Here is a 144,179-nt window from a genome sequence, read left to right as displayed (position 1 = left end):
TTGTTTTCCACTGAATGAGGTTGAATACCCATTTGGTATCTGTCGCCTTTCTTCTACATAAAATTAACATAATAAAATATCCTTTTATGTTTATTTTTAGCATTCCTTTCTCTTGGTTTAATCATACCTTTGCCAGCAAAACTAAATCGTATGATACTGTATAAGCTTCTTGTTATTTCATTGCAGTGTTTTGTTAATATCTCGTGTCGTATACCCCACATCTTTCTACTTTAAAGTTCACACAAGACAAAAGGGAAGATATCGGTGATTCGGAAAGGTAACCATAATAAATATGCTCGCAATACATATACAATAACTCCGACGAGTAATAAAAATATATAAAATTTAACATTATCTATTAATTGTATACCCCTAGAATTCGTTATGGGTATATATAAGTAAAAGGAAACAAATCATGGAAATATGTTAAGTTTCATTTTAGGCTCCTATCTGATGACAGTTCAATAAATTTTTAAGACAATTTGAATAATCAAAAAGAGGTTACCTTGGCAACTTCAGCTTTTCATTTGTTTTCATTGTCCGTTGTTGCCAGATCCAATTCTTTTAATCTTCTGTTGATTTGTATAATTTTTTTACAATTTGAAGATTACTTTGAATTTTGTCGGTTTTTGTTTCAACTTTATTTATTTCATATCGTAAACTTTCTTTTCCTTTATGTAAGCTGTCACATTCAGCTTTGATTGTATCAATATTATGTTGGCGTATATTGGACATCTGTTTTCGGGGTTGACTTATTTCTTGCTGAATTGCATTCCGAAATTCCGAAATTCTTTTACTTCTTGACGCACATATATTAAGGCATCTTTATTTGTTTTGATATTTACTACCGTAATTTGTCACATTCTGTCTTGTGTTTGGGCCCTCCACAGCCTAAAAATGGTTAAATAAATACCTTACATGCGTAATTCTTTTTAAAATAAAAGACGTACAACATGTATATATGGAAATTAATCGATACCATAAGTATGGTGAATCGCTTGAATAATGAAAAACATATAGGCTTATAAATAAACTCATCATAGATACCAGGATTGAAATTTTGTATTTTCGCCAGACGCGCGTTTCGTCTACAAAAGACTCATTAGTGACGCTCGAATCAAAAGAAGTTGAAAAGGTCAAATAAAGTACGAAGTTGAAGAGCATTGAGGACAAAAAATTCCTAAAAGTACAGCTAAGGTAATCTATTCCTGAGGTAGAAAAGCCTGAGTATTTAAAAAATTCAAAGTTTTATAGTTCAGTCGTACAAAAAAACTCATCAAAGATACCAGGCTTATAATTTTATACGCCAGACACCGTTTCGACTACAAAAGACTCATCAGTGACGCTCGAATGCCCAAAGGTTAAAGGCCAAATTAAGTACGAATTTGAAGAGCAATGGGAACCACATAGGCTGTTTTTTTTTTTTTTTTTACAACTTAAAATTTAATGTAATGTACATTATGTAATTGTAAAAATTCTAATTATGTGAAATTCTAGATACCAAGAGTTAAACCAAAGGAGTAAGTGAAGAAACTATGCATCGACGTTAAACCCAAAGAGTAAGTAAAAGAACCTGTAATAATCGATAGATGATACTATCAGAGAGTAAGTGCAGAAACATATAGATAAACGGACAGTCGATACCACCAGGGAACATATATGCTCATCATACCCAAAAAGGTGAAGTTTGTTAATTATCGACAGTGAATGACGATTACATGTAATTCTTTCGCTATGACAACTTACCTCTGTTAAATCCTACCATATGACATTAAATTCTGTTGTTGGCATTTAATCTTTTTCAGTGTCAGCGCTAACATGTTTCTATAGTACTTTATTCTAGTAACATTTGCACCTTCGTGGATTTCGGTAGGCGTAGGTAACTTATCAAATCCAGTTGACGGCGGAGGTAGAGTTGTTAGATTTCGCAGTAGGCATACCATCAAGGTCAAATCATATTCAGTTGATGGTATAGTTATTCCTATAAAATTTAGGAAAATTATTCCTTTTCTGTAAAACCAAGCTTTGAGATTAAAATGTATGTGTAATAAACATAGAGGAATACAGTTGTTGGGTTGAATAGAAGCACCAACGTAATTTATTCCTTAATGGTTCTTCATAGATTTTTTTAATAATTTGTCAAAATGTAGTTTATATCATTCTTTTTTCAAAAATATAATAAAAAGGTTGTGCAAAATTGTCAGGTTTTGGATAGATTATGCATGGAAAATCCAATTTTGTGTGAATAAAAGGAAAACTACTCCATAGAATATTCAGATAAAATATAAGAAGATAGCTCTTATTATATGCTTTCAGATGAGAAAAAGAAAAAATAGGGTCACCGGACCGGACTCGTTTTCTTGCTACATAATAAAATAGGTAAATTCATAACACATTCTATTATAAAAATTACTTTATCTGAGTTATCTTCCCTTATATCTGAAATATCTCCCCTAATGTGGCAAAGTTGACAAAAATTGAATCAAGCAAAACTATTTAGTTTTTTTGTAAAATACAGCCGTAAATATGATAACACACATAATTTTCTATATTAACATAAAAGTTCTTACACATGAATTACATACTATTCTCGAAATTTGCACATTTCATTAAAGATCTAGACCGATTGTTTTCTGCTATTTCAAATTCCAAAATGGAGGAAGACACCCTAGCTACCCTAGGTACATTATTAATGCTATAATTTTGAAGCTTTTTTGTGAAGGTAATATATTACTTCCTCAAACATCGTTTGCCTTAATTTTACATATTTCGTTCTAATTTTTCTATCTTCTTTAGAGTATTACTTAGTGTATTCCAGTTTCATCTTTTCTTCCTTTTTAAATTTTCAATACACTTACCTTTTACATTTTATTAGATTTTATTTTGTTTATTTGACAATTCTAATGTAAATATAATTTTGGCACTCACCATGCTACGTATGTTTTAAACAAATTTTTTTTATACTTACGGTATGACCTCCAGTTGAAAATAATAAAGACATCTGCTTTTCTGTCAGACTCTTTTTGCTGTGAAGTTTTCGGATATTGGGTTCTTCACGTTTGATGATAATAGGAAGATTAGATGATGAAAAGTAGCGATCAAACAATTCTCGGACAGCTTTTGCAGGTACACAACTTATTAAGGACGTTCGTTCCTCTGTTTCAAAATAACAAGCCTTCTAAAAGATTGTAATTAATTGATAGTATATAAATAACGGAACTTAAAAAGCAGAAAAAAATGAGGGGTCTTTGTTTTTGTGATATAAGCAATTGAAAATTTGGCGGGAAATAATTCTCTCTTGATTTTTCATACATTTTAACATTGACACCGTTTTCCTTTCAAGAACTATGAAAGAATAACAAGGATTTTATAAGATTTTCAAACATGGCTTTTTAAACAGTATATAATAAAATTATGAAATGAAAATTATGGGTTGGCGGACAATTTTTTTAATGGCATTACATGGATAAAACTAAGAGGATTCCAAATATCTGACAAAAAGCCTAAACCAAGAGAAGAGAATATTCTTAATTCAAATAAACAGCGGATATGTGTCTCTTCTTCACTCATTCTCACGTTGTTTTTGAAGCTTCTAAAACACACACTACCATTACGACTATGCTAACTGTAACGGTTAGCAAAACTGTCATTGTGACTCCCTGATGATGGCTTCTAGATGGACATCTTCTATTTGAAACACAGAACCTGTATATATCATATTGTTTATAGTGTACATATATATCATTTCCCGATGTTCAATTGCTATCAATGTCGAGGTAAAAGTTGAAGGAATTATGCCTTGACTATATCTATCCCTGAAACATAAAAGACTAGTTAATTTTAGTGGTTTTCTGGTTTTACAAGTGAAAATTATTTATATAAATCAGTCATTTTCATTACGAATAGATAACATGTAGATAGAATATCTTTACCTATTTTCAAATTTGCCATTGATCATTAAAAAAAAAATCCACGATTGCACTGTAGATGTGTACTTATTTATTTCACCTGTGTTTATGATAAATAACATGTTTTTGACTTTAACTGTACTGTAAATAATGTACAGAAGAAAATACAACAACAAGCTGATCATCCAGAAATTGAAGGTTAAATCTACATAATTAGTTTGATGAGTAGTTGAAGTAGTATAGAAGTGTGTCTCAATGAAAATCAATACGTTGAAATTCCATTGGAGAACCACGAACATTGATTTTCAATAGCAGAAAACGCTTGGCCAATACGAACTTGCCTTGTAGACAATCAAATATACAACAAACTGACGCCAACTTGTGACGCATCTACAGTCATAATTTTTCTTTCATCTTGTAAGCGGTTAAATCTTTCTTTTATCCCTGGTTGTGTTTGTTTGTTGTCTCGTTTATTTTGTTCGTCTCAAAGATGCCGTGTTATCGCCAACCATAGAATAAATGGTTACATTGCTCCATCAACAAAAACCTTCTTGTCTTTATGAATAGGAGGAAGTCATGCACAACTCAAAGATGTGTCAATAAAGCTAGGCAAAAATACAGTAGATGCAAACAAAACAGGAATGCATGTATTGTCGTGCTAAGCATACCATAACTCGTACTTCCAAGTATCGAAAAACAAGAAGTAGGTTTTCAACCGATCCAGAAGAGGTACACACTTATAATTCATTACTGTTGGGCTTGTGACCAAAGTCATTCTATGCAGTAGTACTTGAGAAAAGTCTGAAAAAAATTTCAGTTCATTCAACATGTTCAACATACTCAAAGGTTAAAAGCATCGGCAAACAGGAAGTTGTTGTCTGATCGATCCGAAAAGTGCTCACCTGTTCATCGGTGTCAAGCTGCGGAAATATTTAAAACGTTCCGGTCAGTCGTTCTTGAGAAAGTGTTACAAATTGTTTTAAGTTTATTCAACATATTGAAAAATTCAAAGTATCGGTTAACAGTCAGTTCGTTTCTGTCAGATCTGAAACGAGCTCATGTGTTTTAAATCATCAAGTAGTTTTCCAAATAGTAAGCCATTCTGTTCAATAGTACCTTGGAAAAGTGTGACGAAAATGTATTTTGGACGAACGGAATAAATCTGTAATATCAGAATCAGAGAAATCATCGTAACAACTTTTGTGATATGTTATTCTAAGATTCGTGTTTATAGATTTAATCAGTTATACCTAACGATTTAAACAATATGTTATAAAGATTTCAAATTAAAGAATTGTTAAAACATTTGCTGTAATCCAATGATTGAAATTATATAGAATTTGGTACTACTAGGTATATATGCTGTGTTCAAAGTCAAATACACAAAGTATATTTTGCGGAATGCAACCTTACAATTACACAGTTTTTGAAAAAAACAAAAGAATAAGAAAGTATCTTTTAAGTCATGCCAGTATTGATGAACTGACAAATAAAAATTCATGATAACCCATGCATTAACATCTTCTCCCTATGACAGCACTGAATGCGTATACATTATTCGGCTTTCATAGCGTTTGGCCTTGAGAGATCTGGATTAAAAAGTTTGACATAAATACATGTCAGATATGCAAAATACTTGCTATATATATATTTACAACACCTGTCTAGCAAACTAAAAATTAAAAATAGCATCAAATACTGTGTCATTATTTTCATAGGGTCGGTACTCACGAACTTTCTATAATATACTAGTAAAAAAAACGTTACACTAATTTCATATCATATAATTTATGATATAACAAAATTATTTGATTACAATGGGCAAATATTTCAAGAATCAACCACCATAAAGATTAGAAATGTCAACCAAATTCATCAGATGTTCATTGTGTCCGCTTAAGAGCACCAGCATGGTTCACTTCAATGGACGACCTACTCGAAGGCCACACTGACGCAGCGATTTCGGACAGTTTGGTCGGAAATTCTGTTGTTGGCTGTTCCGGGTATACGCCTGGCTGTAGCTACTGTAGTCACGAAGCGATTGTGCATGTGCATCAGACAAATTTGCCTGTCCTGACGTAACGTCGTCGCTCGAGGTCTTCCGGAACGCGGGCGATCAGATGTTTTGCCTGTGTCCCTCAGAGGAACCACGTGTCCATAATTGTCGTTCTGGAGGAGTTAAATTGGTTTGCAACTGCATTTTGTGACATTCCTGCTTGCAACATTCCAATGGCTAGTTTCCTCTCATCTTTATGTAGACAGGGCATTGACTTTCGTGTAAAATTCTATTGTTTTCAAATTCACCTTTTGTTTACTGATTTAAAAGATACAATTTGTGACCTTCATAACAATTCAAACACAAAGGGATAAAGCAAAATTTAGAAATTAGTAAAAAAAAAAAACACCAAAAACGCCAAATTCGCAAAACGACGTAACAACATTCCATGGCCAGAAATTAGTCAAACGACAAAAATCGATAAGAGTACAACATAACTAATTATGCACGAAATTTTTGATATTAATAAAAACTGATGTAACGTTACTTTTTTTTTAAAAGTATATAATGTATTTGGGTTACATAAAACAAATATCATATCATCAACACAACCAATAGATATAAGAAGATGTGGTATGAGTGCCAATGAGACAACTCTCCATCCAAGTCAAAATTTATAAAAGTAAACCATTATAGGTCAAAGTACGATCTTCAACACGGAGCCTTGGCTCACACCGATCAGCAAGCTATAAAGGGACCCAAATATTACAAACACGTTTGGAAGCATACAAACCAAAAACACTGTGGTTACTGAAATGTCATACAAGTGAAACCGCCCTATCCCAAATCAAGAGCCTGTAATCCATTTATTGTCGTTGGTTGCTGTATGTTATAATTGTTTTTCGTTTATCTACTCTTTTTAGCATAAATCGGGCCGTTTGTTATCTCGTTTGAATTGTTTAACATTTTTTATAGCTCACTATAGGTTTGGGTTTTGCTCATTATTGAAGTTCGTAAGTTGACGTTAGCATTGTTGTCGTTTACACCCTCGTCCTTTGGTGTCTGGTGATCAGTTGTCACATTGGCAATCATACCACATATCCTTATATCAATATTCATTCCATAATGTATGACAAACGGGACGACTTTTCCTTTAATAATGTTATATCATCTTTTCCTTGATGGCTATGCTCCGTTGGAATTTGCATTAATATATGAGAATGTTTAAAGGGACATCTCAGCTTTCAACGAACGTAAAATTTTCATTACTAAAAATTAGAGATAAAAATATCATGAATCGGCCAAAACTCTAAACTTTTATATAACAAATTAAGGGAGTGATTTCACTAGCAGGATTTGATAAAAAAAATGATGTCTCACACCAAGCTTGTTATTGTAATATTGTTTTATAAAACTATCTAGGAATTCTGTTTGCTTGGTTTTTGTGATATTATTGTGTTTCATCATTGCGTCTGGTGTTTTTTCTTTCTTATCGATTAGCTTTTTTAGTGTGAAAGAAGAGTAAAACAATTCTATAATTCACTGCATTGAAATTCACTTTGGACAGTGTACAAGATCGTGTCCTCCTGCACAGTTTATGACGTTGCTTCATGAAATCTACTACTGTACATTATTATTGTTAAAATACTTTGATTGTCTATTTAATTTATTACGTTAATTTGGAGTTAGTTTCTGTACAGTAATTGTTTTCTGAATAAATAAATGAGAGAGAACAAATAGAAAAAAAATATATCAATATATTAAAATTAAAAAGGGTCTCATTTATTATTTATCTTTAATAAATCTAACTCTAGATTTGGATAAGGGAGAATCTTCTCCCTAATTTGAAAAGGACCTAGCAACAACTGTGTTACGTAGGCGAGCGAATAGTTTTTTGGTATTTGTATAAATCCCTTTAACGCAAGATATTTTTTCCGTAATAACTGTAATTTAATTCATTAAATGTTTTTCTAACTAAATTGACTGAACTGGAATAAAGATAACAACAGGACAAGTAACTATTGAAAAATTTAAAACGAGTTATTCGTGTATATACTGAAACGCATCATAGTAAAATCACTCTTTGGTCCCGTTTTTAATGAAAAATTAAATAAAAAGTATTTTAAAGACATTCCTAGAACCAACATCAGACTACACATTCCTCGAACAGTTTGGTCTTGCAGCGACAATTTTGGTCTCATAGGACCAACAAGGAAACATTTCCATCAAAATCATGATATGATGGATGGCTGCTTAACGTCCAGCGGCAAATTAATATGCATATATTCAGGACGAGAACATGTTAATGTAATATGAAAATTAATCCTGCTTTGTACTAGACCGACACGCCGAGCCGGATTACACTGTACCAAATATTTTATTTCATCACTTTTTTGATAACATGTGCTACATTGTAAAAGGGTTAATTGTGATTTATTTAAATGTGCCTTCTAATGTACAAAAATGTGGAATATATGACCCATAGGATCTCAATATAGGAAAGTTCTGCAACTTGCCAGTAATGTTATGTATGCATATCCCAAGAAAATTGCAAAATATAATAACGGTTTGTCAGCTTCTAGAGAGGATCTGTTGGTTTTATTTAGGTGTTACAGTTCTATTGACTCAGTATATTTTATTAATACGAATTTATCCACAACAGTGATACCTATTGTGTATGTAAAATTTGGAATCGAAAGACATCATTAATCAACATAAATTAGTGTGTACCTGAAAGATAAATCATACTAATAGCTTTACTTCTCAAAGAATTTTGGTATTTGATTTATGACTATTGAACAGCGGTATACTACTGTTGCCATTATTTGGTTAAGAATATTTAAGAAAATGTACAAAAAAGCAATTTCAAGACATCTGTAGGTATAAAAACTTGATTACAGGTTCAAAATGCGTCATAGTGTTGTCAAAACCTCAAAGTTTACAACTGAAGCTGTCACACTGTGAATTTATGTTAGATTCGAAGACTTTTGTATACAAATCATGTAGTTTTTCTTGTGAATTAGAAATAAATAACATTGTTATCGGTATATGTAACGTAACGCTCACATCAAACGTCCTCTTCCTTACTATGACAACTCAGAAATGTCATGTGGGTCACAAATGAATATTTAAATATAACGAATAAAAGTTATAGGAAAATAAGAAGTTGAAGTATGAATGCCAATGAGACAACTTTCCAATAGAGATAAAATGACGTAGAAGTTAGGAGCTCTAGATCACCGTACGTTTAAGTTTAAGTTTAAATTATGATAAAAATAACATTATTATAAAAAATATTCGACTGTTTTAAAACAATTTCATTTAAATTCTAATGTGTTATTGCACGTAATTGCACAAAGCCTTCTTTATACATTGGTATTAATTGATATAGGAATTTGCATGTAATTTAGTAACTTTATTTCAAAGGTGTTCTTTAATGCTTGTCAATGTTTTTGATATTTATACCACCGCTCGGCTCCAAGAGATTTGGTATACGTTTCACCCCTGTCTGCCCGTCCATATGTCCGTCCTTCCCATCGAATTTCCGTCGCATTTGTCGTAGGAACTACAAATATAAGCTTTCTGAAATTTCTAGTCATGGCCCATGTCAGAATGCTTTACCGAGTGTCGCAGTTTCAGATTTATCGCTCAAGAACGTGCTGTTTACCGAATACTTATATATTATTCTGACACATAATGGCTTTGTATGAAATTTTTCGTCGCATTTTTCTATGAACTACAAATAAGAGCTTCCTTAAATTCACTTTCAGGCTTCACGTAAACATTTGTTACCGTGCAATGCGTTTTTAGAAAACCAAATACTTAAAGCGGTTTATCATAAGTGAGCAATAGTTCACAATTCTACTTGGCTTTTATTTAAGTTTGTGTGATCTAACTTCGTACATGTACGACGTATTAATGACTGAGTTTCAGTGATCGCTACTTCTAGTTAAGAATGTCAAGGTACTTTATAAGTGTGTTCGAATACCAACATTATACACTTATTTTAAACAAAGCTCATATAACCATAGGTTATCTCCTTTTTGTCTAGAAGAAAATAGAAGTATGGTAGAACTGTTTTATGAGAACCATTTCTAGTGAACTTTTTATTAATAATTTCGTCATAGAGAAGCTGCTTATAATTTCCATTCTATAAATCCTATCACTGTTTTACGTACATTGTTTACGTATTTTCTGAATAATTGGGATAACGCAGTAAATAAGACATTTCATGTGTTGCCTGTTGTCTTTGATTAAGCGAATGCCATCAAGACAATGATATACAATGCGCAAATAAAAGTCTAAACATGTGTTATGATTTTTTAAACTGTTTATGCTGTGATAAGAATTATGCATTAAAATACTTAGTATAAAAATGGAAAATTATGGTTGTCGCGATATTTCTATAAATAAACGTCGTGTTATGTACGAAAATGTAGCGTCAACGTAAAAGATGATCAAAGCTTCTGTGGGAAATATCTAATTTCATCGCATTTTGGAACAATTGAATCAGTAAATATATATGATGGCAAGTAAAAATCTTAGAAGAAAACCGTCAACAGGTTCAAGATCAGAAATTGAATTATTTGAGAAAAAATATGGGAGGACTATTGAAAAAAAAAACAAATGTATTGCTTTAAATGTACCTACAGGTGCGAGACGAGCTTATGCAAATAAATGTATAGATATACGGAATGCACTTACAAGGTTAAAACCTTGCATCTTCAGTAATAATTGCCGATTATAGATCCGAGTTATGATTTTCATAAACGGTTAATTGAACATTCTCGTTCTTTGCAATGTTCGAAATATCATCATTTTTCTTTAAATGAGCCATTATTTAAGATTTAAGAAAAGAAGTTAAAAAGTTTTGGTTTCTTTGAAGTAGTTTTTACGCGATAAATGTGAAGTCTCTGAGGTTCCTATGTCCTCTTCTCCTCGTCATGTACTAACTCCTCCTTCTGACTTTATGGACTCCTCAGGTTTGGTAAAAGAGAAATTCAAAGGATATAAATCCTCTAGAGTCTGGCCACATAAAGTGAGCCCTTGATTTTGTGAATGAGACCATTTCTGCGTTTTATTCCACCAACGGTACAGAGGACAACTACATTTGGTCCTTCCACTTTTCCACCTAAGATTAGGTCCAAGGATTTTAATATTCATATGTCTTCTTTCGGAAAATTTACTCGACATGTGATTAGGTATATTCTACCTTATATGGAACAAACCATGTAGAGGGGCTGGTTCTTAACCAGTCCACCTGAGCTAAGTCGGAGAGTAATCTTTGACTTTCTTGTGGGGTCATTGGTACAAAAGAACATTTAAGCTACTACTGGATCTTTTTCAGGATCAAAATAAAGAGGAGTTTGATGAACTGAAATCTTTCCTTCTACCGACGGACCAAAGCATTTGGATTTGACTATTTTTTTAATGGGAAACTTATCCAAACTTGCTCTCACAAAGCAACAATAGTTGTTGAATAAGGCATTCATTTCAGAGCCACTTAAGATGACTTATTTCTCCATTAGTGAGGGACAAATAATGTTGCCTTCCTCTGGAAACACTTCAAGAAGGAAGTAAAACTCCACCTACCGTAAAGGTTAATGTACAATTGACTGATTGGAAAAGAAAAGCCACCTCTTCTCAATCCAATTCAGGAACTTTTGTTACAAATAAAGACATGAATCAACCTTAACATCAACTCAAGAGATCGGCTGGTGGTGCTAGATATCATTCCTCTTTGACGAGGAAAAAAGTGGTTAAGGGAATCAAGTCTAGTAAACGATATTTCACCTTTCCTGTAGTACTACCTACCGAGGACGAGGTGTGTTTGCCAATTGGTCATCCTGAAATAACACTGATTGCAGACGAGCTAATTCCCTAGACCAGTGGAATTTGATCACTTCTGAAAAGTGGGTTCTTTCAGTACTGGGGGTCTGAAACTTCAGTTCCACAATCAGCCAACATTTTCTTCAGTTTCTCTTAACCTGCCATTGACGAGGGGTCCAGATAGAAATCTCTTGCTGAGAGTAGAGGTTCACAATCTTATACAGAATGTTTCTATAGAGGTGATGACTCATCCCCAGACTAAAAGTTTCTATTCCCGTCTTATTTTTGTCAACAACAAAAAAATGAGAATATGAGACCTGTAATAGACTTCTGTATACTTTCAAGGCAATACCTTTTGATCTCTGGTTTCTACTAAAAATTCTCTTAGTTGTAGTTTTATCCTTTCTTATTTGGACGATTCCTTTTGAAGAATATGTCCCTAGCACTTTTAGGGGATCCAACTCGATTGGCAGTAGAATACAATCAAAAATTGCTGAAGTACCTTTGTTTCATGGAGGATTGTCATCGAGCAACACATTATATGTTCCAATTAAAGTAAACGGTTAATCTGGCAATACAGTTATAGATACTGCGGCTCAAAATTCTCTAATTAGTACCAATGTTTTCAGTAATTTGAGACCACGCCTTACAAACGACATGTATGTTCAAAGGAGCAGGAAGAAATCTGAAATACCAAACAAACACAAAATGGCGACTTATTGTTGTCGACATCAATGATGACATAATGTTCGGTTTAGACTTTTTCATTATCACAAAGTTCTTATTGATCTGTCAAAATATTCAATTAAGATAAAGAACTTAGAAATTCTAGCAATTTCTTTGATGACAAGTAAACAAGCTTTAACCAATATTTACAGAATTTCCTTTAAAAATAAGGCAGTTGTACCGCCGTTCTTAGCTTCATTTTCAGCGCTATAGACAGATAGACATTTAATCTACCTAGAAGGATTTTTTTGCAGCGAACTCATTCATTAACTTGATCTACAGGTGGTGATTATTAGTTCAAGCTTTTATTACTCAACCCAATAGACAAATACATTTCACTCTAGAAGAAACACAGCATTGGCGTTGGCATAAAAGGAAATGATATTTTAGAGAAACGAATATGGATGGAGAATTTTTTCAGTTTACCAAATTTGAAAAGAAAAAGGTGCTTGGTAGAGAACAAATATGAAGATGAATTTTCAAGATTGAAAGAAAAAATGCCAACTCATATCAAGGACCTTTACATCAGATATAATGAACACCTCAATAAACAGGGGTAGTTGAAGTAGGGAAGCTACAAGAAAGTTTCAGGAGAATTTTGATAAAGATGATATAGTTGTTTGGTTATTTAAAGGATACATTAAGCATGCAATAGAAACAGTGAATAAAGTGTCCACCACTTGGTTTCGTAAATCAGGGGAAAGACTCATTTAAAACAGAATGGGCTTCGCTTCCAGTTTTGGTAAGAAAAAAGAACGGTTCCTTAAGTACTGTATTGATTTTCGAACTTTGAAAACAGTAACAAGAAAATATACTTTTCCATTACCAAATTTGAAAAGTTGCTTCGTTACGCGAAGGAAAAGTATATACATGAGTACCCTTGATATGGCTGAGAGGTATTATCAGTTGGAAATTAAAGGAAAAAGACTAACATAAAACTGCTATTATAACTAAATATGACATATTTGAAATCGCAAAACTACCATTTGGACTCTTAACTCGTCCGCCATTTTCAGTAAAGTTATGGTATTGAACGGTTTAACATTCAGAAATTCATTGTTCGTGCATGGATACGGGTTCAGAATTCATAATTTCAAATTAACCGCAGTTTTGAATAGGTTAAGAAAGTACATACAAAAAATGACCGCCGAAAATTTAACCTTTTATATAAAAAGCTAAATTTCTGGGCAAAAGGAATCTCGAAAAAGTAGAAACTATGTAGAAATGTCCGGTACCTAAAAGGAAAAAGGAAGTAGAGTCGTATCTTCGATTTGCTAATTACAACCGCGAGCATGTCAGAATTTGTGATAAAATTGGCATTTTGCTGTATGAAATCGAAGACGAAAGAGACGACTTTTCATTCCCTATTGTTAATTTTCCTTTTTTAGACGGCGATGTTCCTTTGGCTCCATCATACGGTGTTTATATATCCCAACTCGTTCGTTATGCCCGTGTGTGTAGTGATGTCATAGATTTTAACGAACGTAATCAATGCATCACTGGTAAATTATTAAGTCAGGGATTTCGTTACCATAAATTACGTTAAACATCTACTAAATTCTTTCATAGATACAAAGATTTGATTAGTAAATTTGGCTGTACCTGTAGAAAACTGATTAAAAACGGTATTTCACATCCTAAATTTTACGGTAATATTGTTCTTAAAGCGCGGAAATCACTATGTGATCCGTGTAAACTCATCGAACCTTTAAACAAACTTATTAGTAAAGGTTATCTTACCAATGTTGTTATTAGATCTTTGAATATAGTTTACATTGGCACTAATATCGATTTTGTCGTCAGCAAATAAAAACATAACTAAATTTGTATTCTTTTCAAACGGGATGTATAAAGACACACCAACGTTCAATTTGAACTATAAAGAGGTTAACTCCTAACTATCCTACTGCCTGTCGATACATTTATTTATGGCATTGCACAAGTCATGTCTTCTTTGTCCATGACGTTAAAATACTTAATCCCTGGGATGTGTTTTAGTTTATTTTAGTCTCTGATGCATGAATTTTTATTATTAATTGCTTTTGGCTTTTATCAAGCTGTCAGTAACTGCGAGTACTCTCAAATCATACTTTCTTGTTTATTTGACCTGTTGGTACTAATTGTAATGCTTTTTTGTTATTTAATGTTATTCAGGGTTATAACTGGTCTATATATCAGCTTTGATAAGTGTTTGGTATTACTATGAATTTTCACTTATTCGTACTATGAACATCAAAATTATTTATTTTGTAAAAATATTTCCTTTCTCTATTTGAACTGTACACGTTTACCTAACAACAAAATTATTTTCATTTACCTGTGTTTAAAGTAATTGCAAATGGCTGATATTTTTGTTCAAGCATATTGTTTTTCTTAAATTGTTTAACATTTCACAGCGGTTTAAAATATTACTTTTATTATTCTTCTCTTAGTTTATTTATTTTGTATTTGCATTGTATCATAGACCAAATTCATTTGTTCAGTGTATGTTCACTGGTGTTAATATGTCTTTTGATTGAGTTAAGCCATTTCAATAGATATTTTATAGTGTGTCTTTCTATGTTGTGATGTTACACTATTGTTTCAGATAAGGGTGAAGGTTTGGTACCATTAAAACGTTTAAACCCGCTGCAATTGTTTGCACCTGTCCAAAGTCAGGAATCTGATGTTCAGTAGTTGTCGTTTGTTGATGTGGTTCATAAGTGTTTCTCGTTTCTTAGTTTTTATATAGATAAGACCGTTGGTTTTCCCGTTTGAATGGTTTTACACTAGTAATTTTTTGGGACCCTTTATAGCTTGCTGTTCGGTGTGAGCCAAGTCTCCGTGTTGAAGACCGTACTTTGACCTATAATGGTTTACTTTTATAAATTTTGACTTGGATGGAGAGTTGTCTCATTGGCACTCATACCACATCTTCTTATATCTTTTAATGGTTCCAATAACAAGTCATGAAGTAATCGTGAATATTGCAGAAGGGCCCAAAGACAGGGTATCGTTCAATGAAGATGTTGATTATATGGTTCCTTTGACGCTAAGGAGCATCGGAGTTCTGAATAAAAAAAAACATTGATGTGGAGTCTAATTCAGATGAAACATATTAATCTAATGATTTAACAGACAAACAGATGAAATTCAGATTAATCACTGAAAAAGATCATTGGTTGGTTAACAGGCGAACATTTTCATTTTGTACAAGAACTCCAGTTTAAGCTTACCAGTCGTGCTGCTCGTCATTGATGAACATAAAAGTCTCAGTTGAGGTATCGGGACGGATTGTTACATTGTTTTTGGGAAGATCCTTTTACAGACAAGACTTTTAGAAGTTTTTACTGTATGATAAAAAGGTTTGTAAATTTTTTTTAAAACAGAAATGGCCAGTGCCGAGGAGACACCTCCAATACCTAATTTTACATAATTTTTTGTAAAATTCAGTATTGAAGGACATACTTAATCTGCAGGTTATAAAGCTCAGATGCAGGATAATGAAAGTAATAAAACAAAGAAGCTCATGTGTCCTCTAGAATAAAAGAAAATGTTCTTGCGTTTAAGCGCAAATAACATAAAAATTGAAACGCATATATGTAATTCGATACGATAATGGAGCTTATTTTATCTTATGGGTGTAAATTTGTGAGTTCAGTAACACAGATATTGTAGGGACATTTTACTTGAAATTGTGCAAGCTACTGCTGAACTTAAAGAAGCCGACTTTTAACTTCATGGTGTACTGTGACATTTATGTACATCCTGTAGTCTACATCAAATTGAATATGCTAAATTGTTCGCGGCAATAACAATAAGTTATCACACATTTTGTATAAATGTATGTGTTTAAAATATATACAGAATTATTATATGTCTGAATGTGTAAATTCCATAAAAAAAAGTCTTGATACTTGTGGTTACAGTAATATTTGGTCATCCCAAACTAATTTTCAAATTAGCGCAAACATGAATGGTGAAAGTTTAAAACAAAAGCTATTTGACCTATTTCAACTAAACTGACGTTCGGATATATGTAATTCGTCAAAAGACATATCAGACATATAACATAACGATACATTTTGGTTAGCAGAATGTCTATTTTTAGGTATAGTTTACTTTTACAGAGTAAAGTTATCAAAAGTTGTCGTTCATTACGAACGACACATAGAAAAGGGTTAAAAGATATACTATGGTATAATAAATATACTAGAAGGTCTTCCAGGTTCGCCCTTGTCTATCAATTTTTCTATAATGATCATTTATTTAAATCAATTGTAACATTCTGACCTTGTCATGTGTAAAATTTATTATCTATATTATGTTTCATACTGGTATGCCGATGTGAACAACATACATTGGTTTTAAAGAACAGAATCGTCTTGTCTTGTATAATTTAGCGCACCATTGAAAATAAAATAAGTTCATCATAAAAGAATTTTAATTGATTAACTAGAGACACATTCGGATGCATACATATACAGCTTTTTCCCACGTACAATCTGGGACTAGAACCGAATAACAGACAAGCTGTAGGTTGTCGAATATAGCGATGAGTTTCAGAAACGACACACTAAATTCTTCTGACAAATTAGCCAGCAATGAACAAAATTTATTGGATTTAAACATATTATATTAAACTCACTATTAAATATGGACCAATTATTTGTTATTGATGAAACTTTCAAGTTGCCGCAATGTTGGAAGATGTCATTTTATATAATTGAGTTATGGGTCGATGACGTTTTTACGTCAACTGGAAAGATAGACTGTGTAAACATCAAAATAAAGTGCATTCAGCTTGTTTTTTGATAGACTTGAAAATCAGGATAAGGTCAGAATGTGTTGTATTTATCGTCATTTTATTCGTTTTACTGTTTACCGGTAGGACTTTGAAAATACTTTTATCGTATCGCTCCTCGACGAGAGTGATTCCATGGACAACCAAACGATATGTATACGTGAACAGACTAATACTTATGCTCTGATATTTTTCAAATCAAAAGGAATGAATCAAATTAAAAAATAGTGAAAGACGCAGTACGCACAAGTGATTACTTCTTTGCTACGAAGGCAGCTTTACAGACACAATAAACAGAAAAAGTACAGACATTTGTATTACACTAAATTTAATTTTTAGCATTATTTGCCTTATAAACCTTAGTTATTGGAACCTTATGGCATAGCCTATCAGCAATAAATGAGATTCACATGTAAGTTTGAATTGTGTTATATAAATATATGTAGGCACTTTTTATGAAATGTCTATTTCTTGCTGTTGCACAAGGTACATTTGGATTTTCAATGATCAATTTATGACGTTTAATGCAATTTATTTAAAAAAGAAACTTTGACATTTTCAAAGTTTCACAGGTGAAATGTGTTCCTACAGACTTAATCATAATTAACAATCTAATAAATTAAACATGAAAAACCTTATATATGTTATATTTCTTAATTAAAACGTCACGTTTTTATGTCATATAAAGAAAGCATGCAATGTTCTAGACAACCACCATGACGTGAGGAACATTTGTTATAAGACAAACATGAATAATGTAGTTTTTTAGATCACACCTAGATATTATTCGACAGTTCTAACAATGGACCCATATCTTTTCCTTAGCTTGTTCGGACTCACAACTTTGGGTAAGATATTTTGTTCAAACTACTTATTTTCATTTTTACTTTAAATAATAAATTTCCATTGATAAACATTCTTTATTAATAACATCAAACTTGTTTTATATAAATGTTATGACCTGTATAGAGATTCTAACAAATGAACTAATGACTTCAAATTAAATTGAAATAACTATAAACACCTGTTTATTGAATATTTGAGGACTACCAGCCCAGTTCCGTTGTACTATTGTCTTTAAATCCTGTTTTATTATTATTTGCATCTGTGGATATATTTCTTTTCGTTCATCGGAGACAACAAAATACAGACAAACTCTGTCGTTCATCTTTAAAGTTTTTTCTTGCGATCTAAAGTAATAAAAGGGGTATAGTATACCGGATATTTTTTTTTATTTCACGCTACGAAGTCAATTTGCCTATTCCGGATTTTTATTCAAATACTTCATATCGGATTTCGTTCTTATTTGGAGATATTGTCACTTATACTGTATATTTATTTTGAGGTCAATACATCAAGGTCAAGTTCAAATGTACTAAAATAGACTAATAGAAATTTTTACAGAAAAGTGGTTTTCGGATGCCAAATCATTTGGAATGGAATATACTTATTGATTTTGAGGTTGCTATGTCTGAGATCAAGGTCAAAGTTACTAAAACTATTTGAGCAGTAAAGTTTCAGGATGTTATTTCAAATACTACTACAACCTCACTTTGATTTGTGGTCACATATGATATGAGGACGTTCCCTTTTGATTTTGGAGTCATTTGGTCTAAGGTCAAAGTCATAGTTACTAAAACAGTCATTATAAAACAATACATCTGTTTGAAATCATAACAGAAATTATTCATGCCTTAAATAGACAGAAAAAACTATGTCATCCGCTCACTATAAGCTGTTCCCTTTTATATGGAGTCGTGAGGTATGTGAGCAAAATTGTAACGAATTATTGTCCAGAGAGGAAAATCAAATTGCACGAACTGGCAGTTAAAATATGATATATACTGCGAATGACGATGCAATTCCTTATTTTTGTAATAATCCTTTTATAATATAGTACCAAATATAGTATGGTATACCATTACAATTTGACTTTAATGTATAGTCCTTGATAAATCATACCATTCTTTTGAACTGTTAAGTCTTAACAGTGGTAACAACTATTTTTCCATATTTTTATGTGTTAGAGCTTTTGTTTTTGCCATTTAATAAAGGACTTTCCGTTTTAAATTTCCCTTGGATTTCGGTATTTTTGTTATTTTCCTTTTTACTAGTGCATTTAGGTTTTTTAAGGTTAGGAAATTCCTTAAAGCCTACGTTTAAAGAAAATAATGGTTAAGAAAGCGTCCACATATCTTTAAAGTTTGAAAGGTATGTTGATAAATTCTTATATTATTTGAATAATTAGCAATTCTTGAATATGATTAGTAACAAGCGCTTGTGATAGCTATTTTTTATAGACCGTATTCACCGGATTTCTGTCGTAATCAATCACAAACAACATGGCGGCAAACCTTGTGAAAGAATGAATATGAGAAAGATATACTTACACATTAAAACTAATAATTTACTAGATATTATACAATATTTCACAACCTTCTTATTTGTCCAATTTGTAAAAAGGACTTCGACGATTATCTACATATACAGATTTAGATCCCTTTTCTCTGTTTCCGTTTGTTTAAACATCTACCGTTGAAAAAAACTAAATATATTTTGAGTAACCCAGATTGTTTAAAGATCCTTGTGTTTGTGAAATGCGAGTTGATATAAATAAGAGAAACGCAAAAAATAAGTCAAACTAGTTAAAATGATAAAAATATAATTTGTTACAAAAGGTACTGAACCTCAAGTTGTTCTTCTCGATATTGTTTTTTTTAATTCTTAAATACAAGCGGCCAAGTGATGTCCTTTTATCTCCAGCAAGTCACCTTGTGTAAACAACTCCTCTCAGTCTGTTTTACAGAAAGCCTTCATACCTGGTAGGATTATTTGTCATCATGTTAGATGACCATATTGTACCGCCATTTAGATTCGATGATTTTGCTTTCTTTAATTATTGGATTTTGACTATTTTTTGTGACATTAACAACTTGTGATAGCAAATTCTCTGCGAACCTTCGACATAAAGATATCATAATGCCATCATGGCTTGTGTAGGTGATCATAATTACATTTTGAATCAACCATTTTTACAGGATTTAATTGACTTTGCCATTTCTTAGTATTGTGACAATAACACAGTGTGAATGCAATCCCTCTGAGATCATTTACCGAAATCTTTCATTTTTGAAAGGGATATGGTTGCCATATGATACCGTCATTTTTTACCGATTTTTTTTACGGGAGTTATGGGATTTTGACTGGTTTTTTTTGTAGTATTGTAACAATAACACCTTGTGAAAGCAATCCATCTGAGACCATTTGACAGAAAGCTCTTATACTTAGTACTATTGTTTGCCATCATGTGAAGTTGACCATATAGACTGCTTTTATCAGAAGTAATGGCACTTTGACTATTTGTTTTCGACTATTGTGACAATACGACTTGTGAACGACCATTTTACAGGTATTTTGACTATCATACCACAATGACTCCTTGTGATACACAATTTTATTTCTCATTTATACTGCTCGTGGAACATATCGCTACGGCGATGCAATCTGGTTTCATTTCCACATATATGTCTTATAGATATGTAATGGTAGCAGGTTAAACGTGGTGTTCTAGTAAGGATGTAATGACAGCAAAACAGTTGCCCTCAATGTTTATGCTTTATTTACTTCATTAGTTAATATTTCTTAAATTTTAGTTGGCAATGGAATCGTACATGGGCAAATGGGACATATGCAATCGATGGGACTTTCCAACCAAAGACGTAATTTTCCACCGCGGACAGGAAGTGGAGGGATAGGCTTGGGAAATGGTCATGGCCAAGTTGTGAGCTCTCCAAACGTAATGAGCTTTTCCCATTCAATGGGCACTAATAGTCTGGGACCAGGAGTGATGGATAATCAAGGAGCCGGAAACGGAATGTCAGGACAAGTTCAGGGAACGACGGTACAAGATCAAGGAATGACAGGACAAGGACAAGGAATGTCAGGACAAGGACAAGGAATGTCAGCACAAAGCCAAGGAATGTCAGGACATGAACAGGGAATGTCAGCACAAAGCCAAGCAATGGCAGGACAAGGCCAAGCAATGGCACAAGCTCAAGGAACACCAGGACACGGAATGAATGGACAAGGAATGAATTCAATGGGCAATGGCATGGGTGGAGGTGGCGGTGGAATGGGTGGATTTGGAATGATGGGTGGTGGAATAGATCCTTCAGCTTTAATGGGAGGTACGGGGAACAACTGGATGCAAATGCGAATGGCTATGAATAGTGACTTACCACAAGCGATGTTTATGGGTCCAAGGAACTATATGCAACATCGGGCATGTGAAAAAACACCAAGTATTGCTAATCAATTGTGTAATCCCAACACACCAAATGCATGTCAAGCTGCAAGTTCAATGCTGTCGGCAAGCATGCCCATGGGAATGATGGGAATGATGGGTATGGGAAGAAGACAGCAGCAACGGCAGCAACGGCAGCAAAGAAACATGCTAGTATGCAGTCGTATGAACGAACATGGACATGCTAGATGTTGTGCTAAAACCATGGCCTATGCAAGATATTTAGGTACAATTCTATTTCAATTTAGAAATGTTCATGATTTCAGTTAAAACTCTGCTTTTTAACAATTTTCTCCGCTTCTTATGGCACTCTGCTTTTAAATATTGTTTCATACCATGCAATGACAACAAAACATACTTTGGGGATTTTGTAGTTGTAAGCTTAACTGGAGACATGAAATAACTACATCAAGGGATTGCAATGGCCAGTATGTAGTTTTTTACAAGTTTGGGATAACAAATTATTGAGGATAAAAATACAGCATTGTCCAACCTGTGGGAGTAGAGGAGATATTGTTATCAATCCCTTGTTTTGTCTCGTCGAGTTTTGTTCTAATTTTGGGGCAAATAGTCCACATTTCAACACTTATTGCAATACCCCGACCATAATTAAACTTTGGCATCAACTATATAATACAAGATTACTTTAGTCACTAAATCATGTGTTTTTAGAATTGATATCATAAAATAATGATATTATTGTCTCGCCTGCGACGGCGGGACATACGGATACCAATTTGGCGATGTGACAGGGATAAATGTGTACAAACGTTATATTCCATAATGTAGAATACCTGGATATTTTTACCAGGTATACAGAAGCCTGATGTTCTGAAGTTTCCGACCGTGATTAATGTAAGCTGTACATATCTGTATAGCAGAGTTTATTAACTATGTTCGGTGTGTGGAATGATTGTAAAGTGTACATGTCCATCTGGCAGGGTTTATGTGAACTTGAAACCCCATTAATAATGATTATTGATAATGTTTATTTTGTGTGATATTTGTAGTAAAACAATTATCATCAAAAACTTTCAACATCATGTTCAGTGAAGCAGGCGAGACATTCAGTGTGGGCACTCTTGGTATACAAACAATGCAAAAAAATAATACAGGGAAATAATTACATTATAGTCAGCAAAATTTTGTTCTGTCAACAATCAACTTCCTTCATATTGACATTTTATTAGTGATTTGTTCTAAACATTATTTACATGATTATTAAACTATTAAGATGGTTAATTTAAAAAAAAAACTGTTGAAAACATATTATGGGACACATTTAAAGTTGTATAAATCATACAGATTCCTCTGTAAATTAAGATGGTATCACCTGCCCAGTAGTCAGCAATTCTGTGTTGACATTAATTATCATTCACATGGTCAAAATTATAAATTAACTGTTTTGCAAAAATTTGAATTGTTCAAAATACTAAGGATTTTCTACCCCCGAGAATTAGATTACTTATTAGCAGTATTTGGCAAAACCTTTCGGAATTTTGTTTCCTCTAACAATGCACTTCAACAACTTCGTACTTAATTTGGTATTTCATTTTTTTTTATTCGAGCCTCACTGATGAGTCTTCTGTAGACAAAACTTGCGTCTGGCGTACAAAATCATCAGCCTAGTATCTTTAAATATTTTTTTTTTACAATGACTGAATAAAATGATTTCCCTTTAATGTCAGCTGGTCAGTAATGGTGATTATACAAAATATCCTACTTACTATTACACAATAACTTCCTGTTAGAAAACAAAGCAAGAAATTATTGGCTAACCAAACAATTGTAAGAACTAATTATTTATAAAATGTCATTAGGATAGAAGTTTTCATGTCAAAGTAACATTACACAGACATTAAATAACTGTTGTTGGGTGGTAAGCTTTATTTTATTTCACTGCACTCACTTCATACTTTCACTGAAGCAATTAGCTAAAATATTTTACCAGTTGAGATCAATTCAAACTGCAATTTGGTAAACTATTTAAGCAATTGGTATTGTGATAGGCAAAAGCCTTCAGGATAAGCACAGTAACAAAATAATTACTTTGACCTGTTGACAAAAATATAGAAAAATTCAAGAAATTTGAAACACACAATTTACAGGAATAATTTCATTGGATATATAGCAGTTTGACAAACACTAATTGTGATCTTTGAGAAGCTTGATTTCTCTTTGCTAATAGTATGTGATTAAATCGTTTAGATAATTTTTAAAGAATTAACTTTCTTGAGTGTTCTGTGCCCTCTTAAACTGTGCTGACTTCTTATTATTTTTAATTTTTCTTACATCTATTATTTTTTCTTTATAGATACAATGTTTAAATAAAGACTACAACAGCGACAGCGACAACGCATTTGGGGGAGTGAGTGGTAGTGCATGCCGTGATGTGAATCAAGACCAGAATGCAGTATTAAAGATGGTCGACTCATCTCGTGATATACATGTAATCACCTTTATTTAATGTCAACCATTTTCATTGTAATGTTGTTTTCATTTTTTTTTCAGTAGTTTATGTTTTGGTTTTCTTAAATAAACGAATGACCGGTCTGTTCCATTGCATTTTTATATTTTTGTCAGCAACTAGAATTGTGGAAAAAGACACATTGCACAAGGTTGTGCATTTATGACGTCTTTACTCTAAATCCGTTGGATTTGAACTGATTGATGCTTTAAATTAGTCTGGGAGAACATGATTTATTTACTGGTTGTTATTGGCTTTGAACTAGCTCTCCGTATCTGCAAGTACTCTTATGTCGGTACTTTTTGTCTATGGTTTTTGTGTTAGTTGTTTATTTCTATTTTATTATTTATTTATTTTTTTGGTGCTTCGTACCGATCTACTGAGTTGAGCCATTGACAACTGATTTTTTCAGTGTGTTCTTATGTTGTGCTGAAACACAACTGTCCCAGGTTAGGGGAGGGGTTTAGTCAGGAGTCAGGAGACTGTTATGCAGTGGTCGAAGTTGGTTCATCGTAATGAAACATGATTCATTTAGTAGTTGTTATTGGCTTTGAACTAGCTTTCAGTAACCCAGACACATATCATGTTATTTAGCAATTTAAAAAATCTTCTAAAATGCAAATACTAGGAAGATACAATTTTAATTATGACTGAAATTACATATGCAATACCGAAGTAACATTTTTTTCACCAGCTCATATGGATCAAAATCCGAAAGTGAAGGAACTCTGCTGAATTTGTTGGAAATAGAAATTTTACAGTTTTTATAAAAACAATTTATAGTAACATAATAAGAAAAATCCCTTCTGATGATATCAACAATATGACTATTCAAAGAAACATTTGAGCAAAACAGTTTTCCGATATCAAGGAGTTACTTCATTATTTATGTAAAAGAGGAATCTGTTACAGGTTGATGCAGAAAATACCACGGGGGACAATTAAAAAACATGAATAAAAACAAAAAGGGAGATATCACGGCCAAATAGAGAAACGACAAAAAAAAAACAATTCTTTACAAAAACACTTGAAAAAAACCAAAAGACTGAGCACCACTAACCCTATCACAAAAAACGGGGTTGATCTTATGTGTTCCGGAAAGGTAGGAAGAGTCTGCATCACTGGTGGCACCCGTCCTGTTGTTCATGGCAAGTAAAAATTCGGTAATAAGTTGCATTCGGGGACGTCACATTCGATGAAAAGAGGACGGAATTGTGGCTACGACAATTGGAACATATCCGTGGTCACCCGTGACACAGATACTCCATTACGGTCAACCAAATCATGATAGTGTCCGTAAAACATTTGAAGGGTTGATTTTAGCTTTACCATTAAGAACCCTTGTTTAAGTGGCTAACACAAAAGTAAATAAAAAATCGAAGGTGATGAACTGTACTGAAATTGTTGAAATTATGAACTTGACAAATTCTATTAAAAGTAACATCTAAAAGGGACATCCATTCTGACAATAACGAAATTCTAATATTTGTTCTAGGAGAAATTATTATGAAACTTTTTTTGTTTGGCGAAATACAGTATCAATTACCGTTATAATAGTTCTGACAGCCAGGATATGCAGATGGTTAACATCGCTGGTATTGTCAAAAGAATAAAACACATGTAAAATAGGACCATTTCAGTTCGTTGCATACCACAGACACCACAAATGTTTGCAACAATAAAGGTGGAAACTAAAAAAACTTAGTTTTTTACCTTACCATACATACAATCTCCAGGTATAATGAAGAGGACTACATTTGATAATGATGAAAATTATGACAAATTGAATATTGTGATAAATATAATCACATGAGATAGATTGAAACGAAAGGGAATTTTTGGTTACCAAAAAAATAGATGCCAACAGTATCATAGATCTTAACGATATCCTTGTGTACAAAGATTTAAATACAAAAAGAATAGTATGTTAATTTGGTAACTTTTCATGATATTGTTACATCTTATGTTGTTTTTCTTTTTCTCGATCAAATCTTTCCCAAGTCTTGGATCTATATAGGAAGAAGTCAACATATAAGATTTGTTATCAAAATATTCAAGTGGTGATGAATATGTTGTAATTAGTTGAGATAATTTTTCATACTTATATGACGTACTTTCAACTATATATGTAAATGTCATCTATTCTCAGGTGAAATAAGTCTTAGTTTATCATATAGTTAGCATATATTTACCACCCCTCGTCCAATCAAATTGCTTGAATTTACCCTCTACGTTTCATAGTACATACTTTTTCCGTGTACTAATTTATTATGCATGGTTAAGACCACAAGGTTAAGATTTCATTGTTTTGTAATCATGATATTAAGAACAAAAAGTGCCACTGGCTATTTTAGAACAAAATTTTGTTTTCCAAAATTAAAGAAGTGTGTGTATTTAGTTTTCGCAATGATTTTTATATATCCTTCTATTAAAATTCTTGGTTTTAAAAATTTGTTTAAAGACAAAATACTATCATTTTAATAAATAATTCAAAATATGGTTCTTAGTTTGTGATCAGAGTTCAACGCTATCTTATTATTTTGGTCATCCGTCAACCATGCTCTTACTTTGTGCACACACAAATTATGTACTATAAAACCTTGTGAAGAGAAATTTAAGCAAATACATTGGACGAAATTTTTGTATATATAATAAAATAATGACGACCGACACGCTGAGTCGGATTTTTAACGTGCTCGTTCACAAGGTAACAGTCCGCAGGAAGACACATCATCTTACCCGGACACAATATTCTGACTCCGAGCCGACCATTCTTTGCTCTTACTCCCTAATGCAGGGGGCTTAGCGGAGAAGCATCAAATACCAATTTTAAAATATTTGGTTTGACCCGGCAGGGGTTCGAACCCACGACCCCCCCCCCCCCCCCCGCCCCCGCCCCGCCGCACTCGAGGCGAACACGCTACCACGATTTATGTTTGGTCAATCTATTTTGTCAGCTTACTATCATGTATTTTTTTAGAAGTAGACAGATCTTTATCTCATTATACATACTTCGACCAGAAGCTACCATCTTTTCATTCTAAAGTGAAGGGCCTTTTATAATCATCATTTTTATACTTGGCGGACATATGATTAAGCATTAATTAAATTCCTAATTCGTGTTTGCTGCATTTGTAAACTCAAGATCTGGCAAATCACTCTCACAAATTAAACAATTTGAAATATGACAGCTATGATACTAGTGAGTAAATTTACATAGCATTAAACTTTAGTTTATGAACTTCGTTTTAAAAACAACTGTGAAACAAGTAGTCAGTCAAAATAAGCTATCAATTACTAATGACAAATTATAAGATTGCTCGAATTGTAAATATGTGCTAAATTGGATAGTCAATGGAAAGGTATAAACTATGAAATTCAGCCACTCGCACTGAATTTCATAGTATAATATACTTTTCCATTGACTTACCGTTACATACAAACTTTACCTTTCCTATGATTTAATTGTTTTAACATTGCAAGTACAATGTACATATACAATAGCAATCACAAGGTTCAGTGACAAAAATATTGGTTTAAAAAAAAAGACGAAATAATGTTTTCAACATCATAAAATTATCGAATCCTTTAACTGAGCTTGACAAACGACGACAGGCATTATTACAGATATATCTCTATATCAATTAAAAGAACGGTATTCAAAAATTAAGCTTTCTATTGAACATTAGAAAACAATGCATGATTGTGAACTGATATCCTTTTAATGTACTACGACCAATATTGCAGCAATATAGTGTTAAAACGTTTGTAGGAACGACTTTTTGTTTTAAATTTTAATGAAAATTATGGTTTAAAAGGAAATTAATACTTGATGTCTTGCTCGAGTTAATATTTTTTTAGTTTTAAAATTGGTCTTGATTTACTGTAAATAAGTTTTTTAATAATGCAGGAATGCATAATTTTGAATAGTAAAATTACAAGGTAAAGTTGTATGGAGTTGCTAACATGAACTTCGATTGCTCATAGTTACAGTATTGATTCATGTTGTCATGTCATGAAGGGGTTTCTTAAGCTTATTACAAATACCGATATAAGATTTATTTGTCTGGGTTGAATAATAGTGTCTCTTTGCGGAATATATTTGTTCTCCCATTGTCCCAAGAAATAAGGATAAGGGAGTTGAGTAACAAACTATAAGTCTTTAAAACGATATTTGAATTTGAAGAAAAACATCATTGGTTTTTCAAATTCTTTTAAATTCTGAAAAATTTAAAACAACAAACACATAACTGCCAATCGAACGTGGTAGGTGGCAGAATATAGATAGGGGCATTTGTTGCTTATGTACTAAAAGACAAGTTGATGATGAGAGCACCACATATTTGAATGCATGACTTTTGAACAAAAACAAAAGAAATATTGTAAACCTTTTTTACACAGTCGAAACGCCATTGAATTTTTAGAACTGATGTCCTGTAACAATAAGGAATATTGAAGAAACTTTGTATGTAACAGTATACAAAATGTGTACATTATCATGTTCGTACTACTGGCTAAGTTTTGTTATTTTAGATGTTATTTGTAAAATTGTGCTTCTCTTATCACTCTGTCTATTGCGTATACTGTTCATGCATTTGGTTTTACTTTGTATTCATGTAACGTATTGGCTGTATGAAAATACAGATATATATATATATATGTTTGGGCTTGTATTATATTTGCCTTCGGGCTTATATGATCCGTTCATCCTATTTTGACTCTTCAAAATTCAAGAGGCAATCCCAAATTGAGGTAAATTATATGGCCTTCCAAATACCGTTTCGATTCCTACCATCACTGAAGAGACATTAATTGTCGAAATCCGGATATGGTGTACAAATTTTTGCACCTCATGTTTGCGGTATACCATCTTTTCCGCAAGTTTATTGTTTTCTGTTTTGTATTTAATTTATAAATTAAGATCCATTTTTACATCTTGTGATCCGTTTATTTGGCAATCGCCATGGCAGTCAGCAGGGTTTAAGAACATCCGTTGTTCGACCTGCTAGTCAAATGCGTTTTGTTAAAATATACTTTTTCACTTTTTGGTCTTTTGGAAAATGTTGTTTGTGCTGTATTTAGACCATTCTACCTAGAAATTTGTTTTGCATGCACACGTATAAAAAATGCGGTTTTTATCCAACGCAATCATAGTTTTGAACGTTGTTTTCAATTTAGACTTGTATATATGTATATATAATATACCTTATAGTCTGTTTTACTAGTTTCTTTTTTTTTCAATTGGGCTGTGGAATATCCAATATGACTTCTGAGGATCAGCCCGTCATAGCCCAATGATCTTCTCTTCTTATTGAGTGGAATTTTTCTAATTTCATTGCAATTTCCAATAAATTTTGAATGTTATAATTATGTATTGCTGGTGAACTGCAAGTTCCTTACGGCATTTACAGCCGGTTTTTTTTTTGTACGTATTTGATATAACTTTGAAAATGATGCTTAAAAAAATCAGTTTATAAAAAGATGAAAATTGTCAATAACTTATCAACTGGGAACCCCTCCCTCAATTTCTTTGGTAGGGTTTGTGTTGCTCAGTCTTTAATTTTCTATATCGTTATTGTTTGTCTTTTTGTGGATTTTGTTTGTTTTTTTTTTTTTGGTGGATTTTATGTGTTTTTTTTTCTATGTTGCTGTCGGTTTAACTCAACTCATGAGTAGTGAATATCATCTTGGTATCATACACCGGTTTTTTCTCATAATGCAAAGGTTTTCCTTTGCTAGATTAAGCGTCTTCTGATGTTATTTTGGGTTTATTGTTTGGCAGCGTCTTACATTTATACCAATACCAATATTTGGTTTCGAGCACTACTGATGGTACATAAATCTTTGAAATTTGCTTATGGTCAAGGTACCAAGTAAAATACATTATCTAGTACTTTTGAATACTTTAATTTAAATCGATACTACTGCTTGTGGATACAAGTCTATACAGGGCTTCACTAGCCGCTAGTCGGTGGTTTTGTAACGACATTCATTTAAAATTTCCTAGTTATCCTCCAAATGTTGATTGATTTTATACACTGTTCGTGTTATTTTGTTTAAAGTGCTCTGCAACGTCTGATATTTTTTGAAAGTAAATTTTTTAGTGAAAAAAATAAAAAAAATGATCATATGCGCATATGGTGCATGAAATAAAATATGGTATTTTGTAAATTTTATTGTCATAACTGCCATTCACTAAATTGATGGTTTGACTATATTATCGTGTACCTTTTTGTTTGGCTTATTCTTTCAAAATAAGTCTACATCAATATGGGATTGACAGATATCGCCTAATACAATCTAAACACCCAACTATGAGGCTTGTTGTCTAACCAATGTTGCAAGCGTTAAAATGGGAATATTATCAATATTTTAGTTTAGATAACAGTTTTGGATCGACCTCATAATGTAGTTCAGCAATTGGATATTTCAAATATAGCGCATATTCTTTGAAAGCAAATATTATCTTTAGAAGCATACGATTGGTGCCGGCTAACATTTCACTTCAACTTTGGAAGAGCATATCCTAATTGAACTTTTTATTTTTTTGTGAGCGTCTAACCACCACATTGCCGTTCCATGATTTTTTTTCAAACGTCAGTATCGCTAAATGAAAGATTAACCTCATTAAATATGACAGTAGAATCTAAATATTTTTACACCGTATCAAAAAGCTAAACTTTGTTTATATTGGTATTTGGTCTATTCTTTTGAGTTAAAGTAAAATAGAAAATGGAAACGGGGAATGCGTCCAAGAGACAACAACCCGACTAAAGAGCAGAAAACAGCCTAAATGCCTGTAAGAACTGGCCTAACGCATTTAGCGGACGATCATTTGATTTTTTGGAGGGGATGTGGTGTCAGTAGGGTTTTTTTTTTGGCAGCATGCGGAATATTCTCTTTCATCTGTTGCTAGGCAGTCTTTCGTAAGACAAATTACGATATTGTACACAATTATATCCTTATATATAAACTTTCACGGGCAGAATTTTCATTTTCATTCTGTTTTGAACAAGACTATTTATTTTCAATTCTAACCAGGCCTGCAAATTCATTTCCAAAATCCTTCTGCCAACCTAACCCCGAAATTCAATTGGTCGTCTCCTAAGTAATATGAGATGGATTCAATTTGTTAGTTTGAAACTGAAATGATTTTATTTCTACAAATATTTGTATTTAGAGAAATATTCAATTTGTTTATGCACACAGCCGTTCTTATATGTCTTGACAAAGATGGGCTTTTAAAAAAAAATCATTACCATGACATATTCTTAAATCATTCTCATTCAAACGCCTTCGTTTAATAGCCAATCAACTGTTTCGAAAATGTGCAGTATTTATTAATTAAATGTCCCAGAGCACCAAGATGTTGTCATCTATTCTCCATTTTTATGACAAAAATAATCCAGAAGTTCTGAATGCATATAACAAACAGCATATGACAAACAATGTATATTTTTAGTGTCAAAATTAATTACAGTAATACATGTAATAAATAAAAAGTAAACATGATTTTATAAAACTGTCATATCAAACATGTTAAAAAACAGCATGTTAAACCATACCGACCACTGTCAGATATCTCATCTCATTAACACAATGCATATAAATGAGTCAGGTTTAGAATTATGCAAATTAAGTTTGTAATTATGTTCTGAATACTTTATCAGAGTCTTTGTTACCTGATGAAAAGTAGCCCGGCTAGCACCATAATTGATTGAACAAAATGAAGGCCATCTTGTTTCTGCTATGCCTTGGTTTGCTCTCATCAACTGGTAAGATATTTTGAATTCTTTGAAAAAAAAAATGAAAAAAAAATATTCGTAACAATTTTTAAATAATAATAATGATATCAAAGGAAAGATAAAGGTATTGTATTAATGGGTGACAATTTTGGGAGCAGATAACATACATATGAAATTTATAAACAAAATGATAAATAGATAAAAGAAAAGAAAAGAAAAATTAATAAAACCATAAAAGAAAAGAACAGAAAAATGAATACATTTTTCAATTTACTGAAATCGGCTAACATAAATAATCTTTCAAATGTAAAGATATCTAATTCGTAAACTCATTATGACATAAAAGATCATTTCATTTTAATCGTATTTCTATTTATCAAGCAACGTGATCTCATCTTTAAAAGGTTATACTATGTTTTTATTGCAATTTTTATGGGGTAGAATATTGCTAAAACATGCGTTTTATATCCATTTGATATTTCAAAAAATGTATTGTTGACAAATCTAATCCAGTAATCTAAACTTGAAAAAGAGAACGTTAGAATTCCAGTACTCAGTTTATGCCACTTTAGCAAAAAAGGAATATGATTTGAAGTGCTTTGATGAAATAGACTCTCGAGTAGTTTTCTAAACTTTAAAAAGAGAACGTTAGAATTCCAGTACTCAGTTTATACCTCTTTAGCAAAAAAAGGAATATGATTTGAAGTGCTTTGATGAAATAGACTCTCAAGTAGAATTTTTTGCAAGACTAAATTTTCCATAAGTAAATCGGCAAAATCGCATGTAATTTATCGACAAATCTTTCTTTTATATTATAAAAATGTAAATTTTATTTCTTCAAAGAACCAATCGCCAAAAATAATTTATTTCAATGGCTCATAATCTCAATATTTGAACCAAGATATGATAATCAGAAGAGATGGCAGTACATTTATTTGTAATAATGATGTTTGAATTTATATAGATAAAGATATATATATTTTTCTTTTTGCTGTAGTAACTTCCCAGTATTGGGGAAGAAGAACATGGTATGATCCATACTCAGCACTGTGTAAAACTGGATTCTATTTAAGAAATCCCTATACCCGAAGACCCTTCTTATGTGATGGAAAATGGAGAGGATGCCCATGGCCAAGATGGTTCAACTGCCAATCCATGACTAGTTCAGATGATGGAATTGGAATCTGTTGTTTTGATAGAGGAGGTACATAAATTTATCTATACTGTTATTATAAAGTGTTAAGATCTACCTGGTCTTTTTCAAGAAGAATGATTTCCATGTCACAAAGCGAATATAATCGAAATCGTATCATATATTTTTTATCGATATTTTTTTTTCACTGAGCTACTACCGCTGTTGGATTTTCAGTCTCCAAAAGTTAAGAGCATGTTTTGGAAAGCTTTTAATGATATATTTTGGGTAAATTTCAAGTACATAAAATTCTGATATTGTACTAAATCTTTGGTTGTAGTTCTGTCTGATTACGTTTATCTTAGACGGGCTTTTTTCCATATTTAAAAAGAGGTAAATGCACTATATATAATTACTGGGACTGTGATAAAGGCTGTTTATTTTCTGCTTGACAACATCAATAATGTTTCTTTAGGCTATAAAGTTTAACAACAGGTTGCAGGTTTTCCTATGGGCACAAACTGTGCCCCTTCAATAGCAGACTTGTTCTTGTATTGTTAGCACAGTTCATGTACAAACTAAGTAAACATCTGTCTAGATTTCATTTATAGAAAAAAAATAATACTGGTAACACTAAACGTCACCTTGATGATAGTTTTTGCTTTAAATAATCAAAAATTATCTCATGTTTGTGCGGAAATGTACCTAAATGAACTGACTGAAATGAACATCAATAATTGTCTTTTTCTGATTTGAATATTTCAATTCTGCACGAGAAACTAAAAACAAAAAAATACGACAAAATTGACGATCTTCCGTGCCTTATTGGTTTTTTTTACAGTATCGTTGTAGATGTTTGTTTAAAAGAATTGTTTTGTTTACATAAATTGTTATAAATATTCTAATACTATCAAATATTCCATTAACTAATGAAGTCATAGTATTCGTGTTTATGTATTCGAAACGTTAAACGAACTATGTGTTTGATGACATTTTTCATTTCAAACTAATGACCTTCTGCCAGAAATGTCTAATTAACTTGAAGTAATCAACATTAACCCTGTCGTGTCGGAGACATTGAGATACACATGTAGCATGTTAAATACAAATTATATTAAAACTGTATTGTTCACCTGACATAACTAGAGTCCCATGGGGGAATCTACTAAATTGTTTAATAAAATAATTATCACAATTGCTATTCCCTAAGGACGGAAAGAAAGTAATATCAAATGAAAGACAGGAGACCGGTCTTAAAACAGACTAGTATTAATGAATAACAGAACCGTATTTGAAGATTTGCCATCGTCGATTGGGAATCTATCTACTGGCTATAAACGAAAATCTGCGACCGTCAAATCCAAAAATTTAATTGCAACTCTTTGAATCCTGTACTGTTATTCAAATCTAATACTCTTTTAAAAAGTTCCAAAAATAAAACATTTGAAATATCCTGGAAACGTCAACTGCGACTGCGAATGAACATTTTGATCAATGTTTTTTTTTAAATCCATCTGGAAGGTCGAAAGATTAAATTTTCAGGTCATGTTTGATTTCTTTAAATTAGCATTGGTCTTATGGTGGTAAAATCAGTTCTTATGGAACTTTGCTTGTGGGCAGTTCAGCTGAGTTGGTCTATTCAAAGTTTGACCAGTAGCAGCTTTTTATCAGTGGGGAACGATATATTTGGGACTGCTTTAAAAAATACTGAATTGTCTTAGAAAGAAATAATTGATCAATAATGTATTTATTCGAGAGGTCGGTCAACGAACGATCCTCAATAATATACAAGTTTCTGTACAATACGTTTGGCTCTAAATCGACACGGGTCTTAGAAGAAAAGTTTTGAATAAATTAAACAGAAACTACGAGCATTTTGACATCAACACTAACTAACATGACGAGAAATGATAAGCCTTATAAATGAAGACAACCTCTAACGATGATTCCGACCTGGGACAAGCATATGAACATATGGTGGGGATAAACCGTTTTTTGAGATCTTAACTTTTATTTAATTTTATCACAAATATAGATCATTATTGTAGAAGAATGATTTCTTAAATAACAAATAGTATTTATGTCCGGTGTTTTACGTTGTTACAATTTATAAAGCTAACACATTTAGGACATGTCTTAGTTTTTATTTTTTTTTTGCATAATAGATTGTTCCATTAAATGTATGATTACACTGTCATATTTTACAATCATGACGAACGGTATGATGGAGGTTAATTCGTTAAAGTTTGAAATAAGACTATAATGTGTTTTCTTTACTTTCTTCTGCATTTAAGTCCTATTCGAACTTTCCTAAGACATTAAGAATGTGACTTCCTGTACAGTATATGCGTTGCTGTTTGAAATCTTTCGGATGTATAGTCAATGTTAAAGTGAACGTCATGATTTCATTTAAACAGATCAAAGTATTTCAGCTTGCTTTACTTTAACAAAATCATTGATACCGTATTTTTTTTTATTGTTCTGTATTTCGTGCATATGTTTTTGTTGTCAATTATACCATTATTATAGAGATGACTGTTCCTGTACTGGTTTTTTTTGGGGGTGTAGAATTCTTCATTGTTCTTGTATTATTCTGCTGAGGTAACGGTGGCTGTTGCAAGATCATGCGTCTATCCCAAAGTAGTAACTGGTCACTGGTTGTCTTTAGTTAGTTGACCGTAGGTTGATCTATACCTGTCTTTTCATTTTTTATGTCATCGAGTTGAGGTCTCCTCGACATATACCTCGTATTTTCTTTTATTCTTATGATAAAACAAAAAGGTATCCCAATTAACTGGACGGCCATAGCCAACAAGCTTAAGTCCCCCCTCACAACCCTATATTTACTTCTTCTGTTGACAGTGAAAGAATGCATACTCCAATTAGCTGTGATTTAATATTTTCAGACCAAACATGGTTATACAATTAGTTTCTTTGGGAGAAGATGCTATTGGGATCATATCTAAGGTGCTTTTAAAAAAAACACTGGGAACACGTATAGGAAACCAAAAAAAAAAACAGTACCAGTAAAACCTAATCAGGGGTTCGCACCATTAGAGTTTGCAGTGTGTTGTGTGCAGAAAAAGCAGTGTCCATACATGAAATCAATAACTTCCCCCATTCTGAATTTTTAAGTATAGGACGCTGCATGATTTGGTGTCTTGTGTAATAGAAAATGTGTGATTGCAATTCAAAATTGACAACAGATAAAACATCTGCTATAAGATACCTTTACTTAAGAGTCCCCCAAAAATGGCTTTGCTTCTCATATTTTAATTAAATATATAGATATTATACACAATTCTGATAATCGATGAAAAGTTTGAGAGAAAATGGCGCTGGGTTTTTCAGCTAGCATTGTCTGATATTGTCAATATACCATTAGTTTTATACAATATAATTTTAAAGACCTCTCTTTATATTTAGATGAGAACAATATAAAGTTAACTTTTAGTTAGATTAAAAAAAAAAAAAAAACTCGAACAATTTAAATCTAGTTTTATCGCCGTTCTAAACTGAACTATTCTATTAGGGTTTGTGGTAATTGCCAACCAATCTACAACGGGAAACTTCAGCTTTTTTGGTTAGATTTACACATGCAAATATATGTCATATTTTTTTTGTATTTGCAGATGTGTAAGACTATCAATGGAGTTCATGTGTCTTGCTGTTAGACCTACCCGTTGATGGTGTAAATAGATTTTGTAGTGGAAAATGGTGTCTTTTATAGACAGAAATATGCATACTTCTTAAAATTCATTCACAAATACATCATACAGATAAGTGTCAATAAAAAAGATTTGATTTGAATAAGATTAGGTGGTAAACGTCAATTAGTCTGCAATTCAACAACAAATATTTAACCTGCAATCAGCCTTTCAAAGAATAATTTCAACTCCTTTAGGCAAAGTTGACCTTAGCTGGATTTAGCTATTATTTTTAGGTACTTTTTGGTCATATAGCTCTTCAGCTGTTTCGGTTCTTATACAGCCTTGTCTTTGAAATATTTGGCTTTGAGCGATCCTGATGACGGCATCTCCAGAAAGCGCTTCGGTGGTATGACGTTTATAAAGTGTTATTTTCATTTTTTTACCATACAGATAATAAAGGTGTACTACGTAACCAATAAACAGATGGAAAATTCGTACTCTTAAGTGTATAAACATCATCTCTTAGTGTCCGGTGTCTGTTAATAGCGAAAGTTAACATTCAAATAACTTTGAACGTCACAAATTGTTTTCGGTGTAATTTCGTGTAAAAGAGAGGCGAAAGATAGCAAAGGGACATTCAAACTCATAAGTCGAAAATAAACTGACAACGCCATGGCTAAAACAGAAAAAGACCAACAGACAAACAACAGTACAAAAAACACAACATAAAAACTAAAGACTGAGGAACACGAACTCCATGGTGGTGGTGGTGGGGGGGGGGGGGATGCACCAAACACTGGAGGTGATCTCAGGCGCTCAGGAAGGGTGAGCAGATCCTGCTCTACATATGGCACCCGTCATGTTAGTACAAACCCGGTGATAAGTCTAATTCGGTAGGTCACATTCGGAGAAAAGGGGACGGGATTGAAGCTACGACAATTTGAACATATCTGTTATCATCTGTGAAACGGATTTTCCATATCGGTCAACCAACTCGTGATGGCGTCCGTAAAATTTACTTTACCAATTGGAACACTTGGTTTAATAGCTTCCTTATGAGCAGCAACCCTCTGTCTATGAAATCATAATAGGAAATACTTGTGAAATTCTTTTCAAAAACAAAGGCATTGGTTAGCAATTAAAAGAAACATTTTAAGCGTTAGTTTAAATTCCACGTTAAAAACAATATTATTAAGTTATCTGAAAAAAATATCAAATTCATTTGTACTAGCTACAATATGGGTAACAAATTCTCGGCGAGCGTTTGTCTACCTGTTTCAGAACTTCGTAAATGTAAAGTTTGTATTTCAAACTGTAATTATATACAGTATACAGCCAAAACAATAAAAAAACAAACCTATCAAACGTGGAGAAATTGCATAAATGTACAAAGGATAACAATATTTTCCTGTGCTATATGTAAAAAAAAAAAACAAAATCCATAAGCAAAATGAAAAGGACAAACAGGCAAATATCAGTCATGAAACACTACACACAAAACAATAAAGATTGATCATGACGAACCACCATCAGAAGCTGGAATTGGAATGGGATGTTCAAGACAGGCGCGTAATTCCTGCTCCACGAGTGGCATCTGACACGTATTCCTGACCATTTAATGAAAAACCAATTCGGAAGTAAGTCGCATTCCGTTGAAATGAATGAGAATTGGAGAATGGATTTTGGCAACGACCATGGTCATCAAATCAAGGTATAACTCAGAAGGTTCAGATATATCATAGTAAGAATAAAACAGAATGACGACTACTGGGCCGGCCGCGCATGGGATGGTGATAATCTCGTGGATGAAACGTCCACCAGCAGTGGCATCGAAACAGTAGTTGTAAAATCGTATCAAAGATACCAGGCTTATAATTTGATACCCCAGACGCACGTTTCGAATAATCAAGACAGTAAAATCAGATAAAATACAGGCGATAACAAAAGAGATACAGAAGACACGAAACAGATATAAAATAGAAGGTAAAATAAAACAGACACAACAGATATAAACAAAAGGTACGAAACATGTATAACTATGTAGGTACAAATATATTTCAGCATAAAATTAACATATGTAACAAAGTGATGAAGAAAACTCATCGAAGACACCAAGCACACGATTTCTCAATCTAATTAAAATTAGTTCTCCGCACTTGCTCCTCATTTGCATTCGTTGGTTTATATGTCGCGCGTGAGACAACAAAAACAACCGAACGAAAATGAGGGGCAAGCGCGGAGACTTAATTTCAATTAGATTGATAATTTCTTACATCAGACGCAGGTTTCGTTTACATAAGACTCATCCGTTGCTTTTATAACAAAAAAGTTGGAAGGCTGTAAAATCAAACATTGAGTTGAAGAGCATTGCGACCCCCAAAAAAATCAAAATATTGTGCAAGATACGCATAAGGCCATTTCTACCTGGTGGAAGGAAACCTAAGTGTTTCAGACAATTTAAATTTCACAAATAAAAATTGACAATGTCAAATAATATCTCATGTGAACACAAATTTCTGGCTTCTGGGATGATGATACTTTCTGTAACGAAACGTCCATCACCAATGGCATCGACCCTGTGATTAAACACTGCATTAAAGATATCAGACTTATAATTTGATACGCCTGACGTGTATTTCGTCTACGTAAGACAGTAAAAACCGATATGACACAGACAAAAGAAACATAAAACAGACAACACAAAACAGATATAACACAAACAAATAACGAAACAGATAAAACAGACAATATATAAAACCAACAAATCAGACATAACAAAGATGGTTCAAAGTAGACATATCAATTATGGTACAAAGCAGATATAACAAAAAGGTATAAAACAGTTATAACACAGACCGTAAAAAAGCAGGAACAACTCAGACCGTACAGAAAAAGATCCAACACAGACGACAAACGACAGTCAATAACACAGAAGATACAAAACATATATAACACAAAAGGTACGAAAGATAACACAAACGCTTAAAAGCAGATAGAAAAAGAGAAAGTACAAAACAACTATAAATTAAGGCATCAGCAGTTTTATATAATTTATAATTAAAAAAGAGGCGAAGGATACCAATGGGGCATTCAAATTAACAAGTCTAAAATAAACCGATAACGCCATGTCTAAAGAGAAAAAGACAAAAATACAACAGTACACAAAACACAACATAGAACACTTAAGACTGAACAACACGAACCCCACCAAAAAACGGAGGGTGACCTCAGGTGCTTCAGAAGGGTAAGCAAATCCTGCTCCCCACATGTCACCTGTCGTGTTGCTCGTGTTAGTACAAACCCGGTGATAAGTCTAATACGGTAGGTCACATTCGGGGAAAAGGGGACGCGATTGTAGTTACGACAATTGGAACATATCTGTTATCATCTATGAAACAGATATTCCATAACGGTCTTCCAGATCGTGATGGCGTCCGTAAAATTTACGAAAGGACGATGTCAACTTCACCACTTGGAATTTTTGGTTTAATAACTTCCTTGTGAGGAGCAACCCTCTATCAAGGAAATCATAATAGGAAATACATGCCGGAGAATTTCGCATCAGCTGGGAGATATATACTCCGTATGCAGGTGCTGTTGAAATGGGAAGTTCACAATTGGGAAGCTGGTATCATCTCTTTTGTCGTAAAGTTAGTTTTCAACCGAACATCATTGTCAATTTCTAGATGTAAGTCAAGATATGAGGCCGACTTAACTGTATCTGTTGTATCCTTTATCTCAATTTCGATGGGATCGACGCTAACTTCTTTTCTTTCTTCCTAAATTCATGTATGAAATCAGCCTCATAACTATAAAGGAACAAGTCAGCAAGAAGAGAAACACAGTTGGCTCTCATGGGAAACCAATTCGTGATGATGCCGATTGTTTGTTGAAAAAAGTTTTACCGATGTAAAATCCCAGATATCGTTTCAGAAGATACAAATCAAGGTAACAAAAAACTGAAATCGAATGAACTCCGAATAGAGCGAGACCAGGTGCGTTGACAGGATAAGCGTCTCATGCTATTGATGAGTAACCAGCCATGCGAATCCACACTCAGATAAAAAAGTCATAATCGGGAATATGACACAATCGGTAAATTTACAGATCAGAAAATCATTCTGGTGTCTAAAGATCTAGACCGCAAAAACATGTCACTAGTGAGTTAAGACACAGACACATCGTATCTGTCAACCAGTTCGTGATGACCATAAATTTATGTGACGATGCCAATCGTCGTTCCTTATAACTCTGTTGTAGCAGATTTTGTGTAAACATGCGAAAAACGTATTAATATGATGGGACAGAGGGTATGTCACGGCTGAGAAAAAGGGAAGTTGACAATTGGAAAGTTGAAATCATCATGTTTATCATTGATTCTAGTTTGAAGTCATCCATCTGAGTCAATATCGAGGAAAAGAATCAAGATATGAAGTAGACCTTCTAGTTTCGGTAGCATCCTTAATCTCAAGTTCACTGAGATAGATAAGATGTGAGCACTCACTTAAACGTGGATAATTGAGTGACAGGACATCGTTAATATGTCTTAGATTGAAATAAAAGAACTTTGCAATATGCTTTAGTGTCTTTTAGAAGCCTCTGTATGAATATTTCTCCATCAAAGTATAAAAATCAAGTCAGCCAGTACAATGAGTACCAATAAGAATACCGACTGTCTGTTGGACGATGAACCCATCAAATATGTCTAAATAGGTCAGCATTTGACATGTTGGAAGCAGTATTCATAAAGTTATATTTTTCGTGACCTGAATTCACATCTGATTCACACGGCTGGTTGAATATACTTAGCTTGTAAAGGTAATGTCTAGTGTAAATAATGAATGGTGGTATAACAAATTGAGAAAGATTTTTAGATTTTTAGACTTTACGACCTGGCTATATATTGATCTTCATAAGGATTTGGGTGGTTTATGTATCCAGTATAAAGACGTCAGATATTCATCGTCCTTTTTCATGTCAATAAAAAAGAAGTGAAGGGTTTTGATTTATTTTTTAAATGTCTTCTTTCGTGAATGATGTAGGTTGTATATAATGAATTCTCAGTTTTCCTGCAAATTTCTTTTTCCTTAGTAAGACATTCCAATTAATAATCTATGCAGACAAAGGCCATTTTGTTTGAGGCTTCGTTTGATGGAATATCAACATATTTGTCGTGATGAGAGGATAAAGCATCCACAACCGCGGGTTTCTTGAAAGGGTTTGCTTACTGTAAAGCGTAGATTTGGAATGAGCTTCTGAATGCATGACCGAGCAATTTCGATCCTTTCGAATAAAGTGTCCCGTTTTGGTTCATCTTTCTCGCTCTTTACCAACTTTCTGGCTTAGTCCTAAATTGCTTCCATCAGTAACTTGATTGCAAAGTTCTTCTTGTAGTTGATGGGCTTGGGAATTAGATATTTCCGGTCATTCGGCTAACAACTCTCTAAGTAATTTAATGTTTATAAACACAAGATCTCAGATAATAACATGATCAGCGGGAATCTATTTTCATGGGGACGATGAACAAGAACGATTGGGAGGTTTGGATTTTACATCATTGTACCCTCGTGTGATTATGAATGGATGCAACAGGTTTGGTGTAGCTATATGAATGACAGCTGTAGTTTTATCTCTAAAGCAATCAGGTATTTATTTTCTGTACAGATTTTTGGTTGAAAATATGGCTAACATTGATAGCAGCCAAACTCTTAATAGCGAATTTTACTGGAAACAAATACGTTTTTCGTCATCCTTGGAAGTAGTTGTCACTGATTTGTATAGCTTGTTGTTAGCAATGTTCATAATTATTGCAACCAATCTGTACTTAGCACAAATTGTATCAATAACGGCAGTGTTTGGGGTCTCTTAAAAGAGTGAATTGAGCTTTGATAATGATATTGAAAATAGTTAAGATCGAATATAGTGCATTCCCAAAGGTTTATGCACAGAGTATACCAAACCATCTTTAGATACGATGTGAACTGCAGGTGGGGAATATTTTCGCTGACTGTGACTCCTATTTCGACGAACAGAGGTTTTAATTCACTCTCAGTTATTGCTATCGCTACACCTGGGAAAAGACTAAATACCTACACCATTAACTTTATTGTTGCATCCTTATGGAATAACTGTTCTGAATTCTCGAATACAGAAATCTTCTTTTTGTAAGAGTTATAGTGTACTCATTAGGTGGTCGATTGTTGAATGATAGATTTTCTGACTTTCATAGAAACGAAGGAATGGTAAGGCTGGTTAATGTGTTTATAGAGAAATTTATTGTTATGGTTCATCATCAAAGATTAGTCCACAAAAAAACAATTAACACTGAACGTACGAAACAGATAAAACAGAGTATGTAAAAAAAGGTAATATTATATCCTAGCAGAGTAGATACAAGACAGATAAAATTGACAAGGAACAAATCAGATATAACACTTAAAATATAAGAAATAAAAAAGATGTTAGTATATAGTAGGAAAGTCAAATGCTCTTGTAAAAAAATAATCTTTGGTTCTCTATTTATATAAAAACAATGCGATGTGGTATGATTGACAATAAGATAACTATCCACCAGAGTTTTCAAATAAAGAAGTTATAAGCAATTAAAGACAACCGTACGGCCTTCAACAATCAGAAAACCCCATACCGTATAGTCGGCTATAAAAAAAACACAACATGGAAAATGTGACTCAATTCAAACGAGAAAACTAACGCCTAATTTATAACAAAACAATTTACGGGAAACAAATATGACAGACATAAACCATCGACAACCATTAAACTACAGGCTCCTATCTTGGGACAGGCACACAGAAAAAGTAACGGGGTTAAACACGTTTTTGAGTGCTCAAACCTCCACTAACCTGGGACAGTGGTGTAACAGCACAACATAAGAACAAACTATAAAAACTGTTGCAATTGGTTTAACTCAAAAGATCAATACGAGGCACAAAAACTACTACCATAAAAACAATAGACACAAAGCACCGATATAGGAGTATTCGCAGTTACTGAAAGCTAGTTCAATGCCAATTTAACAGTATATACAAGATATCTATAAAAACAAAAAAATATATTCTTTAATTTTTAAGATCTTCTGAATAATATGTAAACGTTCATATGAAAACCATACAGGAAGATTAAACCCTTCTTAACAATCAGACGGAGTACAATCTCTTCAAGCCTTGTATAATCAAACTAATATAACGTAAGTACATGTATTGTTTATACAAGATTGTATTTATCATTTATAACTATGAAAGCAGTTAAATATTTTACTTATAATCCTGTTATGATAGAAGGACAATAATTTCACATAGAGTTTTTTTTTATACATTAAGAAATCAAAGTTCATTACATGTACTATAGTAAATACACTAGTGAGCATATTACTACTATTCTAGTTCAATTGTAGGTCTGTTTAAACCATATGGAAATCTCTTCTCTACTTGATTACAATATGTCATATGGATTCAGATGATGCTAAATGCCGCTCTATCAAATAATCTCTCTAACAAAGGTTTAGTTGTGCTCTACACAACTATCTCAAAACTGATTTCATTTGGTTATTCAAATTGAGTATGTTCAAAACGGATATTACACAGAGGTACAAAACGGATATAACACAGAGGTAAAAAATAAATATAACAAATGTAACACAGATCTTCCTAGAATGTCTGATGGTAGTCTTTGGGCACGCACAATTAAATGTGAAAATTAGTAATGAGGATGATGATGTGAATGTACCGCAAATACACTACTCAGTATCATATGACAAGACATCTCTCAGACCTTTTAATAAACTCAAAAACATGTTTAAATATATGGACGTTTTGTTCATATAAAAGGTTCGGACTACCAGATGTTAATAACTTAACATTCAATATAAGATCATCAGGGAGCCATCTTACTAGAATGTTCATCAGAATTTCTCTCTAGTCTGTATATAAAGAACAGTCGAAAAGGAAATGGTGTACAGTCTCAATGTTGCACCCACAAAGACAAGATGGGTCAGCAATTATATTTACTCCGAACAAGTCATAATCCAAGAAAGATGAGTAGCATCTTAATTGAGTTAGAATTATATTTAGTTTCCTAGGTCCATATAAATAGTGCTTAGGTACATCTTTATTTATAGTATTTAGCCTTTTTAATTGGATTTTAAATTTTGAGAGAGATTATGGTTTTTCGAAGGGACAGATCGGTTTGATTACATAGTCTAATAGTTGATGGTATAAAAGATTCTTTAGGAAGGAAATAATCTACAATTAAAGAACCTTAGTGAGAGCGCTCACATACCCCACGTCCCCACATCGTCATTGGAAAATAAAATAAGTGTAAGAAAAAAAAATTGTATAAGAAAAAAAAATTGAATCATAATTTCCTGTCAATATGCACATCTACGTAGTATGTCCTTATTATCTACACAGTTTCATGAAATTCTGTTGTGTGGTTTGAGAGGAGTTGCGATGACAAAAGGTTGCAGTAGTATATTGGGAAAATAAGTTCAAAGGGGCGTAACTCCTGGAAAAAAAATTGAATCGTAATTTCCTGTCGATATGCACATCTAGGTAGTATGTCCTTATCATCTGAAAATGTTCATGAAATTCTGTTGTGTGGTTTGAGAGGAGTTGCGATGACAAAAGGTTGCAGTAGTATATTGGGCAAATAAGTTCAAAGGGGCGTAACTCCTGGAAAAAAAATTGAATCGTAATTTCCTGTCGATATGCACATCTACGTAGTATGTCCTTATTATCTGAAAAGGTTTCATGAAATTCTGTTGTGTGGTTTGAGAGGAGTTGCGATAACAAACTGTTGCAGTAGTAAATTAAAGTAAATAAGTTCAAACGGGCGCAACTCCTAGAAAAAGAATTGAATCGTAATTTCCTGTCGATATGCACAACTACATAGTATGTCCTTATTATCTAAAAAGGTTTCGTGAAATTCTGTTGTGTGGTTTGAGAGGAGTTGCGATGACAAGAAACAGGACTGACGGACTGACGGACGGACAGACGGACGGGTCAAAAACATTATACCCTCCGCAACTCGTTGCGTGGGGTATAAAAAGGGAAAACGATATCATTGCTATTTCTCAAGGGATATACAGTTGTGCTCTGTACACAGGGTGGAACCAGATTGTATAAATTGGCTGTTATACAATTTCGGAAATCATTTAAAATTAAGGAATGTATCTCCCTCAAGCATATGGTCATTTTTTTTCCAGTTTTGGCTATGTGTTTGTTTCATTTTTGATTTTACAGCTCTTCAAAATTTCTGTTCTGGATTTCCAAATATGTTGGCATCGAGCATCACTGTAGTCATCAATTGTCGAAATGTGCATGTGATGCAGTAACCTGAATTTGTACCTTTAACGTTAATATTAGTACAATGACTGACAAAGTTAAATTAAATTTAAACACGACTGTATCTATACTTTAAAAGCAAGATATAAATTTTCCATATAGTGCTGATTATAAAGATATATACTGTTAACCACTGCATGCAATGTTTGGTTGATCAACTTGTTATTTGTTGTGGTAGACCTGTTGTATTGTGTTTTTCAAGGCTCAGATTACATTATCTTGTGAGATAACCGGTGGAATCTAGGTTTAAGGCTATGTTTCAGGATATTGAAAAATATATATTTGGAGGTATAACCAAAAAATTGTCCTTATTTTTTGAAGCTTTCCATAAGAAATGAGTTAAGTTATAGATAATGCATATTTTAAGGTTTTCACAGGTGTCAGAATAACTGTACTTTAACGTGTGCATTAACATGAAATTTTCTGATATTTCAGTCTAATAAATGGAGTAGTATTGTTTTTGCCTAAAACCTTTAAAAATAGAAATTTGTACAGTAAAACCTCAATTGACAACAACACATGATTACTATCACATGATTAACAAACTGAGTAGTTTGCTTTTTAATCAGGAAAATAATATTAACCATACACAGGTCATTTTATGTATTGAAGCACATTTCATCGAAACTTGGTTTTTCTGCTTGTTTCTTGATAAGAACAAACTATCCTTCTGAAACAAAGTAACTTCATATGGGTATATAAGTACATATAATGAACTCATTAGAATCTTTGGCATCTTTATTGACCAAAATTGCACTTTAATTGAATCACAGAAAACATCAAAACAATAATAATAATTCTATAAATTATCTTTATCTGTCAACAAACAAATTTATGCTTCAGAATATACTTCTCCTTTAACAATCATTATGTGGTATAACAGCAATATGTTTCTGGACTTCCTCCCATTTTCACAATACTTTTTTAAGTTATAAGCTCTACTCTTTTACAAATGAACAAGAAGCATATTTATTTAGTGAAAAAATATATAATACATAATGCCTATATTGTAGGGTTTGTATGGAAAACACCCACTTTAACAAATATTGTTATTCCCACAGGCATTATGTGAGTAGCAGTGATTATTTAAATATCTTCAAGTTAGATACCTTTTCGCCACCTAATTGTTCTGACTTTTTAACTCAATTTACTTTATAAGAAGAATATAGAACTTTAAAAAATAGTAGTTATACACAATTGTTATCGTAGATACTGTTTTATGTTGTAAAATATCTCTACTTAAATGGTTTTTAATTCCTGGAAATTCAGAAATACATCCCCCTTAAATGCAATGTTTGATTAATACAGAATAAACAAAAGAATGAACATTGCAATAATCAAAACATGCATTTCAAGGAATAACATTTTCATATTAGAAATGTTCCCACCTTCAAATCTCAAATTTACAATACATGTCATATTGCATTAAAATCTAGTTTTGATAATAACACAATAATGACACAAAATTATCCAGGATAAAAATATGTATTTTCACTGTATCTAAATCTACTTTTTTAGTGGAATGTTATTTATAATAATAGAACAATGAAAAAAGCTGACAAAGGATTTGTCTGTCTTTCTTGGGTAGGAGATATATTTAAATGGAATAACTTACTTTATTAAAGGATAACTGTCTAAATAACTATATGTATATTTTTTTTTCGTGCATTATATACAGTAAAATATATTTTTGCAGCATCCTATTAACTTTTATCTCGTTTTATAAATTACAATACAATACATTTACAATAACAACTGATAGGCAGTGCTGTTTGAACTGATGTAAATTCAGAAATTATTGCAAGGTCTTTATTAATGTGAATAATGCGACTGTGTGAGTATCCAAATAATAAGAACTCACATTCTGATAAACTGATGCATATATCTGTATGCCTATTTTTCTGAAATTGCAATAATTATACACACATTTTTGTCCATTTGTCAAAAATCGCAATAATAAATGCACGCAATAATTTCTGAATATACATTATATGTTATTTTATATAAAAAACAAAACAATACTTAACACTATTCACCGATGGCAGTAAAGAAAAAAGCACCTCATAACTATCTATAAATAGTGTTCAATAATGCCATTTTAAAGCTATACTCGTGATTTAGAAATGTCATCTTTTTAAAACTATTTGTTAAAGCTGTAAATATCTGATGAGCTTGCACCATGTTGAATTAGAGATTAAAATAAAATAACATGAAAGAATAAAAGTTTGTATCAATGTAGAAAACCCGTTTTATCCAAAAGTTTGTATATATGTAGTGAACACATTTCATCTAAGTTAGTTACAAATGTTTTATGATTCTCTTAAAAAAATCAGTTCATTACAAGATACCACTTCACTTTCACAACACCTATTTATGACATTGTCAACTAAAATTCACATAGTATATGTACATTTACACAAAACATTTACTAGTCAACAAATTTGGTATACACTGATAATATATAAGTGAGATCTTTTACTTATATCACAGTTTACAAATAGAAAATTTAGCACTGTAAGGTATTAAGACAATAATTAACCTATCATGATCACCCAAAATGACCTGGATGTTTAATGTAAAACCAATAATTTTTCTTTTTTCTTTTTATTAAAATACAAATCATTTTCTTATTTTTGTTTTAAACAATAGGAAATCTGAACACATAAAGTCTTGTTGTCTTTGAATTTTTAGATTAGATTAAAATTCATTCATCTTTATATGACACTTGACAAAAAGTATGGTAAAATTTCATAAAAATGAAATAATTCAAAGTTAAAAAAGCTTAGCTCTTTTTTCATTTTATCAATTTAAAGGGTGCATGGCAGTAACTATATAGTTATACACTTAACATTCTTTGGTTCAACAATACAACAGAAAATTCTGTATACATAAAAAGAAGTAATTAAAATGTAAAACTTATGGAAATAACATGTCATTCTCAATACTATAACAATTTTATTACTTACATTCTACAAAACAAAAAATGATTGCATCAACAAATACTAAGAAAATACATGCGTGATATTTAAACAAAGATAGCAAAAAAAATTAGCTGAATGAGTTCAATATTTAGTTTTCCTCCATGTATATACTAAACATAACTGAGGGTTTAAAAAAAGCTTTATATTGATATTCAATCCATGAGCAAAGCCTTACTGTTAACCATTATCAAGTAATGCTGTCTAAAAGCAGCCAAGTCAAACACACTTTTATGGCATATAAAACTTACAAGAAGCCACTAATGTCACAAACACAAAACAATGTTTGTCCATTGTCACTGGCAACATTAATAATCTTATGAGCCTCCTGCCACAGATTTTATTAAATGACACACTTCAGTGTGACTAATGACAGTCCTTGTTTTGGCTAGGAAACCCCTAAAATCATTGAGAAAAGATTGGCAGTGAAATACATCCCTTCCTACAAATAAAATAAGTGCATATAACTCGTATGAGCCATGTAGACATTCCTGCTTGGCCATGCCAATCCTCAAAAACAGTTTTAACAACAGATGAAATTTAATAGTTACAAACCACCTTGTAGATATGGTATGCATACCACATATGAACTATGCAAAAGTCCATGTTTTGGCTAAAGGAAACACTAAAATATAAAAGATATTAGAAAACATTAGGTTGTGCAATATAACACTCTTAAAGATTTGTTCAAGTTTGATCGAATCTTTTTAGAATTGTAAAGAAGCTGTGGATGGAAGCAGACGATAACAAAAAGAAAACAAATTCTTCTTCTCAAAAGACCCGAAAGTCTATATGAAAGTCTAGGAGGATGACAAAGAGTTTTCAGATTTTCGAGATTTATCATATGACTTTACACCACTTGAGATACAGCGGAGCTCATCCACTAGTGATTCATATCTATATGCCACACGGATACTGGAAACATTTGTTCTCGTCACATCATTTCCTGCTACCCCTTCTTTGGTGTAATTCAGTCCAAGCCAGTTCTGTTTTACCTTAAAAAACAATAGGAAATGAATGTATCAGGTAAATCTAGGAATTTGTTCTCTCTCAAAATTAATATTGAAAATTAAACTATGTAAATTCGGAAATTATTCCAATCATTTATCATTGCAATTTTTGAAGAATGGATAAAAATGAAAGATCAGTTATTGCAATTTCAGGGGAATCTGCATGCAGATATATATATATCAGATATCAGAATGCTAGTTCATATTATTTCGATACTCACCCAATCACTTATTGCTTTATTTAAAACATCGCAATAACTTCGTATTTACAGTACTGCAAAATATTATTTAAACAAAATTTAGATTGAAACTTTTCTTTTATTACTGTTTTAATGATTTAATGTTTTACTTAAATTGAGTGGTAGCTTCTATGCCACACAATATTATTTTTTTTCAAAAGTCAAGTGGTAGCTTATATTTTTTTAGACAGAAAGAGAAAAGCACAAATTCAGCTCTAAAATGATTCCTATACAGCCTGGTGATTATTAATTTACCTCATGTTCAAATCCACTCTGTAGAACACTGTTCCTGGCGATCTCACACATATCACAAGTACTTAGTTTCCATACCTGGGCAGCAATACTATACTCCTCCATCAATGGTTCCTATTATAGAAGAAAATTATTTGCAGCTTGGACAAACTGTACTTTTTTAATACCAAAAACATTTTTAAAAAATGACACACTATATATCATATTCCAACTTGAAGGTACAAAATTAACCTGAATATTTTTAAATGAACTCTCTTCAAATACAACAACAAATCAGAACCTAAAACAACAGAAAAAGCTTCGAAAGCTAAGACATCTCACGAAAATAAATGATGTCCAATGCTGAAAATTTTGGAAAATCTCAAATCTTTGCGTTGGAGTTAAATTCTATACAGACATAATCATGCTACATAATTTGATTTACCTTAGTGAAATGGAACTGCAGTGGATCATCTGTAGACAGGGATACATTCAGCCCTCTGTTGAAGTATTCTGGCAGTGGGTTACGCTGATAGTTGAGGAATAGTGAGTTATTGCTGAGCGGTGACATAGCTATCCCTATCTGAGACATATAGTACAGATACTGGAGTACAGGAACCTACAAAAGAATTTATATCCATATCTTATTTTCAAGCAGTATCTAAATTCCATGTTTACTGAAATCTGATGGATTAGTTTATTTTCATGGTTACCAATTTTTGTGGATTGAGAAAATTTTGTTTATGTGGATGTTTAAACTTGTGGTTGAGACAAATTCTACAAAGATGTCTATTTTTTTGCACACCAAAATTCATGGTTCACCTATACCCAACAAATCATCAAAAATTAGTATCCCAAGTAATAAAATAAAATGCTCCGCAGGGCGCAGCTTGATACGACCGCAGAGGTCGAACCCTGAACAGTTGGGGCAAGTATGGACACAACATTCAAGCTTGATACAGCTCTGAATTTGGATTGTGATTAAATATTTGACACAGCATAGGTTTCTGACACAGAATGAATGTGGTCTAAGAACTTAAAAATTTTAAATTGGACATTCACCTATTATGGTCCAATATCCAAAATCTAAATACATGGTTAGATTCAGCATATCAAAGAACCCCAAGAATTCAATTTTTGATGAAATCAAACAAAGTTTAATTTTGGACCCTTTTGATCTCAATGTGGACAAAAATGATAACAGGGCCCAAAAATCAAAAATCTAAATACATGGTTAGATTCAGCATATCAAAGAACCCCATATATTCAATTTTTGTTGAAATCAAACAAAGTTTAATTTTGGACCCCGATTTGGACCAACTTGAAAACTGGGCCCATAATCAAAAATCTAAATACATGTTTAGATTCAGCATATCAAAGAACCCTAAAAATTCAATTTTTGTTAAAATCAAACTAAGTTTAATTTTGGACCCTTTGGACCTTTATGAAGACCAATTTGAAAACAGAACCAAAAATTAAGAATCTAAATACACGGTTAGATTCGGCATATCAAAGAACCCCAATAATTCAATTTTTGATGAAATCAAACAAAGTTAAATTTTGGACCCTTTGGACTTCAATGTGGACCAATTTAAAAACGGGGCCCAAAATCCAAAAACTTAATACACGGTTAGATTCAGCATATTACAGAACCCCATATATTCAATTTTTGTTGAAATCAAACAAAGTTTAATTTTGGACCCCGATTTGGACCAACTTGAAAACTGGGCCCATAATCAAAAATCTAAATACATGGTTAGATTCAGCATATCAAAGAACCCCATATATTCAATTTTTGTTGAAATCAAACAAAGTTTAATTTTGGACCCCGATTTGGACCAACTTGAAAACTGGGCCCATAATCAAAAATCTAAATACATGGTTAGATTCAGCATATCAAAGAACCCCATATATTCAATTTTTGTTGAAATCAAACAAAGTTTAATTTTGGACCCCGATTTGGACCAACTTGAAAACTGGGCCCATAATCAAAAATCTAAATACATGGTTAGATTCAGCATATCAAAGAACCCCATATATTCAATTTTTGTTGAAATCAAACAAAGTTTAATTTTGGACCCCGATTTGGACCAACTCGAAAACTGGGCCCATAATCAAAAATCTAAATACATGGTTAGATTCAGCATATCAAAGAACCCCATATATTCAATTTTTGTTGAAATCAAACTAAGTTTAATTTTGGACCCTTTGGACCTTTATGTAGACCAATTTGAAAACAGAACCAAAAATTAAGAATCTAAATACACGGTTAGATTCGGCATATCAAAGAACCCCAATAATTCAATTTTTGATGAAATCAAACAAAGTAAAATTTTGGACCCTTTGGACCTCAATGTGGACCAATTTAAAAACGGGGCCCAAAATCCAAAAACTTAATACACGGTTAGATTCAGCATATTAAAGAACCCCAAGAATTCAAGAATAAAACCCTATTGAAATTGATCAAGAAATAAGCAATTTATAGGAAGTATCTTCTTTTGCACAATACTGTGCAATTGATTATTTCTTGCTATTGCGCAATACTGTACAATTGACAATTTCTTGCTATTGCGCAATATTGTGCTATTGGATATTTCTTGCTATTGCGCAATACTGTGCAATTGAAGATTTCTTGCTATTGCGCAATACTGTGCAATTGAAGATTTTTTTGCTATTGTGCAATACTGTGCAATTGAAAATTTCTTGCTATTGCACAATACTTATAATATAATAATTTACACATCCTGTTTGGTGTGTATCTCCTACCATATCATTATTATTTGCTTTTAAATATAAATCAGAAATAACCAACTTAAAATGGAAAATTTTAAAAGAAAAAAAAAAAGGAAAAAAAGAAAAAAAGAAATCCCCCCCCAAAATTTTTTGAACCCCCTTATGATTCATCACCCCAAACTCAATCTCAGCCTTCCCTTTGTGGTATGGTACCTTGCAGTACAATTTCAGAGAGATCCATACACTTGAACACAAGTTATTGTCTGGAAACTAGAAAAATGCTTATTTTTGGCCCCTTTTTGGCCCCCAATTCCTAAACGTTTCGGGCAATTACCCCCAAACTCAATTCCAGCTTTCCCTTTGTGATATGGAACCTTGTAGTACAATTTCAGAAATATCCAAGCACTTACACACAAGTTATTGTCATGAAACTAGAAAAATGCTTGTTTTTTGCCCCTTTTTTGGCCCCTAATTCCTAAAATTTTGAGGCAATTACCCCCAAAATCAATTACAGCCTTCCCTTTGTGATATGGAACCTTGTGGTACAATGTCAGAGAGATCCATACACATACACACAAGTTATTGTCTGGAAGTTACAAAAATGCTTATTTTTGGCCCCTTTTTGGCCCCTAATTCCTTAACTGTTGGTACCATAACCCCCAAAATCAATCCCAACCTTCCTTTCATGGTATTGAACCTTATGGTAAAATTTCATGGAGATCCATTCACTTAAACTAAAGTTAGAGTGCGAAAACCAATGTGTCTTCGGACGACGCCAGACGACGCCGGACGACGACGACGACGACGACGACGACGACGACGCCAACGTCATACCAATATACGACCAAAAAATTTTCAATTTTTGCGGTCGTATAATGAATCTGTAGTACAATGTGTATAAAACACCATATGAATGTCTCATAAGTGGTCCGAGTACACAGTTATCGTCCTTTGATTTTCGTTGTCCACGAATAAAGTCCCTAGTGTGGACAGTGTGTTGCTTGCCAATTTTTTTAGTACCCCTTCCAAATGTATTCCTTCATGTTTTATGCCTCAAATAGCAAGTAGGGGGATGAAATTACACTGTAAAAAAATTTGGGTCATGAATTGTAAAGTTAAGTAGTGATTTGGTCCAGCTGAAAAAGGTTAAAAATTAGCACTTCGGAAGCTGTCAAAAGATTTCAAGACCCCCTTAACATAGAATTGTCCATATTTTGAGTTAGAGCCGATGAAGTTTTCTATAATTTTGATATGATTTGTCCCAAAAGTAGTACAACACACTGTAAAAATATTATTGAGAAAGCGCAGGTGGGATTTTTTTTATTTTCATTTATTGTCTAAAAGAAATGCACTACGAAATAACTGTGTACTCGGACCTAAGAGGCGAAATCAGTAAATATAGAATCTGTACTTTGGCAACTTCCCTGAATGATTTAATGGTGTCAATTTGTCAGATAGCATGAAACTAAAGGATTTAAACTTTTATTTGATAGAAATTCTGCAAAAATTATCCATTTTGGCATTATATGGTCAAAATAAGCATCTCAAAGCTTTTTCAATTTTGATGCATAAGTGGCATTCTGACTTTCTATGTGACAGGTTTTCCTGTGTCAATATTTGTGTTTCTATGCTTTAACCCAGTTGTATTACTCATTTGAGAACTCTGAATCTACAGAAAATAAGATTATCTCAGACAATATGTGCAAAATGTGTTGTATAAATGACCCTCGTGTAACGGCCTGTTTGGATCAAGTTAAATGTGAGGACCTAGGTACATAAAAGTTGAAGTCCATAATAAAGATTTCACTTAATTTGTATTAAAAGCACTTCACAATGTCTTTTGTACCTGTTTCATTTCACATAGTATCTTTCTTTTCTTATGTTAAATAGCAAGTGGTTCAAATATAAGCCTGCTGAGGCTAAAATTGCATGCAAGTTTTTCACTAAAAAGTGAAAAATCTTTGTATCAGACCATACTGTCTGCAAAAAAAGTTGAATGCAAGAGTCCTTTTATGCTCAGATTTATTGTATCATGTAACTTGAGTATAGAAATTATAAAAAAGACACAAATTTTTATTTCCTATAGCTTCAGTATGCATTTTTAAATGTAAATATGTGCTACGGCCTAAATTGACCCTAAATTATTTTCAGTCTTACTTGGCTTAAGACCCTTTTATACTAATATGGTATGCTATTTGTAATTTTTCTTTCCATTTAAAGTACATTTAATACATATGTAAGGATTATTTATAACCAAAAAACTCCACAAATTTAAAATTGCTGGAAAATAATACATCTTCATGTAAGGCCCCCCTTCATTGGAAAACCTCCATTTTTTGGCACAGGCTCATATAAATTTGACTTTTAAATAATTGTGATAAGTCTGATAAATCAAATGAGTATTCTATTGCTTTAAATAGATAATATGTCATATATTAAGGCCTTTAAAATGTAATTTTTTGCAATATTTTGATTTTTAAAGCCCCAAATGTTGATAGTTGAAATTTTTCAATTTAAACGTCAAAATTTAACACGCGAAGTTGAATATAGAATTTATCATATTGTCTATAATATATATCCTATTGCCATGAAACTTTGTCAGCAGTCTCATAATTTATTAAGCTTTAGTCATACCAAGTTTTATTAAGATTGGTCAAATTTTTCTATCCTATTAGGTCCGAGTACACAGTTATCGTCCTTTGATTTTCGTTGTCCACGAATAAAGTCCCTAGTGTGGACAGTGTGTTGCTTGCCAATTTTTTTAGTACCCCTTCCAAATGTATTCCTTCATGTTTTATGCCTCAAATAGCAAGTAGGGGGATGAAATTACACTGTAAAAAAAATTGGGTCATGAATTGTAAAGTTAAGTAGTGATTTGGTCCAGCTGAAAAAGGTTAAAAATTAGCACTTCGGAAGCTGTCAAAAGATTTCAAGACCCCCTTAACATAGAATTGTCCATATTTTGAGTTAGAGCCGATGAAGTTTTCTATAATTTTGATATGATTTGTCCCAAAAGTAGTACAACACACTGTAAAAATATTATTGAGAAAGCGCAGGTGGGATTTTTTTTATTTTCATTTATTGTCTAAAAGAAATGCACTACGAAATAACTGTGTACTCGGACCAAGTTGTTTTCGGCTGGCATCCTTTTACTAAATGTTGGGTTCTTATGACTTTTATGTATTTATATATAGATACTGTAATGGATGGTGACACTTTAATAAAATAAATTATATTATATCTGAATGATATAAGCAAAATTAAAGAGAACCACTGCTTTTATAAACATTCAAAGATATGCAATTGAGGGAATATTTCACCTTTATAGAAAAAGTTCCATGTAGGAATGCACTGGAAAGAAAAAAATGCACTCTGAAATTTTATCCAAATCAACACAAGAATATATGTGTCCTAGTCAGTCCTAAATTTATGTTCCATTTTTAGCCATGGAGGCCATATTGGTTGATCATCTTGGATAATGAAAATGATTATAGACTCTCTAGAGATGATTCAGGCCAACCTCAGTTTAAATTAGCCTAGAGGTTTTAGAGAAGAAATTTTACCACGACGATGGATGCCAAGTGTTGGCAATAGCTCCCATGAACCCTTGGTCTAGAATAGCTAAAAATCCATACCTTTCTTAGTACTAAGCCATGGGCAATATTTTCAGCAAATAGAAATCCTGCTACAAGATGTGTAACATTTCCTGCCTCACCACAATGTGGTCTCAGGACAAATGTGTGCATTCCTCTTTCTCTGCAAAAAAATAAAGTTAATGATTAAATTGTATATAATTTAGTGATTCGTTGTGAAAGTATCACTCCCCTTGCAGGAATTACATTAATGTTGTTTATAAAGCTAACAAGATTAAGAATCATCCTTCGAATCTTTCTCTTTCGCTAAATAAAATTATGGATAAAGGATATCATTGTAGTTATTTTGGGAGATGAACATCAATTTGCTAATTTATAATTTGAAACAAACCTAAAATGTTTTTAATTTCTTCTGCATTAAAAGTCTGTACAAAGTTATTCTATCGTCCTGTACTGTAATAGCTTGCATGCCACAAGTCAGGTAATGTTAGTTGTTTATTGTCTTAGGTTATAACTTAATGTTTTTTGTCCACTAGGAATAATTGGTATTCATGGCAGATTTTTTACAGTATTTGTTAAATTTAAAAACTTTAAATTTTTGTTAAAATTAAAAACTTTTCTATCGACTTTTGAGATTTAGAACATGATATATTGCTAAGACATTTGTCTATTGTTGAAGCCCATCAGTTGATCACTAGATGTCCTAAGGTTTTTTTGTTTTGTTTGGTTGCTGTCTCAATGACATATACTCCACCTCTCCTTTTATTCATATATAAAAATGAAAAAGACTGGATCTATACATTGCTTTTAAACATGATACAACAAGATGCAGCACACAGAAAAATAGTTGAGATGAACATCCCTTCTTTGTGTGCACAATGAACTCAGAAATCAATATCTATACTAGACTTGTGGTCTTTAATTCATTTATCAAAACCATACCTTCTGAAGTGGTTTAGAACAGCAAGATTAGCATACATAAAGTATAAGTAGTATGTATATGGAGGATTGTCCATACTAGTCCAGTCTTCTGGTTCAGGTGTATCCTTAGTAAACTGGATATGTTCTGATTTAGATTCATCATCTACAGAGTCAATTCCAGATACCTGTTAATTAATTATAAAGTAACATTAAATAAGAATTATAAATAACTTCTTAATAAAAAGTTTCTACGACCACTAAGAATGTAAAGATTGCTTACATTGTGCATTATGAACTTAAAATTAAACATTGCATTGTATTAGGCAAAGTAACATATCTATGCAGTATTTTGAATGAGTTTTCTCACTTTGTCAATAATTGTGGCTTGAACATATCGATTCATATATCATGCACTATTTTTTGTATACTATTATTTGGGTAAAGATTGCACAATGTGCAACTGAATCCCTATAGTCATGGACTGGTTAAGATGCATCTGGTGTCTTCCGCCATCTTTGATTGTAAAATAGCAGACAACTATTGTTCTAGATCTTTTAAAAAAAAGCAAATTTTGAGAGAAGAATGTAATTCAAGACTTTTCATCAAATTGGAAAAAAAGATGTGTTTTATCAAATTTACAACTGTTTATTTACAAATACATCATATTTTTAGTTTGAATGAATTTTTTTTCAATTTGCCATACAAGGGGAGATAACTTCCTTTTTCAATTTTTTGTAATTATGACGAGCACGTCTACTCAGAATCCAATATCCCCTTTCCAATGCCTTAACTATATAACACAATGACCCCCCCCCCCTCATATATAAATACTTGCAACACTGTCACTCTCCCTTCATAGAAATAAGATGATGTGGCAGGATTGCCAATGAGACAACTCTCCACCACAGACCAAATGATGCAGAAGTAAGCAACTATAGGTCACTTTGTTTGCATGTTTTTTATCTTCCTTTTATGTAATTATGTCCAGCACATCTACCCCAAATACTCTTCTCAATACATTAACTATATCACACATTGATAGATTACAGTGAAAAAAATTTGCCATTCTGTTATTTAAAATCATAGATGTAATGTTTTATGGACTGTTGTATGCCTTTTTGTCATTTTTTTATTGGCAATGGTGTTGCTTGTTTTTCTTCTTCATGGTATTTGATTGCCCTTGGCATCTTATCCCTCTTCTTTCATAGAGATATAATTATTTCTAATAGACATTTTTATCATCCTTACTTACATATCTGAGGAAAGCATGTAACTCTGGATGTGAACTAGGATCGTTTGTTACTTCAAATAATGGCAAGAAAATATTCTCAAGTACATCCTGGAAACTGTTTACTAATTTATTTGACTTGTATACATCACTGTAAAGAATAGATTATTCACTTTTAAATATACAAAAAAGTTTCAAATCAACAAAATAAGTTCTATAGATGCCTCCAATTTTTAAAGTTTGTTGTCAGAACAACTATTTTCTTTCTCTTATCAATTAAATCTGAAATGGATGATTATAATTTAAGTAATTCTTCTAACTAAAATATCGTTCACAATACATGTAAGGGCTGTTCCAGAAAAACATACATGGGACCCAGGGAAGACACTTACAAATCTCAATGTGTTTTGCACAGTGGAAATGTAAGTGAAATTTTAATTTGCATCTATAATACCCATTTTCAAGTACCTTCCCTGAGTACCATGTATGTTTTGATGGAACAGCCCTAACTATTAACTTATAATAATTAACACAATTTATATATATTTGTATTATATTACATATCTTTCACAATAACTTTCAATTGACAATCATTTAGACAATTTAGATATATTTGTATCATTTTTTCAATCTTAAGAAATTATAGGTTAAAGTTATATAAGAGGTGTGTGATTCTTACCTCTACCTTATTGGGTGAGGTGGGGGTGGCGGGACATTTTGAGCTTTACATGAATAAGTGAATTTCTTTTACCTTTTAAGGGTATATGACATAATGTTTTGTAAAATGCTCCACAGGTCATGTTATCAACAAGCAAAGTTCTGCAGAAAAGTACACATAAAGTGCAATTAAATCATAATGAAATTATTTAATAACTAGTGACATTTTCCCCAATTGTTTCTATGTTAACCACAACTATCAAATTCATGGTAGCAAACTTTACTTGTGTGTGCTAATCAAGTACTCAATCAAGTTAGTTGTTAGCAGTTGGAGGATGGTTAATTCATACTCATGGTGTGTTTCATTAAACTTACTATAATCTTGGCACCTGGATAAGCCATCGTACATTATTTGAGTACACTTTGTGGCTTACTGCCCACTTAGCTAGTTTGTCCCACTCATCACGAGATCTACCATAAATAGAGAGTCTGTACTCAGCATTCTGATATTTACTCTCCTCCAGATCACTCATCACTTCCTAGAAAAAAGGGAGAACAAATTCTATTACAGGCCTTTGGTTAATAGTTTTTGGATCTGTAATTTTAACTTTATATGACCTTTATTCTTGAAATTATAAATTCTGAACAGAATGATCAATATGGACCAGACTAAAATTATGTTAGAAATAGACTGAAAAGTCCTTACATGTCCTTTTATTCATGTCCATAAAGAATGTATTTCCCTGATTCTACAAATATTTCTTTGTTTTTTGTTTTTGTGTGTTTTTTTTCTTCTTCATCTATTGATTATTTTGGTATTTGCTTAATATAATTGAATAAGATAAAATAATCACAAAATATGGTTGACTATTGCCTGTTTTCATGTGTCAGTTTGGCTATGACAGTCAATATTATTTGGAAATTCTATATAGACATTGCCTACATTCCTTTTAGACATTGTTAAAAACTATGTGATGTTCTCTATGTCTTTTCTGCTTTTTGTAGTATTGTCCATTGCTGTTGTATTGATGTATTTACTTTAACTCATTTCAATTGAAAATATTAAAAGGTTATGCACCAGAGCCATTTGTGAATTTTTTTTTTAGACATCCTTATTTTCATTTCACTGACCAATATAAAAACTTTAAGTTAATGCAGGCCATACTTTCTACTCCAAATGTAAAGATATTTGAATTGAAAAAACAAGACAGCAACCCAATGACTCAAATAACCAAAAGACAAACTGAGGTCAACACACAATAGTCAACAATAGACAGATAAGTATAGACAAAAATAAGCTATAATACTGGATCAGGTCAGTCAATTTGGGACTTTATAATGGACAGAATGAAATACAACTGTTGTATAATTACCTTGAGGACTTGACCAAAGTATTTTCCATTGATATAATTATCAGTTTTAATGAAAATCTCTCTGAGTCGACTTTGTCCAATGGGGTTGTACTTGGCATTGAACTTGTCAAACCTGTGAAATGTGTTTCTGTCCTGCAATGATAAGATATAAATATACTGGTATATCTATAATTTTACATTACCCTTTTTTAATTAACAACTTTTTTTGGTTTCTTTTTTTTCTATACTAGAGTGTACAATAAACATTAATATATTTCTGAATAAGTGCTTTACCTGACTTACTGATATCTAAGTTGGTACTTTGTCATAACTGATATATATAAGGTGATGCAATGTTTTTACAAAATATGCAATCATTCTAATAACTTCAAATGTAATGGGAAAAAAAATAATCTAAATTTATGAACATCCTTCCTGCTATCCATTATTTTTATTAGTATAATTAGAAGAATCATAAATATTGGAAAAACTTAACTTTTACCTTAGAAAAACAGTCAGTTTCATAGAGAACCACTAAAAGATGAGAAAGAATTTGCACACACAACAAAATCATGCATTTTCAGTCAAAATTTTTTACAATACAAAACACAAAACTAGAGGCTCTTAAATGCCTGTGTCACTCACCTGCATCTTCAACAATGGCCATTTTAAGTAAAAATCATCATTAAAGGGGAATAACTTTATTAAGAGTAAACTGACAATTTCAGTCATGTTGACGTTTTTGTACATCTTATCCTACTGATAATTTTTCCTTTTTAAAGTTTATATCTATCTATTGATCACTATCCCTATGTCTCGCTTTCTGTGACAGAAGTCACATCCTCGACAAAAAACTTAATATTGCACATGAACCATGAAAATGAGGTCAAGGTCAGATGCATCCCATCATTTGGACATGTACACTTTACAATAATTTCTATGTAGTTTTTTTGCGAATTCGCTGACCCATGAAAATGAGACATATGCCACACTGAAACTACGTACCAAAAGTCATCTGTATACAAGATATGAAGTATCCAGGTCTCTTACCTTTGTAAATATAAAGCTTCATGCCGAGATATAACACCTTTGCTCAATCGTGTCTTATGATCCTAATTGAACTTATAAAATATGTATAAATAAGTATTACTGCACTTCTACAGAAACAAATTCTTGCCATATATTTAATTTCCTTGCCAAAATTCCAATATCTCCCTACTTAGTTCTATCAGTGATTACATTTATTACAGTGTGTAAAATTATACATCCATTTCTGAGTAACACAGCTCTTTCTTTAAATATATGTGTCTAATAATAAGCATCAAAACAATAGAAAACATGTATGCTTTCTACAACACAACTTACTTTTGATGAGTAAGTCTTAGCAGTATGAAGGATCTAGTTAAAGTAATACAAAAATAACTAGTTTTCTGTCTGAGATATCTAACTTTTATTTCTATTATTTCTAATACAAAACCAAATAATAGTTCAATTGCACCCACGAACATGTTTAACCCTACCTATTCTGAATGTGCCTGTCCTATTAAGTCAGGAGCCTGTCATTCAGTGGTTGTTGTTTGTTGCTGTATATCATATTTGTTTTTTTTGTATATATATCAGGCTGTTGGTTTTCTTGTTTAAATTGTTTTGCATTTTGTCATGTCGCAGGATTTTATAGCTTACTATACAATATGGGTTTTGCTCATTATTGAAGGCTGTACAGTGACCTATAGTTACTTACACCTATGTCATTTGGTCTCTGATGGATTGTTGTCTCATTGGCAATCAAACCACACTTACTTATTTTATATATCTAGTTGGTCTAATCTATAGGTAGTAACGGAGGATCAGTATTCCTCTGACATATGGGCTAAAAGGGATGACTGTGGAATAAAATGACGATAGTACCTTGACTTCTTTTATTCAGCTGTAAAACCAATGCTAAAGACTTATTGCTAATTGAATCTGAGAAACAGACCAACCACAAAACCTAACCTTGATGACTGATCCATTAAATGAGAGCAAGGTCAGATGAACCCAGTCTGACAGAAATGTAGACCTTGCAAGGATCCCTTATACAAAATATAGTTATCCTATTAATAATAGTATTGTGGATTCATATATTTTTATGGTTACCAATTACATGGATTTTATTGAATATTGCTGCCACTTTCAGATTTCATATAACGGTTTTCAAGATAATAGACAATACTTGCATTTTGCCCCTATGTTGTATTTTTAGCTTAAGTCCATTTTAGTTGACCAGAAGGATTATAAGAACATATGGGTCCAATTGATCTAGTAGTTTCAAACAAAAAAATGTTTGTAAAAATTAAAAGATGACGATGGACTCCAAGTGATGAGAAAAGCTCACACTTGCCCTTTGGACCAGGTGAGCTAAAAATCAATAAGATCAAAACTATCAACCAGAAAGGACACTTACATAGTGTCAATGTTTCAAATATAAATCACAGAAAAACTCACATACATTATACACATAATATAAAGTAAAATTTTAATCTGTTATTATGTCACATGTTAAAAAAGGGAGGTAATACTCACAGCATGCACATCCAACATGTCTACATTCAAATCATAGGGCTTCAAATCCATGCTCGTAAAAACCTGTGGTCAGAAATGAAAACAAAATAACAGTTTCTCCACTCTATTATTCTTGTTCTTTTACGAACCATTATGTAACATAAAAATGATTTATAATTTACTAAAAGGGAGATAATTAAGAGAAATACCAATGAAAATAAACTTTCACATTGTATTCTTCTATCAAGGTCTTCCCAATTTTTATAAGTCTGTCATTTAGGATGAACAAATTTAATTTATACAAACATGACAAAATATTGTTTTAAAAGTTGAAACATTTGAAGTTTATTTCATAAAAATGTTATTTTCTTTGAGAACCTCAGCCAGGGATTCAATTGTTTGCTGAACACATAGGCCATCTTTTTTCATTTTTTTTTAGCTTCTCAGGCTATTTCCATTAAATAACATATTCCATCATTTTACCCAGTGACCACCCAAATTTATTTTATATTTTTTTTAAATATCCTAAACTACATTCCTGTAAAATTCTGCATATTCCTGATTATTACTTAAAGGATTTAAGAGTGAAAATATCTTTTTTTCAAAATATATAAACAATTAAAATCAAGGCACACAAAGTAATGTGTAATTGGTCATTAATTTGCTCAAACTAAGAGAATGAAGTGTTGATACTAGTGACCTATATAAAGCTAGACATTGTGATTTGTGACACAGTACAATTAATGTAACATTTTCTTTAAACATCTAGTTTACTGTAATTCATTAACAAGTGTTCCCTTATCATTCTGATCTTCACAGTACGAATTCATGGTGATTATAATAAACATTCAATGCATGATAAAACTTGAACACTAAACATCCATGCTTTTCTCAATAGACTTACAGCATGTACGTCTAGACTGTCAATGTTCAAATCATATGCTGACAACTGTAGAGTTTCAAATACCTAAGGTACATATTGAAACATTGTAGTAAGTGTGGAGATTTTGCTTAATGTACAGAAATTCAAATGAATTCAGACGGTATGTCTTACATAAAAGATTATTCTATTAAAGTGTATGTCTATGAAGCAGGGAATGAAAGGAAGTTTTATATTTTTTACATAAACAGGTTATTAATGGTTGTATATGTCCATTTGATGAAATGTGGATTCATTTATTTTTGTGGGTACCAATATTTCATGGATTGAGGAAAACTTGCATTTTTGTGGATATTTGATTTTGTGGTTTTGCCAAACTTTGCATACAAGCCCATAGAAAATTTGTAATTCGTTGAACATTTTCATTTGTGGTTCACCTGTACTCACAAAATCCACAAAAACTGGTATCCCTGGAGTAATAATGAATCCACAGTAACCAAAATTAGTCAAAAGTATCTTGGTTTTGTAGAATTAAGTTCTTTCCTCCCCTACAACATCCACATGAATAGAATAGTCCTTATATAATTATACATGTTATAAGATTGTCTTTATTCTTTATCATTGTTGATTTAGTGAGATCATCTAATGTAATTGTGTTATAAGATTGTCTTTATTCTGTATCATTGTTGATATAGTGAGATCATCTAATGTAATTTTGTTATAAGATTGTCTTTATTCTTTATCATTGTTGATTTAGTGAGATCATCTATTGTTGATTTAGTGAGATCATCTAATGTAATTGTGTTATGAGATTGTCTTTATTCTGTATCATTGTTGATTTAGTGAGATCATCTAATGTAATTGTAAACTAACATTTTTTTACAGTGGAAACTTACTGTGTTCCAAACCTTTGTTAAAGAAATATATTCATAATCAAAATCACTTACTTTGACTAGCCGTGCAAGACCCTCATGGGTAGTCAAGGTCATTAAAAACCCCTTACTTTGATTTGCTACTGTGGCATATTATGTGTTTTATTTTTATTTGTTTAAAATCTAAGTTATATCATGACCCCATTAATTGAGAGAACTGGAATACTTATGAAGTATCTTAGCCTCTTACTAAATACAAATGCTTAAAAGTTGTCAAAACAGAATAATATGGCATACATTATATTATTTAGAGCTCCCTCCCTAAACCAATATGATCCACACTGGACTCTTCATTATAGTTCCTTTAACTACCCAAGTGAGTATGACATTTATCAAAGATGAGCACATCTGTGTTTGGAAAAATAGCATTCATGTGTAAACAAATACATTTATATGAAATCTATCATTTAGAATAAATTTTTTTCTGGATGTAATTTTCATAATTTTCTATGTTCTTCAGTGGTCTATAATTGGCCTAAATTTTTAATTACAAATGTATTATCTCTTGCTCTGACAATGTGTGTTATCATTTAGTAAATGGTACATGTATTTTTATCACTAGGAGTTGAATTCTTGGTACAGAAAAATTAATCAATAAATGATTGTTTTTTTCAAAGAGAAATTTTAAGTTCCAGTTGAATGGACTCTACAGGGAACAATAGCTATTGTTTTATTCAATGGGAGTCAGTTCAACTTCCAAGAATTTAAATATCCTGACCCCACACCAATTGATTCTCATGAAAGGTTTTATTTCCTTTGCAATAAATACATAACTGACAGATGTAATTGCTTCATTTATATTGATGTTACCTCTTTCAGGGTCATTTCTTTATTCAACTTTTTATCAAAACAAACAACTTCATTTTCTTCTGTCTTCATCTTTTTCTTGATAAATCTTAACAAATGTTTCTGATTCATACAGGAAGAGGCATGGATGTGAGTGTCAACCTAAAAATAGACAAAAATGAATAAATGCCAGGTAGAAAAGGCATTCAAACAATGACCAATTTGATTTGGTCATTAACAGTTCCTTCAGGTTTTTCAGTTAAGTATATGCAAGTTAAACTGAAATACCTAGTGCGTACTTAGAGCATGACACAATCTTATAAGCATTAGTCTACTGTATAAGGCGTTAACCTGCCGATGACTATTGATCTTTCATTAACTCATGCCACATCTCCTTTATTAAATAACGATTTTGATATACCTCATATATAATATACATGTCAAAATAAAGTTGTTTATAGAAACATTTTTTTAAATCTTAATGAATTTCTCACTAGACCTTGTCAGATAATGATTTCCAAATGCAATTTAAGTATGAAGTATATAACTTAATCGAACCTTCCTTATATTGTAGAAATCTCTGTGTGATACTTCTTTCTGTGCTGCAGACTCTTTAAGTTCATTCAGTAATATATGCATATTAAACTTGGCAGATAAGTAGCACAACCTTCTGTAGCAGAATGATTTTCTATAAAACACATAAGAAATTCATTTATTTGTAGCTTATGTTTGATTTTTATATAATTTCAACATTTTTATTATAATTTGGAACTTGTACAAAATACTACTAAATAACAATATATCAAAAGAGCAACACTTTTATTGCTGCTCTTTATCCTGATGCTTGAGGGAAGGTCTTCAAGTATGAGCTGAAGAGTTTATAACTTACAATAAGATCAAAATCTCAGCTAGCATTGATTTAAGGGGGTAGACAACTATTTTAATCAGTAAGGCAGTTGTTATAGTCACTTAGAGCAATGGTTTTTAAATTTATAGTTTTTCAAATATCTTTAAAAAATTATGTATGCAAAAAAATTTTACCTTTGGAAATCAATTTGGAATAGAAACTAATACCTTTATACCAGTAATTATTGAAATCGTAGCATAAATTTCATTTTATTTTTAAAACAAAAAAATTTTCCTGCAATTTCCCAGGCAATTCTCACAAAAAATGATTTGCACATGTACATAAGCAGCATAACCATTGTACTGAATTGTGTTCCACTTCTCATACTTTTGAAATTTTGCATTCATTAAAAGTTTTATTCAAAAAAAATAATATGCACATCAACATAATGAGCATAACAGCTGTTCAAATTTTATCCATGTCCTACCTTTACTTCTGAGTTTTTGCAACACAAAAAATTGTTGACAAACAGACAGAAGAATGGACAAAGTGAAAACTATAGGCCTCCAGCATCATCTATTCAAATCCATCGACATGATACCCTAATAAGTTTCCATGATGCAACATCATTTTTGAGATTATCAATAGAAAAAAAGTCCCTTTATGAAAAATCGTAACTAACATCACGAGTTATTGTGCAGACATGGAAAGGAAACCATTTCTAAACAAAGTTCTGGAACAAATGGAAACACTGTGTCAAAATCATGAGGGAACTTAGCCATCAATTCATTATCATAGGATATGTGAATACTTCAGGAGATTCGATCAAGAGAAGTTGTACTGTAAATTAAGAATTAAATGCATGCATTCATTATTGGGAACCCACAACAATGCAAGATTAATCACTGTGATTCCAGTATAATCTTATTAAAAAGGAAGTTTCATCCTGTTGTATTTGTTGCATTTATAAATTCATAGGATAAATCTATGATTTTAAAGTACCGTAAGAATTTTGAAAATATCAACGGATAATGCTTTTAAAACATAACATGATAAAGATATATAATAAATACTCATGAACTTATTGAAGTTGAAATATTTAACTTACAATGGGCCATCACTGATGAGAGTGTACATAAGATTTTGATCAGCTATAAATGACTTAAGAACAGGGTAAGGTAACTCCAGGGGTTTATCATTAGCAAGAGCTTCTTCGTCAGCATATACATAGGTCACTCCTTGCTTCATTTTAAGGCGACAGCCAACACCGTCTGGGATAGGTACATCAAAAGGATCTCCTGTCTTTGGTGGAGGATCTATAGGATGACTCTTCTCTGTAAAACAACAGATATACAGTATCAAACATCAGCAATGTAAAACAATAGATATACAGCTTTAATTATCAGAAATGGTGAAAGTAAAACACAATAGTTATATACGAAACAGGGATTCATATTTATTCACAATAAAATTTGTCAAGATTAGAGATATAATGTGAAATTTTATATTTAAAGGTCAGCAACTTTATATATATTGCTCTTTAAATTGATGGAAAAATTTAAAACACTGAACTGTTCATGGCCTTTACATTAAAACAAATTCAAAACACTGTCAAGTCCATGGCCTCATCATTAAATAAATATCAAAACAATGTAATGTCCTTGACCTCTACATGACTGTTTTTATAAGGTAAAATATAAATGAATTATGTCTAACATCTACTGATAAATAAGAGTTAGACTAAGATAAAAATATACTGGCCTAAATTCCCATAATTTATATTTGATTTAAACTTCAAATATACTTATGATCTTTCAAATCATAGATATATATTTAAAATCTCTTCCATAATGTATGCCCAATTTTTACTTGTCAGACTAAAAGTGAATTTAAATTCTATAATATTGAACTAGGAATTAAAGTGCGATATTGGCTCAACAATACTGCACTTTTACACTATAATGCAATAATACAAAACAAAACTTTAAGTTAGGTTATGAAATTTCTTCAAAATTTTATGAGTTATCCACTTTTTTTAAATGTGTTAGCAGTGTACTTGTTGCCTGTGATGTGAGTTGAAATTTACTTTTCAATCTAGTTAAACTGTAACAGCTTTATTCTGCTAATCAAAGATTCCACAACACAATAATTCCACTCATTAGGCCTACAATTCATCTGTAGAAATAAGCTTAGCTTGCCCAATGTTGTTAGAAGCAGAGCAATTTTCTATTGAATATCACCAACTTACTACCATTTCTACAAAAACTATACTTCAAAACCCCTGTAAGTATATGTCAGTATATATACTCCATCACATCTAGGATATATATTAACTAGCAGGAAAATGATAAATTACATTATAAAGGTCATTATTGTTAGTAAGTAAAAATTACTTTATTAGCCTCCCCCCCCCTATTTTCCCAATTCATAAAATAATTGAGCAGTATAGAATGCAGTTATTATCTTCAAGTCTGTTCTATATTTGTTAATATAAAAAGTGACTTAAGGAATCACATTTTTGTAATGTAAAAATTAACATATTTGTAGAAGTTTAATTTGCCTTATATAGCTCTAGTGAGTTGTTGTATCTTATTTCAGCTTCTTATTTAAGTTCCAGAATGCTATCAAGTCAACTTTGCAAAGTTGAACAGAAGAAACTATGAAAACTGATACACTTGATATCCTGACCGATTTAATTTTTTATATTTGCTTTACAAAATAAATGTTTGCTAATTTGTATGATAAATTTATAAATAATAATTTCCATAATATCTTTTACTTAGGAATTACAATTAAAAAAGGCAAAACTTTACATTACTTATAAATGGGAATCATATATTAATTTTAAATAAAACATGCTGGAGATAATTGGAAGGGTCCTAGGAATAAACTGAAGGTTAGGGAGACAAATGGCATTCACTGATGTCAAAAATATCATTATCCTATCCTTACAGCTGATATACTTGAGTGTGTACTTCATGCATAATAGTCAGGTTTACCTGTCTGTTAGGCTAACCACAAATGTTTGTATCACCTATTGTAAATATACTAACAACCTGTTCAAACAGGATTTTCAGTCATCTACGTGTTACCGGTCCCTTGATTTGATTGGCTAGCAATAGCTATTGTTACTGTTTCAAGGTAGAAATTGTAGGTTATAGTTATTTCAAGGTTTACCCAGCAAACAAGCAAACCTAATTTTGTTGGTAATCATATACTCTCAAGTATAGGGGCTGTAAAGCAAAATGTAGGTCAATGTGATCCAGTTGTTATATATATATATATATATCAACCTTTAAATGACAATAAATCCTTCTAAAATAACCTGTGGCTGTTTAGCTGAACAACAATGCACATCTTATACAAGACTCAGATAAAATTAAATAATAACTCCCATTCCAAAGACAGAACTTTGATGGTCAAGGGCATAGATCCCTTTCTACCTTTTTTTATGAAAAAGATTTAAGTTCTGTGTAATAAGGCTGTCATACATAACAACATAACAATAATTACATATCTTTTTGTTTACAACAACCACAACAAGCTTACTACAAAAAATATTAAATGTATGTGTTGTATGAAGTTTAAAATATTGCATGTTAACATGAACATATGCATGTATCAATTTGCATATATTAAAATATTTTATCAGAAACACTTCACAACTTTTAAATGGGTGATAATTGTTCTCATAAAATACAAACTAGAACTGTAAGAGAACCCTCAAAAGGATACCCTACCCCACAAATTTGATTATCTCCCCTTTGACATATTGAACTGTGATTATACTCCTTTATGCACATTCTCAGCTTATGTTCTACAACTATGTCAAGTTTCATAGACTATTACCATATATTGAAATATTGGAGTAAGTAAGTTGGATTATATTTCCTTTAACATGTAGGGCAAGTATTATATTTCTTTATGTTCATCCTAAAGGAGTGTTCTAGAACTGTGTAAAGTTTCATCAATATCTGCCAAGCAATCTTTTTAGGAGGGGTTGCCCTTACAATCATATTGGTAGAGACAGAAAGATGGACAGGGTGATTCCTATTCACCGCCTCCTTCCCCCCAAAAAAAATAAGACAGGAGGGGGGATGATGAAGAACTGCATCATTCACATCTCTTTAAATGCAAATCATTCACTGGCTTAAATCAGCTAACTACATAAAAAAAAAAAATAATTACGAGATATGCAAAAGAAAAGGTAAAGGAAAATAATCAATGAGACAGCAATCCATCAACTAAACAGCATTCAAAAATAAACTAAGGGACTGGTGGTTATGGTTGGAATTAACTGTTGTTATATCTCTTAAATTTAGTTTAACAAGAAATGACTCCATTTTTACAGGTGAAAAATATAAATGCATATATTACGTAAAGCGTGATATCCTGTGAACCACTTACTAGCTTACAAAGTCATTAATCTGTTCAACATAATTTTTTAGAATATTTTATTTATTTGTGTTATGATACAGTGTTTGAAAACGGCAGGAAAATTCACACATAATCAAACAAATATACCTTTGGAATACATGTAACCATCGGCATCTACAAAACAATGTACATTCTACATCCTAAAAACAAATTAAAGGGGGAGCAAACTAATTACTGTGTACTACAATGAATCTTAGTATTTATGTCACAGCCTCACACAAAGTTTAATTCATTTTAAAACAACCTTTTTATAGCTGGTTAGTAAAATGACTCTGTTAATATCATTTAGTTTACAACTGCTGGGCTACAGATGATAGTGTTTGTAAGACTATTTACTGGGTTTTTTTTACCAAATAAATTCTGGATGAGAAAAAATGAAAGGGGGGTTTTAAATATCCAACAGTTAAATTTTTCAATCAGTTTCAGGACAATCAATTGTATTAAAGTAGAATTGGTAGAAGTAATACTGGTATATAAATAATTGAGACTAATACTTTCACTGAAATTAGAAGTCCTGATGTTTAAATATTTGATCACTCTTGAGGGTCTTTCTTCACCCTGATGATAAAGAACACCAATAAAAGCGATTTTGTACTCTGTATTTAATACAAATTAATTTCAGGTGTATAATATTTCATATTCTTATCAATCTGTTATATATAATTTTTTTAAAGGGCAAAAAACAGAACGTGTTGAGATTTCCTGACTAGTTGCAGAATCCATTGTATATTGTTTAAAATTTACCAATATATTGTAAATATATATATATTTGATAAAATGTAATTTAAAAAACTACAATGATCAATACATCTTCCTTTGAGAGTACATAATATATTTCTTTAAAGATTAAAGTATTAAATCAATAGATACTTAATGTTGATTTATTTTCTATTTATTGTCTTTATTGTTGAGGTTTGAATGATAAATCATAATGTTTGCATACCCTCTACCTCCAGTTTTTTTATCATGATATGAAAAAAAGTTGTAGTGCTACTTTCCTTGAATATATCTATGCATAAGCTTTGGATATATAAATTAAATTCAACATAAAAAACTATTAACAAAACAGATTAAACTTAAAAGCTAGAAGTTTTTGATACCCCAATTGTATTTTATCTTGATATACCAAGTTTTATAGAAAACATATTGTCTTTTAAAGTTATATCACCCTCGCAAACAGACATTTCAATCTCATTCATGACACATCCTCAAGTGAGGGGCAACAATAATACATGTACCAAGTATCATTAAAATCCTTCAAGGCACTCATAAGTTTTAAAACAGACATGACTTGCACAGTATGACAAAGAGATTCCTATATAATCCCCCACCCTTTTCAAACTTCGTGGAGGTAGTATAATTAATACTTTTATTATCCTCTGTAAGAAAGGCATACAAATCTATACCAAACCTATAAAATATATATTTTCATACTGAGCTGGTAAACTAGTATAGTTAGGAAACTGTGTGTACATTTACGGGATATTCATGTGCAGCTATTCCTAAAACAATAAATCAAGCTTGTACAATTTTCTCAATCTCGAACAGCTTACTGCATAAAATGCATTAGCCTAATCAAATTTTTGGGATAGTTCAAATTTCTCTCTATTAGAAATGGATTAGATACATAATGTATTGAAAGGAGCTGACAACTGTTAAAAACTATAACTTGATGTTAAAAATTGTCAAGGAAAAACATATACTACAGGCAAAACAATTCATATTGTACAACTTTCAATAAATGGTTCTATTCAGCATGATAATGAACATAGAATTACATGTATATCACTAAATAAAGGAAGATATCACTAAAAGTGCAGATAAGTAAGAGCCAGAAGAAGCTGAGAATATATGAGCAGGCAAGAATATTAATCACATCACTCAAAAGAGAAAGCTTTTATTTTTCTTGCCAATCTTGCCAATCTTGCCAATCTATACACATCAAGCTCGTACTTTTTTTCTGTATCATGTTTATGTTATATTTTACTGTTTAAAGAGGTGTATATTTTTGTTATTCATTTCTGGAATGAGTAGCAGTAGCTGCCGGTATGCCACTTGAACAGTGCAATTGAGGAAGTTTATCTTGGGTCCAGGTTTCATTCCTAAAAGATTTGGAACTATAGTTTCAGAGAAGAAATCTGATAATTGACCATTGAGAATAAAAAATTTCCTGGGCAATCACAAGGAAAGAGGAATATTTATATCCTTCCAGCTAAACTTTTTTTCAATTTTTTATGTGATTTCAGGCAAGTGTCTAACAGCACACCCAAATATCTTTAGTAATAAGATTTTGAAATATATTGAAATAGACATCAACTAAGCATGACGACTGTATGGACACTTTTAAACACGATAAACAAACACTGTAAAAGAAGAAATTTTTGTTGGAAATATAATTTTTTAGCGGATATATATAAACAATCCATGAAATTAAAATCCAAACAAAACATTAACTTATAAAAAGTATTACTTACTCTAACTTGAAACAAAGGGAGTTAATCCTCCCAAATATCACTTAAAATAAACCAAAAAAAACCCCAGAATTTTAACCCTTCACAAATTAAGGTTTCTTCAGCATGTTTAGTGACTGAAATTCCCATCTCCTTTTCTAAGCTAAGAGAAAGAGAAGATTTACTTTTTGAACTTTTTTTGTAAAAGGTGAAATTAAAACTTCAAATAATGATTTACCCAAAAGATTGCAAGATTTCATAAAATACCAGTGTAAAGAGTGCATAAAATCTGATTCAGCACTATGTACACTTTGAAGAATTTCAGTTATATTATAAATATTGTCTATCTGAGTATTAAGCAACAAGCTGGAAAAATGGCAAATTTATATACTTCATATTGCCATGGTAATAATTAATTGTTATCCTCTATTTGTAAAATCTATATAATTTGATTACATTAAAGAGTGTTATTTCATATATTTTTTTTCAATGTGTGCCAACAAAGTGAAATTAGTATCACTTCAAATTTTAAACAGAAGAAAATACACAAATTAAAACTCGTGTATGACAAGGGTGCAATGATACCTGTCTAAACTGAACCAACATTACACATGTTACACACAATTTCATATGGAATAGATTTTTGTAAATACTGCAAGTATAGATCCAAATATTTTCTGTACTGTGGATTCATATATTTTCATGCAGTGTTCTCCCCAGGATTTTTGGATAGCACCAGGGTAACGCATGTGGACTTCTTGGTGAAATATTTCATGCAATCAGTTGTGTCGCGTCGCGTCGCGTCGCTTAGCTCTAGTTACTGTAGTTTTTATGTCTCTTGTTTTGTTTTAACACTGTGGTACTGTGTTATGTAGACATTGATTTAGAAAATCAAAAAACAGTTTGTATACTTTAATATTTTTTTAAAATAAATAAATTATGATTCATAATAAAATATTCATCTGAATTTAAAGTAATTAAATCTTTTATAAAATCCAAAATCAATAAATATAAAATATCATTCAAAAGAGAACAAAAATGTTCAATTTACAAAACTTTCTAGTTTCTAGAAAAAAAGTTGTTGTATGTGAAAGGATTCCTGTCATAAGAAGATATAAAATTAACAAAAACAATTGCAAATATTGTTTTATTATTTGAACCAGTTTCTATCTTAGATTTTGATAAAAAGAAATTTTTCATAAATTTTAGAACATTTTGCCATAGTTTTCTTGTAAATATTAAACTTTCTTGTCTTTGGTGATAATCAAACATAGATATAGACTTAATACTGCCCTAAAATCTAAATCTTTATTTGTCATGAACCATTTAAAAAGAATTCCTAAATCTATAAATTTATCTTTGGTCTATAGATCTATAAGTAACCATATTCAATGTCAACCACTAAGTCTCCCTATTTTCCCGCCTAAATGACAGGAAGTAGATATAAATAGATTTAACATGTGCTTATGGATAAAATTTGCAAGATTACTTCTGTTATTAATTAATTATGGCTTATAGATATCCAGTTTGAAGGTACAGTCATGCATTTTATTTATAAAATATAATAGATTGCAATTAATTGTAAATAAACTTGAATATTCTACGTGAACTAACTGGGTCATGTGATATGTACAGACAGATACTTCAGTTTGAAACCCGACTATCATGCATTAACTATGTCATAATTAAAGATAATATTGGCCATGGTTTAATCAGAGACATATAATATAAGAATTGGGAAATGTATAGTTGTCCATTATACGTAATGAGCCACCATTATGATGTACAAAAAATGTACCTATCGAGTCAAGACACTGATTGTGTACAAAGTATTTGCCGACTTGTCACAGGTCAGTGCTTGGGTGGAGAGTGAAGCCATAAAATAGTTATCTGTGATCATAAAGTTATGAACTCTTAATTATAACACAAAAGAATCATGTTACAAGTGTTAATTACATCGATTAAATCCAATCAACAAGGTTAACCTCATAAGGTAAATCGATCATGTGGTGTAAACAATCTGTGTTGAACTGGTTTGAACTGGTCAAATTTCACCTGGAATTTTATACCGCACGGAAAAGATTTAACAAGTTGTTTAAAACTTTACCGATTTACGATTTTTTAACTGAAAATTTTAGCACCACGGAGAAAAATTATACATCGCGGGCCCGCGGTCCTTTAAGGGCCTGGGGAGAACACTGTCATGTGTACCAAATTTCAAGAATTCAAAGAAAAATTGTATTTCATGGATTTTATGAATTCTGCACACACACAAAATTTGTATTTTGGTTAAACATTTCACCTCAACTCACAAAATCCTTGGTATTTTGAACACCACAAATAATAATGATTCCATGTACATTATATGTCCTTGGAGCTTTTCAAGAAACTGACAGCAAAAGGATAATTTGCCTCTCTTGATTTTGCATCTGTGTAATACAGATTACTAAAATCTTTGGTTCACTTGAGGTTAAGTTTAGACAAGTTTTGCTGAATATTCACATTGGAAAAACATGATTCAAAAGCTGGCAAAAATATTGAAAATATCACCTTCTTCCATGGCTGAAGAGGAAAAGATGCATTATAAATTTCTGAAGAAAAGAGAAAAAAATGTAAAAATCCCCAAAATATATAACGAAAATAATTCCCCCCTTTAATAAAATGATTGTTCTATCTAAACATTGTTATTAATTACCTTCAGGGTTAAGGCAATTTCCAGCAAAACCTTCCTTCATGCCTTTAAAATCTTCATTGTCAAGAAGATTCTGTAGAAACCTGGCTGTTATTTTAGGAAAACTCTGATGAGATAACATCATATATTTCTGTCTCAATATCAAGGCTTTAACAAGTGCTTTGGAGGCATGTTCTAAGTCACTGATGTGAACCTGTGAAAGAAATTTTCATAAAAAAAGACATTTAAAGCGAAGAGTTCACATTTTTTCAAGAAGAAATTTAATTTGTTAATTTATTAATTATTGCAAAAAATACCCCATCATATCTTGATCGCAGCAAATAAAAATATTTGTAAGAAATCTCTAAACACAAACTAAAAAAAAAGAAAGAAAAATCTAAATTGTCTTTTCCTTAACCTCTATAAATATTTGAAAAATGAAACTATAAAAAGACAACAACATCCTGAATTACCACACGGAAATGCATTTTTTGTGACTACCATACATCCCACAATATTCCCGACACAATTGGAAGCAGTACCTCATTTAGAGTGAAGCCAATTGAAATGGTACAGAATGTCCAGTGAGGTGTTGTCCATTTTAAAAAAAGATATTGACATTTCATTACTAACTTTTACTTTGACTTTCCTTTTAATGTCGTCAAACCAATAGTTGTGACATAACATCTTTTTGTTAACCTTTTTGAAAACCCAATATGAACCTTATTTTATGTGCTTCAGCATTTGTTTCCTATCATTAAATTGTCCTGAAGACGCCACTTATGGTGGCAAAACATGTAGACCAGAATAAAGCATTTCCTTGGAGTAATCCAGGATGTCGTTGTCTTTTTATACTTTTATTTTCCTGAGGCTTTAAGACAACTGCAGCATACTTCGGTATCCATCCTGATTACTCTATCAGCTTGTACTGGTAGAAGGTGTTTGTTCTCTCGATGTATAATTGAAAATGGTTAAAAAGTTCTTAAACTGGTATACCTTATGATTTTTTGGGGGTCTTTTTTGTGAAAAGAACCTCTGTGCTTTTACTTTATGAAGAGACAGAATTATGGATATAGGCTTGAATTAGTTGTGAAGCTAAATAAAAAGTAAAGATAAGATGGTAAGGTCCGATTAAGATCTGGATCCCTTTATGTTAACATGGTCATAAATGGAAATTAAATTTGTTTAGGTGTAATACTACCCCACTAGTATCTTCTCCACTAATGTTAATCCTCTGGAAATCAGGTGCCAGGTCATATTCCTCTTTCACTTCTGGAAACTCGGAAAATGTGTCTTCAAAAAATGGAAACTTTGGCGTATTACTATCTCTAGTCTTTGGTTCTTTTGCACTGAAAAAATTAAACAAATTAAGTTTACTGACAACCTGAAATATTTGAATCTTTATAAAACACAGTATGATTTGAAAAAAAACTCAATGATGAAATAGTATTTCTTCTGACATAGTCTTTCAAGTCATTTGTATATTTTTGACGATGAACCGTTGAAAACTATTTTCCAGAGAAAAAACTAATTCAAGCTATAAAAGAATAAAAAAAATACATTTAAGAATTTCATATTTTTCTGTATGAAATTCAACAAGTACATGAAAATAAATGGACTTCAAATACTGATGATTAAAAGATTTTTTTTTATATAAAAATATAATGAACCAGGGCAAACACATATATTCAGTAAAATATTTCATCAAACCTTTTTTCCTGCTTTATTGCTGATTTGCTTCCTACACCAGAGGACATAAAGATCATTTTTAAGAAAATGACAGTGATCAAGTTTTAATCAAGATATATAACCATCCTATACAAGAGTCAATCCATGTAAATACCATATATCTATTGACTTAATGTTGGTTTTTGTTAATTAAGTAATGAACATGCTATTACCAGGCTAATATTCTCTGACTAATCACTTTTATCTAGACATACTACATGAAAGCTTCCTGAATACCTGTTCATAGTACACGTATATAGCTATATTCTAAATTAAGTCCTCTGAAAATTTCCTATACTTCAATTAATGAATCTATCATACTTCAAACAAAATTAATTGGAAATTTGGATTAAATAACTACTACATTTTCATAGTATAAGCTTTGAAATAATTGAAAAACTACATTTTCATAGTATAAGCTTTGAAATAATTGAAAAACTAAATAATAAAACTAAGCATAGTGGAAGGTTGAATATCATTGATCTCTACAAAGTAACTTATCCTTCTTAAAAAAAGAAAAATTCAAAGAAAAATTCTAAGCAATGCATGCAGTTAACCATGTTAACACACTATAGTCCTCATTTATTTTTTTCTGATGAAAACAATAAAATAGTCTCTTCTAAACTGCACTGCTCACCTGGTAGCCAGGTTTTATTTCTTTTACATGTATTTCACAAAAGGTGCATTACAAAAGTGTCAGCTAACATCAAGATTTGATAAGGTATAAGCATTGAAGTCAAACTAGTGACTTATATGGATCTCTCCTCCTATATCTGGCTTCAACAGGGTAGACATTTCAGAAAACCGAAAATGTTATTTAATATTTGCATAAGGGTTCAATGTAGAACTAAGCAAACCCTGGGAGCAACACTGGTAATGTAAAGGAAACTGTAGTAACAACTGTCAGCAATACTGGTTTTGTAAGAGGCACCATAGCATCACACAGAAGTCCTGATTAGTCAGAGACTTAGAAGACATTATATGTTTAATCAGTACAAAGTAAAAATACTTGGCACTAATACTGTAAGCAAACGATTTTTCTCCGCCAAAAGTAAAAAGTGAAATGATAATTGTTGCCAGATGTACAACACATGAAAAGTGATAAACTAATGCTCATTGTAACCTCTAGGACTAATATCTATTGGTCCCGCGTAACCATTACCTTAAGATCATATGCTACTTGACAGGTAGACAACATATGGAATTAATTGATTACTCATATGTTTTCTTGACAGATGGAAAACACATAAAAAGTGATTATCATAAGCTCATATGTGTTACCTTGACAGATGGAAAATACATGAAAAGTGATTACCATAAGCTCATATTTATGTTACCTTGACAGATAAAGCACATGAAAAGTGATTACCCTAAGCTCATATGTTACCTTGACAGATGGAAAACACATGAAAAGTGATTGCCATAAGCTCATATATGTTACCTTGACAGATGGAAAACACATGAAAAGTGATTACCCTAAGCTCATATGTTACCTTGACAGATGGAAAACACATGAAAAGTGATTACCATAAGCTCATATTTATGTTACCTTGACAGATAAAGCACATGAAAAGTGATTACCCTAAGCTCATATGTTACCTGGACAGATGGAAAACACATGAAAAGTGATTGCCATAAGCTCATATATGTTACCTTGACAGATGGAAAACACATGAAAAGTGATTACCCTAAGCTCATATGTTACCTTGACAGATGGAAAACACATGAAAAGTGATTGCCATAAGCTCATATATGTTACCTTGACAGATGGAAAACACATGAAAACTTATTACCATGAGCTCATATATGTTACCTTTGACAAAGCAGATGAGCTGACATAGACTGTGCATATACATAACAGGGCTTATTTGCATATACTTAGTATATATATATATATCTATACAAAGCTTGACTAATTCTGTTTACAAGTTATAAATTATGACAGATTTAGGTACAATCCTACATTATACAATTAGTTCATTGTAATTCACAAAGTACCAATTTTCTAAAATTATATGTCCATTATATAACCATGAATAGGAAAATCAACAGTATTATAATTTTGCTATTGAAGAATGTTTTTTTCTTTACGAAAAGTTGTATATATAATACTCAGGGCAGTAATTCTGAAAAGCTAAAATCTCTATTATATTAATAAATCTTTGAGTCTACCAAGTCACTAATTTGATAGGTTTCAATATGCTGTTATGTTAGTGCTCAATGGCAGGAAACTAGTGAAGTAAAATTTTAGTATTTTTGTTTAAATTCTTTTATCGTTCCATGAAAATTGGTGCAATGGAAGAAAATGAATAAAAGTATAGGTATGTGTGTAAGCTACCTTATATACACATGCTGGGATCTTTGGATTACATGAAAACATGCAGATAATTACCTCTGTGGGAAAGGTGGAAGTTTGAGCTTCAAGTCTGGCCTATTAAGAAAAATAAGGTTAAAATAAACTAATGGTGAAAAGTGGAGTTGCAATTCACATGACCATGTTGAGCTAGCTTCTGTAAGCATTCAGGTCTATTTACTCCAGGGCTGAAAAGGAAACATTATAAAAAGACCTAATGTGTATAGAGTGGTCCTAAATAAAACTTTTTGCTTTAACAGTGTTTATTTCTGTCATTCATTCTAAAGTGTACCAATTAAAATTGATTGAACTAAATTAAACTTACAAATGACAGTGAACCAACGCCTGGTAAATCTTCAGTACGATAAAATCCCTAAAGTGGATACCTCGGGTATGCAGGATTGTTATGATAAAAACACAAAATGTGAAAGCAGTTATAACAACAAAACTTTAGGGATTGCTGCAGTAATTTAATAAGATCAGCATGTTTCGGTGCCTAGGGCATTGTCATCAGAATAAAACAAGAATGTGTCCATAGTACACGGATGCCCTACTCGCACTACCATTTTCTATGTTCAGTGGACCGTGAAATTGGGGTAAAAACTCTAATTTGGCATTAAAATTAGAAAGAACATATTATAGGGAACATGTGTACTAAGTTTCAAGTTGATTGGACTTCAACTTCATCAAAAACTACCTTGACCAAAAACTTTAACCTGAAGCAGGCACTATCATTTTCTATGTTCAGTGGACCATGAAATTGGGGTCAAAACTCTAATTTGGCATGGGGGCCTTGGTGGCCAAGTGGTCTAAGTAGTTCTACTACTGTAATCACTAGCCAGTCAACACTGAAGTTGTGAGTTCGAACCCTGCTCGTGCGGTTGCACTTGACTCCAATCTTAATTGACTAGGATTGTCAGTTTTCCTATCGAAGGTTGGTGGTTTTCTCTGAGCACTCCCGCTTCCTCCACCAATAAAAACTGGCCGCCACGAAATAGCTCAAATGTGGCGCTTAAAAGTGGTGTTAAAACACCAACAATCAATCAATCAATCTAATTTGGCATTAAAATTAGAAGGATCATATCATAGGGAACATTTGTACTAAGTTTCAAGTTGATTGGACTTCAACTTCATCAAAAACTACCCTGACCAAAAACTTTAACCCGAAGCGGGACAGATGGACAGACAGACAGACGGACAGACAGACGAACGAACGGACGGACGCACAGACCGAAAAACATAATGCCCCTAGGTGGGTCATAAAAATACAGAAAATTGCGCCTGAAGTACAAAATCGGGTATGCATAAATTACATCAAAATGTAACCATGGTGAGTATAAATAGACAGTGAAAGTATACATGTATGGAGGTAAACTTGGACAAGAAAGTTGAATAATATGTGAATGTCATTGAAATTAAAATGTTTGTTGATACTATTCTGCCAAAGTCTGTTACTTGCTAATAAAAAAATGAATATGTGTTTGTCATCTTGCATAATGGAACTAAAATATATAATAAGTTATTGTCATGCTGTGTACAGTTTGTGTTTTACCCAAATTTGAATGGCACTTGACTTGCAACTTCGTACCATTTCGACTGGCTTCACTTGGCCAGAGGAACTACTTCCAATCGCGTTGGGAATGCTGTGAAGTGTATGGCTGCTGCTGGGTAGTAAAATGTTTATTTTACAAGTTATAATAAATTATGATGAATCTTAATTGCACAATAGTTCATTTAAAATAAAATCGGGGAATGGTAACAGGTACTGGTTGTTGTATTAAATTAGACTAAGTGACGAATTGAGCAACATGATACTAAGAACTTCTGAAAATTTGCACTTCCCATTGAAATTTATTTCTCTAAGCAGATTTTTACTCTACTATCAGGAAATAGGAATTCTAGAATGCTACCATTGATCATTAGCCTACCAATTTTAAGTATTTATATATATGTATATTTTTTCTTTTAAGAGCTGATAGATTGTTTCTGTCTGTTTATTGCAAATTCAACTTCAATGGATAATAAAATGGATTACATATGTTTTGGTTGCTTCAAGTATCCTAAGTAATGCATATCATTTTCTTTCTTTCAAACCATATGGCATGTGTAATAATACATACATATCAGGATGAGCACGTGTTAATGTGATATGAATATATGAAACTTTGTTACACTGAGATGGTATTATTACTTTCTGAATTATAAAGATTTATACAAATAGTTTACACTGTCAATGACTTTTAATTACCATCCCAATATCATCATTCTGCTACATTTGTTGCAGGTGAAACAAAATTCAAACCAGTTTTATTTACATTGCATTACTTCTAAAATAATTCTAAAATCTTTTGAATTATCTCCCCTGTCTGTCTTTTTTTAAATTAAACAATACTTTTTATTACATGGTATAACCATAATGTGATAAGATTAGAATATCTATGATGGATTAAATAAAATATTTTCACATTTATACAAGATACTACTGTTTTAGTATGTTTGAAGCAGGGAATTTATAAAAACTGGAATAATCTGAAATAAAAATAAAAATTCAGTTTAGTGCTTGTCAATAAACTAACCAAACTAAGTATGGTTATCCATGCAAGCATTGCTTTTAAGGGCCTTCACTTGTTTAACATCGAAGTAATTTAGTAAATTTAAAACTAACTAATATCCCTTAGCCATCCATGGCTAACCCTCAGTCAGGTAAGTTTCTTACTAAAAGTTCTAGATACCAAAATTTTCCTAGTGTAAAATAATTCCTTATTTTGACACTTTTTTGCTTAATTGCTTGATTTGTGATTGATTGCATTCCTCGTATGAAGCAAAACAAATGATTTTACTAGTAAATAATTTAATTTTGGATGTAACGCGTCTTCCGATTGGCTGACGTTGTTTTGTTTATCAGCTCATAGACATAATTTTGTCATGTGACCTTGACGTCATCAACGTTTTTTCATGATTTACTCCGGTTTAAAATGGAATTAAAAAATAAATTATAAGAAATGACTGTAATATTTTTTCTGTCTATTTGAAATAACATAAAAAATGTGGTGCACACTTTAAAATAACCCGCTACACAGGTTATTCAGGGTGCACCACATTTTTGATGTTATTTCTTCATAGACAGAAAAAATATTACAGTCATTCCTTAAATGCATTGTAGCATGCAATATACAACTGGCTTAAGAGAACTTGATAAAAACAAAATTTATTTCTGTGGCCTTTAATACTGTTATAACCTTGCATACTTACAAGTTAAATCATAGTATATTTACTTACACACCTTTGTTAACATACCACTTCAGGTATTTACTACATGTCTGTGATTAACTACAGTGTACTTGGTCACTGTTCTCTTGAGTTAACAATTAGAAGAAAACTGTAACAGTATTACTGATGATCATGAGGTACACTAATGATGCATAGTCTTGTCTTACAATGAATGTGTCATTAGCATATTTTGCACACAATTTTTGACTAAATTGTGCAATACCCTTTTCATTTCCTTTTTTAATATTTTTCCTTATTACATGTATTTTATAAGTAAATTAAAATTCTTGTCTTTTTCCTTACTTCTCCTTGCTTAAATTTTTTTGGTTCTCAAACCAAGGATTTGTATAGTAACTTACTAGGGAAATCCTTGCTCAACTTAACATAATAAAGACAAAAACTTATGACATTTCTGTTTGCAACAGGTCAATTAACATGAGGCAGGTTTAAACTACATGGACTTCTTTTTATCCTGATCAGTGGGAAAAGATAAAATACAAAGTGGAACATACAATCTAAGACAGTTTTGAAAAGCTATTGTCATAACATTGATTCATAACCCTTGAGTAACAATATGTCTCTTTGTAGATAGATGCCAATGAATGATTAAAATTGATTTGACCCAATGGGCCCCAATCGCTTCAAGAGAGGCTGGTTAAAACAAGTAAAACTGTGAGCTACTGCTCACTGATGATACCCCCGCCGAAATATTTTGGTAAACAGGAAGTTGTTAAGTGATGAATCTGAAAAGGCATCACACAGTGTAACTTACTTATATAAACCCTGAAACCAAATTTCAGAAATCCTTGTCAAGTAGTTCCTGAGAAAAATGTGACGAAAATTTTCAACTTGGCTATCATGTGTAAAATAATACAAGAGTTGGGTAAACAGGAAGTTGTTGAGTGATGAATCTGATAAAGCATCACACCGTGTAACTTACTTATATAAACCCTGAAACCAAATTTTAGAAATCCTTGTCAAGTAGTTCCTGAGAAAAATGCAACGAAATTATTCATGGGACGGACGGACTGACGGATAGACTGACGAATGGACTGACAGATGGGCTGACGGAAGGACAAACAGAGGTTAAACATCATACCCCCCCTCCCCCTTTTTTAAAGCGGGGGAATCCTTGTCAGGTAGTTCATGAGAAAAATGCGACGAAAATATTCATGGGACGGACGAACTGACGGATGGACTGACGGAAGGACAGACAGAGGTAAAACAGTATACCCCCCCTTTTTTAAAGCGGGGGTATAACTATACAAACACATGTCTAATAGAAACAATCGCAAGTTTCAGATTAGCATTACTTTCTCATTCTATTACAAAACATTACTTTCTCCTTATATTCCCTCAAGAAAATGCTTAAACTAATGTAATTTTTGGATAGATTTTGGAATATAAGGGTCAAACAAAAATATTTGAAAGAGAAAAAGTAAAGTAAAAAGAATTTTAACTTACCAAGGCATCATAAAGATAAAACAATTAATTAGGCAAATGTGTTTAGTATTTAAATTGTTATGCTTGCATCTGATTAATTTGCAAAACTAATAAAGTGTCTGCAAAAGATTTACTATTTTTACAAGTCTTTGTAAAAATTAACTCACTTGAGAGTTAGTATTAAGGATAACTTGGTTATTGTATTCATCTTTTCCACAGAGATCCAAAGAGGTGAAGAAAATTATCTAGCCAAATGTCCTTTGGTTTTTTGTGTCATTTACATTTATTTGCTATTTCCCTACTATATATATATATATATATATATATATATATATATATATATATATCCCACATCTCCTTTTATCAATATTTGCAATACACTTTAACAAAAGGTGTCCAAGATGTTACAGGCATAATTACAAAAAATGTACTTGTGGTTTTTCTTTTCAAGAACTATATGTAAAATTATTGAATTTTTAAAGTCATTCAATTTGTGTTCTATTTTTTGGTAGAATTTCCTTCTTTTTTTCTTTTGCACACTTGATTAAAATATGCAGAGTGTATTCACAAAATGGATGCATCTACCCTTGGATGCACTGGTGAGTGGTCGTTCAATGTCCAAACATTTAACCAGCACAGAAAAAATAAGGACATAATATATCAAGTGACTAACAAGTGACTTACAAGTCTTAATGGTGTTATTTCATTTTTCAGCCATATGCAGTACATATATGGAATAAGTTACTAAGTTCATGCAAATGACAATTTACAATCAATATAACCCTGTTTGACTTTAATTTATGATTTCAAAAAGGATAAACTTTCATTCAATAATAAAAATTAGGGTAAATTAATAGTGATTTTTGTAATTAAAATAAATTGCTTCGCTGAGCGCAGCTGGATACGACCACAGATGTCCAAACCTGAAAAGTTGAGGCCAAAATGGACACAATATTCACGCTTGATACAGGTCTGAATTTGGATTGTAATTAAATTTTTGACACATAATAGGTTTCTGACACAGAATAACTGTAGTCAAAGAACTTCAAATTGGTTATATGATTTGAATTTATATTCAATTTTTTGCTTTTGTGCAATACACTATGCGAATTGACCCCCCCTCCCCCCCAAAAAAAAAATTTTACCCCGTTTTTTAGCGTTTGTGCAATACACTATGCTGTTGAATATTAACCCCCAAAAAAAATATTTGAAGAAATTTTCTTTTAATTTCTGGAATCTGAAATGAGAAAAATTGTCCCCTTCCAATTTTTTCCACCTCCCCCTTTTCCCTTATTCAAAAAAATAATTCTTTCCCTCAAGTTATGGTCAGTATCTCAGACAATCATCATTTCTTAATACATAATTTACAAGCAGTGTAAGGGAGGTAATCAAACATTGTTATTTAAATTGATTTTGATTTGGATTACCTCCCTTACACTGCTTTTTAATTGTCTCAATTGTCCTTTAACCAGAAAAACCCTTGTTTTTCCCTCTTTTTTGCCCCTAATTCCTAAATGGTTTGAGCCATTACCCCCCAAAGTCAACCCTAACCATTCCTTTGTAGTATGAAACTTGTGGTATAATTTCAGAAAGATTCATACACTTTAACATAAGTTATTGTCTGGAAACTACAAAAATGCTTATTTGGGCCCTTTTTTTGGCCCCTAATTTTTGCGGTCGTATACAAATTTGTCCATATAAAATTCAAGCAACTCAATTCATGAATATGTTTATGAAATAAACTTTTTGTCCTGTTACATACATTATCATTATGGATTGGTTTATAATGTCCAGTGGCAAATATCAAATGCATATCAGGATGAGAACATGTTAATGGGATATGAATGTTGTACTTAGAGAATGAAAGTCGCTGAGCCAAAATTTAAAGTTCTATTTCACACGGTAACCTATTGCAGGAAGACATATCATCCTACCCATACATATAGTTCTGACTCTATGCCAACCAGTATTTGCCCTTGCTCATAAATGCTAGGCGCTTAGATAAGAGCAGCAAATACAAATTTTAGAAACTTAAGTAATTGCCAAGGGTAAACAAATCACCTCCCGCACTCAAGGCAAGCAGGGTACCACAAGACCACCGAGGCTGTTAAATACATGTATCAATTTGAAATTCACAAATAAAAGATAAACAATTAGATCTTTATTAATTCTAGTGCAATGCGACCTGACCAAATTACACATGTTTGTTACTCTGCTCTGTTCACTAACTAAGTAAGTTATAAGCATCCCATATTCAAAGCCTGTTAAAAAATCTGTATGCAGTTTACTACAGTGAATATTCCCAACATGTTCATACAGAAAATGTGTCTCAAAAAAAATTTCTGCAGTTTTTATCATAAAAAGCTCTAAAGAAACAAAGTTAAATTGCATTGATTTTTTATAAAATTGAATTTAATTTTTTTTACATTTTCAAGAATTTTCACTGTGTTTCAGCACACAGATGAATATATACATACGCTTACATGTACCATAGATATATGTGCTTTACTTAACCTACATGTAACAATAAAAACTGAAACAAAAGAACATTACAATATTTTTAAAAACAATATTATCATGCACAACATGAACATTCCCTGAAACTCACTTTTCTTCGGCTATCTGCTCCAAAGATCCTGTTGGTCTGAAAATAGTTATCTGATTGTGATCAAATGAGATGAAACCTCTAAAAATGGTCTTCTGTTCAAAACAAACACTTCTTGAGTCTAAAAAACCAATATGTACGTTTCTGCTAATCTAACCGACTCTTAACTGAACTTTCTCTGAAGTTTTTTCTTGCCATATTTTAACAAGTGCATTGAATATCTGAATGTTTCTACTATAATCATGGTAGAAAGTAGTTCAAAAGTTTTGGACATATAAATTCCTTGCTTATTGCATGTACTAATTATCTTCAATCAATTATTTTTTCAGCATCTATTGTAACAAAAAAAAGAGTAAACAGTGGAAAAAATTTTCAATTTCAACCATGTCAACAACAAACAGTTAAAAAAAGTCAATTCAATGATAAATTATTTCTTACCTGCTCCAACTTATAAACAAACAAAAATGAAATTATGATTTATGCCTATGGTCAACTATGTCAATGATATAAGTATAGTGTTATCATGGTTATAAAGGGAATAAGTCACACAATGCAAATAATTGAAGATGATTAAGCAAGGCCCAATAAAAATTTGAAGCAAGAGAATAAAATTACAAAATTTCCTTGACTAAAACTCATACTCTAGCATTATCAAATCTAGCCTTCTATTAGACTGCATTGCGATTCTAATTTATTTTAATTTTTGTTTTGTTAGGTTGTTGTCTCATAAAATATAAATATCCTAAATCTACTATCATTCATGTTTAAAAGACTTGTTCACAAATAAACGGATTTATAGGTCTTTCTAAACAGAACTAATATTATATTTGAGTACATGTATTTATAAAGACATATACTTTTGACATTTGGCTGTATGTTCCTTATTATTAAGATGTTGGGACTTATAATTAGCAATTAATAAATTCTGGTTGAGTCAATTACAATCATGCATGCATAAAGCCACAAAAAAATCCCTCCATTTTTTGTATAATTATTCATTATAAATTCTAGTAAAAAAATTTGATTTGACCAATTTTAGGCAATATATATGATATCAGTACCTCTATCACAAAAGTCTTTTAGTAATGCAAATAATTAAATATGATCACAGAAATCTGTTATGCCACTGCAAACATGCACATATGGAACCATTTCAAATATCTAGATCAAAACACTATAATCCTAATAATAGACTTACAAAATAATTGCTTCATCAAAGGAATTCCCAGTCGTTTTCTTGCAAATTTGAAGGTTATTGAAATATAATCAGGTAAAAAATATATCTGCAGAGATCATCTCAAAAGTTTGTATTCAACCAAGGATTTGTATAGTAAGTACTATACATGTATATATACAAATCCTTGGTTCAACTTAAAACACCTGATTTTGACGAAATGTTAGTAAATATTTAGTATTACAAACTACTGCAAATTCATTCAGCACTGAGTCACTTTAAATAACTACATTTTGTAAACAACCCATATATTCACCTTGTACTCAGTTGTCTCTCAAAATAATTCTTGCTTTCATTTTCTTCTATCGGATATTCGTCTATCTCATACGGTGCTGAGCTTTTATAATGAAGTTCTGGTCCATCTGTTTTTCTCCTTAACATAGACTCAGCAATTTCTTGAAATTTATCATCTGTAGGGTTGTGGATATGTTTAGGGAACTTTAACTTAGCAGGTGCAAATGTAGGTGAAGTCAGCCCTTCTGAAAACATATTTTACATGTTTTAATTCCCACATTTGTTGAAATATTGTCATTGTTTATCTACAACATATTTTCAATAAAAAAAAACTGTCAATATACTGTCATACTGTTTACAGTTTCTATGAATTCAACTCGTGTTATGTCAGTACATACTGACCTTTGAGATATGGGGATATAAAACCTGAAGCCTGATGCTATATTAAATGTGTCATTTCCAGTTCTAAAGACTTAATAAACAGCTGCACCACAAGTGCATGATAAGCTCGTCGTCTTGTGTGTGAGGTTTTATGCAAAAATCATAAATCGTTTCTGAGATACGGCGCGACATGTGAAAACCCCCCCATTTTTTATAAAAAAATCAATAACTCTAAAATGAAATTTTGAATCATCACCAAAAAGTATACAGATCTTTAGATTAATATAATTAAGAAGTGTGTAAAGTTTTAAGCAATAATCATATATTGTTTTTAAGATACGGTGCGACATGTGAACCCCCCCCCCCCCTCTTTTTTTACAAAAAAACTCAATAACTCTAAAATAAAATTTTGAATCATCACCAAAAAGTATACAGATCATTTAAAATTAGATTAATATAACTAAGAAGTGTGTAAAGTTTTAAGCAATAATCATAAATGGTTTTTGAGATACGGCGCGACATGTGAAAAAAACACCCCCCTGTTTTAGTTACAAAGTCCCGTAACTCAAAATGTTTTAATCTCATTTCACCAAAAAGTATACAAATCGTTTGACCATCATAAGAAACAACTATGTTAAGTTTCATGAAATTTGGATAAAGTCGTTCTCAAGTAACGGTGTGACATGTGGACGCCGGATAGACAGACAGACGCCCAACATTTGTATACCATAATACGTCCCGTCAAAATTTTGACGGGCGTATAAAAACAACTGAACTCAAATTTGCACCAATTGACTTAAAAACATTTGAAATGAACAGCTGCGCCATGAGTGCATGCTACACCCGTCGCATTTTCTAAGAATAATGTTCAATAACTTCTCAATGTCATATCAGAAATTTATGAATAATTAAAGGGAGGTTACCTTAATAGATATAAACCAGGCACCGAAGTTTAATGAAAACTGCTCAAAGCACTGTAAAGGTATTGTCTGAAAACTAGAAAATCACCCCTTTTTTATGAATAAAATCCCATAACTAGGAAATGTAAAATCTAAAATCTATAAAAATCGAAAGGGAGCTTACGTCAATAGATATAAACAATTCACCAAAGTTTCATGAGAACTGCTGATAGCATTTTTGAGTTATTGTCCGAAAACTGGAAAATCCCGCTTTTTTTAATGAATAAAACCCCATAACTCGGAAACATAAAATCTAAAATTTATTAAAATCGAAAGGGAGCTCATGTTAATAGATATAAATAATTCACCAAATTTCGTGCAAATTGGTAAAAGTAATTTTGAGTTATTGTCCGAAAACTGGAAAATCCCCCTTTTTTTAATGAATAAAACCCCATAACCATGATAACTCGGAAACGTAAAATCAAAAATTTGTAAAAAATGAAAGGGAGCTCACGTCAATAGATATAAACAATTCACCAAAGTTTCATGCAAATTGGTTAAAGCGTTTTTGAGTTAATGTCCGACATGTTGACGATGAATGGACGGACAGAGGTATACCATAATACGTCCCTTAAACGGGCGTTTAAAAACAAACAGTTTTGGTCGGAGACAATGATAAATTATGGTAAAAGTTTTAATTTACTTTCATGGCAGTCAAATTTGAACTGGTGTACAAATGTATACATTAGCATGATAAAACATGGTCAATGGTCATAAGATTTTATAAAAAAACATCTACATTTTTTGTAAATCATAAGCAAGAGTGCACTCACCTGCTTTTCTTATCATGGTTGAATTTCATACCATACACCTAATATACATGATATAGTTAGCCTATTGCTTATATTATCTGAGAAACAGACCTCACCACGAAAATTGAATATTGACCATAAAAATGAGGTCAAGGCCTACTAGGTCAGACAAATTCTGCCAGACAAAATGAACACCATGAAGTTGCATGTATTTCATACACGAAGATACATTGACATAGTTGACCGTTTGTGTTTAAATAGTATATGAGAAACAGACCAAACCACAAAAACTAATCATTGACCAATGAACCATGATGATGAAAATGAGGTCAAGGTCAGATGAATGTGCCGAACAGATGTGTACACTTTAATATCATTCCATTCAACAAATATAGTGACCTTATCGCTAAGACCAAACCGGAAAAACTTTTAAACAGTAATACTGTCTTATGAACCTTGAAAAAAAAGGTCAAGGTCAGATGAAACCTTCCATTCAAACATATATGTACACCTTACAATCATTCCACATTATCATACCACATATACTTGACCTAGCTATTGCTTATAGTATTTGAGAAACAGACTAAACAACAAAAACTTAACATTAACCAATGAACCATGAAAACAAGGTCAAAGTCATATGAAACCTGTCAGTTGGACATTCCACACACCAAATACAGTTGACCTACAAGCATAGCTAATAGTATATATATATATATGAGACACAGACGACAAAGAAAACTTAACCTTGATCACTGATCCATGAAATGAAGTCAAGGTCAGATGAACCCTGTCTGACGAACATGTAGACCTTGCAAGGAGCCCATATCCCATTGTATACCATTGTATATATAGATATCTTTTTACTCATAATAAGTCATGTAAGTGAGTACTTCACATGACAAAATTTTTTTTTTTAATTTTTCAAGAGGTCAATTGTTGAACCATGAAAATTAGGTCAAGTACAATGGACAAATGAAAGACAGAAACTTCATAACATTTAATCTGCATACAAGGTATGGACCATCAGGTCTTGTTCATTCTGAAATATAAAGCGTTATACAAATATTTTAAACATTCTGATTGTGATCCCTATGCAGTCTTTACAGCAAACTTTTTGGACCACAGGGCCACACCCCATTTTTCAGAATTTATTGTTTAAATTCTATAGGCCTGTAAGAATAAATTTCACAGGCCCACCAGGAAGGTAACAAGCCTCAGGCTTCGGAGCATCTGATTGACGAAATGTATGATGGCATGTATACATGTTTGGACTCAGTTCTTAATATCTGGCTTGTGGTGCTTTGATTCTTCCCACTGTTTTATTATTTTCAGTAAACAGGTAAAGATATTGTACATTTGTACATGTATATCAGTAAAATTCAATCCATGCAGTATAAAATTCCAAGGGGAATTTAAGATACACTTTGATTGTTTACAGCTGCATGTGATCAATTTACCTGGTGGGGTTAACCTGTTGTTGATTTGAATTTGATGAAGTCCATTAATTAACACTTGGGAAATGTCAATAAGGATAGAAATGTGATACACCATGTACAACATGACAGAAAGTCGGGTGACATGCACAATGTATCTCAATCTATAATCTGGCTTCAGTAGTGGCATCAATGTTTACAGTAGTGCTGGGATGTAAAACACAACAAGATTCCAATTTCTATTTAATAATGGACTGCCCTGAGTTGACCTGGAATCATTTGGGGGAAAACTTGTCATAAGACAATTGTGAAGTAAAGATACAATGCTTTCTGACGCTTTCAGTGAAAATGCACCAACATGACCAATCAGAAGATCTATGTATTGGGATAGCATATTAAGTCCCAGCGTGGTATATAAAAACGCTGCATGTACATGTAGCCTCAGTATTAATGTGGCAGATACATCATGAATTTTTCTCATTTTTGTGTGATTGTTTCCTCGTATTATCATGTTGATTATGTGTTTTTGTGCTATTAAGAACTCATTGTGACGTCACAATTTCCGTTGAAAAAGCAAGCATAGTAAGAATTCATATGACGTATGAAAGCATATGATCTGACCATATGCAAAAAAAAATATACTATGATGACTATAACTATTATACTAAGATGGCTTAGATCCTAAAATTCTGAAGACAAGTTTGTACAATTTGTATATATATGCATAGATAGAAATTTATATGCATGTACAGAATATAAACTATTTACATTGTTAGTATATTTTAAGGCAATCTAGCCTAATCCCAAAAATATTACACAATAAAAATTATAAGGATGCAGACGTTTGACCTTTCTGAACTTGATGAAATCAATTTCACACATTTACCTGCGGCGGCTGGTCTTTTCTTTAAGTCATTTGATATGTTTCCGTTCATTTTAACTTGTATTTAGCCTCATACACAAAACTAAAGTTGATGAATATTAATAATGCATCTCACAGCAGCAGTTTCTCTAATTATTTTTTACGTATCAAGCTAACATTAGAGAACTCGACCAAGGGACATAACTGATAAAAAAAAGGCCAAGTAAATGTATTTATTTCCTTTGATGTCTTGAAAACGATTATTTAAAATTGACCTAGGTCAAATCGTATGTTTTTTGGTTACACGTTACACATATGATAGAATATTGATAAAAAATAAACGAACGTTGATGTTATCAATAATTTTTAGCTGAATAATCGTGTCCGGATTTTATTTGTGTCTCCTCCTTTATTTTGTGGTTTAGAATTTATTTATGAATGTTGACATTGGCAATCAAATTTGATTCTTGAAAAACAAAACTATCAACATGACAGACCAAAGACACCGCATGAAATTAAATATCAAACATGGTTTTTATCAAATATTTAGTCCATATATATATACCAATGCATAATACCCGTATGAAAATGAAAACTGACAAAACCGTATCCATATTGACTGTCATTTTCTTCATAGACATAGATTCTTAAATTGATTTCATTTATAATTACAATGATCAGTAAAAATTTGAATATGCTATTTGTATCTGTATTGTATTAGCAAATTCTTCATTGCTTTACCATAAATTTTTCTACGCTTCAGATGCATATCCAGGATTTTGAAAAGGGGAGGCCTAGGGCTAGTCCAAATAATGCTTTCATGTCGATCCGGCCCCACGTCGATCCGGCCCAAGTCGATCCGTCCCACGTCGATCCGGCCCAACGTCGATCCGGCCCATATTTAAAGTCGATCCGGCCCAATAAAAAAATATATTTATAAGGAATAAAAATAAAGATATATATTAATTGTAATTCATAAATGTTTATGAATCTTATTATAATGTAAAAGGTGTACGGTAAAAAAAAATTGGCCTTTGACAAATATTTTCTTTAGATGACTTTAAAACAAATACGTTGATTATGTTTTCATTACAAGTTTTCAAGATTATTGGGTATAATTATAATGAAAACGTATATAACAGAATTTAGTACAATCAACAGACATCAACATTAATCAGCATTAATTAGCATTTTCTTTCAGTTGACTGTGATCTTAACAAGTCTTTCACAGGGGCGGATTCAGAATTTTGGAAAGGGGGGCGTAGTATTAAAATTTTTTGGCTGGGGCGTGTGGGGTTAAACATGTTTTCGTAGGTAAATAATATTGCTGTGGAACTTTTTTTCATGAGAGTGTAATAGAATATTACTTTCTGTTGGGTGGAATTGTGAAATAGAAGTCAATACGTTCTTGCTCAATACTTTGTAGCTTTGAAGGCGTCATGCTTGTCATCCTCAGCCTAAGCAATGTGTTACTGTAATTTGAATTTCAAAATGACTGAGTGACGTTTTTTTCGACGTATTGGTCAACTCCACCGTAGCGAATCACATGACTTTGACATAATCAATAATATATTACAGTAAATACGAGCGAAAAATATCTTTATAAGTAAAGAATTGTCGCATAAAAATTAGATACACGGAAAATGGCATTTTACATTATTTCAAATTATTTGGTTAAAATACAGCTAATTTAAAATAATTCTTTGACTGGTACTCCAATACTTCACTTACCTGTTGTCATCCATCATCGATACTTTTTATATTAAATTGTTAAATTTTGTCACAAAATCCTCCAAAGTCAATATAGTTTATTCATATTTTATTATGGGGCTGGATCGACGTAGGGATGGATCGATGTGGGCCGGATCGACTTGGGACGGATCGACTTTGGGCCGGATCGACTTGGGGCCGGATCGGTTTGGGGACGGAACGACCGGATACCCAAATAATTATGCCGTCTAGAAAAAAATTACCAAAAAGCCGTACAAAACATCATAATTATTTGGACTAGGCATCCCAAAAAAGTTTATCTAAAAGCCGTACAAAACGTCATAAGTATTTGGACTAGGGGAGGGCTAATCCTTTTTGGATTTCTGCCCTCTGAGGGCGGCCAAATCAGAAAATCCATCCGGGCACAGAATGCCAAAAGGGATTAGTTGAGGGCCTGAACTAGCCAACAATAGGAGTGAAATATGTAAAAAGTCTATACTTTAACTGTATATGTCGTCCTAATTCTGCCTCTGCACTTTACATTATTCAATTTTGGGACTATTATACTTATAGTATATACATGTAATAGTCCCAGTTCAATTACATGAATATTCTGTTATACTTGGCATTTACTGATTGAATCAGGGGTCTGTTCACCCACAATCGTGTTAACCCACATACTTGTTGATCCATTACCTATTTCTTCTTCTTCCAATAATTTGCATACCACCTCTGGTGTATTATCACTAATGACTATTTACACATTGCCCACAGGAAACATCTTTCCAACATACTATGTACACAAATCCGGTTAAAAGCCATCGTGGTGTTATATACAATTAAAACTGAGATATCTAACATGAAGCAGGTGTCGGGAGGCTGTCTTTGAATCCTTCCAAAGTGGAAGATGTGACGACAGCAGATGGTAGTTCATTCCACGGACGAATTGCAGATGGAAAAAATGATTGCTGGTGGTTTTGTATTCTCGAGAAGGGTAGTAGGAATCTGGTGTCATGTCCTTTTGTTGTTAATGCTACACCCCTCGGTATTAAGTATTGCTCTGGTGGTATTGCAACAAGATGGTGTATTATGCGGTAGAGCATGATGGTCATTACTCTCTTTCTACGTTCTTGTAATTCGATCCATTGCAGGGTTTTAAGCATCTGGGTTACACTACTGGTGGTTCTGTAGTCACCGGTTACAAAACGTGCTGCTCTTCTCTGCACCATTTCTAACTCTCTGATGTTTTTCTGCGTTATTGGGTCCCAAATGATACAAGCATACTCCATAATTGGTCTTACTAGTGTGGTATAACATTGCCCATATTCACATTCCCTTGGTGCCCACATCAGTGTTTTGATTTCCCTTTTATAAAAGTGTCATGATATAATATGAGTAAGGTAATGTAGAAAACATAAATATATGTTCAGGGATATAATTCATATTGCTACTCTTAATTACATGAATGACAAGATAATGCTTCTTGTCAAGGTAAACCTCTCTGTCGCAAGAAGTGCACATCATGCACATACAAATATGACATACAAATCCTTGCTGTATCATACTTTAGGAGAGGAGGTGGTGATCACACAATCAATTCCAAAATTAAATCAAGGAGATCAAGCACATAGTTATACTACCTGAGTCAATTTATTCTAATCAAATACCATGAAATATATAAAACCAAATACCATTTTATAACAAATGTGATCAATATAAAAAAAATAGGGCCAATCCATGTGCTATATGGGTCAATGTATCCTATAATTTACTGACCAGAGATCTAGAGTGTTTTTTGCCATCTGTAGATTAAGAAGGGGGAGGGTTCAGATCTAAAAAAAAACCAACAAGGAAGTTTAACCGAGCCAAATATTCATGTGCCTGTCACAAGTCAGGAACCTTGTCAGTGGTTGTATGTTATATCTTAACATTTGATAAATATTTGGAGTTTAATTTGGTGTTGATGGCTAATCATAGTTTGTTAATTTAATTTATTTAGTATTTTTCATACTCTCAGAATGATTTACATCTTGACATATTGTTGAATACTGTATGGTGCCCTCCAGATGTCTTTTTGTTATTTTGGGGGAGACCAGTGCCTTCTCAATGACGTACAATGTATACCCAACATCTTTCATCTCATATTGATATCAATTAAAAGCAAATTATTTGTCTGAAACATACTTATATAGTATGATTTAAATATGAAAATTAGAAGATATTTAGATTAAGTTTAATAAGATAATAAAAATGTTGCTAGAACAAACAGCATGTTAAGTTTAAGTTTTATTCTCATTTATACAAAACATCTTGCTTCTTTTACAGGCTCAGTCCGACACAGTATTATTTTAGAACTACCCGCCAATTCCTCTGAGGTATTGAAAGTACAACATTTAATGGAAAAAATGGTAGAGATGTTTGAAATACCTCTGGAATGTCAGAAAATTGTTCATAAAGGTAAACATGGTAAAATGAAATGAATGATACATGTATAATGTAGTCAGTAACTGCTAGTAGTCTGTTGTTATTTATGTATTATTGTCATTTTGTTTATTTTCTTTTGTTTCCTATTCTGACATCGGACTCGGACTTCTCTTAAACTGAGTTTTACTGTGTGTACTGTTGTACATTTGTTTTTCTACATTGGCTAGAGGTATAGGGGGAGGGTTGAGATCTCAAAAAACATTTTTAACCCCGCCACATTTTTGCACCTGTCCCAAGTCAGGAGCCTCTGGTATTTGTTAGTCTTGTATCATTTTTGTCTCGCCTGCGACGAAAGTCGCAGAAAGTGAGACATAGGTATTACTGTCCGGCAGCGACGGCGGCGTAAACTATTTGTATAAAGCTTTACATTTCAGAAGGTAGAAGACCTGGATGCTTCATACTTTGTATGCAAATACCTTATGTTACGAACTTTCCTTGACCTTATTTTCATGGTTCAGCGACTGCTTGAAAAAAAAGTTTAGTTTTTTTGTTATGTAAATTTCTCACTTATTATGAGTAATAGGATAACTATATTTGGTATATGGGTTCCTTGCAACGTCTACATGTCCATCAGACAGGGTTCACCTGACCTCAGCCTCATTTCATGGATCAGTGATCAAGGTTAAAGTTACGTGATTAGGTCTGTTTCTCAGATACTACAAGCAGTAGGTCAGCTATATGTGGTGTATGGAATGATTATAAGGGATACGTGTCAGTCTGGCAGGTTTCATCTGACCTTGACCTCATTTTCACGGTTCATTGGTCAATGTTAAGTTTTTGTGTTTTGGTCTGTTTTTCTAATACTATAAGCCATTGGTCAACTATATTTGGTGTATGGAATGATTGTAAGGTGTACATGTCTGTCTGGCAGGTGTCATTTGTCCTTGACCTATTTTCATGGTTCATTGGTCAATGTTAAGTGTTTGTGTTTTGGTCTGTTTTTCTAATACTATAAGCAATAGGTCAACTATATTTGGTGTATGGAATGATTGTAAGGTGTACATGTCTGACTGGCAGGTGTCATTTGTCCTTGACCTCATTTTCATGGTTCATTGGTCAATGTTAAGTTTTTGTGTTTTGGTCTGTTTTTCTAATACTATAAGCAATAGGTCAACTATATTTGGTGTATGGAATGATTGTAAGGTGTACATGTCTGTCTGGCAGGTGTCATTTGTCCTTGACCTCATTTTCATGGTTCATTGGTCAATGTTAAGTTGCTCTTGTTTGGTCCTCTTCTCAGATACTATAAGTTATAGGTCAACTATATGTGGTGTATGGAATGATTGTAAGGTGTGCACGTCTGTCTGACAGGTTTCATCTGACCTTGAGCTTATTTTCATGGTTCATTGGTCAATGTTAAGTTTCTGTTGTTTGGTCTTCTTCTCAGATGCTATAAGTAATAGGTCAACTATATTTGGTGTATGGAATGTATTTTATTATTTAACTGCTGATTACTTACATTGAAATAGATTATTTGATAAAAATCTTTAAATAACATTAATAATGATAATAAATAATAAAAACTTTTAAGGGATCATTACTAAACCGTGATTAACAAAAACATTGGAAGGTGTGAAAATGTTAAAATAAGGTCACTCATGCATGAATGTTTAACATAGAATACAGTTCACTCCAGTCCCTTCATAAAGATTAATTGGCTGAATATGTACAGATTGAAGAACTTTTGAAATTTTGTTTGCACAACAGAATCACATTTACTGATTTTCTGGTTGATCTGGTATCAAGAAAATTCCTCTCTTTCAGTAATAGTTAATATTAATAATTTTCCTTTTCAGCAGTTATGATGTTTTTATAACTCACTGCAGATGTAACATTATCACATGTCAAACTATTTCACTTTTCAGCACTTAACTTGCAAAGATTGTGATTAAATATTCTTCTTGTGTTAAAATCTAACAATCATAATATCACTCATCACTGCCATGTTTAATCACAATTATCAATATCAATGGTATATCACTATGTTATTTAACCTTAACCACAGTTATTCAGCATATTTTCATATAGTGGATAATAACCCATACAATTTGTAGTATGTAGACACTATGATAGTGATCTTCGGCAGGGGCGGTGGCAGGGGCGGCAGCAGCAGCGTTGGCAGGGGCATCGGCAGCAGCAGCGTCATTATCTCATTACTTACAGCTTAATATTTCTAATGCCTTATGTGACAAAGTTTCTGTCAGTCATATGTCCATTGTCCTTGACCTCATTTTCTTGGTCCAGCAACTACTTGGAAAAAAAACTGTATGGTTTTTGTAATGTGATTTTCTCAATTATTATGAGTAAAATGATAACTTTATTTGGCATGTGCGTACCTTGCATGGTTCACATATCTGTCAGACATATTTCATTTGACCTTGACATCATTTAATGGACCAGTGAACAAGATTTAGTTTTCATGATAAAGTCCATATCTCAAATTCTATCACCAATAGGTCTTTTATATTTGGTGTATAGAATGATCGTAAGGTTCACATTTCCAACTGGCAGATAAGTGATAAGTTCATAAAATTTTCTGTATGGAATGAATGTTATGTGTATATGTCTGTCTGACAGGTGTCATCTTACCTTGACCTCATTTTATGGTTCATTGGTCAAAGTTCAGTTTCCTCAATGAGGTTTGTTTCTAAGATACTTTAGGCAATATATGTTAAATAATTTGGTGTATGGAATGATTGTACGGCCTACATGTTTGTCTGATAGGGTTTATCTCACCTTGACTTCATGTTCATTCATCATTAAAATGTTAATTTAATGTAAAGCTTATATAAACTTATTTTTTTTACTTTCAACATAAATTCAATTATGAACACTAAAACAGGCGAGACATTTCAGTGTGTCCACTCTTGTTAATTTTAGTTTCTTGTGTATAATTTGGAGTTTAGTATGACGTCCATTATCACTGAACTAGTATACATATTTGTTTAAGGGCCAGCTGAAGGACGCCTCCTGTTGCGGGAGTTTCTCGCTGCATTGAAGACCCATTGGTGGCCTTCGGCTGTTGTCTGCTCTATGGTCGGGTTGTTGTCTCTTTGACACATTCCCCATTTCCAGTCTCAATTTTATATGATAATGTTTGGATTAGTGGTGAAAAGAATAATTTTCATTTCAGCTCCAATGCTGGTATTATGTGATAAAACATCAGTTATTTATTTTTACTTTCTTCTCCTCCCTAACAAACATAGAAAGTTATTGCTAAATAAGACTATTATTAATTATTATTTATGAAGCCATTTTGATTTTTTAGTAGTAGAGGAGTAGTGTCTTCTTCCTCTTGCTAAATATAACAGAATTAACTCTTTAGTATATAAAGGAATACAAACAGCTTGAAGTATGATTTAAACAATTTTCATTTGTCAAATGTAGATTAACCTTTCTTGAACTGTGAGGATGATGCAGTATGAGAATTTTTTAAAACTTGAATTAACACTGCATAAAATGACCTCAGTAGTGGACGCCAGTTTGAAAGACATAGATTATTTTTCTGTAAAGTAATAAAAACAGGTTTTCAATGATTTTCTTACTTGTAACAATGAAAGTGACTGGTATTTGATTTTATATTGACCTGGTAACCACAGATAAATATTCTAAAAAATGTCTGAAAGTTGTATATTTACTGAGTTATCTCCCCTTATCCATCAATTATTTTTTTTCAACTGAATGCAGAATCTTTCAATTAATATCACTTGTAAGTCTTGTTCAATTCAGTATAGTATGGAATCTTGTTCAGTTAATATAGGAAGAGAGTCTGCTATTCATAGACTGATGTGCATCTAATAATTAGTTATAGCTTTTTATTTAGGATAAGATATTTTTTAGAGAAAAAAATATAAATATTCTTTCATGGGGGAGCATCATTTAAAATTCTATGTATTATCTGTTTTTGTGTGGTCAAATAAAAACAGAAATATGCACAACCTTAGCACATTTTAAGGGATCAATACTGTTTGCCAGTTTCATAATTTTTTTCTGAAGGTTTCTTAGAAATACTTATAAAATTTGATAAGTCAAATCTCATAACTTTATTTATTGTCTTTAACATATTTAATGAGGCTGATTTTTTCCACATTCAAATACAAATAGCATTTGATTTTAACAGTTTTCCATTGGTTGAACAACGCAGTGCTTCAGATCAGACAAACAGGGAAAATGTACCCTCATTAAAGTGACAGTGCTTTGCTTTTGCGCCAATTGGCATTTCATTTGTGCCAAAATAATCTTTCATTTGCGCCACAAACCATATTTCATTTGCGCCAAAATAAAAACATTTCATTTGCGCCAATAATACAGGTAAATACAGGTAAATAGTATAAAAAATAGTTTTATTCAAAAGAGAATTTTAATAATAACTTTAAAAAGACCACAGTTTTTGATTGCATAATTAAACATATTCCTCCGAAATCAGTGATCGTAACCATAATGAAAGCACAATACACTGATATGTTCTTAATAAGAGACTTTTCATAATAATGTGAAAACACAGTTCTGTTATAAATTAACGAGATCATAAAACCTAAAAGAAAGCACTATAAACTGGAGTAAAACCAGAAGTTTGTTCTGACACAAGACTTGTAAGCAAGGACTCGGATGTACTCTTGTACACTGGATGTGTAGGCATAAAAAATTACAGACTTGTTTCCTCTATATGAAAATAAGGACATGTGGTATCCACCAAAGTTCAAATGAAGTGGATGAAAGCAATTATAGGCAACAGTCCAGCCTTCAAAAATGAGAAAAACACACACTGCATAGTCGGCTATAAACAGCCCCAACATGAAAATTATGAAACAATCCAATTGAGGGAACTAACAGCCTATTTATCTCAGAATTGACAATGTCCATCTTTACACCTAACACATATGAACACTATATAGTTTTAAACCTAAGTGACTCTCACATGTATATTAGGATTGAGTATGAGCTCACTTAGTACCCAGGGAGGATACAATAAAAAAAAATCTTATTCACGATGTTGCAATGATATTTTAAACTTTTCCGTTATATGTTACCTGTAAAATGGCGCAAATGTAGTTTTTATTTTTTGGCACAAATGAAATATAACCTTGTGGCGCAAATGCAATGCGCCCAAAGCAACACCTTGCTGTTTTCAGTTTGATTCAAACTGTTTCCATCCTAACTGATTCAGTTGATTCAATTGACCAGCTGAATTATAATCCATTATCCAGGTTTTCAATGAAATACTTGCCACTGGACCTTATGCAAACAACCACAACAACTCATAGCCCATATCATAAAAAAATACACTAGCATATTTTAGAAAGTATATATTCAAGATATTTTAAAAGTTCTAGTTGGTTTATTTTATTATTTAATGTGTTTGCACATAATTATGTTGTCAATAATTTGAAAAGTTCCTTTTTTCTTCTTCAAAATACAGGTACATATTTCTGTTAAGTCTCATATTAATGGTGTAAAATAAATATTTTATCTGAACTTAAAATCTGTTTCATTTTTTTCAAAAATATTAGTCAATCAACCCCTTACAAATTAAGAAATAATTCGTTTATTTCATGGTCTATGCAAATTTTAACACGGGTAGGCATTATATTTGTCAATATCTTTACACTTTGTTAGTGAGGGGTAAAATGTTGACAAATTTAATGCCCACCTAGTTAAAATGTGTAAAGAGCAGGATATGAAAGAATTTTTGTCTATTTCAATGGGAAAATTCAAAATTGTTTTCATTCAATAGGCTGTCATTTTGATTTAATGAAGCAAAAATAATTTATAAAACCAACCATTTTTAAAAAGTGTGCAAATACAAGAAAAACATTTTTTTTAGAAAAGATGCATTTAATTTTCTAGCAAGCAACATTATTGGAAATGTCCATTTAGATCTTTCTCTTAAAACACAAATGACATTGGAAGTTTAATTTTGAAGTCAAGCATATGTATCCAAATGAATTTTTTTTTAATGAGAATATGCCTTTGTTTACAAAGTGAAAGAAGAGTGTCATATTAGAATTATGAATAAATTAAGATATGATTTTCAGGAAAGACTTTAAAGGATCCTGGTGATATATTGAGTGAAATAGGTGTCAGGGATGGTGCTACAATAATGTTATTGGGGAAAAAGGTATATTTTAATTTGCAAAGTTATCAAAAAAAAGTATTGATTTTTTGTTTTAATATTTTACGAAAAAAGTTTAAGTATGGTGAACAATTACACTAGGAAAATTTAACCAATGAGCATTTTATTAATTTACCAAACTTGTCCAAATCAGCATTAGAGAAAATATGATAATCTGAACAGACGATTTTATATCTATTTTATAATTCTCAAATAATATCAAATGATATTTGGAACTAACATTTGTTTTCCACATTTTATTTATAGCCAGATCCTCAAGAGGATAAAGAAATGAAGAAGTTATTAGATATAGAAAAAGATGTAGAGAAAAATGAAAAGAGGTTGAGTGATGTTACATATGAACTAGATGGTATTCATAGAGTAAGTAAACTATTGAAATGTTTAAGCTGTAGGCTCACCTTAAATTGTTTCATACCTATCATAATGGCAATAATATATGTTTTTTCTTTATGAATTAAGGAGGAAAAATTTATATTAAAGCTAATGTATTGACATGATTGACTTGAATTTCTGTGTATGAAAATGTTAATGAAATGAATCAATGAATTGTGGAAATGTTTCAGACTTAAGATTACTTCATCACAGTGTACAAGTACCATTTAAGTAATAATATATAGGCAGGGTCAGATCCTGTGGTTTAACAATATGTAATTGTATTGTATCAAATATTTCAAACTAGTAATTTTTTTCTGATTCAAATATAAGTCCTGAAAAATGTTGCCTGTATTTAAAAAAAAGAAAGAAGGAGGCAATCAAAAATCACAAGTCCAATAAAAACAGACATTTTTTTTATGAAAAGTCAAACAACAACGATAAAACATCACAGAAGAAACTAAAGATTGAGCAACGTGTACTTCACCCAAAACTGGGGGTTAAACTATGGACTGCCAACTTACATTTTCAATATAATTTTCATGGATATTATAGTGGACTGCATGTGTTCATCTCTGCAGGTTAAGTACTTTGAGCTTGCATTCAGTAATTGAAGGCACTCTTTGGTTTGGTATAATTGTATTTGTAATTTGTTTGTTTGTTTGTACTTGTGGTATAGTTCTCTATTACCGGTACACCGTTATTTAAGAGACTCTAAATTCTAAATATGTGTTAGGTACTTTTTTTGCAATGATGGAGATTAAAAGTAATCTCACATAATTGAGATCTCAAAAGATGGTAGATGTTCCACATCAGTCATAATAGACTTCAGACATACCGTTTGAAAAAATTGTTTAAGATTTTTATTTGAGCTACTTCTCTTTATCATAATAGACCCTTAGAAATTTGACTGGTTGATATCAATTCTATACAAGAACCTTATTTGACAAGTTCAGTTATTAGGAAAATGCTTAATTTGCTTTTTTATATAGAAATCCTGTTCTTATTTTTTTTAATGTGTACATTAATATTTTATTGTCTATTTATTGTCAGAATTTCAACATTTTTATCATATACTAAAAAGTAAAAGATATGAAATATTGTTTAAGACTTTCTTTTCAGGGTTATATAATTGATGATTTGATCTTTTCAGGGTTATATAAATGATGACTTGAAGTTACCAGCCTTAAATCAATTAAAGAAAAGACTAGGAGGAACTTCAGAAACATTTATGAAACAATTAGAATCTCTAGATGCCTTAAGATTTGAGGAAAGTAATAAAGGAGGAAGAGGGAAAAGAAAAACTATAGTGGATAGAATTCAGGTAAATTATAGTAATAATAATAATAATAAATTCTTTATTTAAAGAGGGTAAACTCAGTTAGATACAATCAACTAATCTTCCCTGAGGCCCTCACATAGTGGATAGAATACAGGTAAATTTTAGTGAATAGAATACAGGTAAATTATAGTGGATAGAATACAGGTAAATTATGAGATAACTGTATTGTATTTTAAGCTTGGCCTTTGTAAAACATAGATTTTATTGTTGCAAATTGAGTTTACCTAGTGATCCATAGCAGAGCTAGGTAAACGGATATTTGCGACAGTTAAATCAAGTTTTAATAAGGCCAAACTTAAAATTCAAGACAGTTCTCTTTATTCTAATGCTATATATTAAAATAAATTCCATTTTCGAAAATATTTTGGCTTAAAAATGCCATAAATGAAAAAGTCTGTGAAAATGTTAAATCATTTAAAAAATTAAAATAAAGCAAAATCCAATGTCCACGGCTTCCCTCTTCATCTTCACACAATTAATATCATTGTTTTCATAGAACAATGCTAGGTTGATGTTCGGAACCATATTGAAATATATTGGTTTAGCTAATGTCCTGCAATTATTTAATCACATAATCTATAATTGTATTTATAAAGAGATAGATTCCTTCTGATAAGAAATCATCAAGATTGTATGATATATGCTATTTATAAATTATATATGTTTGCATCAATCCTGCATCTAAACAATGTGATGTCATAGGTATACTCCTGATGTCAAACATAAACATTAGACGTATTTATACTTATTGTACCCTTCTGAATGGTTTGAATATTGACAAAAAAAGATTTTAAGGCACATACCAAAAAAATCAGAATTCAAAATGGTGGCTTTCCTTAGTTACAGACTGGTAGACTGCAGCAGCGTCAGCAATGTATTAGTTTGTGATTAGGTCTAGTTTATTGTAAACCACTAGTGGTAGGCCAATGTTAATTGGTATGCAGTTGTATAAGCATTAGCACATCTCATTTCCTCAATCATGGTCTATTGACTTTGAAACTTTTGCTTAGTTTAAATGTATTAGCTTGTGATTAGATTAGTTTAAGATAAACCGCTAATGTTAAGTCAATGATATTTGGTATGCAAATTTATTGGCATTTGCAAGTCTTGTTTCCATCGAGATTATATAGCCCCACCCCCTCATCATGGTTCATTGACTTTGAATCTTTTACATAGTTTACAAGTTAATGTTTGTGTTTAGGTTTGTTTAAAGGGAACGACTTCTGATAAGTCAATGGTATTTGATATGCAGTTGTATTAGCATTGGCACATCTCATTTCCATGGAGATTGTTTAGCCATGCACATTCAGTCATGGTTCATTGATTTTGAATATTTGCATAACTTACATGTTAAAGTATTACTACCGGTATTTAAATTTCATCATTTACATTATCAAAATAACAAAAAGGTGAGACATATCTCTGTGTTAACAGTTTATTTATATTTGAATACTCAAAGATTGTTGTATTTTAATATTGTTGATTTTGCAGGTTCTGTTAGACAGATGTGATGGATTGATGTCAGGATTGAAGGATCAGATTGCAAGGTTGTCTATATGAAATGCACCTTAGTTACCGTTTACCTCAGATTTTGTTATGTTTGCACTGCACAGACTTTTACACTCAAATTAATTTAGAATGTTTATTTGTGCCTTGAATTGTGTGTTTTTGAGAAATTTGTTTCATTGTTTGAAATTGCACATTTGACCCTACTTTATTACACATTACTATTTTTCCTCATTTAATTCAAAGAATCATGTGAGCTGCTGCATTACTTTACATCATTTGTTATTTTGGTTGTTTTTTCAACTCAAAATTTTGAAAATGTTTGAAGTCTATAAATGTTTGGGTAGGTTTAACTGAACTTAGATCCGAAGAGACTTTTCTCATAATTATATTCATGCAATGATTCTTTTTTGTCAACTGACATGGTCACAAGCTCTATAAAGAAAAATTTCTATGGGCAAAGATTTTTATCATTGAAAATATGTAACCTGATATTGATCAACCACTGGTATTTGATATCCAAATTCTTGAATTTGAACAGTTTGAATGGTACTAGTTCTATGACAATTACCTTTTATAATTTTATTGAGTGATCCCAATATTTCATTCGTTTATGGCTGTTGGCTGAAAGTTATTGAATACTGTAAATTCAGAAATTATTGCGTGCATTTATTGTTGCGATTTTGAAGAATGGACAAAAATGTGAGATTATTTGTTGTGATTTCAGGAAAATGTGCATTAAGATTTATGGATCAGATATCAGAATGCGAGTTCTTATTATTGCGATGCTCACCCAGTCGCATTATTCTCTTTAATAAAAACCTTTCAATAATTTCTTAATTTACAGTAATTACTTTCCCAATTTTTGTGGGGATAGTCCTTAGATGAATTACACTAACATGAAGGGACCTTTAAGATGTTAGCTTTTAGCACTTCTTTTCTTATTTGAAACAAACGTGGGTTAGATTGTCCATTACAGATCAGTCAGGGTATAATTTCAATTATTATAGTTGACTGGCATGTGAACAATGCAGGCTACTTGAAGTCACTATACATATATTAGGAATTTATGTGAATGTTTTTGTTGTGTGTAGACATGCTAGCTGTTGTCATTATAATTTTGCATGGTTTTGTGCATACTCAACTTTATATTTGTATTATTTTTTCTTTCTTTATAAAGTTCATTAGAGGTCATTTTCGCTGCTGAAAAATGACTATTTTATAGCACTGCAAATATTTGAATTTTTGTGTGTTATATTTAAAAATCTGAATTAACTTGTTAAATCAAATTGAAAGGAAATTAAGATAGATCTTAATATGGAATGCGTGATGGATGGTTAGAATAAATGCAGTCTTCAGCCATTGACATATTGTTTTGCATTAATAAAACATCACATTAATTTCTGAGTATTCTGTGAAAAAAACTACTCAATTTGATTTTATATATATATATCTGTGACCAACCTATAATTGTTCATATCCACATCATCCACATCATTTGAACTCTGGTTTATAGTTGTCTCATTGGCAATCATACCACATCTCCTTATTTTTATATCAATGAAAAATTAATGCAAGATATATCATTGAAATATTTGCATTTTGAAAGAGCTTAAATGGTATCTTTTAAATTTGAATGTATACTTTGATATTTATAATGTAAATTGATATGAAGATTAATCTTCAATGTACATTGATGAAGATGAAGTATCTTCAAGACATGGCTAAAATGACATTTCAGAACCGTTGATAAAGTAATAGTCCCTTGATGGTCCTTGATGAGTCAATTCATGTTATCCTAAACACATGTACTGGTAATTTGATATGGAAATTAACATTTGCGATATCCCCACTGATGAAGTGTTATCTTCCATTCAGTTTACTGTAAATTCAGAAATTATTGTGTGCATTCATTATTGTTATTTTTGTCTCGTCTTGACAGAGTCGAAAAGCGAAACATAGGTATGTTGTTACCGGCGGCGGCAGCATCGTCAACCATGTATTAGTTTGTGATTGGGTCAGTTTATGGGGAACCACTAGTGGTAGGTCAATGATATTTGGTATGTAGTTGTAATAGCATTGGCATATCTCATTTCCATGGAGATTATTTGGCCCCTGCTCCCTCAGTCATGGCCATGGTCTATTAACTTTGAAACTTTTGCTTAGTTTACATGTATTAGTTTGTGATTAGGTCAGTTTATGGGGAACCACTAGTGATACGTCAGTGATATATGGCATGCAGTTGTATTCACATTGGTACATCTTACTCCATGGGGATTGTTTGACCCTGTACCTTGAGTCATGGTTCATTGACTTTGAGTATTTTGAATAGCTTACATGTAAAGTATTGCTATTTTAATTTCAACATTTGCATTTTACTATCAAAATGACAAAAAGGCGAGACTTGTTTTATGTCTGTGTTAACAGTTTAATGATGAATGGACAAAAATGAGAGATAAAATATTGTGATTTCATGGAAAATCTGCATACAGATATATGTATAAGATATCAGAATGCGAGTTCTTATTATTGTGATACTCATCTAGTTGCATTTTTCGCATAAATAAAAACCTTGCAATAATTTCTGAATATACAGTATATAATTTTTACTAGATTTTCTACAAATTCTTGAATGTGATTGGTTGGTTTGAATTTTTTCTTTCATTTACATTTTAATAGATAATGCCACTGAAGTTGCTTTTGTATCCTATGTAAACACTTTGTCAATTTTAATTAGATATATTTATGCTCAATAAGCATGGATGGAATATTTTAGTGTTCCAAGAAAGTTGAAATAGAAAGACAAAAACAATATTATGACATGATAGTGACATCTCAATTTTTCTAGAATCAATGTTTGAACTGGGCTGCTGAATAAAAACTTTACCTAAAACTCATGCTGCCATTAATTTGCTTTGAGTTAATCAACCCAGTTTAAATTACACATCAATAACCTATACAAAAAATGTTTTTCAACCAATATTGATTAATGCTACTGCTAATCAGTAGATGGAGTAAAGACATTAACCCTCTTGCTGCTGCTACTTTAATAAGGTTGCATTTTGTGTGCCATAAAATATGGCAGCTTGACGTCTGTGATGTCACATGTCCAACTACCACCCAATTTGATATATGATGTCATGACATTACATTAATGACCAATTGAAGAAAAATATTACACTGTTTAATCTTCAATATTTTATTTGAAAGAGATACATTAATGAACAGATGCTTGCATACATTAAACATATGGACATAAGTGTCCCTTTGGCCTCAAGAGGGTGAAGCATGATTTTAGTGCCTTATTAGTAACATTTGTTGATTTAGTTTTAAAATTGGTATATTTATTGCTATAAAATGCCTGTTTGACACATGTAAGAAAGCAGACAAAGATTTATTTTTAGATGGCAAAATATTAGTTCAATATTTTGTATGCTATAGCATTTTCAGATGACCTTAATGTCAAGTTAAGGTTCACTGGTTTTGTAAAATACCTGAATAGGTCAGCTTTTCAGAAGGTGAAACATATTTTGGTCCAAACATCTCATTGAGTGACCATATTTTCCTTCAGAGTGAAAAATTTTAAAATAAGATTGCAAAGCACATGAGTTAAAGATGTAACAAAAGGAGATGATATGATAATGTCATTTATGATACCCATTGAATTCAAAAATCAAAAATCAAAAAGTATTATGAATCTACCATATAACATCCTTCAGATGATCATAAGACATTAATCTGTCAGATATCAATATTCAGAGGCAGATTTAGGGGGTGTCCAGGGTGCCTGGGCAAAATTTGGTTGATTATATAGGGAATCACTGAGGCATGACTGGAGCGGGCCCCCTCTTAGGCAGTCAGTGGGCTTATGAAAATTTCTGGATATGCCACTGGTATTTATATTTTTGAATATTGTCTAATGTATTTTTGTTATGGGCCCAAACTTTTTGCAATTTTTGCAAAACAGCAACAACTGCCAAAATAGATTCACTATAAGATAATGTCAATAGTATTTAGATATGTGCCAAGGACTTACCCAAAAAAATAGTTTGCTTTAAGATGTTTTATTCAAAGATTTTAATGTAAGGGAAATATCTTGCACGGTAAGGCATTGGCTTATATCCAATTTATCAAAAAACTATGTGTAAAATGGTTACTTTAGGTAAAACATGTTTATGACATCATAGTGACAGCACAAGTTTCATTTCTGCACTAATGTGTCCAGATCATATCACCCTATTCAATCATCAAGAAATTTAACATAGATATGAAAGGCTTGATGAATTTTGACATGATCAAACTTGTCAGTACCTCCCCCCCCCTCCCACCCCTCTCTCTCTCTCTTCCCCCACATCAGAATAAAATACACCCCAACTAATTTTCTTGCATCTGGTCAATTTTTTAGAATTTAATTTTATTGAGATCTAGTGACCACCAAAAGCTACTTAGGTTTTAACATCAGATACAAGAAAATAGTTTAACAAATAAATGGTTTCACATGTAAATAAAAGTAAAATTTATACATTTACTTTTTGAATACTATACTGTGGATTCGTATATTTTCGTGGGTACCAATTTTCAAGGATTTAGAAAATATTGTATTTTTTATGGCTATTTTGATTTCGTGGTTTAGCCAAAGTCTGCTTACAAGCCTATAGAAAACTTGCACTTCATTGTGCATTTAAATTGGTTGATTATTTATAACCAGGAAATTGACGAAAATTTGTATCCAAGGATAATTATTAATCCACAGTATATAATAATCTGCTGTACCATATTACCATAGTCATCCTAAGAATCCTCATCTGTTTCAGTAATATTTTGAAAAGTTTTTGAAAAACTGTATGTTTCCATTTCTGTAAACTTAGGATTCAAGAGTATCTCTTTCTCTCCTTTTGCTCAATCTGTGAGGAAAAGTAAAGTTATATGAAATAATAGCTCAAAACTGAAGAAATATTTCCAGTTTAATGATTAAAAATAAAACACAAGAAATGATTAAGTTATAATGTTTATATTGATATCCTACTATTTGCATAATACCAAGTTAAATATAACCTTTTATAAATAGACACTGTCAGTTACAGAAATCATGTGTCAAGGATTTATTCACAAACTGCATAAACATATTATTTCTTAATCTGTCTTTATTCAAGGACTTTATTTGTACTTAACTAAGTTTTTAAACTGAAGGATATGTTCATATTTAACTGCTAATAAGAAAGACCAACACACATCAAGATGAAAAACAGCAATGAAAGAACTATTTTTTTTATAATATATACATGTATAAATTAGAAGATGTGGTATGAATGCCAATGAGACAACTCTCCATCCAAGTCACAATGTATAAAAAGTTATACTTATAATATAAGGCTATTTCCAGTTTTTCATTAGATATAAATGAAATGGCAATTTGGATTCAGAAATATTTGAAGAGAGGCAGATGAATAAAAGGAGGCTTGAGATAAATGATCCAGCAACCTTACGTTACATTACCTAATTATAAATTTACCCTTTTTATGTATGAAAGCAAATATTTTAGTTGTCAAAGGTATTTGTGTGTTGTCATCATCCTCATTGGTGTATATGATAGACATTTATCAGGTGTGTATGCATTTGAACTGTTTAGTAAAGATATGATCTATATTTTGAATATCTGAAAAGCTCTTGTTCATCTTTTCATTAAATAGGTCGTAAATTAAGCTTTTCCAAATATTTCTTCTGAGAGTGACAGATATATTGTCTAGAAATAGAATGTTCTTTGGTATATAATTGTATAATAGTGATGTTTATACAGACTGTCTGTCAGAATCATGTACCTATTTTTGCAAAACTTAATTTGCACAGATTTTCCAAATTTGTTATTATTCGATTAAAACACAAAGTTTTTGGATTAAAACACAGAGTTCAGACTGAGAGGAAAAGCTCAATTTCATTGGAGATCTGAGGTAGCAATACACAGTTAGGACAAACACTTAAAATTGACACCCTCTTTCCCTTGCTTTCTATCAAATAAGGCTTAATGTTTGTGTTGCGTATGTGCATATATATGGAAACAGTATCTTCGGTAGATTTGATTTTCAATAGTTAAAATGGTGAAATATAATCTCTTTTTGGTGTAACCATGGTAACAATCTGCCTATGGGTGTACAGTAAGGATGTGGAAATACGGACTGTCAATCAGAAAATGGCCTTTAAAACATTCAAAAATAATCTTGATGTTCATATAATAGATATATTAAAGAAGATGTGGTATGAGTGCCAATGAGACAACTCTCCATCCAAGTCACAATTTGTAAAAGCAAACCATTATAGGTCAAAGTATGGTCTTCAACACGGAGCCTTGGCTCACACCGAACAGCAAGCTATATAGGGCCCCAAAAATGGCTAGTGTAAAACCATTCAAACGGGGAACCAACGGTCTAATCTATATTAAAAAGGAGAAACGAGAAACACTTATGAACCACACCAACAAATGACAACTACTGAACATCAGATTCCTGTATATAAACCCACTTTGAAGGCTATATTATTCTTCAGCTATTTAAAAATCATTTTTATTGCACAATAACTTTCATATTTAAAAAAAATCACCAGGGCCAAAATGTGAAACCAAACTGAGTGGATGAAATCAGATAATACAATGCACTGACTCAAAATGCCCAAAATTATATTTGTAGTTAATAATCAATAGTAGAAAATATGATATGTATAAACATGTGAAACTTAAGGGAACAAAATTTTGAAATCACAATAAATCATGAATAGGTGAGTATATCATTAATTAATGGATGTTTTCTTTGCATAATGAGGACTATATGAGTAGTCAGTTTTTGTGTGAATTAACCATTCAGAGAAGGCTGGTTGAGTGTTGAATTAAAGTAATTTTGTTGGTGATATATTTTTTTATTTAATTATTTTTATTTGTTAGGTTATTCTTCTAATCTATTTACATTTAGTTTATAATATTTTCATTTAACAGTTATTTACATGTAGATTTCATTTACTTTTGCTAATATTATCTTAACTTGGCAATGGTATAATTTTGAAATTTACTAATTTGCTTATTGTGTAGAGAAAAAATAACTTGATAAACTGCAAGGTTACTGATGAGGACCACGAGTGTAAAATTGTTGTGAAATAACTATTAACAGTGAAGGAAGTATTTCCATGGACAGAGGCGGATTTGGAGGGTTTTCCAGGGGGCCCAGCCCCCCCCCCCCCCCCCCCTTTTGTGGGAAAAATAGATTATTTAGGGAATCACTGAAGGATGACTGGAGCAGGCCCTCTCTTAGGTAGTCAGTGCCCCCCTTTATGAAAATTTCTGGATCCGCCACTGATGAATACTTATACTGTTAATACAAAAAAAAAATGGTTAGCCCATTTATATAAGGACTTATCTATTTCACATATTACTTAAGGTGGTTACTTTTTTATAGGAATAAAGCCATAAAGATAGATTAATATCTTGTTCATAATTAGTAATGAATGTCATCATTGATTTCTTTGGCCAGTTCAAGCATACTTTTCAAGAATCAAATTCCTTACTTTTTAGGATTTTTTTATATAATGAATCTCACATGATTCCTATTTTACCAGTGCGTCTCTTTATATGATTTGACTTATATAAATATTACAGTAGCAATATTGTTTTCCATAATGTTCATTTTTTTAAACTTTTAACTGCAATAATGTATATGCATATGATATTAATTTGTGCAGATGTATAAAATGATATGAAATAATTTACAAGTATAAGAATGAGTCCCATCAAGGATTTATGTAAAGTACTTGTCTGTAAACTCAACAATCATGATTTAATAGAATAAATTATCTGATTTGTGATTATGAAAGATGATCGCATGTCATTCACATAATATTATACATGTATAACAAAAATCCTAATTTTTGTTTTGTGATGTTTTAACTTTTCGGTTTGAAATTATATTTAAATTCAGACATCCAACAATCTTTTTTTTTTTAAAAACCCTAAGATGTTTTAGGAAAGTCACGATTGTTTTGTGTTGTTTATTTATTCATTCAAAAATAATGCTGAATAGAAATTTTTTTCTTTCCACAGGGAACAAGAAAAATCATGACCAAAGTGAAGAATAAAGTACAAAAGACATTTAATGATTTCAGGGTTTCAGAATAAATGTAGCATTTGACAGTGGAAAGTCTTCAGCATTCTCAAATATTTTCTTTATAAGAAACTTTGCTTGTTTCCATACTATGTCTGTCTCTGGTAGATGTCAATAGGAAAACTTTGAATACTGTTGTTTAATGTTGTCATGATACACAGAACTATTATGCATCTTATGTATTTGTTAAACAGATATAATAAAAGGAATAAAACATAAAAACTTGTGAAAGTGTTTCATATTTCTTGTATACAAATGGTACAGTTTAGATCAAGATAAGATTAAAGGAGAAATAAATTTCATGCAGTAAGCCACTGACTTTTTTTATAGTTTTGGCATACCAAATTATAAACCTGGTATTTGATGAGTTTTCCCATAAAAACAGTTTCATCAACTGAATCAGAATTAACAATACTGGCTCTGCTCCTTAATGGTTTGATTCAGCTATGATGAATGTTGCAAAATGCATAAGTATGGAGGTTTGCTAATCAGAAAGCAGCTTTAACTAATTATATAAAGCTTCATATTTAAGAAGATTGAAAAACTACATATTAACCAGTTTTTTGCATATAGATGACTTTTGTCTGAAGTTTCTTGCTGGCATATATCAGTTGACCACAACTTCATTTTGATGTTTCAGTGATGACTGAATGAAAGGTCAGTTTCTCAGTTGCTTTGAATGTCAACCCTATGTTTTGGTGTTTATTTCTGTTTCTTAGTTACTATGAGTATGAGTGTATTTGGTCCATACAATTATTGTTAGATGTCCACTTCTGTCTGACAGGGGTTACCTAACATTGACCTCATCTCTATGGTTCAATGTTAAGTTCTCATTCTAATGTCATTTTCTTTGTTAGTACGAAAGGTCAACTGAGTTTGTTCTAAATATATATGTCTGTCTTGACAGGTGTCACATGACCTTGACCTCTTTTTCATGGTTCATTAAAAAAATTAATTAATTGCCTAAAGAAAAAGATCAACTATACTTGGTTTATATGATTGGGGATTGAAAGGGGACACATGGCCTCATGTTCATGGTTCAATGATCAATGTTAAGATTTTGTACAGAGATTTGTTTTGATTCGACAGCAAAAAGGTCAACTGCATCTAGTCTATATAATCAATGTATTTTATTGAAAGGCCTAGGTGAGCATGCACTTCTCACAGGAGTATTCTTACCTTGATATGAAAAAAAACGAATATAGGATATAAATCAATAAGACAGCAATCCAATGACAGAAAAATGTCAAGAAGACATTGACTTCATTTTCAAGGTTCAATGATCAGTGTTAAATTTTCACACTCAGGTCAGTTTCTTATCACTGAGTAAAATGGTAATACATTTGGTTTATTCAACCATTGTAAGCTATCTGACAGGCCATCAAACCATCTTCCAATTGTCAGACCTCATTTTCATGAACTGTCAATGGAGATAAACTGAACTTCAAAGGATCATATAGCTTATAAAAGACTTCTTAAACTTTTCACACTCCAAAGTTCATCAATATCCAACAAGATTGCTACACACGTAAGGAAATGTCCCTTACTAGCATCAACTGAGAAATAAGTAATAAAACTGTGTGTACAGTACAGAGATTACATTTGAAAGTGTATTTTTAGCTTGAGTATTTGTTGCTATATTCAATAGGCCAAACATGGTGTCATTGTGGTATAAGAGTTGAAAAAACAGTTAATGTCCCATAACTCCCATAAAAATGGTTGAATCAAAAGGTACTATACTGTCGTCTATACATAATGGTCAACAACCCTACCAAGTTTGAGAGCTTTCTGTCATACAGTCTCTGAGGAGTTGCGTTCAATAAGAGTAATTGTGTTACGAGTGTTAAACAGTTAAAATAGTCGAATAAAAACAACATTAAAATATATTCAATTACACATGGGGCAAACAATCCCACTAAGTATGCATGAGAACTTCTTTCAGACTCTAGCAGATTTGTGTTCACAAGGTGTAATTGTGTTACAATAGTGTTAAATAGTAAAAAACTGGACAAAGTTTCATAACTCGATCGTATGTAGTCCTGAGTATAGTATGGTCAACAACACCAGATGGCACTCAATTCAACAAGTATTAAGAGCATTCTGTAAAACAAACTCTGTTTCTTCGTTACAATACTAAAACAAAATAGATAACTTTTCTACCTTTTTAACATGCAATCTATGCATTTTTTAACAGTGATATAAAAGAAGGAGATGTGGTATGGTTACCAATGAGACAACTATCCACCAGAGTTCAAATGAAGTGGATGTATGCAATTATAGGCAACTGTACAGCCTTCAACAATGAAAAAGCCCATACTATAGTCTGCCATAAAATGCTCTAACAGGAAAAATGTGAAATAATTCAAACTAGCAGTCTAATTCATAACTAACATTTTACAAAAAAACAATATAGACATGAACCTAAGCATAGCACTGAACTACGTGCTTCTGACTTGGGATAGGCACATTAAGAATGTGGCGGGGTTAAACATATTTGTGAGCACTCAACCCTCCTAACCTTGGACTGTGGTGTAACAGTACAACATAAGAACAAAATATTCCTTTGGTTCTTTGTTACTGTGTGTATATTGCCCAACTTATTTGATATGCCAGGTCTGTAGTGATGTCTTGATTTAAATGATAGTAATCTATATATAACTGGAAAATTACTAAGTCACAGATGTTCTTACCACAAATTACTCAAATTGGGTTCGAAAGTTTGGCTGTACCAAATTGTAACAACTTTTTTACATATCTAATTTTTAACTTGATAAAAATAAATGTGGATAGTGTCCACATGTGGACACAGATGATGCCCCCGCTTGCATATCATAAAGTTATAAAGGGACATAACTGAAGAACGGTAAATGTGACGCTACCCAAATTTAAACTTGATCTGAGTTTTGTGGTAATAAGCATTGTGTCTCATAACATTTGGTTGAGGCTAACTTAAGAAGAGAACAGAAACTTAAAAAAATTCAGCAATTTTTCTATTTGTAAACACGCATAACTCTAGAACGGTTGTGTATAAGTTTTATAACATTTGGTTGAGACAAGCTAAAGTTAGAGAACAGAAACGAAAAAATTCAGCAATTTTTATGTTTATAAAGGGACATAACTCAAGAATGGTAAAAGTGTCGCCACCAAATTTCATACTTAATCTGTATTATGTAGTAATAAGCATTGTGTATAAGTTTCATAACATTTGGTTGAGGCAAACTTAAGTTAGAGAACAGAAACCAATTTTGGGACGTACGTACGGACGGACAAGGGTAAAACTTAATGCCCCCTCTGCAACGGCAGGGGCATAAAAAAGCTACAACCATTAAGTTTAAATCATATTAATTGAGTCATGCAAACAAAAGGCCTTAAAAAATCGCATATCTGCATCAAAAATTGCTAATTTCAGTAAAAATCTTCACCAATCATTTGCACAAGTTGGGGAAAGACTCCCATACAATCTAAAATTGTTGCAAGATCTTTGAATACTGTCTTTATCAGTACTAACTTTGGTTTTACTGTCAACAGTTTAATAAATAACTAAACATATATCTTCATCCAGTTATTTACACTTATGGTCCTGTATTCTGTCCATATTTTTATTTTTGCATTGCTCAAGGTAATGATTTCTCAAATTGCTTATACTGTGTTTATGGCTGTTCCATTTAAACATACATGGTTCCAAGGGAAAGCACTTTTTAAATTGGGGTAACCACCAATAGAGACAAATTTAGAATTTCACATATTTTCACTGTACTTGACAGCCATCCATAGTTGAGATTTCAAAGCGCCTTCCCTAGGTCCCACATATGTTTTATGGAACAATATAGGAGTCTTGATTAATGTTTGAGAATGATAAAACAGTCTACTTAGTAAAAATTGGACCAATACAGTCCGCTTTGATCCATCTTTCAGTAACTGTGAGTACTCTTAGATCTGTACTTTATGCTGTTGTTTTGTTAGTTGTGCTTGTGTTTTGTACTGGTTTGATGAGTCAAGCCTTTTTTAATTTATTTTTACCTTTTGTTTTTATGTTGTGTGTTTGTTTTATAATTATTCTGTTTCCATTATAAGAATAGTTCAACTTGGGAAATAATAAAAATTATACATACATTAGTTTTTCCCCTCAATTACTGTAAACCAACAAATTTTCGCAGATACTTTAAAAGCATTTATCTCTTTCTAGGCCACTTCGTGGCGACTTAATTTCCCGATTTTCAGATTTACTTGTTGTAGTTGAATATGGAAAGATCCTAGTTTTAAATTTTCGCGACGATTTATATTCGTGTTATTTTTCTTCTCGCAAAAGTCGCGAAATTAAATTGCTCAAGAAAATTAGTTGGTTTACAGTATTGTTCTTTTACTGAGGCTGACATATCAGTTGGTAGAATTATACAGATTTTCTAAAGTGTTTTATTCTTTTATTTAAAAATATATAACAGATAAAAATATTGCACTTGTATAAATCTTAATGTTCAGTATCTAACGAGTTTGATTGGGAAATTCTCAGTCACTAGATGATCATCTCTGAATACCACAACAACATTTATTTCAAAATCTGAAAATAGAAAAAAGAAATCAAAAGCAGGAGCTATTTCAGGGAGGGTGTATGCTCCCTTTTGATTGAAAAAAATATCATTTTCTCACATAAAATCATCAATATTTTTGTAATCCTCGATACATTCTGCACTATTTTACCATTACAGACAATTACACCTTCTTTTCCTCAAACCCTAGATTCACCCCTGATAAGTATGTTTTGAAATATGTATCTATCAAAGTTTAGAAGATACAGGCAGAATAATTTGTTAACTTAGACAGCCGTACACTGTGTTGTGTAAAATTAATACAATAATAATAATATATAAGAGTACAAATTCAATACAAATATAACATTACAGCATATTATGTAAATGATTAGGCCAAATATAAATATGTCCAGTAAATCAATATGATAGGATATTGTTCATATATTGAAATTTGGACAGGCAATCACTAGAAAAAAATGTTATTTAGGTAGAGGTAGAGTTTTTTGCCTAGCAAAGGAAATCTATGGACCCCCTCAGAAGTATTGCAAATACATAGCTCTTCCCAACATAGGCATCAGATTAAATATTAATGCAATATTTTTCTTTATAGTTAGTATTGATAATGTACAGCTTTTTTATTAAAAGAAAAGTTGTCCGAATGATTCATTATCTGACATACAATTGAGGGTTAACAATCTAATGAAGTTAGTTTTAAATGGTCTTAATAAAAATAGACACTTTCAGGGTTCTGCTAAACCTTCTGGAGCACCTGAGATCACCTATGGTGTTGGTGGGGTTCGTGTTGCACTGTCTTTTGTTTTATATGTTGTGTTATGTGTAATCTTGTTCGTCTTTTGCATCGGTTGTTTTTTGTTTTTTGCCATGGTGTTGTCAGTTTGTTTTCGACTAATGAGTTTGAATGTCCCTTTTGTATCTTTTGTCTATCTTTATCTGAAAGTATATTTCTTGGTATGCATGCAGGTGTTAACAGAGGCAGATTTGGGGGGGGGGGGGGGGGGGGGCAGGGTGCCCTGGCTCCCCTTATGGAGCTTCATTTATGGTTAATCCAGACTTTTCACTGGTTCCATCACAAATTTGTCTAAGTTGGGGCTCGTGCCTCCCCCCTTTCAAAATCCTGGATCGGCATCTGGTTAAAGATGGTTAAATGAAACACTGTCTTGTAAAGAGATGGGTGAGATTATTTTATATTCAAACTGCCAATGACAATGCAGTTCATTGCGATCCATAAGTTTTGCAGAATATCTGCATATCATAATGAAAGTGTCTATAGAGTGCACATGTCTTACCTATTTTAAAATTATTTGTTGACAATGTTGGACAGGTAAACAATCTTGGAAATATCATATAAATCGGTATCAGTAGCCCTCTGCTGACATCACCATCAGCTATTTGTATATTCTGTATTTCTGTAGCTAGAAATGTAAACAGTTACATCTGTAGTCATGGAAACTGACATGGTAAATATATATTTGATTATTTGTATAGTATTAAGAAATTTCAACTAATATTAGTAAAACATACTGCAGTAATTTTGAGTTTCTTTTTATAGCAATTTTAGAAATTTCAAAATCAATGCTCTCATGTTCATTATTTGTTTTTCTTAACCAACCAATCAAAGGATCACTAGAGTTCAAATAAACAAACTGCAATATGAATGTAATGGAAATGACTAAAGGAAAGGGGTGTGAACCCTAATTATTTGAAAAGCTGCTTAAACTAATTAAATTTATCCATATCAATTACATTTCATTTTCTTGTTTGCATAAAGAAAGGTCATATTTAGAAAACAGATAATTTATAACATACTAAATCTCTCCATATTTTATTTCTTAAGAGACTTCACTTTCTTACAGTCTGTAACAACAATACCTATGAATGTGACTTTCTTGTATTTATACTGTATAATTTCACAATTTTAACGGCAAACTTATTTGAGAGCTTTAGTTTTCACCTTTTGTCTTTGATTTTGATCTTCCAAAAAGATTAAAATAACGCAAGGGGTTATTTTCAGAATTTTCTCTAAATAAAGAAATTAGTGAAAATAAACCCCTTGCAAAAATTTCCAACTTTACATTAATTATCTAAGTTTGTATATCTCACAGATTTACACTGCCACCTACCATCTTTAGCATAACCTTCTGCACATCCACAGGTTTCTACTCTTACTAACTGTATTTCTATTGATTTTATCTGGGCATCACAGCTATCAACCATTAACTGTAATATATAATATCATGAAGGATTTCAAAAAAATAATACAAAATACAAACAAAAAATTCCTTGACAAATTTCTCATTCAAGTCTGTTATAAAAAGGTATATGAAACATAAAATAAGGATATTTTTTTAATTTTTCACCTTACAAACAATTGTTCAGTATACACTTTTAGAAGCATGGATATTTTGTGAGAATCTGCTTTACCTAGTAGCAACCTATAAACCTACATGTACCCGGTATATTAAGTATAAACATGTATTTAAGTGACCATTGACCAGAATTGATATGTGCCTATACACCTTATCACTATTTGTCTGCCATTGCTGCATATTGCATACATTCCCATAAAATTTTGTTGTCATAAGATAAAGTGTCTGCCACAATAATGCAAAAGTGATTGTTGTATGACTTCATAGTTCAAGTGCCGCAAAATTTCAGGTCTCAGAATCCGAAATAGCAAATGACAAAATTATCAGGTATGTGTAATGATTTTAACACATGGAATGATAGTTTACATCAGTTCATTATTATTTAATTTTGAACTGGAAAGTATAAGGAGGGGATTTTTAAACAGATATGTAAATTTAAGACTTTTGTATGAAAACTTTTGCCTTGTTTTGCAAAAATAGTTTTATTTAGAATTATTCTGACTTACTTCCCCTGTCAATGGTTCCGTTATATTCAATACTGAAGATGTAAGTTTTCCTTTGATCTTAAACTTTGGCACATTTCCTTTCTGAAATTGTAAACCTGGGTACTATCAATCAAATGCACAATCAATATTACATACTTTATACTGGTAACTATTAATATAATAATACAATAATTTTGAATATCAATAAAATACTAGACATGTTTTTGTTTATATCCATCATGTATTTTATTTTGAGCAATCAGAATTTTGTCCTTCATAAGATTCTACTATTCATAACTCTGATCACAGTTACACATCCAATTCCAATCATTTTTAAATCAAAGATTTTACATTGCTATGATTTAAGATACATATATGTATAGTTTTCAAATTTGAATCAGATTTTTTGTGTAAATTTCCACATGAACACATAAATAACATTCATTAAGTGTGAAGTTTCTTAGCACCATAAACTTGATGAGAGGCGTAAAACAAATTTTCTGTTCTGTTATACCTTTTATTTTAGGAAACAGCTTCTATGTCATTTGGTCTCTGGTGGAGAGTAATCCTACCACATCTTCTTATTTCTATATTTGCATGTGTGACATTAATCCACTTTGTTGACATGAAATTAACAGCCAATAAAATGTTAACAGGCTTTCCAGATACCAATAACAGTTACAAAAGTGTTGCCCTCCTACAACAGCCTAATTAAAATCCTTGATTTCATAAAAATAGTTATAAAACATCCACTATAACTAACAAAGAATAGATCATAAAAGTGTAGTAAAAAATAATATTACCTCCTTGATATTTGTTAATGTCTCTGGAGAGATGGTGAATGGAATGGCTTTGGATTTGTTCTTTTCATCTTTATTCTAAAATTCAATTAAAATTTGATAAACAATTATACTTATACTCTGATTATTGTAACCAAATCATAAATTTGATCCTGGGTGGATTTAATTGTGTTTCTACATTTTAAAGATGTAACAAATGCAGTCGAAACTTTGTACATTTCCTATGATTTTAACTGAATATACTTGTTAAGCTACCAAAGTAATAACTAACCCAAATTTATTTTCTCTTTGGTATAAATTTTCTTTTTTTAATCATATTTAACATGCCAAACATTTTTTGTAATATATAGGTTTGGATTGACACAATTTGAGCAAAAGTTACTTCCCTTTTGTCACCTGTACAGAAAATCCTTCATTAATCAGCCAAATTCAATTCGTTATACTGACCTCTAGACTGTAGAAAAAGTTGTTTTCCAAACAATTTTAATATGTTTTAGCCTTGCTTGATTCATCATAATAATCTAGAAAGGATCCCTTATCAGACTTATTTGAATCACATGTTTCAATTTGGCTAGTCAAATAAGAAAACCAACCATTTATCCCTCCACAATTGCGGACAAGGGAAATAATGCAAACTTAAATTGCTTCCTATTGAAACCATTCTATAGTTACAGTGATTTCATATATTTATTTAATGATTGAAAACACTTGTCCAAAATATATTCCATGGAGTCATATAAAAGATGTCATACGGGAAAAAAACTGTTGCTCTTAATTTTGGGAGGTAGTTTATATACAGTAGCTGAGAAGCATTCAACCTTATTTTGATAAAATCATATAAAGCATGTTTTATTTTTTACGACATAACTTGTGAGTCAAGAATCGTGTTGACTAACTGCTAAAATCTATGACAAAATACATCAAAACTATGAAAAACTTGCACAATCAATTAAACGTCTACAATGTTATGAGTTTGAATATCCCTTTGGTATCTTTCGTCCCTCTTCTACAAATATTATTATATTTTATGAAACTTACTGTTGTTTTATTTTCTACAATAAATTCAATTGATTTCTGTAAGTCTTTACTCAGTAGAGATCTTTTCATATCAACCTTTATTGAATACTGAAATAAAAAAAAAATAAACATGTCAATCAATAAACTGAAAGATCTCCCAAAAATAAAAATAAATGAAATTTTCTTCATCAAAGATTTGGATTAAAACCTATTTTGTAGTCTAAATTTCTTTTAATTTGTTTCCACATTTTTAAGGTTTTTAAGCTGTCCAATGAATCCACTTATTAATGTACATGTATTGATTAACTTACCATATGCCAGATAGCTTTAGAACCCTATATTGAGAAAAAAATGCATGTCTGGACAAATTTTACACGATGAACAACTTATGACATTACAGTAATTCAAGAAAAGCTGGAGGATTGGAACATTCTAATACAGAGGGGGGATTTAAAAAATAAATAAAATAATAGTGAAGCTCCCATCAAAACCAGGAGACACCTATATAATTATCCTTCTGATATATAAATACAGAAAACCTTTTCATAAGCAGTTGTTAAAAAAATATTACATTGGAATTTCAACTCTTGTCCAACCTAACAATGTTTCTAAATTCAATGTGTGTTAAGAATCATTGGCAGAAATATTACAGATAAGTTACAGATATGAGGGCAAACATCCTCTATACAACCACCCTTATAAGGGATCTAAAATTTTAGAATTGCATTATTATTGAAGTTCAACTGGAACAATAACAGCAGACTTTCCAGTGTACTTTAAATCTGTTTTAATGGAACAAACCTAAAAGATCAGTTCCATAAATATGACAGTACTAAAGAGAAAATTCCTATCATACATGAATATTTGTACATGTTAGAATTTGTATGGCAATCATATGAAAGGCAGACAAATTTATACATTTATGTTATACAAACCTGTACATTGATAAATACACCATGGTAAGTCTCATATAAGGTTTTATTTGGTTTAGGTTTTAATGGAACTTCAAATGGAATTTCTGTCTTTCCTGATGGCAGTTTCCCAGGTTTCGATATCTCCAGTGAATAGTTTATCAAGTGGATAGGCTGGAATTAAGAGCATAAATAAATTGAATTTAATAAAAAAAAACTTGTATAGAGTCTATAAACATGTATGTTGTACCTCTACATAAAACTTTCTGCACTGATTTTTATTGTACATTCATTTATCTATAAAACCGTATCTTTTGTTATTCCAACGATTTAGATCATAAAGGGAAAGGTTGAGATCTGAAAATAGTTTTTTAACTGCCACATATTTATGTCCCTGTCCTAATTTAGGAACTTTTTCAGATAGTAGTTGTCTTTAATTATACAGGCATTTCAATATTTTTGTTATTCAGGTCATTTGATTTTGATGGAAGTTCCTTGATAAACTTTGTTTAATTAATTTGTAGAATCAGGAAGATTTAGAGATTGTTTAGTCAATTGTCAATTGTTGAATACCCTTTGTTTACTTCTAGAGGTCATTTTGTATTGTTGGATTGCTGTCACAATGCTGATACCCCAAATTTTCCTTTATTCAAAGAAAAGTAAAATTAAGAACATCTTTCACTCAGTCACTGATTTAACCATAGTAAAATTTCAAATTATTCATCAATATCTAAATAGATATATAGTTAACCTTAAGTGAGTTGTAAAATGCTTCAAACAGTCCAACACTTTTGGCACTCAGCTGTAAAGTGACAGCACCATCTACAGTTAATGTGATTCCTTGATGCTGTAAATCTCCATTACTGGTTACAACAATCACACCAGCAACAACATCCTAAAACACACAAAATATTATTATCAATTTCCATAATTGCAATGCATTTATTATTTTTATTGTTGTCATGGTTGTAACTATTATGATTTCAGTAAATGTTGCATACAAATTTTAAAATGAGAGTTTATATTTTTGTGAAACCTATGAAATAATTTAAATTTTTGTAAATTTACAGCATTCAAAATTATTCAGACTGTGCTGTATAAATATGTAAGATTAGTATTTTCTGTTCAAATTGTAACAATAACTACATGTGCATGTAGTTTGTCTTTCTTCATCTTTATTTCAATAACTTGTTTTGACAAGACTAATAAGTATCAAAATTGGTCACTTTTGATTAAACTGCTTTCTGTTGCTGGTCTACTAATATAACCTTTCTGATAGAAATAAAATAAAAACATAGACATGGGTCCTCCATTCTTATACATGACTCAATTTATTCATTTGTACAATAGAATGATAATATCTTATATACATTGTAATCAAGTTACATAAATCAGGGAATCAGATGTGGCAATGTCATCATGAAAAATAATTTAAGATGTAGGTACATGTATTAAACATTTCCTTATTATTATCAAATATTTTGTGTGTAAATTTGAAAAGATTCTAAAGGGATATATCTAGTCACATGTTTGAGGTATAACTTTTCAAGTGAAAAAATATTCTAAAATCAGATTTAAGGTTAATTTCGACTGGAATAGACACTGATTGACTACTGAATTCACTATCTGATCTTACAACAAACATGCAAAAGTATGCTACATCAAGATTGACAATTCAATCATTAAAAGCTAATAAAAGTCATATTTTGTTTTTAAATTTTTCAGTATATATATATGCAAACAGGAATACAGTGTTCCAGCTTGAATCTCAGGGCAGAAGGGTGCTAGTTGTCTGAAAGGGCACTTTAGCGTTATAACCCAGATTTTAAGGGCAATGTTGGACAGTGTATGAATTACCTTGAATATTGCTAGGTTCAGCTGGAGAACATTAGTTGTATTTAAACCATATTCAGAAATTAATGTGTTCTTGATGTTGGTTCCAGTAAGAATTTGTTTTCATCAAATTATCATACCATGAAGCAAAGCATATCATTTTGATGTTAATCTAAACAAACTTGTACATTTGGTATGGAAAATAATCATCAGAAATTTCAATGTTTTATAACTTATACCAAAATAAACAAGTAGTTTTGAAAGATGGAGTTATACATGCAAAATTGAATGTTGAATGTAATTAAATTATCTTCATTTAAATTACTTGTTCAAACATATAGTATATATCTTATTGAGAGTTATTTATTATCATTTGAATTGTTACAAAAAAGTATTTTTAAGTGCACACCAAAGTGCTCCTCAGTAAGGAGTTTTATAAATATAACAGGTGAGACAGGAGATGATCATATTTTATATTGATGCAACAATATATTGCAGAAGGTATAAACAGTTACTTTTTCTCCATCATTGTTAAAAATAAATTTGTTGAGTGCTCCTATGTCAGGAGGATTATAAAATACAAGAAGTATTAAAAACAGGAAGTGAATCTTGTTATGTACCAAGTACAAATTTCTTTGATTCCTCTTTAAATTTCATACTCATGAATATATATATAGCAATTTTAATTAGTTCAAAGAAAACTTTGATATATAATTATGATAACAGTACTAGTTAAGCATGTTAAGTACATACATGTAACCCTATAGAGTTGTTTCAGAAAACATCAGGCATTTGCTATTGTAGAAAAATATATGAATTATCTCCTCCATTATGTGTTATCTTTATGTAAACTAAAATAATTATTTGGCCATCTATGTAATAACACATAGGTCAGGAACAGGTGGAAGGCACCATTTTGGTAGGCGGCCATCTTGGTTTACGCGAGTTGTTTTGATTTTGGTTTTTTACTATTTTGATGTTTCTTTGCAGTATGGACTCCACAACAGCTGCTTTATAACAGACATTATATATATATATGGAAGTTTTTAACAACCTTGACTGGCTATACAGCCCTTGCACAGTCGGAAAGACATTATAAAAAGTCAATACATTTCTTGTAAATTTCAATTTAAGCATTGAAAAGAAGTATAGATCTCTCAAATAATTTTCAAAATAATATTTTCTTATTTGTCCTAAGACATTTAAAATCATTAAATTACCATCATTATATGATTCTTTGTTCAATTTGTATTTCATTTATATTCTTTTATCAATTTACGTTATTTTAGGAGGGTGACTTATAACATGATAAAACAAGGGAAGTAACCCGAAATTTATTTTAACTGTTTTCAAATACACAAAGCTTTTATTACATATTGGCAGTTAGCCTGAGGTAAAAATAGTTGATTAATAGTATGTTTGACCCCCAAGCTGTCAAGTGAAGCCATATAATTATACAAGTTCTTTGATTTACCGGTAAAAATTACTTTCATCAGTGACACAAAAACGCAATTAATGTTGACATCGATGGTAATAAAAAATAGAGACAGACAAATTTTTAGGGGGTTGAAATTTTGGAAAAAAAACGGAAGATTTGATATTTTAACCTAAGGGGTGGAAGAGGGCTTTAAAACTGGGAAGAATCACATGTCTGATACCCATAAATGAGGATTGTACCCATCTATGGGGTACCACGATTTCCGGAGAACTCCCAAGAAACCGATAAATGTTACCTGAAAACTTTTTTATATGGTTTTATACTGCTTTTATAGACATTAAAGTATTTATTTTGAGATATTAGTCATTTTTACTCAAAAAAAAAGTACAATTTCACTTCAAAAATTTGATTTGTGTGCCTTGTACATGTATACAAGTTCCTTGCATAAAAATATGGCAGACGTAATTATTCAAAAGGTAGATAACTGTATCTAAATAAAAGAGGATTGGTTTCTTTAATAATGGAAATTTGAAAAGTAAAATAAAATAAAATACATCATTATGAAAACTTAAATTTAAAAAAAATGATTAATACTTTTTATACTTTTATTTAGCATGTTTGATAGAGTTATCCACCTTTTGGATATTTGCATCCACCATATTTTATCCAAGACACACAAATCAAATTCATGAAGTTTAATTATACCTTTTTTGAGTAAAAATGACTTATATCTTAAAATTATATACTTTAATATCTGTAAAACCAGTATAACACCATATAAAATAAATTTTTTTGGTAACATTTCTGTTCTCGGGTCAATATTAAGTTCTTGGGAGTTCTCTGGACCTGGTATCGTCATTCATGAGGGTCCTTCCCAACCTGTTGTTGTGTTAGACCCTTACACAGTTATTGCAGCCACATTGAATGGGGCAGATTTTCATAATGGAGGTGTAAATGGTTTTAAAAAATACGGGAAAACATCATTGAAATAGATCAGTTGCTTGGAAACATGCATAGGATTTCCCACACTTTCATACTATTTCCACTTCTATCCTAAATATCTGCCCCCTATTCAATATGCCTGAATTAACTGTGAAAATGGCATTGGAACCTAATTTTATCTAATAAATGGCAAATAATAACTCATGTTCTTTTTTAATTGATTTTTTATTGTTATATATTTCACAAACAAAACCTCAAACATGCAGGGGATGTTTTCGAATTGTAATTACAACATGTCACTGATTCTAGTCCCTTTAGTTTAGATATGAATAAATGGGGAATGTGTCCATGGGACACAGATTATGCCCCCGCTTGCATATTATATAAAGTTATAAAGGGACATAACTGAAGAACGGTAAAAGTGACACTACCCAAATTTGTACTTGATTTGAGTTTTGTGGTAATAAGAATTGTGTATAAGTTTCATAACATTTGGTTGAGGCAAACTTAAGTTAGAGAACAGAAACGAATCATTCAGCAATTTTTCCATTTGTAAAGGGGCATAACTCTAGAACAGTAAAAGTGATACCACCACAATTCAAACTTGATCTGTATTTTGTGGTAATATGCATTGTATATAAGTTTCATAACATGTGGTTAAGGCAAACTAAAGTTAGAGAATGAATACGAAAAATTCAGCAATTTTTCCATTTGTAAAGGGGCATAACTCTAGAACAGTTAAAGTGACACCACCAAAATTCAAACTTGATCTGTATTTTGTGGTAATAAGCATTTTGCATAAGTTTCATAACATTTGGTTGAGGCAAACTAAAGTTAGAGAAAGGAAACCAACTTTGGGACATACGGACGGACAAGGGTAAAACTTAATGCCCCCTCCGCTACGGCGGGGGCATAAAAATCATATATAATTTTTGACGGAAAGTGACCAGTGCACTTTTAAATGGAAGATGTCCATGTTTACCGCCCTAAGATTTATTAGAAAAAATGCTTGATTAAGACTTTCAAACACTTTAACTGTCTATGAATAAGTCGTACATGAAATAATGCAGAGACTTACACCCTCTTTGTAGATCTTATTAACTTTCTTCAGCCGAACATCAAGTGTTGCCATTTTTATCTATCATGTGACTTCACCGGAAACGTACATAATCCCTTGTAACCTTAAACATAATGTTGAAATTAAAACCATGATAAATGTAATTTAAGAATTGAAGTCAGAAAAGAAAAAAAGGATATTCATTGATTAGTTGTTCTATTTGCCGCTATGTAGTACCTCAATTAAAGGATTTTTTTATCATGATTCTAAGCATCTAAAACGATAACCTAATACCATTTACTATGTGGCTTCAAAAGAGCACCACTACGTACTAGACTTTGCTCTATATATAGATATATATTTGTTGAAATATACTTTTTCACTTTTTTGGTCTTTTGGAAAATGTTGTTTGTGCTGTATTTAGACCCCTCTACCAAGAAATTTGTTTTGCATGCACACGTATAAGAATTGCGGTTTTTATCCAACGCAATCATTGGTTTGAACGTCGTTTTCAATTTAGACTTGTAGATATGTATATATATATATATATATATACATATATATATATATATATATATATATATATATATATCTATGTGGCATATTAGTTATTTGTCTCTTGTTGATTTTATGGTGTATATATGTCTCTGCTAATGGTAAGTTTCTGTTTCTTTAGTTGTCTAAAAGAACAAAGACTCACCTACTGAGCTACCTGTTAACCCCTGAAAGTGGAAATATTAATGCATGTCCGTGATTACCTATATTGGGTAAAAAGTATATCAGGTCACAACACGTACGAATTTTCACTAAAGAGTAGTTATTTGATATTTTTACCAATCCAAAACATTTGGAAGGTTTTTTTCTTCTTATTTCCTCAAGTACTGAAAATCTGGAATAGTGTTCACGCATGTAGTATACAATTAAAAAGTATATCTGAAATTAATCTATATATTGTTCTACAATAAAGTCCGACAAAACAGAAGTACTTTGGGACAGGACTTTTTTTTATATGAACATACATAAATTATACTAGAAATAACTTGTATTTACTTTCTACTGTCAATTCTAAGTTCTCTATATACTATATCAGTGACCGCTGTGGATAGTAAACTTGGAATTGATAGTAAATAGCAAATACAAGTTACTTCTAGTATATTTATGTCCATAGTATACAGAAAAACGCGAAAATAATTGATTGATAGCTAGAAAACCCAAAAATAACGGATTTTGGAAAAAAAGAGGAGGTCTAAACAAAATAGTCCTGTCCCCCAAGAACCTATGGTATTCTTGACACGTTTTGAATTTTCTTTGTCACATGATTTGATTATGTACAAAAATGTCGAGATATATGACAATAATCTAAATTAGACACTATGAAAGTATGAAAAAATAGTGAGTGTATTCAATTTACTCAACTTGTAATTGTAATGAAAGCTTTTTTTACCTACCGAATATTCTTGATTTGGTTATCAAAACTTTAAAATAGAGGCGTAAGATACCAAAGGGACATTCAATCTCATAAGTCTAAAATAAACTGACATCGCCATGGCAAAGAAGAAAAAGACAAACAGCCAAACAACGGTACACAAAACACAAGATAGAAAACTAAAGACTAAGCAACACGAAAAATTAACCCACCAAAAACTTGGGGTGATCTCAGGTGCTCTGGAAGGGTAAGCAGATCCTGCTTCACATGTGGCACCCGTCGTGTTGCTCAGTTAGCAATACACAGATAGGAGTTTTGGTTTCGCATTTTGGATCGGAGTTTTGGTTTCGCATTTTGGATCCGGGTGAATTTTTTTAAATATGAAAGTTATTGTAAAATAAAATTGATTTTTAGATAGTTGAAGATTAATATTTCCTTCAAAGTGGGTTAATATGAACATCAAGATTTTTTTTGCATGTTTTAAAGGCCATTTGCTGTTTGACTGTCCGTATTTTCACATCAGTACCGCCCATAGGTCCAGAAATTATTGTAGTGTTTTCCAACAAATATTTGACCCTCGAACTTTTCAATTCAGTTTTATGGAAAAACTAGGTGAAATGCATATGATTTTTATTTTACCTATAGATAGATAAATGTCAATGATTTCAGAAAAGGTATCACTCTAATGGGTTGAAATTCTACTTTGGACCAAATTTTGGGGACTTTTGTGACATAATCACCCCCTTTTTGCAATATTTTGTATCAAATAAATGCAGATTGTTGCAATGGTTACACAAAAAAAAAGAGACTATATTTCGCCATTTTAACTATTGGAAATCAAATCTATGGAAGATGCTTTTTTCCATACATATGCATTTATATATAACACAAACATTAAGTCTTATCTGTTAGAAAGCAAGGGAAAGCGGGTGGTTAAAAATTATGAGTGTCAATTTAAAGTTTTTTTCCTAACTATGTATTGCTACCTCAATTAAGTACAAACCCTTTGATAAGTTACATTCGGAGAAAAGGGGACGGTATTGTAGTTCAGGAATATATCAGTCGTCATCTGTGAAACAGATATACCAGAACGGTCAACCAACTTATGATGGCGTCCATAAAATTTACGAAGGGATGATTTCAACTTCACCACTTGAAACTCTTGGTTTAAAAGCTTCATTATGAGAAGTAACCTTATATCAAGGAAATCATATGATAGGAAGAAAAGCCCTGGAATATCGCGTAATCAATATCAGTATAAACATGTAATCAATATCTAATTCACCCAAAAGTTTAACATTTTCGTCACAAGGGATGTTTGCACTACCAATAGAAAACAATGGTGCTATTTCAGTATTCTATTTTAAAACTGCAATTGCCTGAAACTTATCAGAATTCGCCTGCATATGGTTAACTCGAAACATACCAATCAAATTAGTTGTTACAGTAGTTGATGATTCAGTTATATCAAAATACAGTCAAACAGATCATGTCATGGGATTATTTATCTTCGGCTCAAGGATCCCGAATTTAAAGCCTATATTTCATACCAGAATCTTTCTTACAATACTAGTGTCAGTTCAAATAATCTTTAATATAGAAAAAATCAGTTGAGAAAAAAACGAGATCTAGGTTTCAAATGGCGTTAATCATTCATAAACATATTCCTAATTAAAAAATCCCATTTTAAGCCTGACATTGTATATCTCTGTAGATGTATTCAATCATAAGAAAACGTTTTATATATTTTTTATGGATTCTTACTTTTCCCAAATCAGTTAATCCTTCAGTCACTACTACTCGCAAATGTCATGGGAAGATTTCCTCTTCTCTTATAATTAATGGTATCCACGGTTATCCATCAGATCTTTCGTGATTACTAACTGCTGCACATGCTTCAAGTTCGTAGGATAAGGATAGACAATTTGCAAAAAAGAATAGTGCCAAAAATAAATACTGACATGAACAAGTAATTAAAACTATTAACATAGCTACTAGGATTTACTGTTCTTTATTGAAGAGAACAGTAGGTGTCAACTGTTCTCTCAGTAAAAATATCTAAAGACATCACGGTTTCTGGAAATAACTAATTTGTTTTTAGTTTGAAACCTGAACTGGTTGCAATTAAATTGTGACAAAGAATCCGTTAAACAGTGCCTATTAAACACACAGGCAACACAAGAGCGCCTTAGAAATAATGGACCATTTGCTGCTGTATCAGTTTAAAGGACTTTGGGATTACAGCTATACTGTGCGCATATATTAACCTCCTCTGTAAATTTCCTTTAATTTTGTCAGTAAAAAAATACCCAGAACATAATTTAAATCAGTTCCCCTATTAAACCCCAAAAAAATAAACCAGGATGTAGTCATATCTCTCTTCAAAATGCAGGATTTACGCAAACAATGTAATATCTTAAAAGAAAAAGTGAATAACCTATAACGTGGGAGGGAGTAAACGGAACAGCCGTAACTATCAACGTCGCTAGGGATAAGTCGTTCCGGATTGGATACGTGATTAGGCTATTTGTTCCATTAATACCTTTGTGTCCTTAATTAATACATGCTTGTTTGATACGTTAAAGAGAAAAAAATACAACATAGCGACCGGAAATGTAGTATTTATTTGCTGACAAACTTTTCACAGATAGATAGTTATGGCGTTGAATCCGGATGATATTTTGAAGGAACAGTTTCCGGATAATGTTTCTATCAGTGACTTATGTGATTGTGGGTAAGGTTTTTTATCTTTCAAGTGCTGTGTTTGTAGAGTTATTGTTTGCATTTCAAGTGTGAAATTGTCAAGTGTTTAATCAATATTTAGAAATGTCAAGCTATGCCCTTTTCCCTTATCTAAAACTACTGATTATACCTCCAAATTTAAGCTCTGTTAATGCAGGCTTTTCTTTTCTTTGCTTTGTACTTGTTTTTCACGATCCCTTGTGAAGTTGTTATAATTTTCTGACTTCCCCAACAGAGATTCATAAAAGTAAAACATGAAATATTTTTTAAATATTATTCTGAATTTAATTTATGTGTTTAAATATAATCATTGCATACTGAATATAAAAAATAGGTACGGATCAATTCTTCGATACATATATATGAATAAATTGTGAATACTACCATTTATTTTCATGTAAATTCCGTTATTTTGAATGCAACACTAAAGTTAGCTGAACTATACCCATTTAATTACCAATAATGTCATTAAAACCGGTTATTTAATCGAAGATTTAAGGGTTGACAAAGGTATTGTATACAACACAATAATATAAGTAATCTACCACTAGAAGCAGATTAGATTTCAATAGATATATGTATAAACTTTAAATCCTAATTTATTTATTTTAGCTTATATGTAGATAAAATGTCACCACCGTCTTTTGACTGGTAAAAATGTGCAAACATAAATTGTATAAATTCTTATTTCATGAAATCGAGATGAGGCACCATGTCATCTTCTTCTTCTCTTGATCTTTAAACCTTTATAGGATAACCATACAATCACATGATGTATGTAGAACAGTTCCACCACCAATAACAAAAAACTTAGTAACATCCTTGGCTTATGTTTTATCACAACAGGGCATAACATTCGTATTTTTATTGGATATTCGCCCAAGACAAATTGAACATAATCATATGAAATAGTAAATTAAAAATTATTTATCAATACAAATGATAAAAAGAAACAATAATTATAGGAATTTTAACAAATCAGCATTACTTTCTGTGTTACTGAATGACCGACTTGGGTCAAACAACAGCAAACACATCTAAATGCTTCTCAACTTGTCGCAAGATTAATTAAAATTACCGGCAAATCGTTTAGCTAAGCCTGCGGCTACAAAATTCTCCCTGGTGATAACATATTAATGTTGTTTATTATCAAAAGCGAAAGGTTATTAAAAAATCCAAAGGTTTTTCGATTTTTTGTTAAAAAGTTAATTGAAGTTCAGTCAACCATCTAGCTTAGCTTAGACTTCACCCTGACGATAAAAGATTTGTATTATTCTCAATAGCTTCTACAAAATATAGTTTGATTTTGAAAACGGTGTGACAAATATTGGAAAAGTAGCAGTCCTCAGTGTTGCATCGGTTCGAACGTTCTTGTTAATTTCATAAGTTGGAAATATCTAATAGATTAACTTTTGAAATTCTTTAAACTTTCCACACATCGAAGGACTTTATTTATTGAAATTATATACTTTGTAAAAACCATTTACATCATCACAAAAAGTGTTATGAGATTAAAAAAGCGATCGTACTGAGCGTAATTTAACTACAATGTTGAGGTGTCTCAAGATTTAATAGCTTGTCATCCTGGTCAAACCTCCCCTTCGCGTACGTCTACTGTCGAGCACTGAGCCAGGATCCCAGGCTAAAAATTTAAGCATCCATTTGTAAAGTGTTGAAACGGCTGTCGCTTCATACGGTGCCTATTGAAATTTGATGAAGCAAAAATCCAATTTAACATGGGACCATCAATCTTTGAATGGCATTGATCATGTTTTCATCATAATAACATGTTTGGCTAAAAATGATTATTATTTTGTTATTTTCACATCCAGGAAACACAAGAGGCGGAATCAAGGAGGACCGCCATTTCCCAGAAAATCTGGACCATGTCCTGATTCCGATTACATGGCTACATTCAAAGGAATAACTCAGCGTCCACGATCCAGCAAGAGACCGATGACGGAAGTTCCGTTCGCGAGGATTCCCAGAGAGCCTATGATGTTAGATACCAACCAGAGATCGGATTTCAGATCACATGGTCATATTGAAAGAACAAAACCGATTATTCCAGTAGGTTGACATATTTCCTTTATTTTAGCTCATGGCTAATGTTTTGGCAGTTCACCGTTTCAGAATCTAGAAGATTGGGGGAAATTTAATTTCCTTATTCATACATCAAAATAGTGTTTCGCCATTAATTTGATATCCATTGTTTAACTCATCACGGCGTTTTGCCCACGGTGTACGCTTTTGAAACACTTACCCAGAATGCACTAGATTTTGAAACGGCGAATTTATGTATTGAATAGTTTTCTCTATTGAAAATATTGGAATTTAGTGGTTATTGTGGTGTTGTGGTTTTCACCTGATAGTTTTGGTGGTTGGCAATTTGATTCACGTAAACATAGTAAATTGAAAAGTTAGTTTTAATTTTGAATTGGAAAGAAAAGTTTAAACAGATAATGAATTGTTTTATTTACAGTGACACAAATTAATACCCGAGAATAAATATCAGTATGACAATGTAATTGTACCTTTTTCACATGTATGACCTGCTTCCGACTTTGATGTCTAATAAAGATTTAAAAGCTTTTTAAGTTTAGCTATATTTAAAACCATTAAGCATGAATGATATATTAAATAGCTATATTAAAAAACCTTAAACATGAATGATATATTAAAGTAAGTGTAGCATAACTTTCTTCATTGATAATTATTATAAGATGCAATAGTGAAGACAATAACCATATCCTGTCGCTTCATTTTTCATTTACATAACGTATTTGTTTTTTATTTTTGTTAAAATTTCTCCTATCTCATATATTTACAATCGGTTGCTTCAAGTGAAAAAGTCTTTTGAAATATTATTCATAGTTTCATGTATAAGTGGTTCAATACATACTTTTTGTTCAATCCATTATAATTAAATTTGTCTACCGTTATGTTTGTTGTACAGCTCATTGCTTGTTTATAACCATGGCCACTGGCATTTGTCTTGACATATAATAAAGGTGTTTGTTGATCTCAGACGTCATTTTCATTTTTGAAATCAACAGGCTGTGCACGTGTGGAAATTGCGATGATTTTTGTCTCGCAGGACATAGGGATTGCTATTCCGCTGACGACGATGATGAACAGTTGTTAAGTTTTCTGCTTAGTTTGATAGGAGCTACTTGTAATAGATCAATGACATTTTGTATGAAGTTGCATTACTATCAGTACATATCAGTTTGACGACTATTTTAAGGCCCTTCCCCTAGGTCATGGTCCAGTGACTTTAAATTAATTACAATTTTCAATGTTAAATTTTCTGCTTTAGTTCGTTTGATAGGAACTACTTACAATATACAATTATGTTTTTCTATAAAGTTACATTACTGTCCGTACATCTCCGTTTGTTGACCATTTCGAGGCCCTGTCCACTAGTTTATGATCCAGCGACTTTGAATTAATTACTGGCAATGTTGCTGTCCACCCGATTGTCTTTTTCTGAATTTTATGCTGACAGGCGAGAAATAATTTTTTATCTCTGTGTCAAGATTTTACTAAGTAGATGGATTAGCTGGTTGCGTAGTTTTTGGATGCTTTGTATCATGAGTGATTAAATGATTCTTTTAATATTTATATGTAGAATTTACTTATGTTCACATGCTATAGTATTTTGCACGATAACAATTGTAGGATTTATATGGGAGTGCCATTTTTCCAACAGCAAGCAGACAAATTCAACATGGCCGCCGTGTCAGTAAAAGTGTAAGATGTAGTGCAATAAAACTAGGATTTGGTTTATCTTAACTATATTAGAACTTTATTTCTAGGTGACGAGTATAACAAATATTCTATCAAAATAATATAATTTCTGTCAAATGAGAAATGATGATCCGGTGTCTTTTTGTTGAAATATCAAATGTACAAGATAACTAAAAATACAGTATTTTTCAGTTTTATTGATATATAACTACGAATATAACTAGCTCATTTTTAACTTCTTGCAATTACTAATTTTTCACTTTATCAATAAACACCAACCTTTGAATTAATCATTTTAAGAGGGCAATGAAGTTGTTTAATATATCTTTCTGAGGAAACAGAGATATTTTTGTTTGTTTGTTTTGTTACGTCCTTGATTTTTAATTCAACATACTTTTATCGCAATTCTTATTTTTGGAGTTTTATCTATATTTTGTTCAATTTACCCTTAAGCTGGATTTGACCTTCAAACAGCCTTCCTTGCTCTATTTTGTCCCCTTTACTAAAAGTTTGATAAAATGGATCATCCTTGTTCATTGTAATATTTATGAAAAGAAACAATTCTTACTTGTACTTTATCTACGCTTTTGCTGAAAAGAATTATACAGTATGTTATAAGTATCATCTCTCATCGTCTTTCATCGATTCTCATTATGTGTGTGTGTTTACTTGTGTATTCATCTTAAAATTCTTAAATCAAATTATTTGTTTCAGTTTTCGGTAATGTTTATCGTTTTTTTTCTGGAACAATCTTGGCGATATATAAGTAACAAAACAATGATTCGTAAAGACATTTTTTTTTGTCTGGAAAGATAATCTACGAATAAATCTCCATGGTTGCATTGTTATTGTTGAAACTGTTAAATGATAGAAATTAAACATAAAACAAATATTATTATGAGAGAACCCTGCCGCTTGAAAATGACCTCAACATTAAGCAGCTATGCGTCAAAGGCATCATACTACTCTAAAAAGTTCACTTAACATGAACGTTGTAACAATTTTCAAACAATTGAAATTATTTTCATATATGTGGCACATCTTTCAATATGTGCTCTTACAACACCACCAGTCAAGAAGAAATGTTATTGATTATGCTGCTTGTTAGATATAAGATTTTTTTCAAACGGATCTAATTTATTGTCGAAATTTAAGTTGCAAAACAACTAACAATATTTTGTGTAAGTAACGTCACATCCATTTGTTAATTGTTAGTTTAAATTTGTTTGTTAGTTATAAATATATGTTTGTCCTTGAACCTTTGATAGGAACAAACATCGTTAAACGGTAGCCTTTTTAAGTTATGTCGGCTTTGTTGACTAAATATATAAAAATGTTTGACTTGGTAAGGATTACCGAGAGTTAAATATTTGTTCAAAGTCAAATCCTACGCCTTTTATATACACAATGTAAATAAACTCTCACTTGAAAACCATTAAAATGTCTCAAGCCAGGCCAGCCACTAATTACCAAAGATGGTAAATTCGAAAACGCTACCAACAATGCTATACTTATTTATTATCTGCGAGTCGTTTTTATAAATGAGTCGAAATACTCACAATAAAATACATGTTCATTGTGTCAATATATAATATGTATTGAATTCATATACACAAGTAATATATAGTCTCTGCATATAAGTCTACCAAAAATAACATTTCTTTCATCGGTGGCCATATAACATATAACGTCCGCTGATACTAAATAAACTATATATTCAACCACATAAATAAAGGAAGTTGAGTTTTGCTTTTGTGGAAAAAAAACTTTCAAGATTTCAACGAATTTCTTGACTTTGCTTTTAAACTAATTAGACAACAATGCATGCTATCTTAATTTATCTCTCTACTCAGAACCTTTAAAACTGTCTTAAATTAATCTTTTGAACTTTAAATGTACTCAACTATGCATGTATTTTACTAACATTCTTTATTGTTGTTTTAAGAACTTTGTCATTGTTAAAAATGAAATTCCGTTTTCAATTATGAAAAGCGGTGACCCGGAACCTTTAAAACTAATAAAAATCTTGCTCTTCTTTCTTTGAATAATTATTCCATTTTTTCTGTCCACCATAACGATTTCAGATTTATCTTAAAGAATATTTCCTGTTTTACCAATTGGTTTTTTCTGCACCTATTTGTGGATTTGTTAATTTGAGTACAGAGCACTTTCTAACCTGTATATCACCCCAATGACAGTCGAGTGCATCGTGCTATATGAAGTTCTAAATTAATCATCATACACAATGAAATAACCAACTTTGTATTTCCAAGGTTAAATCTTTTAAAATTTAAATTTGAAACTCTTTATCACCACAGGAGGAAAAATTCGAACCATCGTCTGCTAAGATTGAAGGTATCACTTCATATACCACGGAATTTATTCCCAAACAATTGCAACCAGAGTTCAGACGAATGGAACCCAGACCTAATTACGTCCTGTCAGATGCTAAGTTTGAAAACAGAACAACAAACAAGGAACACTATAAAAAGTGGGTTCCTTCCAAACAAGTCCAATTTGGAGAAATGCCGAGCTTCACAGGTAAATCACACGAAAAAAAATAACCTTAAATCGCATATAAAAAATAATATATTAACGATAATTTAACATCTATAGTTTGGAAAAGCAAATAGAATTTTTGAATTTTCACACTTATATTGAATTATGGTGGATGCAAGCTACACTCATTCAAAAAAGACCCAAAGTATGACGTATGACATTACCACTGCGGCGGAATCGTTATAGCGTGCTCTTGTCCGTTGCAGTCAAAGGCCATGCATTCGATCTCCGGTCGTGTCAAACAAACTTTTAAAGTAAGAATAATATGTTCCAGTATTTACACCGCATATGACATTTAGGAGAAATTGTAAAAACTGGTCCAGTCATAATGTGTCCGTTCGAGAGGTCATGTTTTCCTGAGAACTGTTACCTTGCGAATTAGCAAAACTCTATGATTATATTAACGTAACAAGCTTCAGACGAAATAGTTCACATTTGAATAATTATTACAGGTTCAATATTGTATCCTGAAATGAAAGAAAAGTTACCAGAAACATGTACCCAGGATTCCTTTAAAGGAGAGTTTGTCAAACGACCAGACGCTATTCGACTTTCTGAGTCTAATATTAAAATGGAAGGTACATATACTTTATTTATCTGGCTTTTATTTTGTACGAGTTTTCTTCCAAAATTACCATATTGCCATATATGGAATCAAACCCTAGACCACCGGAACAATCTGTCAGCTGGCCGTGACATCTCATATACATATATATAGTGAAAGCAAACAAACGTTTAAATCTTGCCGCATGTTTTATTGTCTCTAGCAATGAGCGTCTATATTGAATACAAGTATAGGGATACGAATAGACGTATTATATGAAAACTGGATAACTTCAAAATGATATAGTACGTTTTTACAGACATTAGAATCTATAACACTAGCTTAGATCTATTCATTATTTTAAGCAAATAATACCTTTAACTATTATATGAAGCGCAAATTATTTTTTTTTTTACTAGGTAAACACAATTATAAAGTATTTGTGTTTAAATCAATATGACATTTACATGTTTAAAATACTAAAAATTTCAATACAAAGGTTGAATACGAATAATTATTAAAAACATAAAAGCAGACCTTTGTGACTTTTAACTTAGGAAACATTGAGGTATGCGTCAGACATCACTGAAAAGTATTAAAATTACTGATTTAAACATTATTTGATCAATAAACAGTTTAATAAATCTATCATTTCCTAGACCTACAAGTTATTTGATTAGTGAACAATAAAGGCAGTTTTATTTTGTACAGAAATACATGTATACAACAAACTTGAACACTTACACATACTTAATGTACCTTTGATTCCAAGTTTATTTCCCGTCCTCTGCATATGATAATGTATCATGTAAAATCAATCACGTTAATTATAATAAAGCCATTTATTATATACTTAGTAGTAAATACAGATAAATTGTATGTGTAATACAATCATTGTCAAGCATGCTGTATCAGCCACCCGTGATGATATCGATATCAGCACGGTTGCAAAGGCTTTATCACACCTTTAATCTGTATGACGTCACGTCATCGATTGCAGTCACTGTTACAAAGGCTTTACCAAACCCCTTATCTGTATGACGTCATGTCAAACCTATAATCTGTGTGACGTCATTTCAAACCTCCTTACCTGTATGACGTCATGTCACATAAAAAACATCTACGTGAGGTATATGTATATAATAAAGTGTATATGATATGACTTTTTCAATATCACACACCGTGTCAACCCTCAACCAATATAATCCCTCGAGCAGATATTGAAAAAGCCATATGATATGTCTGATATTCTCTATAGAAATCATTTTTGGAACAGTTCTATTATAGTTAACAATTCGCCTTTTAAGAATCTAAAGGACTGTGGGTAATTTCATTGTTCATACTCCAAAATGAAATCAACGTCACGTCATTGGTTAAATTTCAATTGTTTGGGACGTTGTAAGCCAATTACGGCGTTTTGGTGTACGCTTTTGAAAATATTACCCAGACTGCATTAGATTCTGAAACGGCGAATTGTATACGTTGCATACAGCAGTGGCGGATTCAGAAATTTTCATAAGTGGGGGCCCACTGACTGCCTAAGAGGGGGCCCGCTCCAGTCATGCTTCAGTGATTCCCTATATAATCAAGTTTTTCCCACAAAAGAGGGGGCCCGGGCCCCCTGGCCCCCCTAAATCCGCCTCTGTACAGGTTTAAAATCCTGGTTTTCTTTAAAAAAATATTATTTAGAAATGACATGAAATTTACATACTTATACAATGTTCACATCTTCGAACATTGGTCTTTATGGATAACTATGTCACTGGTAATCGTACCACATATTCTTATTTTTCTCACATAGGACATTTCATATGATTTTTTTATGTTTGTTTTCAAAATTAATCAAATTCTCGTGCGTGTTATACATTTAAAAATCCATGAACATCATTGTTTTTTAGGTGATATGTTTATGAATACCACAAACAATGACACATTTACCAAACATGAAGGCGACCATCGTGTCAAGAGAACAACACACCCACCAACACTGAAAGTAGGCAAAGCTCTTGGAAAGTTTGAATCATTAACACAGAGCAGGCGAGACTTCCCTGGATATCTGGATCCTGAGAGAGCTAGAGCTGCTGAGCCTGCTCCATGTACCATTGACTTAAGGTTTGATAATAAGTAAGTAGTTTCTTTGATTCATCCTATTTATTGTTAAAACATAGTATTCTTGATTATGATAGCATATACCTATTGAAATATGGACCCTCTGGCTATATCTTATGACTATATCGCCGCCATTGTCTGGCAACAATTATGGCGATATCGACGCCACTGTCTGGCAATGCCTGCTGGTTATATTGACGCCACTGTGTAGCAACATCTTATACTAGAAATTGTACAAAATGTTACCATATGCCAGAATGTTGCCAGAAGTTGGCTTACTTAATTGACTTAGTCCTCTTCATTCCTTGTGGAACATAA

General features: G+C 31.8%; 5 protein-coding genes and 1 long non-coding RNA gene across 13 annotated transcripts in view; 4 read left to right on the top strand and 2 right to left on the bottom strand.

The window, feature by feature from the left end:
* Positions 1–17,933: 17,933 nt before the first annotated feature.
* LOC127700254 (spidroin-1-like) lies at positions 17,934–24,100 on the top strand. Its single transcript, XM_052203678.1, has 3 exons — positions 17,934–18,090; positions 20,896–21,771; positions 23,860–24,100. The coding sequence occupies exons 1-3, from the start codon at positions 18,045–18,047 to the stop codon at positions 23,874–23,876; spliced, it is 939 nt and encodes a 312-aa protein (XP_052059638.1). The 5' UTR covers positions 17,934–18,044; the 3' UTR covers positions 23,877–24,100.
* A 7,516-nt stretch (positions 24,101–31,616) lies between these two features.
* LOC127700657 (uncharacterized) lies at positions 31,617–36,702 on the top strand. The gene is made up of 3 exons (XR_007981677.1): positions 31,617–31,787; positions 32,755–32,961; positions 36,522–36,702. It is a non-coding gene; the product is annotated as an uncharacterized LOC127700657 (long non-coding RNA).
* Positions 36,703–49,340: 12,638 nt separating this feature from the next.
* On the bottom strand, positions 49,341–93,834 carry LOC127701458 (AMP deaminase 2-like). 7 transcript variants are annotated; one of them, XM_052205322.1, is made up of 20 exons: positions 93,669–93,834; positions 89,277–89,499; positions 87,790–87,825; positions 80,508–80,546; positions 77,589–77,736; positions 76,412–76,601; positions 71,354–71,380; positions 69,078–69,110; positions 67,938–68,163; positions 66,541–66,670; positions 66,007–66,144; positions 64,289–64,351; positions 60,865–60,996; positions 59,867–60,030; positions 58,859–58,985; positions 57,628–57,791; positions 56,728–56,848; positions 50,805–50,978; positions 50,384–50,494; positions 49,341–49,874 (listed from the first exon to the last, which is right to left on the bottom strand). In XM_052205322.1, the coding sequence occupies exons 1-20, from the start codon at positions 93,715–93,717 to the stop codon at positions 49,680–49,682; spliced, it is 2,490 nt and encodes an 829-aa protein (XP_052061282.1). In that variant the 5' UTR covers positions 93,718–93,834; the 3' UTR covers positions 49,341–49,679. The 7 variants fall into 7 exon arrangements, with proteins under 7 accessions (XP_052061282.1, XP_052061281.1, XP_052061285.1 ...); XM_052205321.1 differs by lacking the exon at positions 64,289–64,351 and adding an exon at positions 63,406–63,468; XM_052205325.1 differs by lacking the exons at positions 64,289–64,351; positions 69,078–69,110; positions 71,354–71,380 and adding exons at positions 63,406–63,468; positions 76,267–76,278.
* Positions 93,835–94,066: 232 nt separating this feature from the next.
* Positions 94,067–115,547, top strand: LOC127701457 (BAG family molecular chaperone regulator 1-like). The gene is made up of 7 exons (XM_052205320.1): positions 94,067–94,175; positions 97,680–97,811; positions 103,874–103,956; positions 104,218–104,331; positions 105,497–105,667; positions 107,177–107,232; positions 115,272–115,547. The coding sequence occupies exons 1-7, from the start codon at positions 94,133–94,135 to the stop codon at positions 115,288–115,290; spliced, it is 618 nt and encodes a 205-aa protein (XP_052061280.1). The 5' UTR covers positions 94,067–94,132; the 3' UTR covers positions 115,291–115,547.
* A 4,190-nt stretch (positions 115,548–119,737) lies between these two features.
* On the bottom strand, positions 119,738–130,835 carry LOC127701452 (vacuolar protein sorting-associated protein 26C-like). Its single transcript, XM_052205317.1, has 9 exons — positions 130,753–130,835; positions 126,213–126,356; positions 125,486–125,635; positions 124,572–124,658; positions 123,537–123,611; positions 122,755–122,835; positions 122,003–122,099; positions 121,169–121,294; positions 119,738–119,890 (listed from the first exon to the last, which is right to left on the bottom strand). The coding sequence occupies exons 1-9, from the start codon at positions 130,804–130,806 to the stop codon at positions 119,808–119,810; spliced, it is 897 nt and encodes a 298-aa protein (XP_052061277.1). The 5' UTR covers positions 130,807–130,835; the 3' UTR covers positions 119,738–119,807.
* Positions 130,836–134,628: 3,793 nt separating this feature from the next.
* LOC127701450 (stabilizer of axonemal microtubules 2-like) overlaps positions 134,629–144,179 on the top strand; it is an 11,758-nt gene continuing 2,207 nt past the window's right edge. Inside the window, exons 1-6 of one of the 2 annotated variants that reach the window (XM_052205313.1) lie at positions 134,629–134,891; positions 136,732–136,969; positions 138,581–138,652; positions 140,968–141,190; positions 141,661–141,786; positions 143,651–143,876. In XM_052205313.1, coding sequence (XP_052061273.1) covers positions 134,815–134,891; positions 136,732–136,969; positions 138,581–138,652; positions 140,968–141,190; positions 141,661–141,786; positions 143,651–143,876 — 962 coding nt within the window. In that variant the 5' untranslated portion in view covers positions 134,629–134,814. The remainder of the gene's footprint in view (positions 134,892–136,731; positions 136,970–138,580; positions 138,653–140,967; positions 141,191–141,660; positions 141,787–143,650; positions 143,877–144,179) is intronic. The other variant, XM_052205314.1, reaches the window with a different exon arrangement.

The sequence above is a fragment of the Mytilus californianus genome, unplaced genomic scaffold (assembly GCF_021869535.1).
Source record: "Mytilus californianus isolate M0D057914Y unplaced genomic scaffold, xbMytCali1.0.p SCAF_5, whole genome shotgun sequence".
Lineage (NCBI taxonomy): Eukaryota > Metazoa > Mollusca > Bivalvia > Mytilida > Mytilidae > Mytilus > Mytilus californianus.
The sequence above is the reverse complement of the archived record's forward strand: the minus strand, read 5'-3'. Positions and strand labels throughout refer to the sequence as shown.

What these genes read in the sequence shown, in the direction of transcription:
- LOC127701458 (XM_052205322.1), bottom strand. Translation starts at nt 93,717, where the DNA reads ATGAACGGAAACATATCAAATGACTTAAAGAAAAGACCAGCCGCCGCA. An exon ending in CTTCCACCTTTCCCACAGAG is followed by an intron (nt 77,737 to 80,507) that starts GTAATTATCTGC and finishes TAATTTTTTCAG; the next exon opens with TGCAAAAGAACCAAAGACTA. An exon ending in ATTTCTACAATATAAGGAAG is followed by an intron (nt 66,145 to 66,540) that starts GTTCGATTAAGT and finishes GTCTATTTTTAG; the next exon opens with GTTGACACTCACATCCATGC.
- LOC127701457 (XM_052205320.1), top strand. Translation starts at nt 94,133, where the DNA reads ATGACAGACCAAAGACACCGCATGAAATTAAATATCAAACATG. An exon ending in TAATGTTATTGGGGAAAAAG is followed by an intron (nt 103,957 to 104,217) that starts GTATATTTTAAT and finishes TTTTATTTATAG; the next exon opens with CCAGATCCTCAAGAGGATAA. An exon ending in CTATAGTGGATAGAATTCAG is followed by an intron (nt 105,668 to 107,176) that starts GTAAATTATAGT and finishes TTGATTTTGCAG; the next exon opens with GTTCTGTTAGACAGATGTGA.
- LOC127701452 (XM_052205317.1), bottom strand. Translation starts at nt 130,806, where the DNA reads ATGGCAACACTTGATGTTCGGCTGAAGAAAGTTAATAAGATCTACAAA. An exon ending in CATTAACAAATATCAAGGAG is followed by an intron (nt 122,836 to 123,536) that starts GTAATATTATTT and finishes TTACAATTTCAG; the next exon opens with AAAGGAAATGTGCCAAAGTT. An exon ending in AGAAGGTTATGCTAAAGATG is followed by an intron (nt 121,295 to 122,002) that starts GTAGGTGGCAGT and finishes TTACATTTCTAG; the next exon opens with CTACAGAAATACAGAATATA.
- LOC127700254 (XM_052203678.1), top strand. Translation starts at nt 18,045, where the DNA reads ATGGACCCATATCTTTTCCTTAGCTTGTTCGGACTCACAACTTTGG. An exon ending in GTTCGGACTCACAACTTTGG is followed by an intron (nt 18,091 to 20,895) that starts GTAAGATATTTT and finishes CTTAAATTTTAG; the next exon opens with TTGGCAATGGAATCGTACAT.